This window comes from Dendropsophus ebraccatus, chromosome 4, assembly GCF_027789765.1.
Source record: "Dendropsophus ebraccatus isolate aDenEbr1 chromosome 4, aDenEbr1.pat, whole genome shotgun sequence".
Taxonomy (NCBI): Eukaryota; Metazoa; Chordata; class Amphibia; order Anura; family Hylidae; genus Dendropsophus; species Dendropsophus ebraccatus.
This window is the reverse complement of record NC_091457.1, coordinates 5,829,405-5,938,479: the sequence shown is the minus strand read 5'-3', so window position 1 is coordinate 5,938,479 and position 109,075 is coordinate 5,829,405. Positions and strand designations below refer to the sequence as shown.

At 43.3% G+C, this 109,075-nt stretch overlaps 3 protein-coding genes across 3 annotated transcripts; 1 reads left to right on the top strand and 2 right to left on the bottom strand.

Annotated features, from left to right (window-relative positions):
- Nucleotides 1-764: 764 nt before the first annotated feature.
- On the top strand, nt 765-32,061 carry LOC138789186 (vomeronasal type-2 receptor 26-like). Its single transcript, XM_069967793.1, has 8 exons — nt 765-1,885; nt 2,786-3,080; nt 23,012-23,273; nt 25,604-25,675; nt 25,968-26,152; nt 27,634-27,861; nt 30,548-30,671; nt 31,142-32,061. The coding sequence occupies exons 1-8, from the start codon at nt 765-767 to the stop codon at nt 32,059-32,061; spliced, it is 3,207 nt and encodes a 1,068-aa protein (XP_069823894.1).
- A 7,842-nt stretch (nt 32,062-39,903) lies between these two features.
- LOC138789185 (vomeronasal type-2 receptor 26-like) lies at nt 39,904-58,916 on the bottom strand. The gene is made up of 6 exons (XM_069967792.1): nt 58,881-58,916; nt 58,162-58,338; nt 44,444-45,241; nt 42,590-42,802; nt 41,736-41,859; nt 39,904-40,811 (listed from the first exon to the last, which is right to left on the bottom strand). Exons 1-6 carry the CDS (start codon nt 58,914-58,916, stop codon nt 39,904-39,906), a joined length of 2,256 nt encoding a protein of 751 aa, XP_069823893.1.
- Nucleotides 58,917-72,271: 13,355 nt separating this feature from the next.
- LOC138789184 (vomeronasal type-2 receptor 1-like) lies at nt 72,272-82,564 on the bottom strand. Its single transcript, XM_069967791.1, has 4 exons — nt 82,416-82,564; nt 76,687-77,011; nt 74,906-75,197; nt 72,272-73,129 (listed from the first exon to the last, which is right to left on the bottom strand). The coding sequence occupies exons 2-4, from the start codon at nt 76,929-76,931 to the stop codon at nt 72,272-72,274; spliced, it is 1,395 nt and encodes a 464-aa protein (XP_069823892.1). The 5' UTR covers nt 76,932-77,011; nt 82,416-82,564.
- Between the last annotated feature and the right edge of the window lie 26,511 nt (nt 82,565-109,075).

Sequence of the window (109,075 nt, the reverse complement as noted above, 5' to 3'; positions counted from 1 at the left end):
TCAGCTCTGCTACAGTGCCTGATGGGAAACATAGGTTCCCGCCCGGTGCCCTCTTCGATATAGACTGGCTTTTAGAAAAACTCATGAAGGGCACCAGCTAGAAAGTCAGGAGATGGCTCAAAATACTCAGAAGGGACTTGGTGAGTTAGACCAGATAGGTTTGGGAGCATTTTATTTTATTTTTTTAGCTTTTGATGGAATACCCTTTAAATTTTGAAATATTTGTCCACTTTAATTTCAAGTTCAATTTAAATGAGAAAAATATACCCTGGTTCGCAAGAGCTGGCAGACTTGCCCTCTTATAAATAGTTGTGAAAAGATTGAAAGTGTGTTCAGTCAAAATTCAGTGCCGTTAGGAAATCTGCGCTGTTTACCTTGAGGGTCACTGCCCGGATCACGTCCATTCTGGATCTTTCACAATTGTCCATCATGCTTGGCATGTATATTGACTTTGAGGTTTTTTTTTGTCTTCACTGTTATACTTACTCTGTCTTTAAAGTCAGGGTTAAAGGATTGAAAGAGTGTTCATTTAAATTTCAGGCCCTCTTAGGAAGACTGTATTCTTATTTATTTGCCCCTTCCTCCAAGAATTTGTGAAAGCATCACACCAGGCCCTCACCATGAATTCTAAGGAGATTTACCTCCAGGCCCTCACCATGAATTCTAAGGAGATTTACCTCCAGGCCCTCACCATGAATTCTAAGGAGATTTACCTCCAGGCCCTCACCATGAATTATAAGTAGGTTTACCTCCAGACCCTCACCATGAATTATAAGGAGGTTTACCTCCAGGCCCTCACCATGAATTATAAGGAGGTTTACCTCCAGACCCTCACCATGAATTATAAGAAGGTTTACCTCCAGACCCTCACCATGAATTATAAGAAGGTTTACCTCCAGACCCTCACCATGAATTATAAGAAGGGTTACTTTCAGGCCCTCACCATGAATTATAAGAGGGGTTACTTCCAGGCCCTCACCATGAATTATAAGAAGGTTTACCTCCAGGCCCTCACCATGAATTATAAGGAGGTTCACTTCCAGACCCTCACCATGAATTATAAGGAGGTTCACTTCCAGGCCCTCACCATGAATTATAAGAAGGTTTACCTCCAGACCCTCACCATGAATTATAAGAAGGGTTACTTCCAGGCCCTCACCATGAATTATAAGGAGGTTTACCTCCAGGCCCTCACCATGAATTATAAGGAGGTTCACTTCCAGGCCCTCACCTTGAATTATAAGGAAGGTTACTTTCAGGCCCTCACCATGAATTATAAGAAGGTTTACCTCCAGGCCCTCACCATGAATTATAAGAAGGTTTACCTCCAGACCCTCACCATGAATTATAAGAAGGTTTACCTCCAGACCCTCACCATGAATTATAAGAAGGTTTACCTCCAGACCCTCACCATGAATTATAAGAAGGTTTACCTCCAGACCCTCACCATGAATTATAAGGAGGTTTACTTCCAGGCCCTCACCATGAATTATAAGGAGGTTTACTTCCAGGCCCTCACCTTGAATTATAAGAAGGGTTACTTTCAGGCCCTCACCATGAATAATAAGGAGGTTCCCCATCAGGCCCTCACCATGAATTATAAGGAGGTTTACCTCCAGGCCCTCACTATGAATTATAAGGAGGTTTACCTCCAGGCCCTCACCATGAATTATAAGGAGGTTTACCTCCAGGCCCTCACCATGAATTATAAGGAGGTTTACCTCCAGGCCCTCACCATGAATTATGAGGAGGTTCACTTCCAGACCCTCACCATGAATTATAAGGAGGTTCACTTTCAGGCCCTCACCATAAATTATAAGGAGGTTCCCCATCAGGCCCTCACCATGAATTATAAGGAGGTTCCCCATAAGGCCCTCACCATGAGGTTCCCCATCAGGCCTTCACCATGAGTTATAAGGAGGTTCACCACCAGACCCTCACCATGAATTATAAGGAGGTTTACCTCCAGGCCCTCACCCATAATTTTTGAGGGTGTGCATTAGGCCCTTATTATCCAGGATCCCTGGTGTCCTCTCCCAGTGAGGTTGTTGTTATGGCAGCAGGTCAGAGGGAGGACAAAGGTATGTGAACATGCAGGTGCTCACTGTCCCACCAAACTCACCAAATTCAATTTTAGTATTAGGGTGGGTTCATACTACGGAATTCTTGTGGATAATGTCAGCGGAATTCTGCAGTATGTCCGCGCGCACCGCCACGCGCCTTTCTGCCGGCTCCATAGACACCATTCTATGGGCCAGCGTATTCCGCTATCCGCCAAAAGAAGTGACATGTCCATGCGCGCAAACATACTGCGGAATTCCGCGGACATTATCCGCAATAGATTTGTACAAAATTCCGTAGTATGAACCCACCCTTAATTTCAAATGTTATTTAAAATCAAATTCAAAATGACACTCAGCAACTGCTAAAAGATTAAATACAATTTTCAGTTTAAAATTAAAACTAAATTTGAATGAGCTAGTCCTGTTGATATCCTACATTTTAATTGCATTTTCAGCCTCCTACCCTTTTCCTCACCCATTTCACAGCCATTTTTGTAGCCATACGTTCAGGTCCCCATTGACATCAAGCCCCGATCCCGCTGATTAGCCGTCCACGGGGCAAACTAGAGACAAAGATTGTACAATGTAAAAGGACCTGAGATATTTCACACAGGCAACGTTCTCAATGTTCTGTAGATATCTATGTAGGAAAAAAAATCAATAAAAATCAAGTAAGTAAATACTGTACGTCTTGCTGATTATTCTGTCTCCTTATCTTACAGGCCAGTCTCTTATTACTATACAAATCTATTGGCTTTTTTTTACACTGTGGATGAAATCAATGAAGATCCTTCTATTCTCCCAAACCTGACTCTGGGATATCACATCTATGACTCCTGTTCAGATCCCAGGAAGGCCATAAAGAGCGTTTTGCAGATATTATCTGGTCCCGGACACATTGTCCCCAACTACTCCTGCACTCGGAAGAAGAAGAAGGTGGTTGGATTTATTGGAGACCATTACTCATGGACCACATTACCTATAGCCCAGATCCTGGGGATCTATCCCTACTCACAGGTTAGTCATGAGGACAAATTTCTTTCAGTTAATATCATATATATTTTTTTTGCTTCATCATTTTAAACATTAAAAAGAAATAATAAACATTTCCAACAATCACAAAAAACAAAAACATCACAAGTAAATTAGATTTGTACAAAATACTTGTAGATGACAAAGTAGGAGGTTTGCACCAATAGATTATAGTAGAAAAGGAAACGGCAAAAGCCACCGAACAATAATAACAAACCCAAATAATAGAATGTAATCCAATATACTAAAACTCATCCATTCTTTCCCCAGTACCAGTCACACAGGTGCCCTCTCCTCCACCAACTAGGTGCCCTCTCCTCCACCGTGATATCTCTTACGGCAATGCGGTGCACCCAAACCTTTTCCCACAGATGTGAGCAGTTCCTACTTTTGTAAAGAAAGACAATGAATAAGGATATTTTTCACCTGGAATGATCATTTCATGGTCAATCAGCTGGTGAAGGGGAATCTGGAAACCAAACATGGCACTTCGCTCCCCCGCTGTGCTTCTGTGATGGCGTCCCTGGTGGACTGTACTTTCGGGTTTGTGGACAGCAGATGACACAGCCCGTCACCTTTATATACACATATGAATCTCTGTTAAAACTGCACCCAAACAGATGACTATGTAGAAGAAGGGAAACCGCATCTAAAACTTGTGCTCATTTAGGTCTTGAAGGGTAACCTGTTTTTTCCTCGCTCCCCTGTTGTGTCTCTGTGAAGGAGCCCCTGGTGCACTGAACTTCCAGGTATGTGATCATGACAAGACACAGCCCATCAGCCAATCAAACGTTGAGGCGGGTCACTACTGCGGCCACTGATTGGCTGATGGACCATATCTGGTGCCGACCACTAACCCAGAAGTGAGACTCAATAAGTGATGGGGATCCATAAAGTGGCATGGTAGGTGGAAAACCCTCTTAACTGTTTGACTCCAACTACATAAAGTTGGCGTATCAGTTGGTTTGCACTGGGGAATAATCAAAGTCCATATAAACTGATTCATGAAACTTGACAGCCCCGGTGGATGAATACTGATTCTATTTCATCAATATCCTTTGGTAGCTGAGGTCTCCAGAACTGGACAAAGTATTCCAGATGATTAAACAGGTAGTGGTCAGCTCACCCAGCTAGCAGTCCCGTCACAGGTGCACGACAAACCCAGAACCAGGATCAAAAATAGGAATATGAAAAATGTCCAGCACCCATTCTTCGGGTAAAATGCAATTTTTTTATTAGAAAAATCTTCACAAAACAGGAATGCAAAAAACATTTTAAGGCGTTTCGGCGCTTTCCACGCCTTGGTCCCATCTGAGTATACAATACTAAGTTGTGACCAAGGCACGTAAAGTGCCGAAACGTGTAAATTGTTTTTTGCATCCCTGTTTTGTGAAGATTTTTTAATAAAGAAATAGCATTTTCCCGAAGAATGGTTGCTGGGCATTTTTTATATTCCTAAAGTATTCCAGATGTGATGTCACTAGAGCTCTATACAGAGGGATCACAATACCATTACCAATACCAGCTTACCATTACCGATACCAGCATACTATACATATATACATATATACACAGCCCAGTATACCATTATATATACAGCCAGCATACCATTATATATATATATATATATATATATATATATATATATATATATATATATATACACAGGTAAGCATACCATTATATATACAACCCAGCATACTATTATATATATATGCAGCCCAGTGTACCATTATATATACAGCCCAGCATACCATTATTTATATACAGCTCAGCATACTATTATATATACAGCCCAGTGTACCATTATATATACAGCCCTGCATACCATTATTTATATACAGCTCAGCATACCATTATTTATATACAGCTCAGCATACTATTATATATACAGCCCAGTGTACCATTATATATACAGCCCTGCATACCATTATTTATATACAGCTCAGCATACTATTATATATACAGCCCAGTGTACCATTATATATACAGCCCAGCATACCATTATTTATATACAGCTCAGCATACTATTATATATATAGCCCAGTGTACCATTATATATACAGCCCAGTGTACCATTATATATACAGCCCAGCATTTGATTGCTTCCAAAAATCACTAGCCCTAAATCCATCTTTTCTGAAGTGTTTGCCAACACAGTACTGCTGATATACTTGCAAAAAAGCAAGAATTATTACTCACCGATAATTCACTTTTCATAAGCTCCTCATGACAGCACCACAATGGAGGACGTCACCCTTGACCCTATCAGGAACAGGAAATCACAGAGGTTAAAAGGGCACTTCCCACAATCCCCCTCAGTGTAATTATAACGAAACCATACAGGATCATACACTAATAAGGGCGGGAAATCTAAGGGTGCTGTCATGAGGAGCTTATGAAAAGTGAATTATCGGTGAGTAATAATTCTTGCTTTTCACTGCGTCCTCATGACAGCACCACAATGGAGACATACCAACTTAGACTTTCAGGGAGGGACAACCGCCTGGAGCACTTTTCTCCCAAAAGCCAGGTCCTGAGAAGTGCCAATGTGCATACGATAATGCTTGAAGAACGTGTGAGGTGAAGACCACGTGGCTGCCTTGCAAATTTGTTCGAGGGAGGCTGATCTAGCTGCCCATGAAGCTGCTGTGGCTCTAGTAGAGTGCGCCTTTAGACCGGTAGGGGGATCCTTCCCCATTGTAGTGTAAGCTTCACAAATGGCTGTTTTGATCCATCTTGCAATGGAGCTTTTTGTTGCTTTTTTGCCCTTGTTGGGGCCTTGGAATTGCAGTAGGAGATTCTCATCCTTCCTATGATCTTTAGTCATCTCTAGATACTGGATAATAGATCTTCTTACATCCAAATTATGAAAAAGTTTTTCTCCTTCATTCTTTGGGTCACTACAGAAGGATGGGACCACGATATCTTGGGATCTATGGAAGTCTGTGACGACCTTTGGAAGGAATGAAGGGTTAAGTTTGAATATTATTCTGTCTTCCAGAATAGTACAAAAGGGATCCATAATAGATAATGCCTGAAGTTCCCCAACTCTTCTGGCCGTAGTTATGGCTATTAGAAAGGCAGTTTTAATGGTGAGGAATTTCAGTGAAATTCCATTAATTGGTTCGAACGGTTCTTTAGAGAGACCAGACAAGACTGTGTTTAAGTCCCAAGGAGGGGCTAGGTTTGTAATTTTGGGCTTCATCCTGGCTACTGCCTTAAAGAAGCGTCTTACCCACCTATGGTCGGCTATTTGGGTATCGTATATACATCCTAAAGCTGACACTTGGACTTTTAGGGTATTTATGGATAATCCTTTATCCAGACCATCTTGCAGAAAATCTAAAATTCTGGGAATATCAGGATGGACCATATCAGGTGGAGAGTCACCGCACCAAGAATAGAATTTCTTCCATTTTTTTAAGTAGATAGCAGAGGTGACTTCTTTCTTATTTTTAAGTAAAGTCTCTATCACTTTTTCCGATAGCCCTCTAGCTGCAAGGAGGGACTTTTCAAAAGCCATGCCGCTAGGTGCAAACTGGCCAGATTTGGATGGCGTAGAGGACCTTGGATCAACAAATCTTCTTGTAGAGGAAGAACAACTGGGCCCTGGATGGCTAGAGACTTGAGGAGACTGAACCAAGCTCTCTTGGGCCACATCGGAGCTACCAGGATTACCAAGGTTTGGCTTGAGTGGATCTTCTGAAGAGTCCTCGCAATCAGTGGAAAGGGGGGAAATGCGTATGCCAGCTTGGAATTCCAATTTTGTTGTAGGGCATCCAGTGCGTCCGGGTGATCCCGGGGGTTTAGAGAAAAGAACTTTTGTGCTTTCCTGTTTGACCTTGAGGCAAATAGGTCGATCTCTGGATAACCCCATTTCTCTACTAAGCTGGAGAATATCTGGGCATTTAATTCCCACTCTCCCGGAAGGACCTGATGGCGACTTAAGTAGTCTGCCAGTATGTTGTCCGTACCTTTTAGATGGATTGCAGAGACTGATGACACTCTCATTTCTGCCCAAGAGAATATTTTTGCTGTCAATCTCTGAAGAAGAGTAGACTTTGTTCCCCCTTGATGTCTGAGATACGCCACCACTGTTGCATTGTCCGATAGGATTTTTATGTCTTTGTGGACAAGAAGGGATTCTGCTGCCTTCAGTGCTTCCCAAACTGCTCTCAGTTCTCTGTAATTTGACGACTGCTTTTGATGAACTTCCTGCCATTGACCCTGGAAGTGCAGACCTTGAACATGCGCACCCCATCCCCAAAGACTGGCATCCGTGGTGACCTGAACTGGTGCTTCCGGATTCCATCGAACTCCTTTGGTAAGGTTTTTCTTGGTCTTCCACCAGATGAGGGAAGATTTGACCCTTAGAGGAATAGTCATCTTTTTGTCTATGGATAAAGGAGATCTGTCCCATACCTGAAGCATGCTGGTCTGGAGAGTCCGGGAGTGATGCTGGCACCATGGCACTGCCGGGATACATGATGTCATCAGACCTACCAGGGACATAGCTTTCCTTATTGATATTACGGATTTCCTCCTGAAATCTTCCACTTTGGATATCACTGTGGTGACCTTTTCTTCCGGTAGAGATGTCATCTGGGTTTTGGAGTCTAGAATCATGCCCAGGAATTTCTTCCTGTGGGAAGGAACAAGATCCGACTTGGAGAAGTTTATTATCCATCCTAAGTTTTGAAGATAATGTAGGACCAGTTGTATGTGTCCTAAGAGGATGGGTGGGGATGGAGCAATAAGGAGAAGGTCGTCCAAGTAGGGAACTACAGTAATGTCCTGTAATCTTAGGTTTGCTACAGCTTCTAACATTACCTTCGTGAATAGCCAGGGGGCTGAAGATATCCCGAATGGGAGTGCTGTAAATTGGAAGTGATGTACTGACTGGGATGATTGTATCGCAAACCGGAGATATTTCTGATGTGAGGGGTGTATGGGGATATGAAAGTAAGCGTCTTTCAGATCGATTGTAGCTAGAGCTGCATTCGGGTAAATCAGAGGAGTGATAGTTTTCAGCGTCTCCATCTTGAACTTTTTGTACTTTAAGTACCTGTTCAGGGATTTCAAATTTATTATGGTTCTGAATGCCCCGCTGGGCTTCGGAACTAGGAATAGACTGGAATAATGTCCTAGTCCTTTCTCCTCCAAAGGAACTGGAATTACAGCTCCTAGATTTAACAGCTCTTTTATCCCATCCATCAGTTGGTCTTTCATCTTGTCTGATTGGTAGTGGGTAACTTGGAATTTTGGGGGGGGAAGAGAGGAGAAGTCCAAGAGGTACCCTTCTCTCAAGATGTTTAATATAAACTTGTTTTGAGTGACTTTCTCCCAGTGTGTTACAAAGTGAGATAGTCTTCCCCCCACCTTGATGGAGTCACTTGTCTTTCCCTTCAGAGGAAGGGTTGAGGAGAAATCCTCTTCCCTTACCTCCTTTGGGATAGGACCAGCGGCCAGATTTGACTTTGCCTTTGTAATCCTGCTTTTTTTGTGTGTAGGGACGAAAAGGTTTTTTACCTTTCGGTTGACCTGAGTCAGGAAACTTCTTTTTTCTGTCTGCCGCTTTTTCCAAGATTTCCTCCAGGTCTTGGCCAAACAGGAGCTTACCCTGAAAAGGGAATTGACAAACTTTATTTTTGGATGCTACATCTCCCTGCCAGTGTTTAAGCCAAAGAGCCAAAGAGCTTGGATAATGCTGCAGACTTGGCTGCCATTCTAATGGTTTCTGCTGAAGCGTCAGCCAAGAACCCAGCTGCCATTTTAAGCATTGGCATGGTAGAAAGTAGTTCATCCCTGGATGTTTTGCCCTCAATATGAGCCTCTAATTGCTCGAGCCAGATGTGTAAAGATCTTGCTACACTCGTAGCTGCGATGTTAGGGTTTAATATTGCAGTGGAGGCTTCCCAAGATTTCCGCAGGAGACCCTCCATTTTTCTATCCATTGAGTCTTTCAATTGGGAGGCATCCTCAAATGGTGATGATGTCTTTTTGATTATTTTGGTTACTGGTATATCTACCATAGGGGTTGTAGACCAGGTTTCAGACTCTGTTTCATCAAATACAAATCTGGATTTAAACTCTTTAGGAATCTGAAGCCTTTTTTCTGGTTCTTTCCACTCTGCAAAGATTAGATCTTTAATATTCTCATGAATAGGGAATACTTTCCGTTTTTTTGGTTTTAGACCTGCAAACATAGCATCTTGTGCAGATAATGGTTGCTCGATGTCCTCTAATTCCATTACTGCTCTAACAGCTTTAATTAGAGTGTCTGCATTTTCAGATGAAAAACAAAACTTAGTCGGTTCTTTATTAGGGGTAACCGTAGGCGCTTCTGTTGTGCACTCCTCTATATTATCTTCTATTTCAATATTGTCATCTTGAAGATTTTCAGATTCAGAGTCAGATATCACATAGGTCTTGCGTTTTTTTGCAGGTGAGTGCACAGCAGAAGTTAATAGCCCTGGGGTAATTATAGATAATGGAGCAGATGGACCTTGTGTAGGGACAACTGGCATTATTCCCAACATAGAGGCTTGAATCTCTTGGCGGATAATTGCCCGTATATCATCAGACACCGACACCTGGGCTGGAGGATTAAGCTTCACCAAACAGTTTTTGCATAGCATTCTGTTGTAAATATCCGGCAGGCTGACATTACATCCAACACATCTTTTATCCATTGCTCTTTTTGGTATCTCTTTCTCCACCTAAGGATAGAGAGACACCAAAACAATATGATAGGGAATCACCAACGGGGAGTAGCTATCACAAAAAATAAGTAAGTGAACCCCTCAGGGTATAACTCACAGAGCCAGCAGGCATGATTCTCTCCACAGCCTCCTCTCTCTCAGCATCCTGAACATCCATGATAGCACAAGATATGCAGGAGTATAAGGCACATGTATCAGCTACTCACCAGCCTTTATAGAGGAGAGACCGCAGGAGATTTGAATTTGGCGCCATTTCCACGCCGCGCCGCGTAACTCCTATCAGCTGAGTCTTCCGGCGGGCGCGTGACGTCACCTACGCACGTGACGCAGGCGACGCACGCTACGTGCCTACGTCAGTGCGCACGCATCCCCATGAGAAGCGCGCGCATGCGCAGTAAATCTTACCCGCCGGAGAAGGCCGCAGGAGACCCGCCATGGATCCCGAGGGCCGCAGCGTCTTCAGACTCCCCTGCATTAACTCCGGGAGCGCCGCAAGGGGAGTGGGGGACCGGAGACACCTCAGAAGATGTTACCGCCAGGCAAGACATCCGGAAGGACTCGCAAGCCGTTCCAAGCCTTTGTCCCAGGAACCCATGACCACACAGGATCACAGGTAACCTCCGTGTTCCTTGATCCTGTCAGGAACAGGAAAAACACTGAGGGGGATTGTGGGAAGTGCCCTTTTAACCTCTGTGATTTCCTGTTCCTGATAGGGTCAAGGGTGACGTCCTCCATTGTGGTGCTGTCATGAGGACGCAGTGAAAATACAGCACATACAGAAATACACACAAGTGCATACTCAATATTTACATGGCTGCACGTATACACATGTTGACCACTTAGTCCTAATAAAACAGCAGGGGGTGTCCCTCATCTAGACCCATGTCTATTAGCTCAGAGTCATACATGCAGTATTGGAGCCAAGCACAGGAGAGGGGTGGATGACTACAATCAGTTATATACCAGTATAACTTTTCCATATAATACTGGTTTAATGCACAGAATATATTTTTTAGTCACATTAACAGACTACTAGTCCTGAAAAGGACTATTGGGTGTATTTTATAAAGCTAATCACCAGTACCTAGCTAAGCATACTAAGCCCTTTACTTGCTCTGTCACTACACAAGTGTATGGAATATATATATATATATATATATATATATATATATATATATATATATATACTCAGTCAAATGTTGAGTACTTTTGTGTACCGCAATACTCGAGCGAACAGTAAGCATATTCGCTCATCTCTAATGATGGACAATTGTGAAGGATCCAAAATGGCAGCCTGGTGGTGACCCGACTATCTATGAGAGGGCAGGTTTGGCAGCTCTTACGAAGCAGAGTTTATTTTTCTAATTTAAATAAAATTTGAAAGTGAATTTGAAATTCAATTTGACAAAGATTTTGAAATTAAATACAAAATTGAATTTAAATGTAAAATAATGTTCCTGCATTGAGGACAAAGAACTGAATGGACAATTGTGAAGGATTCCAAGTGGACGAGAGCCTAGAGTGACCTTCCGAATAAAATTTTGAATTTGAGGGCAGATAATTAAAATTCCATTTGAAATATTTTTTTTATTTCACATTGCTTGAAAATTTTTATTTCAATTTCTATTTCATTTTTTTTCAAGTTAATTTCAAATACAAATATGGGGGGGGGGGGCAGCTTTGTCAAACTGGTGTAAAGTTGAAGTGTCTCAGTTGCCCCTGGCAACCAATCAGATTCTACCTTTTATATTCCAAAGAACCTGTGAAGAATGAAAAGTGGAATCTGATTGGTAGCCAGAGGCAATTCTACTTTACACCAGTTTGATAAATCTACCCCTTGGAGTCTACAAGGAAATTGTAGAAGCAAAATCTGAATACAGTTCGTGGCAGACTTAGACACCTGGCCACAGGGACCACGCCATGGAGAAAACTCTACCCCAGAGAGTAAGGGTAACAGAGGAGAAACTGCTACAGGGGTGGGGTGAAGACATTGAAGCCCCTTTAAGATGTGACAAATACACTACAGTTGTTCAATTCACACAGAATATCATTTGCTGCCTTTAAAATGCTTGGACACATTTATCTCACATGGAATTGATGTGGCAATACTGCCAACTGATAGACACTTCAGTATACATAAAATAGGCTAGCCAAGTGTAAGGGCCCCTGGGACAAAGACACACAGGACCCTATAGCTAAGACCCCCCACACTCTCCCTACCTACTTGCAGTGCAGGTCCTAAACAACCAGTCCGCAACTGGGCAAATAAGTGTGAACACAGACAAGACACAGGACAGACAAACAAGGTACAATGACAGCAGACAAGGCAAAGTCAGAAAGACACACAGAAGGACAGGACCAAGAAAGCAGCAAGGAACGGAGGACGAAAGCCAGAGATGCAACCAGGTAACGGTGAAGCCAAAGCCAGAACAGTGGAGCCAAAGCCAGAGATGAAGCAAGAAAAACTGAGCACTAAGCAAGGTAAACTAAGGACTAAGGAAAACACTGAACCAAAAAACAAAGAAGCTAATGAACAAGCAAGGGATCAGGAAACCAGGAATACAGACAATATCACAAAGGCTGGACCTAGCAGACAGACAAGCTGCAAAACTATCAAGAGCCCAGAGTGGAGCGAGGGGCACAGGTATAAGGGATCAGAAGTCCCGGACTCCAAGCTGATAGGTGGAGCAGGAGAAACACACAGGAAATCACAGAAGGCCAGAGGTGGGGAGACCTGTCCATCACAACACAGCAGACAACAATCAGAGAACAGACCACAGCAAGGAAAGTGCAGGGAGAACTAAGAAAACATGGACCGGATCACAGATGACAAGCAGAGAACATAACAAAACCAGGCACGGACTTAATGCCAAAAGCGCAATCTTTGGTGCAGCGGTCGGATCTTCACCGCAGAGGGCGGCACTGATGCCTTTTCAGGCACGATCATGACACCAAGCCTGAGAAAGGTTTGTGGTCACTGGACAAATTAGACACACTCTGGTTCCGATCATTTGGGAAAGATTCTTATTTGCAATTAACTGGCTAACACTCTATTATTTCCCTGTGTCATATACTTTTTATTAGTACAATATATGTCAAGAGTATGTAAGTGCCCCCCCCCCCCCCCACACACACACTGTTCTCCATTAGCCCGGCTGTGTTACTCTCATGCAGAAAAGACTATGGGCCACATGTATCATCCGGCGAACGGATGATTTTCGGCGGAAAGTGCCGATTTGCGTATTTTTTTATACGCAAATGGCCGATTTGCGAATAAAATATTCGCAAATCGGCACTTTCCGCCGAGTACGCCAGGGGACGGAAAGGGGGCGGAAAAGGGGCGGAAAGTGGGCGGAGGGCGCAGACTCAGAGTCCGCGCGATTTACCATCCGTTCCGCCAAAATGTACGCCGAAAACCTAATCCAGTCCTCAGCTGGCGTAGGTTTTCGGCGGTGCGCAACGGCTCGCACGGGATTTATGTAGAGGCAGTCCGCCTCTACATAAATCTCCGTAGCGCCGGAGCTGCGGGGGCATTTTTACGTCCGGCGTAAAAAACGCCGGACTTAATAAATGCCTCCCTTTTTTTTTTTTTTTTGACAATACACTTTAAGGGTGCCTTCACACCTACCGACTCGCAGCGTTAATAACGCTGCAGGTCGGCTAGGTCCTGGCAGATCACTGTCAGTACATACACGCAGCGGCGTCTATGTAAATCTGCCGGCCACTTAACCCCTTCTGATGCCGGCCGGCCGCCTCCCGCTCAGCTCTGTATACATTACCTCCTCGCTCCACGGGGTCCCGGCGTCCTGCTCTCGCGCCCAGCCAATCAGTGTGTTGCCCTGCCGCACCCACTGATTGGCCGGACGGTAGAGCAGGACGCTGGGACCCCGTGGAGCGAGGAGGTAATGTATACAGAGCAGAGCGGGAGGCAGCCGGCCGGCATCAGAAGGGGTTAAGTGGCCGACAGATTTACATACACGCAGCAGTCGTTCAGACCGCTGCGTGTATGTACTGACAGTGATCTGCCAGGACCTAGCCGACTTGCAGCGTTATTAACGCTGCGAGTCGGTAGGTGTGAAGGCACCCTAAAGATTTTTGTTACTGGCCTCACACTAATATCAAAAGGCACAATTGTTGTTCAGTTTAAAGAATCCTTTCATTTTTTTTATATACAGGAAATTAAATTATGTTAAAGGCCTCTGAATATTAACAATAAGTACAATTGTTCAATTTAAAGAAGAACCCCCCTTTTTTAATATAGAGAACCCAACTATATTACTGGCCTCCGACTTTTAACAATAAGCTCAATTGTGGTTCAATTTAAAGAAAAACCCTTAGTTCTTTTTTATTACAAAGAGACCAACTATGTAACTGTCCTCCAACTGTTAACAATGAGCTATGGGGATTGGAAGGGGGGGATTGGGTGGTGTTGGGGGTTGGCGGCGGTATTAGGCTTTTTCCAGGCGCTCGGGGGTGGGGGGTGGGGGGTAGTGGTAGCGAGGGAGCGGAAAACCCAGAATTGGCCCTGTACAAGGCCCATCATGTCTCTGGTATATACATAGTATATATATATATAGTATATACATAGTCTAACTCTGGTTCTGCTCATGTGCTGCCCACACCGAGGATTGCGGGGCCTACCTCAGTCACGGTTTCTCGCCTCCATTTTGTAGCGCTAGCTGCATCAGCACTGCGGTGGGTAAGCGCCTTCAGGCGGTGTTGAAACTGCTGAGCTTAGGCAACAAGAGGCACACGGCCCAGGAGCTGTTGCAGGGCATCACGGCGCAGACAGATCTTTGGCTCGCGCCCCAGAGCCTCAAACCAGGCATGGTTGTGTGTGACAACGGGCGGAACCTGGTGGCGGCTCTGCAACTCTGCAGCCTCACACATGTACCATGCCTGGCCAACGTGTTCAACCTAGTGGTGCAGCGGTTCCTTAAGACCTACCCCAATTTGGCTGACTTGCTCACCAAGGTGCGGCGCATCTGTGCGCATTTCCGCAAGTCAACCACGGATGATGCCACCCTTAGGGCAGTGCAAAGGCGCTTGCAACTGCCGGCTCACAGACTGAGGAGTGGACGTGGATGTCTGCTATCTGTCAGGTACTGGGCCCCTTTGAGGAGTCAACACAGATGGTCAGCGGCGATGCTGCCATCATCAGCCGACCACACCAATGTCCTTCCCGATCACTCTGCTACCTACAACTACTGGGTTGCAAAACTGGATACGTGGCCCGAACTGGCGCTTTACGCCTTAGAGGTGCTGGGCTGCCCTGCTGCTAGCGTGTTGTCAGAGCGGGTCTTCAGTGCAACTGGTGCCATCATCAATGATAAGCGCACCTGCCTGTCAACTGACATCGCTGACAGGCTGACATTATAAAATGAACAAAGACTGGATTTCACCTGAATTCAACTGTCCACCCGGGAAAAGCAGCTCAACATGAAGATTCTTGGTATCTCCTCCTCTTCCTCCTCCTCCTCCTTCAATTTTCAGCCAACAGCCGAGTCTTTTTCCGCCATGCTGTGTCTGGCCTAATTTTTGGGAGGCTCACTTGCTTCCTCACTCACTTCTAATGGTTCTCTGTGTCCTCACTGCCATGCTCTGACGTCACTATGTCTGCGGAGGAGCCGGACTGGTTGCCGGGGGCCCGCCAATCTCGTCCCCGGCAACCAGCCAGCTGTGTTATCTTTTTTTTGTGTAGGCGCGGCCAGGGCCTCACCACCCCGGTCGATCGGCATCAGGTGTACCCTTGATGGTGACTGACAGCTGGCCTAGCCAGTTAGCTGTCAGCACTTAGGTTCATGTCCACTATAAATTCCAGCCCCTGGCCTCACTCCAATTTTTTGGGAGACTCCCTCACTCACTTTTAATGGTTCTGTGTGTGCTCACTGCCATTCTGTGTCTGGCGTAATTTTTGGGAGGCTCACTGGCTACCGATTCTACATTGGTCACTCTGTCCTCACCACCATGCTGTGTCAGGCTAAATTTTGGGGTGGTTCATATGCTACCTCTGTTTAAATTGTTCCCTGTGTTTTCACCGCCATGCTGCTTCAGGCTAAATTTCGGGGTGATTCATATGCTACCTCTGTTTTTAATGGTTCCCTGTGTCCTTACCGCCATGGTGTTTTAGGCTGTTTTGGGGTGGTTCATCATATGCTACCTCTCTTTTAATAGTTCCCTGTGTCATCACCGCCATACTGTGTCAGGCTAAGCTTTGGGGTGGTTCATATGCTTCCTGTGTTTGAATGGTTCCCTGTGTTCTCACCGCCATACTTTGTCAGGCTTAATTATGGGGTGGTTCATATGCTACCTCTGTTTTTAATAGTTCTCTGTGTCCTCACTGCCATGCTGTGTCAGGCTACGTTTTTGGGTGGTTCATCATATGCTACCTCTGTTTTAATGGTTCCCTGTGTTCTCACTGCTATGCTGTGTCAGGCTGAGTTTTTGGGTGGTTCATATGCCTACCTCTGTTTTAACCAGGCTGTTGCCCAGAATTTCGCATAATGGTGCGATTAGGCAGCCTCAGAGGCATCCATTCTTGCTGCCCCTGCTGTTTCCTGTCCATTTCCGTTGTGTTTCCATCATTTTCTGAGGTTGACAGGTTTTCACATGACCTTCCCTCTACCGAACTTGGTTCCCCTGCAAAAATGCTCGAGCTTCCCATTGACTTTAATGGGATTCATTACTCGATACGAGCACTCGAGTATCGGGAGATATTCGTCTCGAGTAATGGGCACCCAAGCATTTTAGTACTCGCTCATCACTAATTGTTAACAAAAGAAATACAGGGCAATCAACTTAGGTTCAAAGTAGGTTCTCTTTTTAGTATCTTTGCCGTAGGGTGGTTGTTGGTGTAGTAGTGCTGTCTTATTGTGATGTCTTCACATAGAGACTGTTGTCTCAGCAGTGGCGGTGTTTTACCACTGGTCCCGAAGGAGGAGCAGGAGATTTTGGACCTCCTGCTTCCAAGTGAGGCTGCTGACCCCTGACTTGCAGAGATGGGGCTGCACGATAATAGCTGCAGCTGTTGGTTGTGGGCAAGAAGTTGCTTTGGGGTCCCAGTTCTTCCAGGCAACATGGTGTTCGCATGAATGACTGTCTGACTAGTGTGTGCGGCTGCCTTGGGGTATCCATCAGGTGCCTTCCTGAACACTAGTCTACCAACTAGCTGATGGTGTACACCTTGGTGTACCATTTGCCTCTGGAACCACGAGTTGTGCTTGGGACCTAAGGCTGGCTTGGTGGGACAAACACATCTTCATTCTCTGATATAGATGACGACACCTGTGTTTCTTCTAGATTCCACGTGCAGTCTGCCATGTGATCATCGTAGTCGGGGATGAGGGTTTCCTCTCCAAGGCTTTCTTCCACTAGTGGCATGCTTTTCGATCCCGTTCCTTTGTAAGAAGATGCTCCGACCTGGCTCTTCTGACTGTTTGCAGGCCTAGCAACCCCCAGAAATTTAATGCTGCCTTCTAAATGCTGGCTGACCTCCCATTACTGAAAAGATCTAAGTACAGCATCTGACAGTCTGAGGGGAGTGCTAGGCTTGTAAGATGCTCTTTGGTCCAAAGGTGACTTGCGACCGAGATACAACAGGAGACTGGGCAAAGGAAATGTCTTGCCCTTGGCATGGATTGGTGTAGGCACTACTTCTTGAGGACCCTTCTGATGGTTGCTGGCTCCGGGATTTAATACTGAATGCCGTGGAGCTTGAAGGATCCATTCCACAAATGAAGCCTAACTGATATTCACCTGACGATGGGTGTAAGGGGGCATTCAAATGTCTGCAAATTTGCAGACCTTACAAATGGGGAAGGAATGTAATGGATTCGTTCCCTGCCTTGCATGATGTGTCAATACCATACCGGCAGCGGGGAAACCCTTTGAATCACCGCGGCACTGTAGCGGATGGTGGAAGTAGTGGGTGGTGAATGGTGTTACTGGACGGGCGACACTAGAAATGAACAGGCAGATATCTAATCAGTGAGGAATCAGGAATCTTCCCTTATGCCTGCCTAATTTATTTTTTTAAGCCTGAGGATTTCCCCACTGATACTTAACAATCTTGTTCCCCTAGGAGTAATAGAGTTTTTGCCACTGGTCAAGTCTGTTGACCCAGAAGTCCTTGTGGTCAGAGCATGTGGCAAGTAAAGGAACCTTGTCATCGTAAGGAGCAGGTCAGGGACAAACGGAATACAAAGACTAGGTGAAGCCCTGACACTGCTCCCAGCAACTGTCCCTGCCTTTTTGGGAACCCAACTCCTTAACAGGCCAGCCCCAACCTGAAGACTGCAACTGTTCTGAAATAAGTGCAAACACATGACACAGACAAGACAAACGAAATACACAATAATAATAATAATAATAATAATAATAATAACAAGCCAGGTCAATAATTACTGGGCAATGAAGTACAAAGTCAGTGGTCAGTTTCACAGTGGCTAGAGATGAGCAAATCGCTCATCTAAATGAAGTGAAGGGCTTTGTTTGATCAGCGATCCACTCATCAAGCCGACTATCTTTCAGCGCTGCTCCACTCCTTGCTGCTCCACCCCTCTGGTGCTGGAGAATAACTGGATCCAATCCTGGGAAACTGGGAGACTGGGAGGAGTGGCAGGGAGCGGAGCAGCACTAAAAGGCAGACGGCTTGCTGAGTGGAGCCTTGATCAAATAAAGCTCTTTGCTTCGCTTTGCTCCTCCAGAACCAAATCTGACTGGCAGAAAAAACCTGTCAGTCAGGAATCAAGTGCAAGGTGATTAGTGGCTCAGGATAAGCGCTACAGCTGAGTCACTAATACGCACCCTCACCAGAACCCCGGGCTTGGAAAGATAGGATTGATTAAATTTCCTCCCTAACCTGGGAGCCAGCACCCAAGCTCACTCCTCAAGACCATATCCTTTCCAAAGTATGAGGTACTGAAAGAGTTCCGTACCCTGCGAGAGTCAATTATGTTTACAACTTCAAACTCCAATTCTCCCTGACTGACCATGAGAAGAGACAGAGAACGAGCAACCGCAACAGGAACATACAACAACGATTTATAAAACACTGGGTGTATACAGAGAGAACCAGGTAGTTGCAACTTAAATAAAACAGGGTGTATTAAATGAATTCTGAAATAACCAAAGGACCAACAAAACGCAGAGCTAACTCGGCTGTTGGAACTTGAAGATGAAGATTTGAAAGCCACACTTTGTCACCTACAGCATAAACAGGACCAGGACAGCGTTTTTTATTAGAATACTTACTTTGTTAAAGTTGGGCATGTTTGAGAATCACAAGACTCCTTGCCCGGACTGTGCACAGTCGACTGATTGTGGTAAGTTACAAAAAAAGTTAAACTCTGTAAAAAAAAATAGGGCCCGACGGGCCTGATGAGGATTCAATCTCTTAGCATTATCCAGATATAGAAGATTTTTATGGTTGCTAAGCACTGTCATTTTATGCCAAGCACCCTTCAGAAAGTGTCTCCACTCCTCAAAGGCCCACTTGTTGGCCAACAACTCTCTGTTCCCTATGTCGTAATTACTTTCAGCAGTGGAGAACTTTCTGAAGAAAAAGGCAACAAGTCTGAGGTTGGTAAAGGGCTCAGAACCCTGAGACAGGACAGCTTCTACGCTCGTCTCAGAGGCAATAACCTCCATGACAAATGGTAGTTCTGGATTAGGATGCACAAGTACAGGAGCAGAGGAGAAACACTTTTTAAAGGCTCTGCCTTGGTCAACCAGGAGATTGGATCAGACCCTTTTTTGTCAATTTAGTAAGGGGTTTAGCAATCAAAGAAAATTTTCGAATGAACTTCCTGTAAAAAACTGGGAAACTCAAAAAACTTTGGATTTATTTTAAGGATCCATTTTAATTAAATCAGGAGTAAGAATGTATCCTAAAAATCCAACCTACTGGACACCAAACTGACACTTAGGCGATTTAGCACAAAACTGGTTCTGTTGCAATCTGGAAAGTCCCTCCCTAACATGCTCAAGATGAATTTCCCAATTAGGAGAGACTATTAGTATACCATCCAGATATTCAACCACAAATCGACCAAAGAGATCTCTAAAAATATCATTAACAAAACGTCTGAAGACAGCTGGGGCATTACTGAGGCCAAAGGGCATCACCATATACTCTAAATGCCCTTTCGGGGGTGTTAAAAGCTATCTTCCACTAGTCACCCTCCATAATCCGAATCAAATTGTAGGCACCTAAGAGATCGATCTTAGAAAACCACTGGGCACCTGTAACCAGTAGATCAGGGATAAGGGGGGGTGGATGTTGATCTTTAGCAGTGATTTTGTTTAGTCGTAGTAAAGTCGATAAAGGGACGTAACCTTCAATCTTTTTGTTTTTCAACAAAAAACAACCCTGCACCAACAGGAGAGACTGAGGGTTGGAAATGTCTCTTCTTTAGGCTATCCTGGATAAACTGGTGCATTGACTCTCGTTCTGGGGCTGACAGATTTAAATATATGACCTTTAGGAAACTTGGCGCCAGGAACGAGGTCTATGACTCACTCATAAAGTCTCATCAGCCTCATCAAACACATCTTTATAGTTGAGATTAAAATCTGGAAAATCAATATAATTATTCACCGTACAAATCAGAGAATAGACAAGGTTCAGATGAGAACTACATGAGTCCCCCCATTTGACTATGGGGTTATGTAAACGGAGCCACGGTAAACTAAGAAGGAAATCTGCAGTTATTTATTCGATGGAAAAAAAATTCCATTTTTTCAGTATGCAGACACCCCACCTTCAAAATGACTTTAGAGGTACAAACCTTTATTCTCCCTTCAGTCGGAGGAGTAAAATCTGCGCTGGAGACCGAAAAGGCAAAACACAGAGGAATTAACTCTAACACCAGCGACAGAGCAACAGTACCATGAATAAAACTCACAGCAGCCACTGAGTCAATCATAGCCTTGTATGCAAAAGTATTACAGTTAGAAACCAAAGTAACTGGTAAAAATTTATCAATAGAATTTATCAATAGAATTAATAGAATTACCAGGTACCGGTATGCTGGAGTGATGATCTCAGAAATCACTCAGGCGTTGGTGTCTCCCTGTGTGGTGGCTTGGGTTTGGATGGGCAATCCATTGCAAAGTGGTCAGGTGTTCCACAATAAAGACACAGAGCATGCGCTAAACAATGTTTTCTTCTGGCTGCAGCTGATGTACAACCCAAAAACATTGGTTCTTCACCTGCAAACTTAGAGGGTGATGGAGAAGCTGTGCTTTTGGAAAGAGTCGGTTTTTAAAGGTGAGTCAGGCCACCCTGTCACCGCGCACCACTGGCGAAACTCTGAGCCATAGTCTTCTGCCGAGCAGCGGCCTTGCTGCATAAACAGAAGATGTGCCTCTGCCAGTGCCGTCTGGTTAGGATTATTGTATACTTGGTCTAAGGCCAAGAAAAACCTGTCTATTCAGGGGCCTGAGGAGGAAGAGCCAACGCCCAACCCTGAGGTAGAAGAGACACTACGAAAGCTACTTTTTTGGCTTCAGAGGGGAACAAATTAAAACAAAAATACAGGTAACAAGATTCTCGGAAAGTCCGGAATCTGTTTGGATTACCATCAAAGCGATCTGGCAACAACATTTTTGGTTTAAGTCGGAAGCTCTGCATGGGATAAATCAGGGTAGATTGTGTCGCAGGAGGAGCAATAGATCCAGATGCTGGAACTGTTATGGCATCCAAACGAGTCATCAACTCATCCAGGTGGTCGGCGACCGATGATTTGGTACTCATACTGGACCTCCATGGTAGTCAATTAGGGTACTGGCCCACTCTAATGTGAGGAACAGGTCAGGAACAAACGTAATACACAGACTAGATGAAGCCCTGACACTGTTCCCTCCAACTGTCCCTCTTTAACAGGCTGGCCCCAACCTGAAGACCGCATTTGAAATCAGTGCAAATTCAAGACATAAACAAGATTATTGTGCGGAAAATCGTTATATCGTTCAAATTTAAACGATAATTGCAGGCATCGATCAAAAAGTCGATCATGTGTCGTTGATCTTTTAAACTGACCTACGGATCGAACGGCGCTTCTAATGGAGCCGCGTCATACAGGGGAGGGAATTCCCTTCCACTGGGGGCGGGCCGGCCTGCCTTCAGTGCTTCACACACCCATGCATAGAACGTCTCCGTACACGAGAACCGGGCCGCGGCTCGAAAAACAGGCCGCGGCACCAGCTTCCCTGTGACGGCGTCATTCGATCCATAGGTCAGTTTAAAAGAGGATGTACCTGGTGGTACATCCTCTTTAACCCCTTCAAGACAGTGCCCTTTGATGCACAAAAGTCCGGGTCAAATTATTGCAATGTTCCTCCCCGCCTTCTAAGAGCCATAGCACTTTTATTTTTCTACCTACAGCGCTGGTTGGGGAGTCATTTTTTGCACCATGATCTCTAGTTTTTATTAATATCATATTGTTGTAGCAGATATTAGCAGTGATATATAATTTAATAAAATCAGCAATCCTGATGCGTTTTTTTTTCTCCGTTTACGCCGTTCACCGTGCAGGAACAATAATGATACAGTATATTTTAATAGATCTGACAATTCTGCACGCTACGATATGTAATATGTTTATTTATTTATTTATATTTTTATAATGGACAAGGGGGTATTTTAAAGTTTTATTGGGAGGGGGTTTATAAGGTTTTTTTAATACTTTTAAAAAGTTTTTTATTACAATTTAAAAAATAAACAAAAAAACCCACTTTTATTTACTGTAATATATGCAATCATTAGATTGCATATACTGGTAAGGAGCTTACCCCACCTGTCGGCACATGTGATCGGGACCCGGGTCCCGATCACTCAGTGACAGATGCTTGATCTGTCCATGAGCACCTTAAACGCCGCGGTCGCTGTAGATCGCGGCGTTTAAGGCGTTAATGAGAGTCGGCTGCGGGATCGCACACAGATGCGGCTGCGGGATTACACAGATGAGAGCGGGATCGCTATCCCTGCAGCGCTCCCGCTCTCATCAATAACCCCGTCAGTACAGGGAACGTATATACAAGTTCCTACTGCACGGGGTATGTGCAGTAGAAACGTATATATATATACATGTTACTGACGCGAAGGGGTTAAGCAACAACCCCCCCAAATGTGTTCTGATTGTATTTCCTATATAGCAGTTATGATCAATGTTTTCCTTTTAAATAATACAGATTAGTTATGGAGCAACAGACACATTGCTAAATGACAGACGTCTGTTCCCATGGGTTTTCCGGACATTCCCCGATGACCACACAACTTATTCAGCCATATCTCATTTTCTGAGCCACTTTGATTGGACCTGGGTTGGAATCATATCCTCTGATGATGACGCTGGAGAGAAGGAAACACGTCTGCTGACAAACCTCCTCACCAGTCGTGGAATCTGTGTGGCCTATGTCCTGAAAGTGGGAATTAAGGTCGCTATGGATCAAGGTTTGTTTGGAAAACATATTGAGGTGATGAATAAATCGTCTTCTCAGATTATTATAATTTGTGGAACTGTTTCAATTTGTTTGCGAGTTTTTTTTACCCACTTTAAAAATATGATACGTAACAAGACCTTCATCCTTAGTCCCGTCTTTTTGCCTTTTATTTTATATTCTGTAAAGGAAGTGCACATATTTAATCTTAGTTTATATTTTGATCTGAACTCTGGAAAAATACCAGACATGAAAAATTACTTCAAAAATTTCCATCCCCTAAAGTATCCTAAAGACATGATCCTAGAAGATCTTTGGATGATAATGTTTAATTGTTCATCAGGAAAATACTATAAGGATTTACTGATTAAATACATGTATGAAAGACCTCTTCATAAATGTAATGGATCAGAACAAATAAAAAAGATTTTACCTCCATCTACAGTAAACACTTTCCCTATGTATCTGGCTGTCCAGTCCCTGGCTAATGCTTTACACTATATGAACATCTCTCATGGCCATCAGTCTACAGACCATCAGATACTTCAGTATACACACAAGGTGAGTCTATGGGGATAATATTCCTTCCACCATATGTACATCTCTCATGGCCACCAGTCTACAGACCATCAGATACATCAGTATACACACAAGGTGAGTCTATAGGGATAATATTCCATCCACCATATGTACATCTCTCATGGCCATCAGTCTACAGACCATCAGATACATCAGCATACACACAAGGGGAGGAGTCTATGGGGATAATATTCCTTCCACCATATGTACATCTCTCATGGCCATCAGTCCACAGACCATCAGATACATCAGCATCCACACAAGGGGAGGAGTCTATGGGGATAATATTCCTTCCACCATATGTACATCTCTCATGGCCACCAGTCTATAGACCATCAGATACATCAGTATACACACAAGGTGAGTCTATGGGGATAATATTCCTTCCACCATATGTACATCTCTCATGGCCATCAGTCTATAGACCATCAGATATATCAGTATACACACAAGGTGAGTCTATGGGGATAATATTCCTTCCACCATATGTACATCTCTCATGGCCACCAGTCTACAGACTGAGCTACCAAGACAACGTCTGGATGTTCGTGGCTCTGAACTTAAATCCACACAAGCCACTGCCATCAAAATTGAATGCTGACCATCACCGTTATCGACGATTCCTTAATCAGTGCCATATATTTTTAAATGCATACTGCTACATTTTCTAGTAACAAAAAAAAAGAAAGAAAAAAGTCTGTTATCCTTAATCTCTTGACAGATGAAGCTCTTGCATGGGCTTCTCCTTATGTGGAAAAGGACTGTAATATTCTCAATGACCTAAAAACTTTTGTAAGTTTTTGATTATCCAAGCTGTTGCGCCTCTGCTGAAACTAAATTACACAATTTACATCATGTGAATACACAGGCGAGTTTTGACGCTGGATAACTGAAATTACATGGAATCCAGCAGCACAAAGAAGCCAGGTTTGCTGAGGACCATCAGGGCAAGTTCCTGAGTTGTTGGAAAGACTGAGTATTGCTAAAATTTTTACCAAATTAGATCTAAGCGGGGCCTATAATCTTATATATGTTCACCCAGGGGATGAGTGGAAAACTCGTTTAGGACCAGATATGTACATTTTGAATTTCTGGTAATGCTGTTTGGTTTGGTTGATGCTGTTTCGTTTCCTCAATGATGTGTTTCGAGATTTCTTGGATCAATTTGTTATTGCTTATCTTAACAACATCCTCCTGAACATTGTAGGCATGTCAATTTAGTCTTGGAAAAATCATCTTTACATCACACTGGAAAAATGTGACTTTTAACAAACTCAGATTCAGTTTCTTGGATATTTAATTCCTCCAAAAGGTTTAACTATGGATCCCAGTAAAATTAAGGCTGTGGTTGATTGGCCTTCTCCAAGCTTTTTAAAAAAAAGTCCAGTGTTTTATAGGATTTGCACATTTTTATAGAAAATTTGTAAAAAACCATTTTGCCAATCACTTATCTGACAATGAAAGGAAGAACATTTAATTGGTCTCCAGAAGCACAGCCTGCATTCAAGAAACTAAAGACTATTTTCACTTCTGCAACCTTACTAGTTCATCCAAATCCGGCATTATCTTTTGTTGTTGAGGTGGATTCCTCAGATTCTGCAGTCACAGATAGGGGACAGCGCTCACCCAAGAATATACAAGGCAAAGAAAGAGGAAAGGAACTCACCCGGTGTATGTGGGTATGGGGGTGTCCCCTTTATCCCACTACACCAATATCCAAGAACACAATGTCTCACCGATCTCTGTTCTATGAAACATCCACAGGGAGGGCGCTCAGCAATACCCAGAAAGGAAAATCCACACCGGTAGTACCTGTACGCCTGTACGTATTGAAAGGTAAGTGTAGTCCACTCTTGTCATTCCAAATATTCCGTTTATTAGGTATAACCTATTAGGTATAACTGAAAGGCGTTGCCATTATACCTAATAAACGGAATATTTGGAATGACAAGAGTGGACTACACTTACCTTTCAATACGTACAGGCGTCCTGGAGGGGGTCTGGCTTACACTATTGGCCTTTCCCCCACTGTGAAGTGAGTGCTTTATACCGTGTCAACGGTCTCATTATTATGTTTTTTTAGCTCCCATCTCTGAGCGCTGCATTTTTTGTATTACATTCCTTTCAGATTCTGCAGTGGAAGCTGTGCTGTCCAAAAGAGTCGGTGACAAGATGCAGCTTCATCCATGTGCATTTCTTTCTCATAAAATGTCATCTGCACACGGAAACTATGACATTGGAAATAAAGAACTTTTAGTCATTAAGGTTGCCTTCTCAGAATGGAGACATCTCTTGGAAGGAGCCAATCATTCAGTAACAGTTCTTACAGGCCACAGAAATTTAGAATTTATAGGCACTGCGAAAAAAATAAAAATCTGCAAGATAAGCACAATGGACCTTATTCTTCTCTAGATTCACCTTCATCATCTCTTTTTGGCCAGGACAAAGAAATGGCAAAGCCGGCGCCTTATCTTGGACTTTTATTGGGTCTCAAGAGTGATACAAGTCAAAGGGTTTCATGTTGTCTCCTAAAAACTTTCTAGAAATAATTGACTGCAAAGAAGGGTTACGAATGCTTGAAGATGGCTATCAAGCTGATTCTTTTCTTAATCCAAGTTACAATTTTGAAAAACTGTGAGCTCTTCCTGCAAAACGCTCTTAATCCAAGTTACTCTTAATCCAAGTTACCACTGTATATTGGCAAAGATGTTGTTTGTTTAGTTCCCAGTCTTGCATTCTTAATTGACTCCACCCTCGGACTTCCCATATAAACACAGCCTTTTCACTTCCTTCCTTATTGTGCTTTTGCCATAATCAAGCTATTCCCTTCAGAACTCTGCTGATACTACTTCTACCTGTGTACCAAACTCTAGTTATGACTACAATTCTGATTTACCCTCCAACTATAGAATAGAATTCATCTTGCACTGTGCAGAGGCTGCTGGGTAGTGTGATTGTGTCGCTGACCCCTCCCCCACACTATATATAAGAATATACAGCACACGGGGAAACAAACCCCTACTAGCACAGAGTGGCGATCAGCAACTTCAAAGATTATAGCCCTGCAGTCCTCAACACAAACGGTGATGGCAGCAGAGGGGCCGTGTCACTCATTACTGCTGCCAGGTACTGGAAGTATAACCCCGTGTCATAGTTACAGGATGGTGTGTGAGCTGTTGTCAACACCCGCACTGAGCCACCACCCGCTCCTGGACCCTGCCATTTGTCTTCTGAGCTCCCAGCCGGCTACATCACCACCCGGCTGATGGATGCCCCGCTCATCCAGTCAGTGACTGAGGCGGGATACCACTGCAGTCACTGATTGGCTGAGTAGGCTAAATGCCACCAGCCTGTGACATGGATGCCAGGTTGTGCTGTACCCAGAACTGCGGAGAAAATGACAGCTGTGTCCAATGTGCGGCTCGGGGAATGGTAAGTAGATTTGTTTTTTCAATCTCCTCCCAACCCCTGCCCGTAATAACCTCCCCCCCCGGACTTCTTCTTCAATCAAGATTTTCTGAGCATGTTGGTTTGCCTGTCAACTGTTCTATATAATTTGCTCTAGTGTTAGCATTTGGTTATAGAAGCCAGTGATCCAAGGGTGCGATGGGGGGGGGGGGGGGGGGGGGGGGGGGATGGGGCCACAAGCTGAGGTAGTGGCATGGAAGCTCAACTCCCAATAGCATATTACACAGCCGCAGCTCTCTAACAATCCTCTCTTCTCATGCATTATGTTTTAGTTTTATTTTCCTACATTTACCATATTTGAAGTAACCTTGATCTCTTTCTGTAAGGTGCACAATTACTTACAAGCAATAATGTGTCCGGATAAATCGGGGCTACAACGTAAATGTTTTACCAACAATGGAGACATAAAGCCCGGCTACATCATCCTCAATGTCCTAGCAATGAATGGAACACTCATAGTGAATAAAATTGGACAGTACAAGCTGGACTCCACCGGCGCCCTGGATTTTTGGGTTAACGTAGAAAGGGTGAAATGGAAAAATAAAAAGAATGAAGTGAGTTTTTGGATTTATGTCATGCTTGGTTTCTCAATCTATATCAAAGGAGTTAAAAGGATGATAAGGGGAAGGCTGCAGGAAAGTGATCTGTACAGAATTACAGTGAAAGGTGGCACCAGTATAAAGATAAAACAGTAGTTGATCAGCTCCCTCCCTGTAGAACAATAGGTCACAGAGCATGCTTCCATACATACGCTATTTGTAAAAGCTGTTAACTACAGTTCAGGCAAGATGGCCACTCCATAACAATGTACTCCATTAACATTGTAAAAAAAAAAAAAAAAAAAAGATAGAATCAGAAAAAAAATTCACTTAGAGGGGAACTCCAATTAAGAAAGCTTTAACCCTGTTCAATCCCCACCTATAACTTAAGCTTATTTGCAATAGCTTTCTATTACATGAATTGGGGCATTTGTCTGCAGCGCATTCTGATGCTAAAAATTCTCACTTCCTGCCCCTCTCTGTTTTCTCCTGCCTTTTGAGAAAGAGGTTACATGATCCCTGTCTCTTTTGTTGCCAGGCAAGTAGTAACCCCTCATCTGTAACCAAACAGCCTCTCCTGAGCAGTATAGGGGAAAGGAGACATTATTGTTTCATCTCTCTCTTTCTCTAATCTATCTTTGTAGAGCAGGGGTGGGGAACCTTTTCCATGTCGAGGGCCGGTCGGGCCTTAATAAAATCATTCGAGGGCCACACTCAATGTTATACCGTGCGCGGCAGTTAGTAGCGGGGGTTTGCAGCACCCGAACAAGGCAAAGTATTTTTCCCCTAATGCCCCTGCTATTGTAGTTAACCCTCTGTGATGCCCCTTGTACCTGATTTGAATCCTTAGTGATGCCCCTGGTAGCCTAGTTAACCCCCAGCCATGTCCCTGGTGGCCTAGTTAACCCCCCCAGTCATGTCCCTGGTAGCCTAGTTAACTCCTCAGTCATGTCCCTGGTGGCCTAGTTAACTCCTCAGTCATGTCCCTGGTGGCCTAGTTAACCCCCCAGTCATGTCCCTTGTGGCCTAGTTAACCCCCCAGTCATGTCCCTGGTAGCCTAGTTACCCACCCCCCCCAGTCATGTCCCAGGTGGCCTAGTTAACCCCCAGTGTCTGCCCCAAATGAAAAAAATAAACATCCCACTCACCTTTCCTCCGCTCCCACGCTGTCCAGGTCCTCTTCTCCCTCCTCTCTTCTGTGCCGGTCTTCTCCTGCAGGCGGCGCGCGATGAAATGACGTCATCACGCGCGGCCCGCAGGAGTCAGAAGACGTGCGCCGCTCTGCGCCGCGCTGGTGAGGCAGGGGCCGGCATACAACACATCTTCCTGTGTCTGTGCCAGCTCCTGCCTCACCAGCGCGGCGCACGTCACAGGAGGGCAGGAGTCAGAAGATGTGCACCGCTCTGAGGGGAAGGAGCCGGCACTCACAGCATCCTCCTGGCAGCTGTCACAGACACAGGAGGATGCCGTGTGTGTCGGCTCCTTCTCCTCCAGAGCGGCGCATGTCACTGGGGAGCCGCGGGCCACATCCGGAGGTGTCAGGGGCCGGATGCGGCCCGCGGGCCGGAGGTTCCCCACCCCTGTTGTAGAGGAATAGATGGATAGACTGAAAGATAGATACAGTTCTTCTGAAGCAGAAGAAGGCTAAGACAGTGGTAGGCACATACGCCAAGACAAGGACGGGTACCTTGCAGTTGGTTCTGAGGTGCAATGCATGCTTGGAGATGTAGTTTCTCCGGCCGCACACACCATTGTGCGCAGCGAGTAATTCGTATGCGGGCGCATGGATGCGCCCGCATCTGAATTCGGTTGCCGTAAAGATCATCCGGCCAGTACTACAGTACAGCCGCGATGATCTTCTCGGACATCGGCTGTTCCGTGATCCGCCCGGGTTATGGAATGGCCGGTATCTTACTACGTGGGAAAATGGTCTAAAGCATTATAATGCAGGAGATCAGTGGCTGTAGAAGCCTAGTAACATTATGACCAGGGGCAACTTTACCTGCTGAGATGTGTAGTATGGAACGTGATACATTAAGGTGAGTAAAAGGCACAGTAGAGGACTAGTAGGAGCGCCTTTAGCATCTTGTACTTAACATCATAAATTAAATTTTAAAGAAAAAGAATTGCAACATAAACAAAAAATAATTCAGCAATTATTGTTGGCTATTTAAACCATGCTTTGTGTTGCTCTGTACATTGCTATTTTTTTCTTTTTCTTTTCTTTTTTGCTGCCAGTGTCACAAAGTCTGTTCTTGGTCGGCATTACACACATTTTTGCAATGATTTAATTTTGAAGATATTCTGGGGAAGTTGATGACTACATCCCCGCCTCTGCCTGTTTCAGTGATTAAACTCATTTTCCCCTGCATACAGCTTCTGCAGCAGCCGTGGCTGCTGCAGGAGCTTTATACAGCGCTTCAGGGAACCATATTTGCCCAATTGGGCTGATTGGTTCCCTTTAAGGGGCATATAGTTTTACTAACAAATTGTTAAGAGCTGTCAGGACAAACTGGAACACAGACAAGTGAGCTCTGACTGGCGCCTTATCTGTATCCCTGCCTACTTAGCTCAGACAAAATCTTGATGATTGTGATTGTATCACAGACAAATCATTATAATTTATGATCAGATTTACAGATAATTATTTACAGAAACCAATTATTTTAAATCAACCACAAATCCTGTTGATGTTCTGCAGATCCCCAGATCCCAATGCTCAGCAAGCTGTTCACCTGGACACAGGAAAGTGACAACCTCTAGTATACACTTGTGCTGCTATGACTGCATCCCATGTTCAGAAGGAGAAATATCCAATGTGTCAGGTAGATTATATGTAATATCTTTTATATGTATATAGAACCTGAAAGGGCAACTCCAGGTACAGGTAAAAAAAAAAATTTAAAATGTGCTGGGGTACTACAAATCAATCTATCTATTTATCTATACACCACACCCTCCTCATAGTAACACACTAGGCATGTACTCCTCCCGCTCAAAGCAGAACCACCTTTGCTTAAGTGTATAACATTATACAGACAAGACTGCAGGGGCTACAGGTCCCTCCTCCCAAAGCCATGCTTAGGGCTCTGGAGGAGTCTGATCTAAAAAGCACACGGGATGTGTTAAAAATCCCTATATAACTATTGGGTTGGGGAGAGTTCACCTTTGTACCAATCTTAGTGTATTGTCTCGTATCTAACACGTGCCAATAAAAGTATTGTTTAAAAAAAAAAAAAAACAGCACATGTGACCACAAGGAATAAGCGGCTCTCACATAGACTTTATATTACAGATAGTGAGAACTGCAGGAAATGTCCGGAAGACGCCTGGTCAAATGAGAACAGAACATTGTGTGTGATGAAGGAGATGGAATATTTATCTTATACTGAGGACATCCTTTCTATTGCTTTTTCCTCTTTAGCCACTTTCTTCTGGATTCTGACTCTTCTCATTCTTCTCAGTTTTGTTTCCCAACGTGACACGGCGATTGTGAGAGCGAATAACAAGAACCTGAGCTTTGTCCTCCTGGTCTCCATCATGCTGAGCTTCCTCTCTGTCTTCTTGTTCCTCGGTCGTCCTGTGGATACAACCTGCAGGTTACGTCAGATCTCTACTGGAATACTACTCTCAATATCCATCTCTTCATTGTTGGCCAAGACCATCATGGTTTACATGGCATTCAGAGCCACCAAGCCTGGAAGTGTGTGGAGCAGATGGAGTGGAGTAACGCTCCCTAACTGTGTGCTCCTGATCTGCTCCTCTGTCCAGGGGGTCATCTGTATGAGTTGGGTGACCCTCTCTCCCCCCTTCCAGGAGCTGGACACACACTCTTATAAGGAGAAGATGGTAGTTCAGTGTAATGAAGGGTCAGATCTTTGCTTCTACTCTGTCCTGGGTTATATGGGGATTCTGGCCGCTGTTAGTTTTATTACAGCTTTCTTAGCCAGGACATTACCGGACAGTTTCAATGAGGCCAAGTACATCACCTTCAGCATGCTGGTGTTCTGCAGTGTCTGGATAGCCATGATCCCGGCTTATCTCAGCACCAAAGGCAAATACATGGTGGCCGTGGAGATATTTGCCATCCTGACCTCTAACGCTGGACTGTTGGGCTGTATATTCTTCCCCAAATGTTATATCATCCTGTTCAAGCCGGAACTAAATACAAGAAAACATATCTTAGGATCAAAAGATACTATGTTACATCGTTGATCCCGGTGGCTTTGCTGCTGGTACAAATGTAGTGAGCTAAAATTTTATGGTCACTTATAGGATAAATGTCACTTTTTAAAACTTTTCTGGCATTTTGGGGCCTTAAATTGTTACTGTCTATAAAATAAACGTTTGACATCTTGTACAGACGTGCTATACAGTTAGATTGGGAGGGTCTTTGTGGTTTCTTACTTTAATACTTATTGTTGGGCGAAGCATGCAGAGGTTGTGACGAATCTCCTGTGACACCTGCTTCGGGGCTCCTGGTCCTCCTCATCTCATCTGACTTGGTATCCATTTGGTCGGTATTTTTCCTTTTTAATATTTCACATTACAGCTTATTCATGTGTATATGTTTGTTGTGTCACTTAACTCTGTTCATACATTTTTAGATATTTTAAAAAAAATTGATTAAAGAGAACCTGTCACCCTCCGTGCCGGGGTGACAGGCTCCCGACCCCCCGTTAGAGCCCCCTATATTCACCTAATCCCGCCGGGTCCCGCTTCTGGATCCGGTCGGGTGATGAAGTTCTCAGCCGCTGCAGCCCGGCGCGCGAGCTGAGAGATGAGTCCAATGCTCATAGAGAATGAAGGAGCGCTGGACTCTCCTGTCATTCTCTATGGGTGTTGGACTCATCTCTCAGCGCACGCCGGGCTGCAGCAGCTGAGATCTCCGTCACCCGACCGGATCCAGAAGCGGGACCCGGCGGGATTAGGTGAGTATAGGGGGCTCTAACGGGGGGTCGGGAGCCTGTCACCCCGGCACGGGGGGTGACAGGTTCCTTTTAAGATAGCAATATTAGCATTTTAATGTATGAAAAAGACAATATATATATAATGTGTGCTATTGTTTTAAATTTAAAATGAGGCAAATTAAAAACCCTAAAATTAAAATAAATAGTTTTCTCATCATTGCATGTTGGTTATTTTATTATTTCGTTATAAGGTATGCGTGAGGAAAGGTTTTTGTATATATATATATATATTTTTTTTTTTTTCTTTATTAATGTTTTTATTTTAGCCTTTTTGGCCTTTTTCCTCAACCTTTTAGCCACCAACAGAAACAACTGTCAATGTCAAAACCCCATTCAACCCCTTTCAAATAAAGAATTTAACCCCTTCCAATTTCACTTCAAGCTTCCCTTTCACCACCCCTTGTGTGTATCCCCTGTCAGTTCACATCTGTGGCCCTGGGCCCATCGTGTAGCCCCAGGCTTGGTGTCAGATAATTTTTTTCTTTTTACATCTAATGTGTTACCACTTTACACTGTATTAAAAAAAATCTTAGTACTCCCAGTTAAATTTTTAACAGCAAGTATATTGAAGCGTCCTAAGAAGTCTGGCCAGGCTGTGGTCAGTGTAGCACACAAGGTGGTAGAAATAGTGGAACGCCCCTGACTACGATGATGATTTTGCTCAGGACACTGGTGAGAAAAGCACTCAGTGAACCTCAAACATATGGCAATGTGCTTGTTGGAGTACTTGCTCTCTGCCATGTGCATAAAGGACATTCGTAGGAGGAACAGGTACTGGATGGCCACCTTAGTCAACCCTCATTTCTTTTGGAAAATGCCAGTTTTTCCCACCGTTAGAAAGGGATGGGAAAGTCAAATTGTACCATGTGCTATTGTGTAGTCAGTTGTTAGAGGCATCCCGGCAAGAACACCAGCCTACATCCCCAACAAGAAGTCAGGAGAACTTTGGGCACTCAACAATCATGACTGCTAGTGGAGGCGTAAGGTGCAGCACAATAACTATATACCAACAGTGAACATTGCTCTGCATTGCATACATCACTATATACCAACAGTAAATATATTGCATGTACAACTATACGGCTCTCATATATACTGCTCCCATACCCCCTGCTCTCATATATACTGCTCCCATAGCCCTGCTCTCATATATACTGCTCTCATATACACTCACCGGCCACTTTATTAGGTACACCTGTCCAACTGCATGTTACCACTTAATTTCTAATCAGCCAATCACATGGCGGCAACTCAGTGCATTTAGGCATGTAGACATGGTCAAGACAATCTCCTGCAGTTCAAACCGAGCATCAGTATGGGGAAGAAAGGTAATATGAGGTCCTTTGAACGTGGCATGGTTGTTGGTGCCAGAAGGGCTGGTCTGAGTATTTCAGAAACTGCTGATCTACTGGGATTTTCACGCACAACCATCTCTAGGGTTTACAGAGAATGGTCCGAAAAAAAAAAACCATCCAGTGAGCGGCAGTTCTGTGGGCGGAAATGCCTTGTTGATGCCAGAGGTCAGAGGAGAATGGGCAGACTGGTTCGAGCTGATAGAAAGGCAACAGTGACTCAAAAAGCCAACCGTTACAACCAAGGTAGGCCGAAGAGCATCTCTGAACGCACAGTACGTCCAACTCTGAGGCAGATGGGCTACAGCAGCAGAAGACCACCCGTTACTAGCATGGTGTACCTAATAAAGTGGCCGGTGAGTGTATACTGCTCCCATAGCCCTGCTCTCATATATACTGCTCCCATAGCCCTGCTCTCATATATACTGCTCCCATAGCCCTGCTCTCATATATACTGCTCCCATAGCCTTACTCTCATATATACTGCTCCGATACTCCCTGCTCCCATATATACTGCTCCCATAGCCCTGCTCTCATATATACTGCTCCCATACCCCCTGCTCCCATATATACTGCTCCCATACCCCCTGCTCCCATATATACTGCTCCCATACCCCCTGCTCTCATATATACTGCTCCCATACCACCTGCTCCCATATATACTGCTCCCATACCCCTGCTCTTAAACATACTTATCCCATAGCCCTGCTCTTATACATACTTATCCCATAGCCTTGCTCTCATATATACTGCTCCCATAGCCCCGCTCTTATATATGCTGCTCCCATAGCCCCGCTCTCATATATACTGCTCCCATACCCCCTGCTCCCATATATACTGGTCCCATAGCCCTGCTCTCATATATACTGCTCCCATAGCCTTGCTCTCATATATACTGCTCCCATACCCCCTGCTCTCATATATACTTATCCCATATATACTTTTCCCATAACCCCTGCTCTCATATATACTGCTCCCATAGCCTTGCTCTCATATATACTGCTCCCATACCCCTGCTCTCATATATACTTATCCCATATATACTGCTCCCATAACCCCTGCTCTCATATATACTGCTCCCATAGCCTTGCTCTCATATATACTGCTCCCATAGCCCTGCTCTCATATATACTGCTCCCATACCCCCTGCTCCCATATATACTGCTCCCATACCCCTGCTCTCATATATACTTATCCCATATATACTGCTCCCATAGCCCTGCTCTCATATATACTGCTCCCATACCCCCTGCTCCCATATATACTGCTCCCATAGCCCTGCTCCCATATATACTGCTCCCATAGCCCTGCTCCCATATATACTGCTCCCATACCCCCTGCCCCTATATATACTGCTCCCATACCCCTGCTCTGAAACATACTTATCCCATAGCCCTGCTCTTATACATACTTATCCCATAGCTTTGCTCTCATATATACTGCTCCCATAGCCCCGCTCTTATATATGCTGCTCCCATAGATACTGCTCCCATACCCCCTGCTCCCATATATACTGCTCCCATAACCCCTGCTCTCTTATATACTGCTCCCATAGCCCTGCTCTTATACATACTTATCCCATAGCCCTGCTCTCATAAATACTGCTCCCATAGCCCCGCTCTTATATCTACTGCTCCCATAGCCCCGCTCTTATATATGCTGCTCCCATAGCCCCTGCTTTCATATATACTGCTCCCATAGCCCTGTTCTTATATATACTGCTTCCGTAGCCCTGCTCTCATATATGTGGTGTCCTATCATGGGTGTTACAGGTCTATACCCCCTTCGTAAAAGTCTGTACTTTTTGTACTTGTGTGGTGATGAAAGTAGTACTAAAGTTTCGCCACTAGATGTCACTGTGTTATATAAGTGCATTTGGAAGCTGCACAGCTGAAGGACATAAAGGGTTATTGTTTCTTTATGTGTTACACGAATCTGTAGACCAGTAGGAATCTGTCTTTCTTCTCTCCTATCAACTCCCTCCTTATTTTTTCTGCTGCACTCTTCACCCACACTTCCTGCTGCAGTCAAGCTAGGCTCTGGCTCCTGCCAGGTCCCCTGTCAGGGACAGCTGAAGCAGTCCAGAGAGACTTTTGTAGCTAGACTCTGCAGAGACAGGATGCAACCTGCAGCTTCTCTTCAACTTATCCTACACAACACTATGCACTGTTAACCCCCTCTTAGGAGAGGACCAGCAGGAGACAACATCAATACCGTGGATTAGGAGAAGTGACAGAGCAGGACAGTATCCACAAAAGCCAAAGAGCTAGGAACTAATCTAGATAGAGCAAAGTTGCAGTAAGCCTATGAACTCTATCTTACAGCGCGGTTGTCAGTAGGAAATCCTCAGCATTCCGCTCATCCCAGTTAACAATGTCTGGGGCCTTTGTCACTCTCTAGGGAGGTTTAGAGTCTAGTGGGCATAAGGTGGTGTGAAGACTATTCAAGGTCAATACATGGGCATGGGTGTTTTTCTTCTTCTTCTTCTTCGAAGTATTCTACCTCATCCTCCAACATCCCGGCAGAACACATTACTACCTGGGTTGAGACTCTCACGGTGTCCTCCTCTCTATTACTCTGCTTCTTTGGAATCACTCAGAACAGTACTCAGTTGGCACGACTATATCTTCTACTATATTCCTACTACAGATCTGGTCACTTTATTGTCAAGTATTTTCTGGAACTATTGTTAACTATTGCATCATCTGCTAATCCATGACCTGTAAATTGCAGTTCTGCGTGAAGGTGCCAAAATGTGTCATTAGAAAGTTTCAGACGGCCGATCTCTGCTGGTACAGCTGATGCAACATGTTCCACATCGCAGATCAGCTGGTGTTGTTGTAGTCCACATTGGCATTGTATCTTGCGGAGGGCATTCTGTGTCACCTACGAGTGGCTGAAATGGGTACATACAGTAGTTTTCTCAACCATCTTCAGCAGATTCAGATTCAGGCCAGTACAATATTATGGCCATTGTCCGCCACTATGGTGGCAACCTGTAATTTCCAAGGAGCCACATTCAGATGTCGATCTCCATGGCATGAAAAAGTTAGCTGCCAATGTGGCCCCTTTCACCCAGGCTGCAAGACAGCCTGACAGTGCTGGGCTTGGCAGCGTTGGTTTGCCACAGTGACAAGTAATGCAGTGGCTGGAGGATGGAGGAGGCAGAGGATGAGGTCTCTGGATTATTCTTGGAGGAGATAGCAGTGTGACCTCTGTTTCTCCGTATTGCTGCTGCTGGAACTCCATACATTCGCACTTAGGTGCACCCGATGAGAGACAAAGATCCGCAGTCAGCAACCTTCTTCTGCAGGTACCCGTGCACTGATGGAATAGCCTTGTTGGCAAAGAAATCGCAATGGGAACTCTCCAACGTAGTTGTTCACAATCCATCAGGTCCCTAAATGGCTCGGAGTCCACCAACTGGAATGGGAGAGACTTCAGGGCAATAAGCTTATCCAGATGGGCGTTCAGCTTCTGTGCTGTCGGGGGGTTGTAGGTTTACTGCTGCCTCCTTGAGATAGATTCGGGCAGTGACTGCTGGCTCACCAGTGGCAGTGTTTGCACATTATGAGTTGAGTGTGCCCACTAAGTTTGTAAGACGGATGCTGATCCCAGTGAATTTATATAACACACTCAATGATGGAAGTAAATTAGTATAACACACTATGGGGAAGATTTATGAAAGGGTGTAAATATACACTTGGGGTAAACTGCCCTCCGCAACCAATCACAGCTCAGCTTTCAACTCTGGTAATATATATATATATCTCACCCTATGAGTTTACAGTGCCCAATGAGTCAATAACATGGACTTTGTGTTCGCTGGCCCCAGTGACTTTGTATAATGCACAACAGACCCCCAGTTAATTGGTAAACTGGATACTGGCTTAACAGCTCCCACAGAAAATCACCCACAATCCACCCCCAATCCTGTCCTGTCTGTCCCTATCTGTATGTTATTCTCTCCCTGCTCGGCTGCCATCCTGCTCTCCACTACACATGCAGCCGACTGGCCGCCTCCAAGAAGCGAAACACTGTATATAGAGGGGGAGGGGGATATGGTGACATCACAGTGGGGTTTGCAGGTCATTGGACAGACACAAGGGATTATGGATAATCCCTTTCTCCCGCCAAAAGACACTATTGTAAGCTAACACGTGTGGACGCCATTGCAGCCGCCATGTAAAGCAAATTTCTTTAACAAATTGCTGTGAATTCACTTCATAGAACAAAGAGAATTGACAGCATGATTCGCAACAAATCTGACTTTGTTCCGGCCATATAGTTTGTGTTGGTCGTTGCTTTTAGCTCTCTGTGAATCCTGATAACTTTCTCTCCCATCTGTCTCTATTCTCTGGTGACTACACAGTTTATTCTGTCTTCCTTCTTCCCGGCTTCTCTATTTCTTCTTCCTCAGTCTCTAGCTGTGTAATTATATGGGAGGAGGATGATGTCACCTTAATGACATCGTACAGGTGAGAACTTCACTCAACCCTTCATTACTTTCTACTATGAGGCTGAGAATCCCAGCGGAGACGGCAGCTGCCGAGAGAAGAGAAACTCATTCACCATAGAAAGCTCCCGCTCCGCTTCTTAACTCTATGGACGCTGGATATTATGGTGTCATCCATGGCCCAGAATGTCAATGGAATAAAGAACTGACTTTTCTTCTTACGTTAATGCAGTTCATATTTTTCCTGGCCGAATCCTCTAAGTTTGCAATAGTTAATAAAAAATGTATTACAAATTAAAAAGAAAAACTAAATTGCATATATATATATATATATATATATATATATATATATATATATATATATACACCCTGAGGCTATATTCACACTACGTATAAGTATGTCCGTACTTTATGCACCTGTGTGTGAACATTGCCTTTTGTTCTATGGGATCCCGGCCGGAGCGTATACACATCGTATGTGCTCAGGCCGGGAACCCATGAGGCACAGCAAATAACTGACTTGTCAGTTTTCTGCGGCCGCAATTCAATGAATTGCCCGGGATGATCCGGGCAGAGACCGGCCGTTCCGTGACCCAGCCGGGGTCACGGAACGGCCAGTCTCATACTTAGTGGGAACATGGCCTGAAAGATATACATGGCACACATGATCTTCATATGTTTATCCCATTACAAATATCCCATTAGATTAAGTAATTAAGATTAAGTGAACTCTTTCTTAACCAGAGCTCCCCTTTAGGATTCCGTCCAATATGAGGCCCTGGAAAACAAGATTGTACCCACTGTTTCTGAAAAATGAGATCCCTAATCATTGTATCATGGAATACTCTACTGAGAGCAAAACAGACTGTTTAGAGTAAATTCAACAAAACTTTAACACTTATTCTGGAACAGAGTATGAGTGCCGTATAGCTCTAAGTACAGGCTGGGAGGTTCGAGGACACCCCCACCATCAAGGACCCCATGGGGACCCTGGAAGAAGAGAGAGCAGGACCGGACCACCAACAGAGAGAACCCAGGACTGAGCTGACTGTTAGATACAGCATGTCAATTAAGCAACATTAAGGAACACCTCCAGTATAACACGCTATATTTTGTATTTTAGTAATGCTATCTTTGAATGCTTAATTTGGGATTTATTCATTTTATGATAAATATAACAATGTAAGTACTCAGTTACTCATACAGGAACATATAGTAAAAGTCTCCACAGCTATTATGTTTTTGCTTTCGATATTCAAGAAAGCCGAGATCAGTGATGCTACATAGTATTTTTAGCTCCTAGAAGATGTTTTCTTGTATTTAGTTCCGGCTTGAGCAGAATGATATAACATTTCGGGAAGAATATACAGCCCAACAGTCCAGCGTTAGAGGTCAGGATGGCAAATATCTCCACGGCCACCATGTATTTGCCTTTGGTGCTGAGATAAGCCGGGATCATGGCTATCCAGACACTGCAGAACACCAGCATGCTGAAGGTGATGTACTTGGCCTCATTGAAACTGTCCGGTAATGTCCTGGCTAAGAAAGCTGTAATAAAACTAACAGCGGCCAGAATCCCCATATAACCCAGGACAGAGTAGAAGCAAAGATCTGACCCTTCATTACACTGAACTACCATCTTCTCCTTATAAGAGTGTGTGTCCAGCTCCTGGAAGGGGGGAGAGAGGGTCACCCAACTCATACAGATGACCCCCTGGACAGAGGAGCAGACCAGGAGCACACAGTTAGGGAGCGTTACTCCACTCCATCTGCTCCACACACTTCCAGGCTTGGTGGCTCTGAATGCCATGTAAACCATGATGGTCTTGGCCAACAATGAAGAGATGGATATTGAGAGTAGTATTCCAGTAGAGATCTGACGTAACCTGCAGGTTGTATCCACAGGACGACCGAGGAACAAGAAGACAGAGAAGAAGCTCAGCATGATGGAGACCAGGAGAACAAAGCTCAGGTTCTTGTTATTCGCTCTCACAATTGGGGTGTCCCGATATTTAATAAAAATTCCCAATATTACAGCCGTCAGTGCAAGAAGAAGCATAGATCCTGATAGAACAATCATTGATATCCCATCAGAGTAAGAGAGAAATTCTGTCAGTTTGGGGACACACTGGGTCTTCTTCTCATTGGGCCACTCATGGTCGGGACATCTCCTGCAGTTTTCACTGTCTGAAGAAACAAAATGAGTTTACGTTAAAGGGGTTCATCTCTCCCAAAATTTCAGAGGGCTTTGCATAGATTACAAGAAATAAAATTTTCCATTTACATGCTGTGATGAATGATGACATCTACTAACGTTATATGGTGCCACCTAATGTGTCCATAGTGTATATCATTGGGCCTTCCCATCTACTGAGCTGAGTGCAAGAGGACACCCCTGCTCAGTCACTCTCCCTTCAGACTGTTCTCTGTATAGTCATTCTAGAGACTTTTTTTTGGTATGGAGTCAAATGGTGAAAGTGAACAAAAGCAAATCACAAAGAGAGGGGATTAACCCCTTCACGGGATTCACCATACATGACTAACCTAAACAAGCACCATCGTCATGAGAAAGTCAACGTTACTTACCTCATCGAGCTGAACTGCAATATCACAAGTAACATGTGGACAGCACTTATGTTTTTCTCTCTCTAAGTCTAGTTCCAAAATGCGTTAAAGGGGTTTTCCAAGCAAAATGTATTGTTGGCCTTTTCCTAAGAATGGTCACCAATATCAGATGGGTGACAGTTTCATAGCCAGTACCACCAATCAGCTATCTTCAAGAGCCATACTGCTGACATACACAGAGAAACAGAGCTGGAAAGAGACCGCTCTGGCCATTGTGTAGTGCACAGTGTTTGTTATTTGGTATGTCTTTCATGGTGGACCCTTTTTTAGTCGGATTATTAAAAGTTATGTTTAATTTATGTTCTACGGTGGCCATGGCCATATTATTTGGTGAGTTCTTAGTAGTTGGTTGACTACTGGGTCCAAACAACAAGTGGGTGACGGATCCCCGGAATAATCCGTATGTAGCTTAATATCCATTATGTAGTAGACAAGTGGTCAAGACCAAGACCATAAACTTTTGTAAAGACCATTAAAAAAACCTACCTGGTTTATTTGATATTTCTCCTTCCGAACATGGCACACATGTATAACAGCAATAATGTATTGTAGTCCCCGGGACTTTTCTGCTTCCTGGTAAACAACTTTCTGTGCATCGAGCTCTTGGAATCTGTCAGAAAGATATTGAGGAAAAAAAGGACAAGATCAATAGTTTAGCAGATCCCCCTGATTATCGCTGATCAGCAAATGTTTTGTGTACAGCTCCTATGCAGACCTATGTGTCTCCATGGTAACAGACTACAGTCACTACGTAGTCTGGTCCTGCAGGAATTCTCTCCAGCATCTGTTCCCCTACTATAAAAGGACATAGCTGTAAGAAAGTAAATGCACAGACAAAAAAAGATGGGACCTTGTATAGGAAAAATGTTATTATTATGCTAATGAGGGTATTTGGTGCACTGGGGATGGGTCTAAAGCCCTCGGTGCACCGATCCACATTCATGCTTGCTGCCCTTTCCTGAATATTCACCAGGTGCTCTGCACTGACGAGTGACCTTCAGATTACACTGTAACAGTGCAGAAGAGCATAATATTCTTTATTGGCAGTCAGCGTCCCCTGCCCTATAAGTATATAACCTTCATGGAAGACTAATAAGGATACAGTTTTGAGTGGACATGCTGATCCTAGGGAGGACATTCATGCCACATGATTTGACTTGAAATACTCCATTAAGCCTCAAAAAAAATCTCTTCTAAGAGAGGCCAGAAAAGAAGGGGGATCCTGGAATCCTTTCCTTGGTTTGGACTATGTGATCTCATGGTGACCCCCTAGAAATGACATGTGTTTGGTTGAATCGCAAAGAACAAAAATAGTTCGTTTTGACCTAAGGACTATTCACCTCATTGTTGATAGTTTTCCATTTAATAAAATTTTTGTTGATTAACGTTCTATATTTATCTGAGCTGTAAGGCAGGAAGACGCCGACCTTAACTTTGTTCCATGTTTGGTTGATTATTATATTGTTATGGATCACATAGTTGGCTGGTAGCTCTCCATACCGATTCAGGGTAGAATGTCCCCGGTAGATCAGATGCTTTAAATTGTGGATTACCTGTGTATAAAGATTTTACATGTTATTGTATATATTTCGTAGTACACATAGTGTGTAGTCATATGTATATGTATGCTCATATAGAGAAAACACTAAACTAGCTTAAAGGGGTAATAAAGGCAAAGCTTAATAAAAAATAAAAAGGAGGGCTGGGGGTGGTGGGAGCATAATAAATGATACTTACCTGTCCTGGTCACCTCAACAGCGCAGTGCCTCTGCTCACAGTCACCCACCGATCTCCTGTATCTTTCGGTCCTGTGACTGTTCAGCCTATCAATGTCAGTCAATGACTGGCTCAGCAGGTAGTTCCTGTAGTGTTGTGATGACACAGGACCCTGGAAGATTCAGGATAGTGGAGGCTGGAAGTGAGCGATGTGAAGGGTATCACTTCTCTATATTGTTCCCACCACTGCCTGCCCTCCCCCCTTATTTTTTTTAAACTTTTGCTATGAGCAGCTAAACAACATGGCATCAGATATTATGAAGTGGTGGAGTATATGGGGCTTATCATAGCACCAAGGTTGACTACTAAAATATCCAAGGAATCTGTCAGGACAGGGGAGGTAGGGATTAGACACCACAGTGAGCCATAATGCTGAGCCCACCCACTGCCCCTACCTACTTGCCATAAACGGCCCTAGGTAGCCACGGACAACCACGAAGGCGGTCCCTGCTCTAGAATAGGTATTACACTAAATAAGACAGACGAACATACACAAAGGGAAGTCGAAAAGCCAAAGTCCAAAACCAAACGGGCAACGAAGTACAAAGGTCAGGCGGGAGATTAGATAACAGGAAAATCGAGAAGGTACGGGGATGACAGGAATAGACAGGAGGAGCTGGGATCAGGGTATGAACCTTAATAGACAGCGCTGAGAGACTGGTTTAGCTTTCTTTTATGAGGATCAAGAGCCCGGTCCGGATCCCTTATTGGACCGGCGCTCTGATCCTCCAGGTTCTGGACAGGCAGAGGAACAAGTCAGTCAAAAGACTTGCTCAGCTGCAGTAATCAAGTCTTGCAGAGCTTTGAGTAACTCCTGCATTGCCGGATGCTGATAAGCAATCAGGTGTGTCACGCAAAAGCAATAACCAGGCCCAGTTCACACCAGGTTACTGCACATTTCTGACAGAATCATGAAGACTAGAGGAGGGGGAGGACTCAAATACTATACAATATAATGATAGCTCATACAAAGTCACCCGGGCATGGTTAAAGGCAAACCTGTAGAAGATACATCCATGGCTTATTCATCTTCTACAATGGTACACCCAAAGAAACACCTGATATCATCAACTCTATCATAATAATGACAGTGATGGAAACCCTTTAATTGGTTTAGATAGACTAAAATACATAGTGACAGACATGACAAAAAGACTTCAGGGGATTTTTGACATAAATGGAAGGCCAAAAAAGGGAAATTTTGCCGTGTGTACGCTGGGAGGAGTATATACCGTAAGCCCTTACACCTGTGGGTTGCTGTTGCACCTTTTGTTTTTTGTCTATATATGGAAGGCCGATAACTTTCTACAAATCAGCCGTCACATCCATGTTTCCTTCCAGCGATGGAAATGGTGAAGAACAGTCTAGTTACTTAGTCACACTAGTTCTCCATGTATAGAAGCTGCTCTAGGGTTCACCTGGTATCGATAGGATGTTTGATGGCCATCCCAATCCTTTAGGGACAAGATTGTAGAGTTTAGGGCCTTCACCATTAATGTTACTGCACTGTACACTGGATCATATATTTCACGGGACAGTTTGCTCCAGGGACCCTTAATCCGTTCCAGCCCGGTGCAGTTGTGTAGAGCTATATTATAAATCCTCCCATACAGGTCATCTTTTCCTCTGTTTCCCGACAAGCAGTGAAATGTCGTCATCCACAAATTCTGCAGTAATACATCTTTTGGGTATTTTAAAGGGTAAAAATTATTAGTAAAATGTTCAAGATCAGTCGTAATTGTTGACTCGGGCTCTAGAGACAAGCTGCAGTTGAAGATCTCTGGATACTTCTCAATGAGAATGATGTGCGGGGCCCAGGATGGGGTCAAGATCATGGTCACACCTCTGAGCCACTTAGTAACGGAAGACTGAAATATGACATTGTGGTAAGTGCCGCAGAGGATAACCACTTGGACCGACTGTTTTCGAACACTTTCATGGTATCTGTGATCTGTGGTTGCTGGACGAATGCTAACACCTTCCCATAATATAAAGGACACACAGATGTGATGGACGTTCAGGAAGTGGTATAATAAATTTGCTTCTCGTACTCCGCTCTCGTCACTTGATGTTATGATTCCGATCCAAGTCCATCCAAAGTATTTGATGAGTTCACATAAGGAGGAAAAGGTTTCGCGATCATTCTGAATGGTCCTGAAAAAGGTTGGGAAATGTTGCCGGCTGCCTAAAGACACATCTGTGGCTCCATAACTGATCTATGAGAGAAGATAAACATTAGAATGTCTACAATGGGATGAGATTGCCGAGAACAAGCTACAAGATTCTGGTTTTCTATAGAAATAGAAGCCTCTGTCTCTCCTTCCCCATAATATCCAGGAAAGGATGGCTTTGGCGGCTTATGGCTAGTATAGCAATGTCTATTTATATGCACTGAACCCTGCTATTCATTTCTTTTTGGGTTCTTTCATATATTTATTATATGTGTGTTATAGAGATGAGCGAGCACCAAAATACTTGAAGGCTCGTTACTCGAATCGAGGATTTTTCAAAACAAGTGCTCGATTTAAGAAACAAGCCCCAATGAAATCAATGCGTGACTTGAGTATTTAACCAGGTGCCAGCTTCTCAGTAGAGTGGAGGGTACCTGGTTAACTTGAAAGTGACAGTCTGGCCCCCAGAGAGTTAAGTTAACCCTATGGGATGTACCTGGACATTGCAGCATGACAACTATCCAAAACACAAGGGCAAGTCGACCTGTCATTGGTTACAGCAAAACAAAGTGAAGGTTCTGGAATGGCCATCTTAGTCTCCTGACCTGAATATCATTGAGCCACTCTGGGGAAGTCTCAAGCACACAGTCCATGCAAGACAGCCCAGGAATATACAGGAACTGGAGGCTTTTTGCCAAGAAGAATGGGCGGCTTTACCATCTGAGAAAATAAGGAGCCTCATCCACAACTACCACGAAAGACTTCAAGCCGTTATTGATGTTAGAGGGGGCAAAACACTGTATTAAGAACCGGGGTTGATCAGGGTCATTTGGATGTTTTTGGTTGTCACTATGATTTAACCCCTTAACGACATCGGGCGTAAATTTATGCCCTGATGCCGGTAAGGGAGTTCAGAGCGGGGCCGGGCGGCTGCCCCGCTCTGAACCGCGCCGGTCCCGGGTGCCGCGTGTAGCCCGGGACCGTAGGTATTAGCGGGCACGGTCCGATCGGTCCGTAATACAGGTCCGTAATACAGTAATCAGATGCAGCTGTCAAACATGACAGCTGCATCCGATTACCGGACGCAGCGTCATCCCTGGTGTCTAGTGGGGAGATCGCTCCTCCGGGATGTTATCCCGGAGGAGCGATCTCCGTAAATGAAGCCAGCCGGGGACCGCTCCAAGATGGCGCCGTCCCCGGCTCGGCACTCGTTTACTTCCGGCTGCAGCAGCCGGAAGTAAACGAGTGCCTATCTCATGGATCTCTGCAGCATATCTATGAGAGATCAGTGCACTTATACTAGAAGTCCCCCAGGGGGAATAACCCTAACCCCAGGGGGAATAACCCTAATCCCAGGGGGGGCTTCTAGTATAAGTGTAAAAGTTAAAAAAAAAATGTCATTATTAGTAAAAAGCCCCCTCCCCTAATAAAAGTCTGAATCACCCCCCTTTTTCCCAGGTTACAAATAAAAGTAAATAAATAAATAAATAAACATGTTTGCTATCGCCGCGTGCGTAATCGCCCGAACTATTAATTAATCCCATTCCTGATCTCGCACGGTAAACGGCGTCAGCGCAAAAAAATCCCAAAGTGCATAATTGCGCATTTTTGGTCGCATCAAATCCAGAAAAATTGTAATAAAAAGCGATCAAAAAGTCGTATATGCGCAATCAAGGTACCGATAGAAAGAACACATCATGGCGCAAAAAATGACACCTGACACAGCCCCATAGACCAAAGGATAAAAGCGCTATAAGCCTGGGAATGGAGCGATTTTAAGTGTTGTATATTTGTTGACAATGGTTTAAATTTTTTACAGGCCATCAGATACAATATAAGTTATACATGTTACATATTGTTTTAATGGTAACGACTTGAGGAATATATATAACAAGTCAGTTTTGCCCCAGGGCTAATGGCGTAAAAACACATTTCCCCCAAATAAACAAAATGCGTTTTTTTTTCAAATTTCACCACACTTTGAATTTTTTTCTGGTTTTGCATTGTACTTTATGCAAAAATTCAGCCTGTAATTGCAAAGTACAATTAGTGACGCAAAAAATAAGGGCTCATGTGGGTTTCTAGGTGGAAAAATGCAAGTGCTATGGCCTTTTATGCACAAGGAGGAAAAACCGAAAACGCAAAAATCGAAATTTGCTCTGTCCTTAAAGGGTTAAAAAGAGAAAACACAGTAGTTTGACAATAACTGGCTTCACTCGACCACTAACTAGGAAGGGGAAAAAAGTTTTTGTGCTATCATTTATATTCTCTGAAAAAAAGGACAAGAGAGCTAAAATTCTGCTAGGGTATGTTTGTATATGGGGCACAGCGTGTATTATATGTATATCAGGGAGCACAGTGTGTATTATATGTATATCAGGGAGCACAGTGTGTATTATATGTATATCAGGGAGCACAGTGTGTATTATATGTATATCAGGGAGCACAGTGTGTATTATATGTATATCAGGGGGCACAGTGTATATTATATGTATATCAGGGAGCACAGTGTATATTATATGTATATCAGGGGGCACAGTGTGTATTATATGTATATCAGGGAGCACAGTGTGTATTATATGTATATCAGGGAGCACAGTGTGTATTATATGTATATCAGGGAGCACAGTGTGTGTTATATGTATATCAGGGGGCACAGTGTGTATTATATGTATATCAGGGGGCACAGTGTATATTATATGTATATCAGGGGGCACAGTGTATATTATATGTATATCAGGGGGCACAGCGTGTATTATATGTATATCAGGGAGCACAGTGTGTATTATATGTAAATCAGGGAGCACAGCGTGTATTATATGTATATCAGGGAGCACAGCGTGTATTATATGTATATCAGGGGGCACAGTGTATATTATATGTATATCAGGGGGCACAGTGTATATTATATGTATATCAGGGAGCACAGTGTGTATTATATGTATATCAGGGAGCACAGTGTGTATTATATGTATATCAGGGAGCACAGTGTGTATTATATGTATATCAGGGAGCACAGTGTGTATTATATGTATATCAGGGGGCACAGTGTGTATTATATGTATATCAGGGGGCACAGTGTGTATTATATGTATATCAGGGGGCACAGTGTATATTATATGTATATCAGGGGGCACAGCGTGTATTATATGTATATCAGGGAGCACAGTGTGTATTATATGTAAATCAGGGAGCACAGCGTGTATTATATGTATATCAGGGAGCACAGCGTGTATTATATGTATATCAGGGGGCACAGTGTATATTATATGTATATCAGGGGGCACAGTGTATATTATATGTATATCAGGGAGCACAGTGTGTATTATATGTATATCAGGGAGCACAGTGTGTATTATATGTATATCAGGGGGCACAGTGTGTATTATATGTATATCAGGGAGCACAGTGTGTGTTATATGTATATCAGGGAGCACAGTGTGTATTATATGTATATCAGGGAGCACAGTGTGTGTTATATGTATATCAGGGAGCACAGTGTGTGTTATATGTATATCAGGGAGCACAGTGTGTATTATATCTATATCAGGAGCACAGTGTGTATTATATGTATATCAGGGGGCACAGTGTGTATTATATGTATATCAGGGGGCACAGTGTATATTATATGTATATCAGGAGCACAGTGTGTATTATATCTATATCAGAGGGCACAGTGTGTATTATATCTATATCAGGGAGCACAGTGTGTAATATATATATACCAGGAGCACAGTGTATGTTATATCTATATCAGAGGGCACAGTGTGTATTATATGTATATCAGGGAGCACAGTGTGTATTATATGTATATCAGGGAGCACAGTGTGTATTATATGTATATCAGGGGGCACAGTGTATATTATATGTATATCAGGGAGCACAGTGTGTATTATATGTATATCAGGGGGCACAGTGTGTATTATATGTATATCAGGGGGCATAGTGTGTATTATATCTATACCAGGAGCAAAGTGTATGTTATATCTATATCAGAGGGCACAGTGTGTATTATATCTATACCAAGAGCACAGTGTGTATTATATGTATATCAGGGGGCACAGTGTATATTATATGTATATCAGGGAGCACAGTGTGTATTATATCTATATCAGGGGCACAGTGTGTATTATATCTATATCAGGGGCACAGTGTGTATTATATCTATACCAGGAGCACAGTGTGTATTATATCTATTTTAGGGAGCACAGTGTGTATTATATCTATACCAGGAGCACAGTGTATATTATATCTATATCAGGGGGCACAGTGTGTATTATATCTATACCAGGAGCACAGTGTATGTTATATCTATATCCGAGGGCACAGTGTGTATTATATCTATATCAGGGGGCACAGTGTATATTATATGTATATCAGGGAGCACAGTGTGTATTATATGTATATCAGGGAGCACAGTGTGTATTATATCTATACCAGGAGCACAGTGTGTTTTATATCTATATCAGGGAGCACAGTGTGTATTATATCTATACCAGGAGCACAGTGTATATTATATCTATACCAGGAGCACAGTGTGTATTATATCTATATCAGGGGGCACAGTGTGTATTATATCTATATCAGGGGGCACAGTGTGTATTATATGTATATCAGTGGGCACAGTGTGTATTATATGTATATCAGTGGGCACAGTATGTATTTTATCTAATTCAGGGGCACAGTGTGTATTATATCTATACCAGGAGTAGGGAAGAGCGAACTTTTGAAAAGTTCGGTTCGGTTCGAACCGGCAAACTTTCGTGAATTTCGTATCGGTCCGAACCGAACCGAAAAACTAAACTTGCTCTAACGGCTGAATAATTGCAGCTACAATAGTGGGAGTGTGATAGGGTATAGTTTCGTTTAGTTGCAGTTGATATTACAATGAAAAAAAGTGGGGAAAAAAATTTCCAAAAATAATGAAAAAAAATAAAATAAAAAATAAAATAAAAATAATAATAATAGGAATAAAATTAATAAAATATAGTGAATCAAAGTGCCAAAATAGTGAAAAAAATATTGAAAAAAAAAAGTTTACAAGGAGGATGCGGCAGCACTTGATTGCACCCAGGCCAGTATTGTTGAGAAGAGACAAGTCGAGAACCAGGAGGAGGCAGCAGTAGATTGCTTGCCTCTCAGTCCAGTATTGTTGAGAAGAGACAAGTTGAGCAGCAGGAGGAGGCAGCAGTTGATAAATTCCAGTCCAGTATTATTGAGGAGAGGCTACTTGAGGAGGAGGCAGCAGTTGATCGATTCCAGGCCAGTATTATGGAGGAGAGGCTACTTGAGGAAGATGAGGCAGCAGTTGATTGATTCCAGGCCAGTATTATGGAGGAGAGGCTAGTTGAGGAGGAGGAGGCAGCAGTTGATCGATTCCAGGCCAGTCTTATCGAGGAGAGGCTACTTGAGGAGGATGAGGCAGCAGTTGATCGATTCCAGGCCAGTATTATTGAGGAGAGGCTACTTGAGGAGGATGAGGCAGCAGTTGATCGATTCCAGGCCAGTATTATGGAGGAGAGGCTACTTGAGGAAGATGAGGCAGCAGTTGATTGATTCAAGGCCAGTATTATGGAGGAGAGGCTAATTGAGGAGGAGGAGGCAGCAGTTGATCGATTCCAGGCCAGTCTTATCGAGGAGAGGCTACTTGAGGAGGATGAGGCAGCAGTTGATCGATTCCAGGCCAGTATTATTGAGGAGAGGCTACTTGAGGAGGATGAGGCAGCAGTTGATCGATTCCAGGCCAGTATTATGGAGGAGAGGCTACTTGAGGAAGATGAGGCAGCAGTTGATTGATTCCAGGGCAGTATTATCGAGGAGATGCTATATGAGGAGCAGGCAGCAGTTGATCGATTCCAGGCCAGTATAATTAAAACCAGACTACTTCAGGAGCAGGAGGCAGCAGTTGATCGATTCCAGGCCAGGATTATCATGGAGAGGCTACTTGATGAGGAGCAGGCAGCAGTTGATCGATTCCAGGCCAGTATTATCGAGGAGAGGCTATATGAGGAGGAGGCAGCAGTTTATTGATTCCAGGCCAGTATTATCGATGATAGGCTACTTGAGGAGGATGAGGCAGCAGATGATCGATTACAGGCCAGTATAATTAAAAAGAGACTACTAGAAGAGCAGGAGGAGGTAGCAGTTGATTGATTCCAGGCCAGTATAATCGAGGAGAAGCTACTTGAGGAGGATGAGGCAGCAGTTGATCGATTACAGGCCAGTATTATTGAGGAGAGGCTACTTGAGGAGGATGAGGCAGCAGTTGATTGATTCCAGGCCAGTATAATCGAGGAGAAGCTACTTGAGGAGGATGAGGCAGCAGTTGATTGATTACAGGCCAGTATAATCGAGGAGAGGCTACTTGAGAAGGATCAGGCAGCAGTTGATCGATTACAGGCCAGTATAATTAAAAACAGACTACTTGAGCAGCAGGAGGAGGCAGTGGTTGATTGATTCCAGGCCAGTATTATTGAGGAGAGGCTACTTGAGGAGGAGGCAGCAGCAGTTTATCTATTCCAGGACAGGATTATGGAGGAGAGGCTAATTGAGGACGAGGAGGCAGCAGTTGATCTATTCCAGCCCAGTATAATTAAAAAAAGACTACTTGAACAGCTGGAGGAGGCAGCAGTTGATCAATTCCCCTCTCAGGAGGTAAGTGACTCTGCCTGGTAGGTTGTCTTCTACCCCTCCCTCTTGTGCCTCGCTTCCTTGCAGCAATGGGATGTTGCTGCTTCGGTAGCACCTCACTTTCCTCCCCTGATGACACTGAGGATAATGGTGCTTTGGGCGCCACGTCCGATCGGCGACATCATCATCACCACCACTGCTACTGTCTTCCAGTGGCTGGGACAGGATCTCAGGTGTGGCACTGGATGCCCCTCCCTGGCTTACAGCCACCACCTCCTCTGCAGTCTCTGCACGTTCCACCTGCTGCCTTTGGTGGACTACCTCATCCTCCTCCTCATCATCACTAAAAAGTGGTAGAGAATCCAAAGGCAGATCAAGATTTGCCAACAGTTCCCTGGCAGAAGGTGCCCCAGAGGTGGGTGGCATAGTAATAACAGGGGACGGGGCAGAGGACTGTCGCTGACCTTCCCATGTAAGGGTGGTGTCGAATGATCCAGCCGACCTCGTTTGGGAGCTTTGGGCGGTGGAAGTGGAGGATTGGGTAAGCCAATCTAGAACTGCTGGCTGTGTGGTTCTTACAGAACCACTGGGTGTCTGGGGTAGCTGCACCCTGCTGCCACGCCTGTTGCCCCGGCTGCCACCGGGCCTGGTGCTGCCACTTCTCCTACCCTCACCACTTGCCGTTGCAGTCCTTGCCTGGGAAGTGCTGGAAGTAGGACGCTTGGACATAGTTCTCTGGTTGGTGTAAATTTCGAAAAAGAAATAATCTATTGGGCAGAAGGCACAAATTTTCAGTTACTATTGCTTTGTGGGTTGGAGGCATCCAGCAAAGCAGAAATTTACAGGTTATCCCAAAAAAACTTTTTTTATTTTTTTAACTTTTTTGGTTGCGGGTGGCTAGAGGGGTTTGACGGCAACCAGCAGAGCACAAACGGACAGCTTTTGTGGGGCGCTGACTTAGCCTCAAATAGAACAGCTGATCACAAACAAACAAACAAACAAACAAACTTTTTTTTATTTTTTTTTTAAGGTTTTTTTTTTTAAACTTTTTTGGTTGCGGGTGGCTAGAGGGGTTTGACGGCAACCAGCAGAGCACAAACAGACAGCTTTTGTGAGGCGCTGACTTAGCGTCACCTAGAACAGCTGATAACAAACAAACCAATTTATTTTATATTTTTAAGTTTTTTTTAAAACTTTTTTGGTTGCGGGCAGCTAGCCGGGGTTAACGGCAACCAGCAGAGCACAAATGGACAGCTTTTGTGGGGCGCTGACTTCGCCTCAAATAGAACAGCTGACCACAAACAAACAAACGTCTAGCGTCTCCTCTCTGTCACGGAACAGTAGCTGGTTCAATGCTACATGTCCTGACTCCTGAGTGACTCTTCTCACTTTTCTCTCCCTATTTCTTTTTTTAATCTCCCTATCTCTCCCTAGACATCACGATTTTTGAGTTAGATGGCTATCTCTCCCTCTCTCTACCTAACTCTTGATTTCTCAGCCTCTTTCACTATGTATGGGCTTATCAAGCTTTCCCTGTATCTTGCGATTTTTTTATTTTTTATCTTCCTCTCTCCGGCTTCTCTCACAAACAATATATACTCCTTCTCTATCTCTCCCTGTACTTATCCAGTTGTTTTGATATGTAATCTATGTGATTTTCCTCTCTGCCTAACGTACACCTCCTCTCTCTCTCTCTGCAGTCTGGACACACAATGAGAAAGAGCATAGACGCTCAGGCACTTCCTGTTCCTGGAGTGACGTCACACACCTTGATATTCACATAATAACCGGATACAAAGGATTATAGGAGTAATAATCCATTGTAGCCTGTTCTATTCTCTGATTAAAGTGCAGTTTTGTGACGCCGTTGCGATTTTAACAAACTTCGTCACAAACTTTTTGCAAAGTTCGTAACGAATCTGGTTCGTAACGGTTCGGTTCGTTCATCCCTAACCAGGAGCACAGTGTGTATTATATCTATATCAAGAGGAGAGTGTGTAATATATATATATCAGGAGCACAGTGTGTATTATATTTATATCAGGGGGCACAGTGTGTGTTATATTTATATCAGGGAGCACAGTGTGTATTATATCTATACCAGGAGCACAGTGTGTATTATATCTATATCAAAAGGAGAGTGTGTAATATATATATATATATATATATATAGAGAGAGAGAGTGTGTAATATATATATATCTATATCTATATCAGGGAGCACAGTGTGTGTTATATTTATATCAGGGAGCACAGTGTGTATTATATCTATATCAGGAGGCACAGAGTGTACTATATCTATACAGTATATTACAAATATTATTAGGAGTGCAGTGTGTATTATATCTATATATTATTCTAATTATTATCAGGGGCACAGAGTGTATTATAATTATTTTTATTATTAGGCAGCACCGTGGTTATTAGAATTTACATTGGTGGAATAGTTCCTGTTATGATTTCTTTTAGGAGCACGCTGGGGATAATTCACTATTTCAGTTTACTATAACTCCATGTTTATTAAGTATTTTACACACTTTTTCTGCAAAGTCTCACAAGAAGAAAGTGGAGACTGTCCATAATTGTATATTTTTTTTTTTTTTTTGCTAATTGCTTGAATAATGTGATCTTAGTTTGTAATATGAATTTATTTTACAAAAATTATTAAAAATTTTCATATAGACTTCAGCTGCTTGTACATGATGGATGGTGAACCTCAAAGACATTTTTCCTTGGGCTTAAGGAAGCATCCTCGTACATTAAGCATCATTGGGGATTTAACTCCTTACAATCACCATTGTGTCTATCATTAGAATTACACTTACTTACCACCGGATATTTATATATAGTCAAGAGCTGGGTTATCGGCAAAGTTGTGGTCGAACTCTGGTCTCCAATAAACCCGATTAATCTCCAGTTCTTTCTACAGGAATAATTAGGGACGGTCGCCCCAGGTCCTGATAATATCTGTAGGACACTTCTGATGGCTTTTCCTGGATGGCCACAGGAGTCATATATGTAATATCCCAGGGTCATATTGGGTAACAATGTTGGGTCTTTATTTATTTGGTCGATAGTAAAAAGAAAAAGTTGAAGATTTCTGTAGAACTGACGCAGCGGCCTGTCAGAGGAAAACACTGCATTACTGGGTATATAATAATAAGTTATCACAAACATCATGCCTAAAAGTTATACAAATAGTATAAAATGCAAAGAAGAAGTTCTATCATATAGATAGAAAAAAACATGGCCTCCAGAGAATAAACTTGATGGTCCCGTTTCCAGCGCCGAGTGTATGAGAGGTCCGTCACCTTCCATGTTGCAATAATATTGGTGTCTTTTTACATTATAAGGGAGCGTTTGGGACTCCTCAGGCACCAGGGTCCTGGTTTGGGTACAGCTTTGCCGTGGTAATGTAGCATTTACCTGCTGATGTTTTAGCTGTAAGATCTTTATGATGTAAGGAGATAGGGGTCAATCTATTCTCAGTAAGATCCCCATCTTTGGCCATCTCCACGCTGGCCATAGGATCTTAAAGCAGCAGATTCTGATCAACACTAGAGATGATTGAACCTCGGAAAATCCTAGGTCCGATCGAACTCGAACATACCCGAACCTTCAGCATTAGATTGCTGATGCCTTCCCGGTCCGTGGGAAAGGAACAGAGTGCCCGGGGACCGCCTGGAATTCCGTGATTCAGCCTATTACCTAGTTCAATAGGATTTTGAGAAGTTCGATCATCTCTAATTAACACCCCATGTGCTCTGGGGCATTGGCCGGTGGTTGGGTAAAACTGTGTATAATTATTGGCCCAACCACCCTGCTGCTTTTCAGCCCATTTCCCTCTGTATTTTGCCTGAGAAATCGGTGGAGAATGGTTCATGAATCCTGTCCACCTACTCACTACCATAATCCAGTACCTACCAGTCTGCCTCCTCGCTGCTCCATTAAACCCCAACAAGTTCGGTATTCAGCTTTTTTTACCTGCAGGGATAGAAAGATCAAAATGTGCCCTCACAGATGAATGTGGGTTAGGGTCTACAAAAAATACATAATCCTTTAAGATCCATGCCCTTGATGGGAAAAATGTATAATAAATCAACCCTTATTACAAGCAAAATCTTTGTCTTAAAGGATCATTGTTATTGATAATAATAATAAAAATAATAATACAGAGTGCTCACAATGCAATAGAAAACAACCTCTAAGTCTACTCAACATGTTTTGCAGAACAACACCTACACCTGCGTTAGTAGTTAACCTCAGTGCAAACAGTTCTGCTTGTCAATAGCATCTGGAGCAGGAGCCACACAAACTACTGGGCAAGATGTAAGGAGGATGTGCACAGCAAGCGGTAATTAACTCTATGGGGAGCGGAGACTAGAGATTTGGAGGAGAAAATATGTGGATATAAATAGGCCTGGACTGTCAATCTAGTGGACTGGGAAAATACCCGGTGGGCCACACAGATTGCCAGCTGGCACCAGCCTCTGCAGTGGTTAAGAGAACAGCGTACCCAGCCACTACACTATTCACTAGGCCTCTGCTAGGGTCCGGCTGGGCCATTACGGTCATTGGCAGTTCCTGGCAGTGGCTTTCTTTGGGCGATTTGGGTGGGAGAAATGCTTACTTTACTATATACAGGGGGTCCTATACTATATGGGGGCTTCTGCACAGGAGGGCTATAATGTATTGGAGCTGCTGCACAGGAGTGCCTATACTATATAGTAGCTACTGCAAAGGGACAGGGGACCCAATACTATTCAGAGGCAAAGAAGAGGCCTATACTATATGGATGCTCAGAGAGGTCCTATACTATATTGTGGTACAGTGGGGGCCTATACTTTATGCGGACAAAAAGGGGGAGGCTAACACTTTACGAGGAAACAGAGGAGGCGCATAATATATGGGAACACAGAGAAAAGGCATATGGGCCACAGAGGAGGCCAAACTACTATAAAACAGATATCTAGCCGCTCATCATGTGGTGGTGCTGTTTTTGCAAGAATGTAGCTGTAGTTTATCTAGTCCTGGAGAACCCTTTTAAGGAGGAAGTGACCAAGGGACATGGCCCATTGAAGCAGAATTCGTTGCAGCATGTATTGTACACCATGATATGTGAGGGATGATATATTATGTGGGCAGCTGGGGTGTGAATGCCAGGGCTAAGTCTACGTCCCAGTCCGGCAGTGGGTATAAATGTTTTATTGCATCTGTAGGACAGCACGTTATTAGGTCAACAGGAACCTGATCATCAAGTCAAGAAAAGACGTGAACATCATGTTTCTCCTTGACTTAATAAAGAGGTTCCTTGTGACCTCAAAACGCATTGCCCAAGATATGCAATAAAAGTGGTATATTTACACCCTCTCTATGCGCCTAGTCCCCACTCCTTATATGTTTTTCTTTTTTATTTCCTTTTATTTTTATTTAATATCACAAATGTAAAAAATATAATACATATAACAATAATGCTTACATGTGTAGAAAGCATACTCCATCCTTTCAGGACACAAAACCAGACTGTTCTATACATCAGTTTAACTATACTAACTATACTAACTAACTAACTACTAACTATCTACTAACTACTAACTATTCCATCCAATAGGATGACTTTCATCCATATCACCCCCCGGGGATCATTCCCAAAGACCTATGTACCTATACAGTCCTACTAGTGAAATATAGACCATCATACTGTATTACTGTATTACAGAAACAAACCCCACTATCCCCCTACCTCCCCTACCATCTCATCCCCGTTCGAGAGCAGAAAAAGAGAGAAAGAAATATATATATTTTTTTACCCCTTACATGGTTAATTACTATTTGCCATGCATATCCTCCTTACCTAGCAGGTGTTGTAGGTGATACTACGGTACTTGTCACTAGTTTCCCAACATCCCAGCACACACCCCATGAAAGTGTTCCGATTACCCCTTTCCTAAGTTTTTGCACAAGACACAATCACAAGGAGTGGTGGGAACAACCTCAGAACGTGAACTTTACTACAAAAAGTCTTTAAGAGGCAGTACAGAGGAAAACAGCCAATAGTTCAACAGAAGACAATCCTTGCTTACAAGGTGACTTTAGCGTGGGAGTGGGTCTGTCAGGTAATTCCTCTTGAGAGTTATGACTTCTGCCCTGTGCAGTAAACTGACTTTAGGAGACTTTAAGCTTTGGGATGGACAGTCTCTGACCTTTGGTAACATGGTGGAGAAGGGCTCTGTCCAAGAAGTACTGGATTCTGCAACAGAGAATCTTGACAACTTTGGCTTGGCTCCAGTTACTAAGACAACTTAAAGAAACCAGTACTCATGGTAAAGATCTGACCTTGCTGTGATGTAACACCGCTTGGGCACATCCGCGAGTACTTGGCATCAATGTGTTAGCTTTGGCATAAACAGCGTGGATAGGCTGGATCCCTCTGGTGTAGTCACCTAGGCAGACAGGAACACTGGAAACTGGAGTAGACCGCAGTTTAGGCAGAGACGGGTTCTGGAACAAACTCTGAAGAACCCAAGAACCATAACAAGCTCCAGGCCTGCACTAACCATCCTTAAAGGTATTGTTTCTCATTGGCCGAGGCATCTTAAGGTAATGTGACGAATGAGGGGACTGAGAGACTGAGCTAAGGTCCTGATAGGCCTGAAAGGACTGATCTTATGTTGTAATTTTATATTTTTTTGCACCTTACTGCCAAAGCCCATTTCTTGTATTGCATTGAAGATTTCATCAGTACTGGACTCTGTGGTTACTCTGCCCCTGCACCAGAACCTACATTGCTTGTACCTTTACAAAGCCTCATGTAAGTATACCCGGGCAGATCAGGCAGTTTTACGCAATTTCTATATACACCAACCATTCATGACATCCTCCTTGCTTTAAGATTATCAATTGCACATGGACGGACGTCTCACAAGACTCCCACCCAGAATTAGTGAGAAGATTTCTATTCCACTGTAGAAACAAGAATATTTTATTTCCTCCTCTCTATAACGCTCCTGAAATAAAAAAAAGATGGGAGCCACAGTATCTGCCCTACTACTCACCCTTGGTTCTCGATGCTGTATCATGTTTTTCCCCATCGCATATTGTCATTTTTCTTGTTCCTCGATATATTGCCCTGTGAGTGTCGCTTATTTAGCAAATATTATATGCTTCAAATTGAAATAAATATGTATTGTTAAAAAAAAAAAAACATCTATAGAAGAGTAATAAATTCTGGATCGCATGTGCTAAAACAAAAAAAACACAAAAAAACTTCATATGAAACCTATGGGTGGTGTAATAGCCAGAGCCCAGACTGGACTTTATCAATAGAAAAATAAGAGGGGGGCATGACAGTTCTGATTGTCTCACTATACTAATCCAACTTACTTCAGGCAAAGAATTGATAGCAGGTACGACATCTCTGGGATCCTCTTTCCAGCTAAAATACAATTGACGGAGAATATCCCTCCAATAATCATGTCACCATCTTTCACGTATTCAAAGTCCTCATAGGCCGGGATAAGTCTCAGCTTACAAGCTAATAGCCGGTCAGAGAAGACTAAGGGGAATGTGATCACAAGAAGGAGAAGTAACAGGATTTCCAGTGGAAGGACGGACATTGTGTCTGTGGAGAATTCCCCAGACATAGAGAAGCATCACGGGCGGTGTAGGACCGGAGGTGTGTGCCGGTGTAAGGAGCCGGAATCCTGTCTTATATAGAGATCAGGAACAAAGAGACCTGAGTTTAGTTTCTTCCCAGCTGTGACCGATCCTATTATACGTAGACTCTGGAGTCACCGACCGCAAAAGATAACATTTTATTTCTCTCTTTAAATTTTCTATCTTTATTTAAATCACAAAGAAAATTCACCAAGAAACTGAAAAATAGAACAATTTCTTCTAAGTGTCTATCTCATCCATTTCATAACTTATCTTAATGTTTCCTGATATTGAGCTGCAGATTTTATGCACACAACCATATTGTAACTTTTAGCCTGCCTGTAGGCACCACTAGGGGGAGCTCCCATTGAGCTCTATGATAAATCTGTATACAATGAGCTCCCACTAGTGTTGCCTACAGGCAGCCAGGATTTAATGTATCTGTGAAAGTTTATTTCTATTATTCAGTTTGTTTGGTCATTTGGTGATTAATAATTGACTGTCATATATAGTTTTATAATATTTCATCAAGAAATTCAGAATATTTAATAAAATATTCTTTTGGAATTTAAATAATGTCACAAAGCTCAGGTCTTCAGTATGCAGGATCTTGTATTTAGTTCCGGCTTGAACAGGATGATATAACATTTGGGGAAGAATATACAGCCCAACAGTCCAGCGTTAGAGGTCAGGATGGCAAATATCTCCACGGCCACCATGTATTTGCCTTTGGTGCTGAGATAAGCCGGGATCATGGCTATCCAGACACTGCAGAACACCAGCATGCTGAAGGTGATGTACTTGGCCTCATTGAAACTGTCCGGTAATGTCCTGGCTAAGAAAGCTGTAATAAAACTAACAGCGGCCAGAATCCCCATATAACCCAGGACAGAGTAGAAGCAAAGATCTGACCCTTCATTACACTGAACTACCATCTTCTCCTTATAAGAGTGTGTGTCCAACTCCTGGAAGGGGGGAGAGAGGGTCACCCAACTCATACAGATGACCCCCTGGACAGAGGAGCAGATCAGGAGCACACAGTTAGGGAGCGTTACTCCACTCCATCTGCTCCACACACTTCCAGGCTTGGTGGCTCTGAATGCCATGTAAACCATGATGGTCTTGGCCAACAATGAAGAGATGGATATTGAGAGTAGTATTCCAGTAGAGATCTGACGTAACCTGCAGGTTGTATCCACAGGATGACCGAGGAACAAGAATACAGAGAGGAAGCTCAGCATGATGGAGACCAGGAGGACAAAGCTCAGGTTCTTGTTATTCGCTCTCGCAATTGGGGTGTCCTCATATCTAATAAATGTCCCCAATATTACAGCCGTCAGTGTAAGAAGTAACATGGATCCTAATAGAACAATTATTGATATCCCATCAGAGTAAGTGAGAAATTCTAGCACTTTAGAGATACATTGAGTCTGATTGACATTGGGCCACTCATGGTCGGGACATCTCCTGCAGGTTTTACTGTCTGAAGAAAATATAAAAATAATATAGTCATTGATCACTGATATTACACGCTTTAACAATATATGGAATCTGTGATTATTAACTTTATCAGAAGAATAGCGAGGTGTGCTGATAAAAGGAACCGGGAACCTGACAGATCTCATTAAAGACAATAGAATGTTGCTGATGGTGTTCAGACCAATCTGTAGATATTGCTGGGAGAATCATGTGGTAGAGTACATCACCCAATGTTCAGTTCGGATCCCGAGCCCTTGCAGATATACGCAATTACTTGCATACATGTATCATGCAATATGCGCGAGGAATGCTATGCCGCAGCATAGTCATCTATGCAAGTCAAGATGTCCCAGAGAGCCTCCCCTTTTGGCCTCGGAGAACTTAAATACATTGGGAAGATAATGGACAGGATGGACCATGGTGGACGCCTGGTCACTACAGGGTAAGAAAGGAACCTATAAAGTGCTAAAACCCTTCCTAAACTGACTAACTACTCTTGTGAATATTGCTGCCTAACTATATTCAGATGCTTTCCCTGCTCGTTTCACTCTCCCTACTGAACAAATCAGGAAAGAGTTTGAGAAAATTTGCCTCAGTGTTGTGTTTTTATAGAATGTGCGTAGCATACGTAATCGTACAGCCAATCACAGTAATGCCAGTAGTGAACATGGCTACTATATTACCTGATGTGCCCTTCCTTCCCCACCACTTCATTGCCTCTTTCAAATTGGGTGGAGAAAAGTTACACAGTTGTGTACATCGCAAGATAAACATTCACATGTTCGAAAATGATCGCTCTAACCATTCCGATCATCGAACAAATTGTTAGTGATCGGTGAAAACGAACAATTGGCATCATGTTCATACAAACATACGAACAATTACAAAAATGTTTGCTCATCACTACTCTGGACAGGCAGCAATATAAGTCTACGGATCCAGTCCATTGCAGCTGGATGGTGATCGTGGTCATTCGGGAAAAGAATCATGAATCATTTGAAAGCATGATTCCTTCAGCGATATGGTCGAGGAATGAGCTGTCAGACCTCGAGCGATCAAAACTTTTCACATTTGTCGCTCTAAATTATAGTACACTTAAAAAATCATTTACAATTTTTTTGTTTGGTGCTACAAATTGTAAAACATAATATTCCTCACTTATGCTCCTTAGTGACCATCCCCTATAGGCCATTGGGTGAGCACAACCTGTTTTATAACATCCATGAGGTCATTGAGGAACGTTAATCAAATCAGTCTCTCTCTAAAGTGTAAAATGATACCAGAAAATTCTTCGGAAACTTCACACTTCATATTACCCACATATCCAGATGTGTGAGAAGAGCAAACTGAAAATTCGGGAACCTACAGGGTTAGGGAAAGTAAACATCCCCAACTTGGGCTGCTCCAAATAAGATGAAAATCAGACAATGGGCCCTTCAGAAGATGCGCTTGCTTTATCCCCTTCATGACTAAAGACCATTGATGCCCGGATGTCCAAGGCATACTAAAGCACTGCTCTACTCCTCGCCTTCTAAAAGCCAGAACTCTTTGGGGGAGATCCATCAAAGGGTGTAAATTTTAGACTGGTGCAAACTGCCCAATGCAGCCAATCACAGCTCATCTTCCAGCTCTGGTGAAAAAAAAGAGGAGCTGTGATTGGTTGCTGTGGCAAGTTTGCACAAGTCAAAATTTTACACCCTTTGATAAATCTCCACCTTTGACTTTTCCACCAATGGGGCTGTTTGGGGGCTAATTTTTTGTGCCATGATTTATTTTTTTTATTTATTTGTTATTTTTTTTTTGCAATCCGGGATTTTTCTTTTTTCTCGTCATTACAATGTTCCCATGTAGAAACAATGTCATTATATTTGAAAAGTTATATGTTTGTTATTATTATTATTATTATTATTACTATTTTACCTATTTTTATGTTTGGGTGCAAGTTTAACTTTCATTAGGGGAGGAGATTTGTAATATTTATTAATTAATATATTTTTATTTTTTTAACACTTTTTAGGTTCCCCCAGGAGACTTTTTATAAGTAATTATTAGATTGCTTATACTGGTTAATGCTATTTATTGATCAATGAGATAGGTGTTCTGTTACTAGAGTTTGCCTGAGGAAGACTCTAGGAGCAGATCACCAATCCAACAGCTCAGAGGTAACAGAAATCTTTTTTCAGGGAAACTGACCGGAAATCCTGCAGTGCGACAGGTACACCCTTAAATGCCAGTATTTTTTATAGATCACAACATTTAAGGGGTTAATGGAGGACAACAGTGTGATCGCTGCTGTCTATCATTGTGCCAGTGTGAAGGGTTGTTCACACTGAAACAGCGAAGCACACATCAAAGTTTCCTCCACACTGGGAAGGAATAAATTCATTTTAACTGCACGGGGCATTGGCACTTGGAACGAATATAGCAGTAGGGGTGGCGTGAAGTGATTAAACGTGTTTTCTGAGGAAAAAAATTACTAATATCAGTCACTGATAGTCACGGTCACAGCTGTTCAGCCTCCACATTACAAAGTGAATCAAGCTTGCCTCACTATGTATGTGGTGCAACTGCGGTTCAGTAACCGCTACACAATGGAAAACATGGATTTGTAAGTGAAAAAAAAACATTGCTGAAAACCAAGGGGGGCACATTTTTTGTGATTTGCCTAGCTATGAGGCCACATGTGACTTTTTGAACAATATATTTTAGGCTATGTTCACACTACGTACGCATCCGTACGCATTTCATACGGCGCCGTACATGTGTGGCTGAAACAACGGCCGTGCGAATATTCGATGTGCGGGCGGATGCGTACGCAGTGTGTACGCAATGCGTACGCAGTGTGTACGCAATGCGTACGCATTGCGAACGTACGCCCGTAGTATACTTACGCTTCCTGAGCCCCCTACGAAGCGATCTGACAGCGGTCTTTTACTTGGAAATCTTCACCTAGCCCCGGACACCCCACAGAACCTTTTGGATCGGCATAGAAGAGCGGAAAAATGAAGAAATCACCACTTCATACGGAGCCGCGGGATACGGATACGGGCGTAAGTTATAAGCCTTCCGTCCAGAAACAATGGTCTTGTTCATTTCTTACGGCGCCGTATACGATCCCGGCGTACATTCGTACGAAGTGTGAACTGTGCGGCCGGGATCGTATACTTTGCATTGTACGCTAACTACGTAAGTTTCCGGCCGCGTATTCACGGAGCGCGCTACGGACGGAAACTTACGTAGTGTGAACATAGCCTTAAAGTGAAACTATCAGTAGGGTAGACAAATCATAACTGCTGATAGCTTCTTATTGTGCACGGGGTGCTGAAGATTAGAGATTAGAGATGATTGAACCTCGGAGAATACACCTAATGCAATCCGCCCAATGCACTGGAATCCGCCCAATTTCACTGCATTGGGCGCTTTAACTAGCAGCCGGCAGTGTTATTGTTTGGCTTGTCTCCCTGAGATCAGCAATCTGTTTCTCTGAAGGTGAAAGTTAGACTCTTACCTTTATCCTTAGTAGAGATGATCGAACCTCGGAAAATCCTAGGTTCGATCGAACTCGAACATACCTTCCGCATTAGATTACTGATGCCTTCCCGGTCCATAGGAAAGGAGGAGAATGTCTGGGGACTGCCTGGAATTCTGGGATTCAGACTATCACCGAGGCTGAATCACAGAATTCCAGGCGGTCCCCAGGATATGCCTCCGAGAAGGACCAAGCCTAGGGGTGGCTCCTGTAAGGAAACCACCAAAACCACCACATTAAGTGGCCCTATAAGTTAATATGACAAGGGAAAAACCGAGGCCAGGTATCCATCCACATTCAGCTGTTCTGGGGATTCTGGCTAGGTGGGAGCAATGCCTAGTAGAGCCATAAGAGAAACAGATCGCTGATCTCAGGGAGACCAGCCAAATGATAACACTGCTGGCCGCTAGTGAAAGGGCCCAATGCAGTGAAATACTAGGTGCATTGCCCCCTGGGAAACATGAATACGCAAAAGAAGAGCCCGTGGAGCCTATCAAAGAGTCTCGAAACACAGGACTAGCCAGATATCCCTCCTGTAAGGAAACCATCAAAACCACCATAATAAGTGGCCCTATAAGTCAATGTAATGACAAGGGAATACAGCCATAAGAGAAACAGATCGGTGATCTCAGGGAGACCAACCAAACGATAACACTGCCTCAGGGAAACATGAATACACAAAAGAAGAGCCCATGGAGCCTCATCAAAAAGTCTCGAAAAACAGGACTAGCCAGATATCCCTCCATGAAGGACCAAGCCAAGGGGTGGCTCCTGTAAGGAAACCACCAAAACCACCATGTTAAGTGGCCCTATAAGTCAATGTAATGACAAGGGAAAAACAGAGGCCAGGTATCCATCCACATCCAGCTGTTTCGGGGTGTTGCCCCTCATCAGTGTAGAGCAGGATTCTGGCTAGGTGGGAGCAATGCCTTGTAAAGCCAAAAGAGAAACAGTTTGCTGATCTCAGGGAGACCTGATAACACTGATAACACGGCCAGCCGGGGCCATTTCCTTGCGCTTTGCAGTTTAATGCAGCGAGTAGTGAGGCCATTTGGAGCACTAGGGGTGGGATTACGGCACCAAGAGCACCAATCCAGAGCGCCCTTGGCTGCCTTGCTCCATTAATAATAATTAGAAGGTAATGGATGGTCAGGGGAGGGCCGGATTGGTGTTCTGAAGACAGTAGCCTCAGAGCCTCAGCCTCAGTGCTCAAAACGGCCTCACTACACACTGGATTAAACTACTAACTGCACAGAAACGGCGCCGAGGATGACAGTAAGAGACTTACGGTCATCCTCAGCGTCCTGTGCACAATAGGGAGCTATCAACAGGTTGGGTTCTTCTAACCTGCCGATTGTTTACCTTTAATAAATGATGAACGGATGGTCTGAAATGCCGTTTGTCTAAATAAATCACATTTGGAGCAGCTGAAAATTATTATATTTATGTAGACATCACATTTGGAAATCCTACCGGATGTATTTGATATTTCCCCTTCAAAACATGGCACACAGCTGTAACAGCAGGGATGTATTGAAGTCCCTGGGATTTTTTTGTTTCCTGGTTGACAACTTTTTGTACATACAGACTCTGGAATCTGAGAGGAAACAATTCAGTGAAAATGTTAAATTTGACAAGAACCAGTTATTTTATTTCACAATTATAACATCTCTATCAATAGCGTGTCTGCACAGATATGTCCTCACTCAGTGGGAAGAGTCAGGGACCCTTTTTGGAGAACGCAAGGTTGAGAGGGATAGCAGCGGTGAGACCTATTCCAATTGGACACCACTCTGCTAGCTTTTGTAAAAGGGATGGAGTTTAGGGTCTAGATTCCACCTGATATTCCTTGACTGCACCTTAAAGAGGTACTCCAGCAGGGGGGGGGGCACTTTTTCGCTGGGACCGGGGAGGAGGTGGCTGAGGGAAAAGACATCCACTCATCTCCCCGGTTCCAGCGGCGGTCCCGCATCGCGGCGCTCCGGTGCCCGGTTCTCGGCCGCTTTCTTGTCTCTGATGCGGGCCGACACGTGACATCTCAGGTCCGCTCAGCCAGTCAGTAAAGGAGGAGGGATCCGTTTCAAGTCCGCTCAGATCTTGCCTCTGTCACTGACTGGCTTAGCGGACCTGAGACGTATCATCTCGGGCCCGTGTCAGACACTAGGAAGCGGCCGGGAACCGCGGACCAGAGCACTGCGATGCGGGACCCGCTGCTGGGATCGGGGAGGTGAGTGGACGTCTTTTCCCTCAGCCACCTCCGCCCCGGTCCCAGCGAAAAAGTGCCCCCCCCCCGCTGGAGTACCCCTTTAAGCCTTACGTGGCTCCTATTTCTGTGCAATTCTGTGCTCAATGTGCACCAAAACACCCCAGCATGAAAATTGTTTGAGGATTACCTATTAGATTAGACTAGATTAGTCTAGTCACATTGAGCAAATTGTGCAATATCAATGCAAGTGTGGAATACCAAAGTGCATTCAACATGTGCTATAAAATGCATCTGCCACAAGAGGCATATAATGCCAAACTTAGAGGAAAACAATAATGGCAGGAAGAAAAATTTATAACAATTCATTAAAAAAAAAAAAAAAAAAAAATTGCAAAAAATGAAAAAGGCAAGAAACAAGAAATGATGAAAGGTAAAGTAAGAAATCACATGGTGCAAGGAAATAAAGGACAACAAGATAACAGCTCTCATGGGGGTGGATGGAGTCCCCACGCGTTCCGTCCTCAAGACTTCCACACCCGCATTGATATTGCACTATTTACTTAATGTGACTAGACTGATATATAGGTAGCTCTTAATTTATTTTCATGCTGGGGTGTTTTGGTGCACATTGAGCCCTACAAAGAGCATAGGACTGAGGATTCCCCACACACACGGTACAATGACTGTCAAAGAAAGGGCCCCCAGATAGATGACAGCGTCTCTGTTTGAAACTGTAAGCACTTGCACTAACTATGTTCGTATATAATTCCTCCAAAGCCAGCACGTGACCCAGCAAGGAACATTCTTGATCACTCTTGTAACCTGAGGCAGCATTATGTCTCTGACCACAAGAGGCCGCTCTCTGTACCGGTGCACAGCACGGACGAATGATGTGCCAATGTCACTCATGCACTCGCTGGGACTGTGGATCAGTGCTGGACTTTCCTTCATTCCAATATTGTATACCTACCTTTTTATTTATGCACCCCAGCTGTCTTCCATGAAGATTCGTCCTGCCTTCCATATTTGCTCCATTTTAGGGGACTGATTGTATGCAGTGCGGGATAGCTATCTCTCACCATTTTTCTTTTTTTGAGTTGCCTCCTGGTTTCTGCGCTTAGTGCCAGTCTTTTCGGGAGAGCCGGCCCGCTAGGAGCCATGTCACAGAGGGGAGGGGATATTAACCAACGCAGGCCCCCAGGCCCCCACTGTGGCCATATCCCCTCCCCTCTGTGACGCGGCTCTGTTGATTAATATCCCCTCTGTTATGCGGCTCCGTTGATTAATATCCCCTCCCCTCTGTGACGCGGCTCCGTTGATTAATATCCCCTCCTCTCTGTGACGCGGCTGCATTGATTAATATCCCCTCTGTTATGCGGCTCTGTTAAATAATATCCCCTCCCCTCTGTGACGCGGCTCTGTTGATTAATATCCCCTCCCCTCTGTGATGCGGCTCCGTTGATTAATATCCCCTCCCCTCTGTGATGCGGCTCCGTTGATTAATATCCCCTCCCCTCTGTGTCGCGGCTCCATTGATTAATATCCCCTCCCCTCTGTGACGCGGTTCCATTGATTAATATCCCCTCCCCTCTGTGACGCGGCTCCGTTGATTATGATCCCCTCCCCTCTATGACGCGGCTCCGTTGATTATGATCCCCTCCCCTCTATGACGCGGCTCCGTTGATTATTATTCCCTCAGATGCGGCTGGATTGTGGAGCAGGTAAGGTATCCTACTAGCGGCAGGGGGTTAATTGGGCTGGCACTTACATACTCGCAGCAGGATGACAATCCCGCTGCGAGTATATTACCACTTTGACACTGACAGGGGAGGTATCTGCAGCGGATTTTGCTGCGAACTCTCAGCATGAAATCCGCTGCGGATACGTCCAGTGTGAATCTATCCTTAGAGCGACTCTGTACCCACAATCTGTCCCCCCCCAAACCACTTGTACCTTTGGATAGCTGCTTTTAATTTAAGATCTGTCCTGAGGTCCGTCAGGCAGGTGATGCAGTTATTGTCCTAAAAAACAACTTTTAAACTTGCAGCCATGTGCCCAATGGCCGGGGCCTAGAGTGTGTGTGCATTAGGCTGACATAACCTCTCCATCCATTAGGAATGCCCCAGGCAGATTGCCTCCTATTCATCAGCTGTGAGGACACAGCACATGGGCTGGATTGTTAAGGCACCTGTGCAGTGTTCACTGCAGAGGAATAGGAAAAATACTGCCAGTGGCATTCCTCATGATGAGGAGGGAGGGGAAGAGGGACGGAGGGTTGCTGCAAAGTTAGGGCACAGAAACTCTAGGCCCCGGCCATTGGGCATAGGGCTGCAAGTTTAAAATTTGTTTTTTAGGACAATAATCGTATCACCTGCCGAGCGTACCCCAGGGCAGATCTTGGATTAAAAGCAGCTATCCGAAGGTACAAGTGTTTTTTTTTTGGGGGGGGGGGACATATTGTGGGTACAGAGTAACTTTAAGACATATTATAGGTTGTTTGAAATTTTTTTCCGATAAACCAGCCAAGTATTTTTCTATTATATCCACTATCTATAAGTAAAAATCATTGTAATTCATGTAATTTGTCCAGATTCTTCTCTACTCATCCACAAATACAAAATGTTGATTTTGGCAGCCATGTTTCCTAGCTTTCCCATAACTACCACCTACTGTATATCCTGCTGTTATAAATCAGTGGTCTTTTTCAGGTGTCTCTTCTTCTGTTGAACTATAAGTCCCAGCATTTGCTGGAAGCCTTTTTTAGTTTACCAGCAGTTGAAGCTCCTCAGGTTGAAGACCACATCGGCTGCATCGTGAAGAACAAGAATTTGGGTCTCGCTGGATAATGGCTGCTTACCTCATTGTTGATGGTTTTCCATTTAATGGAGCTTTTATTGATTCTTTTTGTAATATGTTCTGCAGTGTAAGGCAGGAAGTGGCCAACAGAAATTCTTTCCCATGATCCATTAACTACTATATTATTATGGATCACATAGTTAGTTACCAGTTCTCCGTACTCATGCATGGCCGAATGTCCCTTGTTTATCAAATTCTTGTTTAACTGTGAAAAAAAAGATTTTATTTTTTGAATTTAAAGTTTTTATTGTTATTAAGCAAGTTAATAATTTAAATATAAATTTTAAAAGGGGAGAAAAAAAAACTACTTTAACTGTTACACAATCTGAAACTGTTGCTGCCATTTTCTCCTTTTAATTTAAAAGACCATGGAGGACATTTACAAAGGAGTCTAATTTGAGTGACTATTCTAATAAAGATTGGTGTATATTTTTTTCCAATATCTTGTGACTGATTTATTAAATAGTAGCCATGGCATAGTGAATGCATCTAAGCAGCAAGCATATTCACCTGGTACTGACCAGACGTAGGCCTTTTAAAAAGTCGAAAAAGATAAATTGGGTGCAAATCCCGGATTATCAGAACTTTTGGGTGAATATTCAAAACAGGCATCTAAAAAATATTCACCTGTTAAATACTGGTTCATAAATAGAACTTAGACCAAAAATCTGTGAAAAATCAAATTATTCACCAAAAAGTAGGCTCAAAGCCCTTGATAAATTTGCCCCCTAGTGATCTGTAACTTGTAAATCACTTCTTTTATCCAAAATGACTCCTTAGCTCAGAAGGACACCTGTAAAGTTTTAGCCACTAGGTGTCTCCCTCCCCCGCACTCTTCTCTCCACTGCCTGTTGTTAGAAGAATTCTGTCTATAACAGCAGCAAGACAAGGAAAGAGCACAGAAAAATTAGGAAAAAACTTAGTTATTGCTAAGTACAGTAGAGAACCAGCACTGTGTACATGTATGCTGTCTTCCTTCTTCTGGGGGTCCACACTGTGCTTGATAGGGAAAATTAAAGCATTCTGTCTCTAGAAGCAGCAGTAAGACCACAACAGAGAACACGAAAATAGAAAAAAACCACCAGCACTGTGACATGCATCCTGAGTCTGTCTTCCTCCTCCAGAGGGTCCACACTTGGCCTGACAGGGTAAATCAAAGCATTAAAGCCTTCTCTCTCTAGCAGCAGCAAGACCAAGACAGATCACAGAAAATGAGGAACACACTTAGTTATTGCTAAGTGCAGGATACAACCAGAACAGTGTACATCTTTCTCCTCTAGAGGGTCCACACTGTGCCCGACAGGGAAGACCAAAGCATCTGGGAAAACTACCTATAAAGTTTCGAGATGTCCATTGTGTAGTTTACAGTTTCTTCGTGTGACCTCACATTTTTTTTATATATATGTAGCTTTATATTTTGACTTTCAAATAATAGTCAGATAGTCGTGAACTTAATTATCACCAGTATCTGGTGATAGTCGTGATTACAATGTACAGTTAGGGGATGTGTATTAGGCATACAAGCTCTGCAACAAAAAAACATCCACATCCTCGACTGTATAATCATACCCATCACCTGATATGCTGGAACTGGCTCAGTGAAGGACACTGGATGGCAAATGCTTTACACTGTCCCAGTCTTGTGCTACCTGTGGTTCTGGCAGCAGAAAAATGATGACACATAAAGTTTTCTATTTTTTTTCTTTCAGCTTCTAAAGATGTTTTTTCATCTTGTGAAGATGAAGTAGATTACTATGATATCAATGTAGGATTACTGGGGGCTGAATTTGGTCCTAAGAATGAGAGGGTTACATGTTGGTGATGCCCTCACTTTCTAAGATGGGGAATCCTCTTTAGGCCAGTTTCACATGTAACGGATCTGCAGCTGTTTTAACGCTGCAAATTCATAGTAAAATCCGCTGCAGATCCCTTGCCTGTCATTTTCAATTAGATAACATACTCGCAGCGGGATTGACATCCCGCTGCTAGTATGTAAGTGACAGCCCCCTTAACCCTCCGCCGGCCAAAGCATACATTACCTTTTCAAAGCTTCGGCTTGCTTCGGGGGCTCTCGGCATCTGGATGTCCCGCTTAGCCAATCAGTGACTGTGGCGGGTCGTCCAGGTTTGATTGAACTCGAACCTTGTCGAACCTTCCGCATTTGATTCCCGATGCCTTCCCGGTCTGTGGGGAAGCAGGAGACAGCCTAGGTACGGCCTGGAATTCCTGTCTCCTCCTTCCCCACGGACTGGGAAGGAACCTAAGATTTTCCGATGTTTGATCATCTCTCTTTGCAAGTACCCGCCCCTCCATTCATTTCCCCTCCTACACTAAACACGCCCCTCTCTCTCTCTTAGACCAGCCCCCCCCCCCTTTATGACGACACAGACAAGATGCAGACAGAAGATCTTGAGGTTGACGGTGTTTAGGTATGTTTATTACTCTTCCGGTGGCGGTGGTGGTGGTGGGGGTCGAGGTGGGGAAGAAGATAACGAAGGGGGGCAGATAGGGGATTGAAGCACATTACAAAGTTATTTAACTTTGTAATGTGTTTCAAATAATGGAAAAAACTGAGTTGTCCTTCAACACTCGTGAGCATTGAATTGATTGGACATTAAACTGACTCATACCTAAAAGCAATGAATTGCAAGCCTCTGTCTATATATGAACTAGCCATCAAATGTATAAATGTTCCCTTCCATCCATGGGCTTGGTAAAGTCTAGTCTAATTTCTTAGTTCCAATAGTTGACCATGGAGAATCTGCTCTATGGGTCACCTGATATCGATAAGATGCTTGGTTACTGTTCCAATCATGTAGAGACAAGTGTATGGGATTCAGCGCCTTAGTCAGTAATGTTACTGCATTGTACACCGGGTCATACATTTCATGGGACAGGTGGTTCCCGGTGCTCCTCATACGCTCCAGCCCGGTGCAGTTGTGTAGCGCTATATTATAAAGCCTCTCATACATATCATCTTTTTTTCCATTCCCCGATAAGCAATGAAATTTTGTCATCCATAAATTCTGCAGTAGTAAATCTTTAGGGTATTTTAAAGGGTGAAAATCATCGATATAATGTTTAAATTCAGCCGTAACTATTGACTCAGGCTCCAGAGACAAACTGCAATTGAAGATCTCTGGATACTTCTCTATGAGAACAATGTGCGGAGCCCAGGAAGGAGTCAAGATCACGGTCACACCCTTCAGATACTCAGCAACAGAAGACTCAAATAGGATATCGTGATAAGTGCCGCAGAGAATGACCACTTGTGCCGACAGTTTTTTAATCATCTCAAACTCTTTGTCATGACCTACAGCCCCTGGCTGAATGCTAAGACCTTCCGATATTATAAAGGCCACACAGATGTAACGGTGGTTCAGAAAGTGGTATAGTAAATTAGCTTCTCGTACTCCGCTCTCGTCACTTGATGTTATGATTCCGACCCAAGTCCATCCAAAGTGTTTGATGAGTTCACATAAGGACAAAAAGGTTTCATGATCGTTCTGAATTGTCCTGAAAAAGTTTTGGAAAAGCTGTCGGCTGCCTAAAGACACATCTGAGGCTCCATAGCTGATCTATGAGAGAGAGGGAGGGGGTCATAATGTCAGCGGTTTATATTACATTACCTGGAAGATAACATTCATTGAATATTCTTTTAAACCAACTGGTTTAAGACAGTTCTACAGATTTGTAATGTGCTTTTATTTAAAAAAAATCTCCAGTACTTATCAGCTGCTGTATGTCCTGCAGGAAGTGGTGTATTCTCTCCAGTGTGACACAGTGCTCTCTGCTGCCACCTCTGTCCATGTCAGGAACTGTCCAGAGCAGGAGAGGTTTTCTATGGGAATTTGCTGCCGCTCTGGACAGTTCCTGACATGGACATAGGTGGCAGCAGAGAGCACTGTGTCAGACCGAAAAAAAGAATACATTACTTCCTGCAGGACACACAGCAGCTGATATGTACTGGAAATTTTTAATAAGTACTGTATATTACAGATCTATATACTTTTGGACACTCGTTTATTTAACAGAAAAATAAAATATTGCCGAGTTCCCCTTGAGATGTTTTCATGATATCTTGTTTTGAGTAAATATATCTAGATTTATTTTAAGGGGTTTTCTTGATCTGTACCATGTGTGTTATGACAGCCTGCACAATGGACAATGCACAATGATTTCCTATGGACATAGAACTCATCTCTGCTCATTACCATAATGAGCACAAAGAGGAGCAATGCCAATTTGCTGGCAACGGGACTGTTGTCTGGAGCTGGACTGGCAGGAGGGGGTAAGTGTAGGGTGTTTATTATGGAAAGGGTGGGTTTGTCCCTGCTCTCCCAGGTATCAGTTTCCCTTTAAGCTGGTGTGGAGAAATATGTATGTTTTTAAAAAGGGTTTTATTCAGCCTTACCATGGGCATTACATTTGATGATGGGGTTCAGTTTATTCAAATGCCTCTTAATTGACATGCAGTATTTTTTTTTTACCTGATTATTATATTAATTGGTATCAAACATTACCTGATACTTTGTACCGTGGGTATATACTTTTCTTTGGACTTTGCTTGGATTGACACTTTAACGTGCATGATTGGTGACTAATACTTACTTTTTACCATCAGGCACAGGGGCAATAAAATTCAACCAGCAGTGATGGATTACTCACGTACAATCATGGTTTTTATGCTGCCAGACACAGTTTTACTAAAAATGTAACCTGACAGGTAATTCAAAGGGTTAAAATCACCCAGGAGAGCTGTTGACAGTGGTGGCCACCTTGTACTGACATGCAAAGTAACAGGAGTAATTTCCCAGCTACACTAATTATACTACTACTTTGCTTTATCTCTCCCTGTCTCTGAATATTCCTGCCTCAAACTATCAAAAATCTCCTCAATGTGCGTGGGTGTGTTCACTTCACTGATCAGTAGCTGAATGGTGGGCTGACGGCACACTCCTGTATAGGGAAGAAGAAAGTGTGACGTTGCAGAGGGGTGGCTTGTAGATTATTGGCCAGCTGCAAGAGATTACGGTTAATCCCTTGTACCCACCCTTTTACTGTACTGTACTCCAAGATGTATGGCCACCATCTTTGAGAAACTTTTGTACATATTTCTCCAAAAACTCTCAAAATTTGCCAAGTTTCTAACGGTTCAATAAGTTTAGTTTGCAATAAAAAAAGAATTAACATTAACATAATCATATTCTCTGGTGGGACCAACAAACCCAAGTCCAACCCTGCCCATTTGTAGATATTGGGGGACATCCATGTTCACTTCTTATCCTACTTGTGATTTCACACTCTACAAGCATCTTTTTGTCTATCATTAGAATTAAATGTATTGTACTCACCACAGGATATTTAAATATAGTCAAAAATTTAATTATCGGCAAAGTTGTGCTCGTACTCTGGTCCCCAATAAAACCGGCCAGTCTCCAGTTCTTTCTACAGGAATAATTTGGGACGGTCGCCCCGGGTCCTGATAATATCTGTAGGACATTTCTTATCGCTTTCCCTGGATGGGCACAGGAGTCAAATATGTGATATCCCAGGGTCAGGTTGGGTAACAGTGTTGGGTCTTTGTTTATTTGGTCGACAGTAAAAAGAAAAGTTTGTAGATTCCTGTAGAATTGATGCAGCGGCCTGTCAGAGGAAAATCACTGCATAACTGGTCTGTATGAATAATCACCAACCTTGTATGGAAAAGCTTTAAGATGGATATATAATTCAGTGCCGAAGAGGATGGTATGTCTCTTGCCTTCTTCTTTGTCGCTGTTCCCGTGCTGTTAGCAATGTAATCCGAAGCAGCGTTAAGAGCACTGCCTCACTCCCAGAGCACCAATCCGGCCCATCTACTCCATTAGAAGGAGTGGGCCGGCTCAGCGCTATGGGTGAGGGGCAGTGATACTAACGGTGCTCTGGACCGAGGATTGTAAGAGACATACCTTCATCCTCTGCGCCCCATGTGTAATAAGGGGCTATCACCAGGTTAGATTCATCTAACGTGATGATAGTTCCCCTTTAAACAATGCATTATACCTATTCCCATTGACTTTCATAGGTAATGTTCTCGAGTGGAAAAGATCTCTGCAGGATATCAATGAGTAGTGTGGAGAAAAATGGAAAATGGCTGGAGACTTTAAGGCCCCTGTGGAGAACAGACTTTGTTCTGGGGAACCTACAGGATTATACAGATTATACAGGGGAAATAGCATTATACAGATGCTAACAGAACCTTTGGCCATACACTGGTCCCTCAACATACGATATAAATTGGTTGTGGGGTGACCATTATATGTTGAAACCATTGTTTACTGAGGGAAGTGACAGTCATTGTGTATATCCACCTTCTCCCTGGCCATAGCTTAAAAACATATCTCGTTCGGAGTACCCCACCTCTGTGATAAGCTACTGAACATATAGATTAGTACTTAGTAAAAAATTGTATTGTTCTGAATCAAACATTTAAATTTCTGAAACATTTACCGGGCCGGAATAGTTCAGCCTGTGTCCAAATCCAATTGTTCTGCATTAAACATTTATACAGAACATTAAAAGGTATCATGTGACCAAATGAAATCTAAAAGACTGTTAGATGTGATGAAGAGGAGACTGATGACGCTATTCATGATGTTATTAGCCACACATCTTACCAGAAGGATTGTAGCAAGGGTTTACTCTAGAAGGAGGTGAGATTTACCCAGGTAAGTGCTTTACTTTCTTATGAATCACCTACATATAAGGTATGTGCATAGTAACGTACCCCACGGAGGGCTCACACTTTATCTTATACAGGCTATTAAAATGTGCAGCAGAGAGCAGCGAATACCAGTATGGGGCAACAGATTACAATAGAAGTTGAGATCAAGTTGATTACTCTTTATCGAAATGTGTCTTTGACTTTGTTGCTGATATTAAGTGTGGATTCAGCACCATATAGTTTAATGCAATACCAAGTCATGTAGTGTATATGACTATGTCCAGAATGCTTACTGTGGATATTTACTGCAGATTTTACCTATTGCACTACATACAAGAAATCCTCACCAAATATTAATAATAATCTCCATATAATTCATGCAGAGATAGATAAATAGTCCCCCCAGCCTTCTTATGAGTTTACTTCACTTACTTGATGCAGATCCATGAATGTACACAGGACATGCCCATATATCTCATTCCAGCAATTAAACAATTGACAGAGAATATCCCTCCGATGATGATGTCTCCGTCCTGCACATATTCGTACTCCTCATAGGCCGGGATAGGATTCAGCTTACAAGCCGATGAGCGGTCAGTGTTGACGAAGCTGAATGTGATCAGAAGCAGCAGGAGAAGCAATAGGATTTCCAGTGTAAGGACAGACGTTGTCTCCATGGAGAATTCACGTTGACATGGTGGATGACGGGCTTTGTAGAATCGGAGGTGTGTGTCAATGTAAGGAGCCGGAATCCTGTCTTATATAGAGATCAGGAACAAAGAGACCTGAGTTTAGATGCTTCACAGCTGTGACTGTTCTTATTATATGTAAACTCTAGAGTTGCCGGCTACAAAATATTTTTTTTTCCTCTTTTCCTATTTTTACATGTAACTAAGTTACTTACAGAAAAGACTCCAAATTCTTCTAAGCAAAAATATGACAAATTTAATTCTCACAAAAACATGTACAAAAATTATATGAGCAACATAAGGCAATAAAACAAGTATGCAGGAGAAAATTATCAATTATTAGAGCTTCGGCATAGATGTTTATTAGACTATTAGAGCTTCGGCATAGATGTTTATTAGACTATTAGAGCTTCGGCATAGATGTTTCTTGTCATTCTTCAATTAACCAGCCCCCCTCATACCCAAATAACTGGCTTTAGATACCATTTTGAAGAGTGAAGCTTTACATTCTGTTGACCAAATATGGTTAAACCTACCTCAACTTATATCCCCCAAAAGGTATTTGGCATAGATGTAGGAACATCTGGTAATGATCCATACATTGCCCACGCACCCCATAAGACATGCTCATATAAGGGTTTCCAGTCGTCCACCATTTTGGAGGTCAGTTGATGTTTCTGTGTATGTTACTTTGTATGTATAGGAGACCAGCCACGTCCTATTCCCTCTGCCTATCAGAGTCTCTTGGTAAAATGTTCTACACAAAGGGACATTGAGTGACCTCAGATATTCTCCACCAATGGGACCTAGTCCAAGGTCCCTGTGTAATAACTCCTAGTATGTTCCTGGTTGGGCAGAATGGTTTAGTAAAGTCTAATCTAGTGCTCACTGCTGCTGTACCAGAGAAAGAGTTCCTTCCAGGGCCTGGCCATTGTGGCCAGGTGCCAGAGTGCATAAAGACTACATAGTTACATAGTTAGTGATAAAGGGATTCTGGTCTGTGGATATTTAGTCCCTTTGGTCCGCTCCTAGTCTCATATGTTTGTTTCCTGTACAGGCCTCTTTCTCTGTGTTATATATGGTACACCCACCCACTGATCCTTCATTCACCACAAGGGTAACATACAACGCTCGCAGATATGTAAAACTATTCTACTACTAATAACATAAAGATGACAAGACACTATACATTATATACAAATACAACACATTAAATAGAGATGGCAACCACACACAGTTTAGCCTGCTCACTATTTTGCAGGTACTCCTGTGCACGATCCACCACCACCCAGGTGGACACAAGGAATCCAATATAAAGCAGGCTCAGTGCCTCTGACTAAGAGTATGTAACCAGAAAGGCGTTGGCCTAGACAAGGTCCTCTTCTGTATCCATCACATTGGAGTTTTTCATGAAGATTGCCTTGCGCCACTCCCTCGGCACAAAGTCAGTCACCAAATAATCCCAGAATATTTTATACAAGGATACAAAAATTACAGAACTAAACTCTGTAAGAACTCTTAGGTATAATCTATCAGGTCCTAGAGCTTTGCTTACATTTAGTTTATCTAATTTTTCTTGGACCATATCTACAGTGAGCCAGTTCAGTACATTACTTGATGTGTTACCAGCACTGGCCCCTCCTACCTCAGCCCCTCAGCCCCTCAGCCCTGACCCTGCCCACCTTGTATCCCTCCTCTTTTTTTGTATGTACAGAGCTGAAGAAACCATTCAGTAACTCAGCTTACTCTTGATTCCCAGTAATTAACCCTCCATTATTTAGGGCCTTTCCTTTCCCCTTTCTCTTCCTTCTTTCTCTCCCCTTACCGTTGCCAGTCTTTTCCCGCTCTCAAGTGCCACCATCTTCAGGATAATCCAAGCTATAAAAATATTCAAATTCGCTCATTAAGAGCACTAGAGCAACATTTGATCTACCCGCCGCGACCAATGCTCACACTTACTGACGCTTATTACAGCCTACCTGCTTATGCATATGCGGCAGGTAAGCTGAATGGTGCTCTGGCCCTAGTGGTCCTAACAAGTAAATTTGCATTTTTTTATAGCATGGATTATCCTGAAAAAGGCAGCACCTGACAGTGGGAGAAGAGTAAGGGTAGTTCAGCAGCTACCGGGAATTATCAGCAGTTCGTTCACACAAACCTTTTTATAGTTCCTCTTTAAAGGCTATAGCTAACCTCAACGATTTTTTCTTTGTCATTGATCACCCTCAAAACTTAAATTGTAAGCCATGCATGATTTGATTTTAATTGTTTATATTTGTTACCTGTAGAAATAAATTTAGGAGTCCAGCATTCTGTGTGCATTTGAAGATTTCCCATTTATTATCTATATCAGTTTGATAACAGCTGCTCCCAGTCTATGTCCTGAAGTTCTGCCCATAACCCAGGGAAATTGACCTTTGAACATTAAATGTTTTTTTTCATTGATTACTGTTAATCCCTTCGTTATCAGTGACTAGCCAGCACTGGATGTCCGTGCACTCCGCAAACATTGACTGAGGTGAGCTGGATCAACTACTTTATCTAGAGATAAGTGAAGCAAAACCATCGAAGCAGGATTCGCTGTGAAAGATTTGTTGCAAATATTAATTTTGTGTGGACGAAGCTAATTTTGCAGACTTTGTGACCAAATTATAAGGAAAAAAAATAACAACACAGACATATTTTCATATGGTAAATAGTAGATTAGTGAATAGGCGGCACTCACCAAATCGTTTAGATGGTCACCTATTGTAGATGCATACACCAGCATATGCCTGTTTCTACTGGCCCGCCCGTTGCTTGTGCAACGCCCATGCAATCCTTTTGTTTTTGTCTCCCACGAATGTTTCATCGGTGTATGCATCTACAATAAATGACCCTCTAAACGATTTGGTGAGTGCCACCTGTTAACTAATCTATCTATAATCTGATATTAGTTTGAGGCTGAGCACCGTACTGGTAACCCGATCTGTGTCCCGCTGCGTTACCTTTACCCTGCCATTGTTTCACGCTATACTGATTAGTATGATGATGATTGAGGCTGTGCTGGGAATTTCTTCTTAATGAGCTTCCATATTTTCGTATCAGTTTTGCATTTGTTAACAAAAAGAAAAAATTTTATGAAAATATGCTGTATTAGGTAAATCTATAGTAATATACCTGGCAGCTTTAATGCAAGGGGTTTATCTCTAATAAAATATAGCCAGCAGCTATTTTACTATATATTTACTTAAAACAGCATCTTTTCGTTTACAAAAGCAAAAGTGAAACAAAAACATACTATTAATTTTTTTTCTAAACATAATTAAAAAGAATCAGCAATCCTGGTGTTTTCTTTTTTCGCTTTTCATTTACACTGTTCACAGTCTGTGAAATGACCCTGCACACATTAAAACCCATTCACTGTTAGGAACTTTATATATGTTCCTGCTGCATGGAGGAACATATATACCCCTATGGCTAACGTGAAGGGATTACAATAAAATAGTTTGTCCCAGATGTAAAATAGGATGAAAAATACCAGGCTATTTTGGGGGATCCCTTAGGTATCAGAAAAACAGATAACACTTACAATCAGTAATATGATGTATAATAGTATAGATATAATTATAAATTGTGTATAATTGCAGTACGCTATACAAAATATTACAATAAAACAAAACAAAATAAAATGACCTATAGGTCCATTAAATACAAGGTTTAGTAGATCATAGTTGACCAGTAGTCAGAATTGCAGGGCTCTTCCACACTCTGACTGATGGGATAAAAATGATATATGAAACTCTATTTATAAATATGTAACATCTACAATGAGTTCCAGGTTGCAGGGTTAAATATTTTTTCAATAAATTGGTAGGTGGCATGAGTGATTGATTTGTTAAGTCTTAGGGAGTCAAAGTAGCGTAGCCTGCTGCCAGGTTAAATTAAAAATCAAGAGTGGTAGTACTTTTAAGTATTTGTGGTGTATTCCATCAGAATATATACCGGCAAATAGTATAAGTTGCAATCATTAGAGATGAGCGTGTAGTGAAATATTCGACTTTCAAGAATTCAAATTGAGTAGGCAGAGATTCAACTATTCGAACGAGTACTCGATTCCATTATACTGTATGGGAAAAAAAATTCTCGGCACTTGGAAATCCAAATTCGACCACTTGGAGGTCACCAAGTCCCCCATGAAACCTCCCTAAAGGATGCAAACACCTCCAGAATGACACTGGGACATTAGGGGGAGCATGCCTGGGTGCACCCAACACCCCAAAATCGCAGTATAATGCCACTCTCCGCAGTTGCGAATGAAAAATATTTGTGAACGCTTTACGAACGTTTACGGCAATGTTCACACATTTCCTTCGTATTTTTTGTGCAGCGATACATACATAACAATGTGCGTCTGTAGAGCATCATGTTATTTGCGCGTATCACGCGTAATGCTGTACGAACATTACTGGAACAGTATGTATGACGTGCCTTTTACTGGGTCACTGGCACAATAGGTATCACTTGCCTTTAACGGGGCAACTGGCACAATAGGTATCACGTGCCTTTTACTGGGCAACTGGCACAATAGGTATCACGTGCCTTTTACTAGGCAACTGGCACAATAGGTATCACATGCCTTTTACTAGGCAACTGGCACAATAGGTATCACGTGCCTTTAACAGGGCAACTGGCACAATAGGTATCATGTGCCTTTTACTGGGCACCTGGCACAATAGGTATCATGTGCCTTTTACTGGGCAACTGGCACAATAGGTATCATGTGCCTTTTACTGTGCAACTGGCACAATAGGTGTAATGTTAACGTGCCCTTCCTTAGTGGGCTAAACCAGGGACACTATAAGTCACTTGTACACACAGGGTACTGGAATGAAAACAGCTGATGCTGTTATATAATCTATTTCTCAGCACTGAGAAGTGCTTTGGATGCAGAGATGACTTTTTCGCTGAATATTAGCCCTGAAAAGGACTTTTGGGTTCAGTAGTAAGCCTGCCTAACAAAAAACGCTATTAAATCTCTCCCTGCTCGAAGAACTCTCCCTGACTAGGTTGAAAGCACATCTGCAGTCGAGCAGTGGGAGCCAAGTATTTAAGATTCGAGGTCATGTGGTTCAGCTATCCAATGAGCATAGACCCGTTTTCAGCCTGCGTGCGTACTACCAGGGTCCCTCACGGCCTTCCTGCATGTTGATTGGATTAAAAAAAGCGCCAAGTGTGATGGGAGGGCTTTCGAATGTTTTCCGCGTATTCGACACACTACTCGATTGTATTAGAATCTTTTGAATACCGCCATAGTTGAATCGAATATCGAATACCTACTCAATCGAATTGTATTCACTCATCTGTAGTAATCATGAATTTCAGTTGTAGCTGATACAAATGTAACAGCAGCCGGTGTGTAACAGTCTAGTCTGGGTTTGAGCCCATTAGCAATAACAACACTGGATGTAGACAAAAGTACAAGAGACTAACCTTGATCAGTAGTTAGTTGGAGGTTGGTAGACAGGTTGCAGTGGCGTGGTGGAGACAAGCGTGGTCAGCAGTCAGCCAGAAGTCCATACACAGGTAGCAGTAATGTGTTTGGAGGTTTATACAAAAGCGTAGTCAGGTACCGAGCCAGAGTCCGGTGCACAGAGAGCAGCAATATAGTTGGAGGATAAGGCAGAATCGTAGTCAGATAACTAGCCAGAGTTCGGTACACAGATAAGTAATAAAACCAGCAGAGAAAGGAGTAGCTTGATTAAGTGCAGAGCACAATAATCGCACAAGGAGGAAGTGGAAAGGCTGGGTTTATATAGGAACTCCAGGGGTGGAGCCAATTAAGGATTCAAGGCTGGAAACTACAGAAACATGATCTTGACCAACATATTCAGAACTGGAGCTGTCCAGCAAGGTTCAGTGGCTCAGTGAGTAGAGCTGCAACCTGGTTTGCAGGTGTCCCTAGGTTCAAATCCTGACAGCGTGTGTCCACATTTCACCACTCTTGGTGACATGCGCAGAATCGTTTCCTTCCTATGTTGCCGGGATCGTAACACCCTGAGTTGTCTGAACATGCCACAAAGAACATCTCGCCAACAGTATTAGATGTGATCACCTTTTATTTTAAGTAAATATATGGTAAAATAGCTGGCAGCTTTAATGCAAGTATATTGTTTCTAATGCAATATAGCCACCAGCTTTTTTTATTATATATAAACTTAAAACAGCATATTTTAATTTCAATTTTGCATTTGAAAAAAATTAAAAATAAAAAATTTAGAAAGTCAATATGCTGTAATAAGTATATCTAGGGGATGGCGTTTAAAACAATATAGCCGACAGCTATTATACTTAACTTAAATGAAAATATAATACAAATATAAAAATATATACAATTTAATTTCAAAATTTTCCAGCATTTGGGGAGTTTTAGCAAAAGGCAATTGAGGGTACATTTATGGAAAAAAAATAGAAATGTGAAGAAATAGTAGGCTCTCAAAATCACTCTTAAAAATGATTTCTGTAAAAGGTAAAATGTATTGCATAGCTTTATAGCAAACAAAGTATAATTCAATGTAAACAACATTGGGACACACTTACAGTATTATGTATCTGCTGAGTCTTATATTAAAATAAAAGAGTTTTACCCCTATGTAAATAAGTATAAAAAGTAACAGGCTCTCTATGGGATCCCTTAAGTATCATAATACTGAAAGACAGATGACACTTATATTCCGTAATACAATGTCTAATAGCATAGTTATAATTGATAAAATAAATTGTTTATAATTGCGGTACACAATACAAAATATTACAATAAAATAAAACATAATAAACGGAAGAATCCAACAAGAAAGAAAAAAGTGATTGCACTGCCTGGCTCTCCACTAGATGGCACTATCTCAGGCTGGGTCCGGTATGTGGTGGTGCTCAATCCGAAATAAACATGCTGTATGAACAATGAATGAAGGATAAAAGGAGGCACTCACCAGCAGTGTATTCAGACCATCCGGCTTTTATTGCTGTGCGCAGGGGGAGCGGGGGAGACAAGGTGGGTGACCGCAGTTTCGCGGCTTAGTGCCGCTTTGACGAACCCTCATGTGACTGGTACGTCACTTCCTTTTATGTGTGCAACTTTATCAAACAATGTAAATGACAAACAAACAAACATCCATTAAAATAAAGTACAAAATACACTGGCTAGCATATTCGGATATAGGGATTCATGCAATATTCACATCACTACGAGTATTAAGACCCAGGGCGCCAAGCGCATCATATTTAATAATAAGTTCAGTTTCTTTTTGAAGGAGCAACCGCTTTCTATCACCCCCACCTTTTGGGGGAGGGACAATACATAACCCAGCAAAATGTAACTGTGAGGAATCCCCATCATGTTCCTGCTGAATATGTCTGATCAGGCAGGGGCTACCTTTCCCTGTCTGCACTGATCTGACATGCTCTGAGAATCTCCTCCACATGGGACGGATGGTCTTCCCTATATAATATTTGCCACAGTTACAAATCAAAGCATATACCACATACTGGCTTTTGCATGTCATAAAGTCATTAACCACATGTTCATGGCCACCTAATTTAATGTATCTACCATTATTTAATGATCTACAGTAGTGGCAATGGCCACACTTAAAATTACCCTTGGCTGACCTGGATGTAAGCCATGACCCTTCTTTTTGTGGATTTTGTTTGTCAAGTCTCCCATGGACTAGTAGATCTTTAATGTTCTGAGTGCGTCTAAATGTCACTGTGGGGCGCTCAGCAATGTGTCCTCTTAGGTGTTCGTCCTGTTCTACAATGTGCCAGTTTTTGTAAATAGCGTTCTTAATGGTTCTCTCCAGGGGTGAATAATCAAATGTGAATACCACTCTTTTTTTACGTGTGGCCATTGCCACTACTGTAGATCATTAAATAATGGTAGATACATTAAATTAGGTGGCCATGAACATGTGGTTAATGACTTCATGACATGCAAAAGCCAGTATGTGGTATATGCTTTGATTTGTAACTGTGGCAAATATTATATAGGGAAGACCATCCGTCCCATGTGGAGGAGATTCTCAGAGCATGTCAGATCAGTGCAGACAGGGAAAGGTAGCCCCCGCCTGATCAGACATATTCAGCAGGAACATGATGGGGATTCCTCACAGTTACATTTAGCTGGGTTATGTATTGTCCCTCCCCCAAAAGGTGGGGGTGATAGAAAGCGGTTGCTCCTTCAAAAAGAAACTGAACTTATTATTAAATATGATGCGCTTGGCGCCCTGGGTCTTAATACTCGTAGTGATGTGAATATTGCATGAATCCCTATATCCGAATATGCTAGCCAGTGTATTTTGTACTTTATTTTAATGGATGTTTGTTTGTTTGTCACTCACATTGTTTGATAAAGTTGCACACATAAAAGGAAGTGACGTACCAGTCACATGAGGGTTCGTCAAAGCGGCACTAAGCCGCGAAACTGCGGTCACCCACCTTGTCTCCCCCGCTCCCCCTGCGCACAGCAATAAAAGCCGGATGGTCTGAATACACTGCTGGTGAGTGCCTCCTTTTATCCTTCATTCATTGTTCATAATAAACGGAAGGTTGCAGGGTTAAAAAAAAGAAAATCTGAGCATGTAAACCCAACTGCATTCAAGGAATTAGTAGGTGGCATGGGTGATTGATTTGTTAAGTCTTCATGAGTCAGAGTAGCGTAACCTGCTGCCAAGTTGGATGAAGAATCAATAGTGGAAGTACTTGAAACTATTTGTAGTATATATTCCATGAGAATGTATACCAGTAAATAGTATTAGTTGCAAGTTGTAATAATGTATCCCATAAGCTGTATATGATACAAATGTAACAGTGGTGGGTGCTTTCACCTCTCACCACTCTTGGTGTCGTGCTTAAAATGGTTTCCCTCCTGTGTTGCCGAGATCATGTCACCCCCGAGCTGTCTGAACATGTCGCCAATAGTATAATACGGGATCCCCTTTTGTTTTACATAAATATATAGTAAAATAGCTGGCTGCTTTAATGCAAGAGGATCACATCTAATGTAATATAGCCTTCAGTTTTTATACTATATATATAAACTTAAAACAGCAAATTTTCGTTTCAGTTTGGCTATTTTAAATGAAAAAAATTGCTAAATTTTAATGAAAATATGCTATATTAAGTAAATCTATAGTATTGTACCTGGCAGCTTTAAAGCAAGTATATTGCGTCTAATAAAATGTAGCCACAAGCTATTGTACTATATGTTTACTAATTTAGCAATTTTTTTGTTTACAAAAGCAAAACTTAAATGAAATCATAATATAAAATCAAAATATATACCATTTCATTTCTAAATTTACTCGCAATTGGGAACTAACGGAAAAAGGGAACTGACAATATGTTTATGAATAAAACATAGAAATGTGAAGAAATAGTAGGCTCCCAAAATTTCTCCTAAAATGTATTGCATAGCTTTATAACAAACAAAGTATAATACAATGTAAACAACAGAGGCACACACTTTCATTATTATGTATCTGATGAGTTTTATATAAAAATAAAAGAGTTTGACCCAGATATAATGGATATATAAATTGTGTATAATTGTGGCACACAGTACAAAATATTACAATAGAACAAAACAAAAATGACCTACAGGTCTATAAAATACAAGGTTTAGTAGAAAATGATAGACCAATGGTGAGAGTCTCAGGTCACTTGAACACTTTGACTGATGGAATAGAAAAAAATGACACATGAAACTCTATTTTATAAATAAATGTTATAATTAAATCTACAATGAGTCCCTGGTTTCACAGTTAAAAAAAGATTAGGAAGGAAGGAATTAGTAAATAGCAAGAGTGATTGATGTGTTAAGACTTAGGGAGTCAAAGTAGCGTAGCTTGCTGCCAGGTTAAATTAAGAATTAACAGTAGTAGTACAAGTAATAATTTGTGTATATTCCATCAGAATATATACCGGCAAATAGTATAACCTGCAAGTTGTAATATTGTATTCCATAAGCTGTAGCTGATACAAATGTAACAGCAGTGGCTGTGTCCACCTCTTCACACTCCTGGCAACGTGTTCAGAATTGTTTCCCTCCTGTGTTGCCAGTATCATATCACCTCGAGTTGTCTAAACATGTCACCAAGAAGATGTTACCAAGAGTATTAGACGTCAACCCCCTTTTTTAAAGTAAATATATGGTAAAATAGCTGGAAGATTTAATGCAAGAGGATTGCATCCAATGCAATATAGCCGCCAGCTCTTTTTTAATTATATAACAACTTTAATCAGCATATTTTCATTTCAGTTTTGCTATTTTTGTTGAAAAAAAAGAGGAAAAAAAAAATAACATAAATTATAATAAGTAAATCTAAGGTAAAATACCTGGCGGCTTTCAATCAAGGGGATCGCGTCTAATACAATATAGCCCACAGCTATTTTACTATATGTTTAATTAAAAAGGCATATTTAAAAAGTTTACAAAAGCAAATCTTAAATGAAAGAATAATACAAATTGTCTAAACATGTCACCAAGATTATTAGACGTGATCACCTTTTATTTTTAAGTAAATATATGGTAAAATAGCTGTCAGCTTTAATGCATAAGGATCGCACCTAATAAAATATAGCCCCCAACTTTTTTATTATGTGTAAAATTTAAACAGTATAGGGGACATTTATCAAACTAATTGCGCCTGTTTTTAGTCTAATATATCTAGTTTGCGCTCAAAATAAATCTAATATGAATTTATTAAGCTTTTTTAGACAAGACTATCCAAATTAGATGCGACTTTTTGAATTAGATTTTTTGTTGTTAATTAGATTGAAAGTGCAGCAGAATTCTTTTTTAGCTAAATTTATTAACTGCTCAATTTTTTAAAAAGGCACATATATTGGCACATCGCTAGGTCTGCTCTGAACCAGGTGAATTTATTTGACTAATTAAAAGACCATTATTTTTAAGACACATTTACTATGCTATTAGACAATTTACATAAATTTGACTAAACACATTTAGATTTGAAATTATGCCAAAACATATTTGACAAAATCGTGTTTTTAGATTTGTTAGTAAATATTCTCCTATATTTTTATTTCAGTTTTGCTATTTAAAAGGAAACAAAGAAAAAAAATGTGAATGTAAATACGTCAATATGCTGTATTAAGTAAATCTATAGTAAAATACCTGGCGGCTTAAAATCAAGGGGATCACGTCTAATACAATATAGCCGACAGCTATTTTACTATATACAGTAATACCTCGGTTTTTGAACGCTTTGGAACTCGAACTGCTTGGTATTCAAACGAAAACTTACCCAGAAGTAGTGTTTGGAATTCTAACTTTGGTCGGTTTTCAAACGTTTTTCAAACGTTTTTGCGAGCATGGATGGTGGGTTGTACCTGGCGAGTTAAGCAGTGGGGAGGCATCACATACAGTACAGTGCTGTATAAGACTGCTGGAGTGCATATACAGTGCTTTAGTAGTACAGGCAGTGCACCACCATCTCCCATACATTACAGTGCTTGAATGGGGGGGACGCTATACAGTAAAGGATGGGTGAGAAGTTGGTGACTACTGTACTATAATTGCTGGTTCTGATGAACATTTCTTATGTTTAATGTCCTGTACAGTATAGTGCTGTTCTCTTCTGTACTGTAGTGATTATACTGAGCACTTATCAGTGTAATAAATGAGTATTGTAGGGAATTATTGGTGGCTGCTGGAACCAATTAATCACATTTACATTATTTCCTATGGGAAGACTTTGCTCGGTTCTCAAACTGCCTTCCGGAACCAATTAAGTTCGAAAACCGAGGTACCACTGTACTTACTTACAACTGCATGTTTACAGAAGCAAAACTGACATGAAAACATAATATAAATATAAAAATATATAAAATTTCATTCCTAAATTTTCCCACAATTGATGGTACATTTATGAATAAAGCATAGAAACGTGAGGAAATGGTAGGCTCTCAAAATCACTTCTAAAAATGATTTCTGTAAATGGTTAAAATGTATTGCATAGCTTAGAAAGTATAATACAATTTAAACAACATAAGGACAAACTTCCAGTATTATATATCTGATGAGTCTTATATTAAATTATAAAAGTTTGACCCAAATGTAAATTAGAATAAAAAGTAACAGGCTCTCTAGGGGATCCCTAATTTATCCTAAGTCCGAAAGATAGAGAACACTTACAATACATAATATAATGTATAATAGTAGATATAAATGATAAAGTAAATTATGTATAATTGTGGTACAAAATATTACAATAAAACAAAATAAAATTACCTAGGTCCACAAACTACAAAGTTTAGTAGAAAATAATTGACCAATGGTGAGAGTTTCAGGGCCCTTGCACACTCTGACTGATGGGATGAAAAAAATTGCACATGAAACTCAATGTTATAATTAAATTACATCAACAATCCCAGGTTGCAGGGTTAGAAAAAGAAGATTTTGGCATATAATGAATTTGCAAGGAATTAGTAGGTGGAATTAGTAGGTAATTGATTTGTTAAGTCTTAGTGAGTCAGAGTAGCATAACCTGCTTTCAAGTTGGATTAGGAATCAATAGCGGAAATACTTGTAACTATGTGAAGTATATTCCACGAGAATGTATACCAGCAAACAGTATAAGTTGCAAGTTGTAATAATGTATGTAATGTAATAATGTAAGTTGTATATGACACAAATGTAACAGCAGTGGGTGTGTCCACCTCGTCGTGCTCAGAATGGTTTCCCTCCTGTGTTGCCAGGATCATGTCACCCTCGAGCTGTCTGAAAATGTCGCCAATAGTATTAGATAGTATACGCTCCGGCCGGGATCCCGTGCGGCCCCGCAAAGAACTGACATGGGAATCGCGGCCGTAGGAAACCCTGTCAGTTCACACAATGAAGCGAGTGGCTTCGGCCTCTTGCTTCATTGTGAGCTATGGGAAGTTCTGATGTGGGTGCGCGCTGATGCGCCCGCATCCGAACTCTATGGCCATAAAGATCATCCGGCTGGTACTGCAGTATCGGCCAGGATGATCTTTGCAGAGATCGACCGTTCCGTGACCCGGCCGGGTCACGGAACGGCCCGTCTTTCAGGTAGTGTGAACATGGCCTTATTCTGTTTCCACCATGTATTTTCCCGTTGTAATGGGAGCTGTAGATTTGAAATTGCTAAAGCGCCACAGTCTGAGGTACATTGCACAGCACTATTCTCTGGCCTGAGGTATCCTAGCAGTTAAAATGGTGCAACTTTCATCATGCCCTTGGCAGTCCAGGCACGATTAGAGTTGTTTTTTGCGGGGCGTGGCCTGGACAGCGAGGCGAGCAGACGCATGTAAGAGCTGCTCCGTGAGAACCCCGCTAATACATCATCCTGCATTGATCCTGAGCACACAGGTTACCTGTATTCCGAGGAGAGGACTGGCGGCACCGATTACCCACAAGATGAGCCCCACTAGAGCGCAATCGGCGGCGGCAGAGCGGTTGGCGGAGTATGTCCGTCAGGGGATCCGAGATGGCGCCGGCTCTTCACAGGCTCCGAGTCCGGAACACAGCGAGGCCTCGGAGGGAGAGGAGCAGCCAGAACCAGCCCTCACAAAGGTATCGGCACAGCTTACCTCAGTACTGGAGGCTATCGCAGCAAGCACTACCTCACTCACGGGAAAGATAGAGGAGGTGAAAATAGATGTCGGGCTTCTGAGGCATGACATGCAGGCGCTTAGGGAGAGGGTCCGCCATGTAGAAGAACGGGTATCTGGCCTGGAGGACAGGATGGAGCCGGTCCCTGCAGCAGTCGCAGCGCTAGAACACCAGGCAGAGGGTTGGCGCCAAAAGGCAGACGACCTGGAAAATCGCCTCAGGCGAAACAATTTGCGGATCCTCGGGCTGCCGGAGCGTGCAGAGGGACAGGACCCAATTGCCTTCACTACCCAGTGGCTGACTTCCCTGCTGCCCGAGGTAACCTTCTCCTCCGCGTTCGCCATTGAACGCGCTCACAGAGTGCCAGCTAGGCCTCCGCAGCCAGGGGCTCCCCCTAGACCGTTTTTGGCCCGTCTTCTGAATAGCACAGACCGTGATCTGGTCCTACGCCATGCTAGACGCCTACCGGAGATAACATATAATGGGGCCCCGGTTTCAATCTTTCCCGATTTCTCAGCGGAGCTACAGAAGAAAAGGGCGACTTACATGGCGGTGAAACGCAAACTGAAAGAGAAGAATATCCCTTACTCGATGGCATACCCTGCACGTCTCCGAGTGGTAGACGGGGATAGAGCGGTGTTCTTTGGGACTCCACAAGAGGCGGAGGAATGGCTCTATCGCCAGCACGGCCGTTCTCCTAACCGTCCGTAACTGGCTAATCACCCTGCCTGACACGTGCTGGAGGAGATCGCCACCATGACAGCTGTGTGGCATGTTCAGCAACACCTGTCCTGAAACAGCACCTGGTTTATTGCAAATTGCGGGCTCGTTGTGCCTGTTTTACGTGTGAGACCTGACTGAGCTGTTGGTGCTGCTCCGGACATATCCTATATTGGTTTTGGGCTCCTGGAAGCGGAGACTAATATATGTTCCGGAGAGAGGCTCCGACTGTAGCCCTAATTACTCCTATTCGGCATTGGAGTCGTTGCCTTTATGCTTTAGTTGCTATGTGTGTATGTCGCCCCTGTTTGTATGTCACTATGTACGTCTTTCCCCATACTTGGATGTATATATGTGCCAATGTTATCCGGCAGCTACCGCTAGGGGGCGACGGAGCTTCACAAGCTGTCTGTATACTCAACTCTGATGCTGGTTGCAAAAGTTTTATGATCTTTTCCAAAACTGGTTTGTTTTGCCTACTGTCTACACATTCAGTTATACTGCTCTAGGGTCTGTGGTAACACCTGTGCTTCGGATTTGGAGCACGGGTGTCACTACGCTATGTGAGATGCACCAGTCTTTCCTGTCTTCTTTTTCTTCCCACTGATAATTTCATTATACTGTGTTGCTATATACATCATATGGTATTGCGGGATTCTTCCCCCGTACTGTGATTTTTCACACCTATTAGTGCAACGGAGATGACGCAATCTCTGATGTTTCTTTTACTGGTTGGAGTTCAATGTGTTTTGTCACCACGGTTTGGTGATTTAGTTACAAAGCACTGGGACAGTGAACTTTTCCTCTTTCTTTTCTCACTCCACACACCGCATAATAATGTCTATGTTATTCTATGGATTGGACACCTCTTAGTAGGGATGGTCCTTATTGTTTATTATAGGTCCTGGGATCAGATATGGCGTCCATTACGGTAATGTCTTGGAATGTTAGAGGCCTGGGGACACCAAGGAAGTGAGTTATGGTATTTTCACATATCAGACGGTTTAACCCTCACATTTTATGTCTGCAGGAGACACACCTTACTCCTAACACTTCACATAGGATGAGGAGGCAATGGGTCCAGTGGTCTGAACATGCATGTCATACTTCTTATTCTAGGGGGGTGTCATTGTTCATTAACAAGTCTCTGAAGTGGGATCCTATAGCTGTCCGGAGGGATAATGAGGGGAGGTTTGTGTTTGTTTTCGCATACATAGATAATCACCCATATGTGCTCCTAGGCATTTATAATCCCCCTCATGCTTCCCTACATGTGCTACATCAGGCTGCGGTGTTCGCGGCCACATACCCGCAAGCTTTGTGTGGGAGACCTTAATATGTTGGTTAATCCCCTAGTGGATAAACACGGTGCGGGCCCGCCAGTAACCTCTCAGTCTGCTTCGCCCCTGAGAGCACTATTGGATGAATTAGGCTGGGTAGACATTTATAGGCACCATCATCCCAACGGGAGGGACTATTAATGTCATGCAGCGGGAAGGCATACCTTGTCCAGAATGGATCATGCACTGGGGACGCCGTCTATGGCCTCTGCCGTGTCTCGGGTTTACTACACTCAGAGGGGAATATCCGATCATTCAGCCCTGCTTCTGCATGTTCACACTACTGGGTCTCCTAGGATGCGGAACCATAGGAATAATCCATTTTGGCTATCCCTGATAGGCTCCCATGATAGGATCCCTGACCAGATCTCCCAGTTTCTTCTAGCTAATGACCCTCACGAGAATAAAAACACCTTGTGGGAAACATTTAAAGCGTATTTACGGGGATGTGTGCAGTCTACTGTTTCGTATCTGAAGCGTGAGTCCACCCGGGAGGAGATGGAGTTAGCTGCCCGATGTCTGTATTTAGAAACGCAATTTACACAAAATCCCACTGAGGCACATAAGCAAGCATGGTTAGTGGCGGGCCGTCAATACCTTTTCCATATAAAAGAGAAAGCTAATAGGAAATTGTTCTTTACTAAGCAAACGTTTTTTGAATTGGGGAACCAATCTAGTAAAATGCTCGCACATCTGATCCACCAAAATTCTGCCTCTCCAGCTGTTATCAAAATACGGGACTCTCAGGGTGTGATTCACGCTTCGGACGATGGAATAGCTGCCTGTTTTACAGATTTTTATGTTGATCTATACACGTCCAGGGTAGATTACACCCAGTCGGAACTGAGAGGGTACTTAGACGATTTAACCTTCCCCACCTTATCGGCTGACAGTAGATTAGAATTAGAAGCCGCATTTACCACAGAGGAACTGCTGGACGCTATATCGGATATTAAAACAGGCAAGGCACCCGGCCCGGATGGAATCCCGGTTGACGTATTTAAACGTTATGTAGATCAGATCCCTTCTCTTATGCTAAGCATGTTTCAGTACGCTTTTGACGAGAACAAGCTTCCAGAGTCTATGAATGAAGCTACTATTATTGTGATATTGAAGCCTGATAAGGATCCACTGGACTGCAGCTCGTATAGGCCCATTTCATTGCTCAATCTAGACTACAAAATCCTTACCAAAATGCTGGCCAAAAGGCTTAATAAATATATTACAGAAATAATTCATTGTGACCAGTCGGGATTCATTCCGGGCCGATCCACTTCAGATAATATCCGCAGAGTACAATCCCTTGTCCAGGTGGGAGGTGCAAAAGGGGCAGACTGGGCCTTGGCCTCGCTCGACGCGGCCAAGGCGTTCGATTTCGTAGAATGGGGATATCTCTTTGAGGTGTTGGCTAGATTTGGGTTTGGCCCTAATTTCTTCAAATGGGTGTCCTTACTATACCAGGCTCCGAAAGCACGTCTTATGGTGAATGGTGTATATTCTCGTTACTTCTCGTTGTCCCGTGGCACCCGTCAAGGGTGTCCACTGTCACCTTTGTTATTCGCTCTGGCGATTGAACCCATGGCGTTGAGGTTACGGAGAAACCCGTTGTATAAAGGTATTATCAATGGTGATCGGGAAGACAGGGTAGGATTGTATGCTGACGACACTATTCTTTTTATGTCCTCCCCTCTTACTACTCTCCCTCTGGCGATTTCCCTCATCAACTCCTTTGGCCGCTACTCCGGTTTATATATTAACTAGTCTAAATCTGTATTTCTGCCTCTATGTCCAGATGGTTGGGCGGCTAACGCCCATGGGTTGCCAGTTGTGGCCCAGTTTAAGTATCTGGGTATCACGATCTGTAGACAATACTCCCAGGATCTCGCTAAGAATATTTATCCCTTATTAGATTTCATAAAAGCCAAGTTTAAGATCTTGGCGACTCTCCCTCTTGCAGTTCCGGGGCGTATTAACCTCATCAAGATGGTTATACTACCAAAATGCCTGTACATGTTGGAGCACGCCTCGGCTCCGATCCCAATATCCTTCTTTAAGAGCATCCACTCCCTCTTCCCCTCCTTTGAGAGAATCTTTGTTTATGGCACGAAAGACGATAGCAATGAGATGGATGGACATCAGACCCCCATCAGTGATTAAATGGAAAAAACTAGTCAATTCGTTTTGTCTTATGAGTTTATTATATATAAACATAGAGGGTGTTCTGCGAAATTCCGCAAGGTGTGGGGATGGTGGTGTGATTCGCCTCTAACTGCATTCTAACCTGGTAGGTTTGTGCGGATGGATGAGCGTAACATCCCTTCACCTCGCGGTGATGAATAAGGCATTATTGTGCCGCCCTGGTGTGGAGTTGTCCTTCGCTATGGCTTTTCTCATTAACCCTTTTTCTTGTTTTGTCACTGATTTGTGTGGTGTGATTACTTTCTAAACCTATGTAAGTTGGTTCTCACTGTCCTGTTTCAGTGTTTGTACCCATTTTACGGACACAGGAGTGTTTATATCTGCTCGGCTGAGCTGTCATGTACATGATGGAAATGATTTGACTTGTTACTTGTGTCTGCTATTTCTCCTTCAATAAAATGAGTTTAAAAAAAAAAAAAAAGAGTTGTTTTTTGCTTGCAACTGCTGGGGAGGCACAGAACTCTCTTAAACCAAGATTAAATTGAATCAAACTCTTTTAGCTCTTTCCTAAATGACACACTCTTCAAGGAAGAGAGACAACTTGTGCTTAGTGCTTCCGTGTTTGTAGTGTGCAGAGGAGTGCACTGGTGACAAGGGCACACTACTTCTGCTGACTGCCTGCAGAAAGATCAGGTTGGCTTCGAATGTAAGGACACCTGGAGTAGAAAGATGGTTACACAATGCCTGTTCTAGTTATGGCAAGTAACTGGAATCAGATAAATAAACTTTCCAAGGGTTTTATTTGGCAGTTTCTCCGGACTTTAATGTAAAGTGCCAGTTCATCCAAACCCGAACCCTAAATGGGCCACAGTAAAAAAAGCTAAATGATTGCAGGCGTTTTAGTGTAGTTCACATAGTTCACTCATCTATACTTACCTGTCCTCAGCTAGCCTTCTGTGTTCCCATATAATAAAGGCACCCTCTATGCAGCATCCCCATGTAGTAAAGGACCCCCCCATGCACAATCCACATGTAGCAACCCTCAATGCAAGATTCACACATAGCACAGACATCCCTGTGCAGCAACTCATTATAGTAATGACTAGTGATGAGCGAGCGTGCTCGTCCGACCTTGGTACTCGTTCAAGTATTAGGGAAATCAATGGTACTCATTACTCGGACGATCATCTCGCGATACTCGAGAAAATCTCATCATCTGTTTCCTTAAGTTTGGGTGCAATTTCTCAGCGAATCAACATGCAGGAGACTCTTTAGTACATCCTGCGATGACGTTGGACACATACATATCGATAGCAGCGATTGGTTGGCAAGATCAGATGACCCTGGCATATAAAAATCTCGTCCGGGAGTGCTCGCTTCAGACGTATGCTGGAAGAGATTAGGGACAGAGCTGCTGCTGGTCAGGGAGAGCGTTAGGGAGGGAATTAGCGTACCAGTAGGCAGGGAATACTAGCGAAACAACCAAACAGCCCTTATAAGGGCTTAACATGTTTTTTTTTGTTTTTTTTTTATTACTACAGACTGCTGGCTGGGACTTGCAGTGCAGTTACCACGATTTCAGCAGCACACTGTGGTGATCGGCTGGTGGGAGAAAGGGGACATTAGGTGTTGCATACAGACCCTTAAGGGTGCCTTCACACCTACCGACTCGCAGCGTTAATAACGCTGCAAGTCGGCTAGGTCCTGGCAGATCACTGTCATTACATACACGCAGCGGTCTGAACGACCGTTGCGTGTATTTTAATCTGTTGGCCCCTTAACCCCTTCTGATGCCGGCCGCCTCCCGCTCTGCTCTGTATACATACCTCCGCGCTCCACGGGGTCCCGGCGTCCTGCTCTCCCAGCCGGCCAATCAGTGGCTGCGGCAGGGCAACACACTGATTGGCCGGGCGCGAGAGCAGGACGCCGGGACCCCATGGAGCGAGGAGAGGTAATGTATACAGAGCGGAGCGGAAGGCGGACGGCATCAGAAGGGGTTAAGCGGCCGGCAGATTTACATACACGCAGGTCGTTCAGACAGCTGCGTGTATGTAATGACAGTGATCTGCCAGGACCTAGCCGACTTGCAGCGTTATTAACGCTGCGAGTCGGTAGGTGTGAAGGCACCCTAAGAAGTGTTCAGTACTCTTCTATTATTTTGTGGCTGGTGGTGCTGCTGTCGTAGATTGTATTGCTGTGATTTGTAGTACACCTGCATAGATCTTCACTGCTCATTGTCCTGTGTAACAGGTGCCATAGACCACAGACCACCACTTACACACAGACTATACGACAGCCTCCAAATACTAGTGTGACCCTGACCACCAGTATATTTTCTGATTTCTGTATTTCTACTGAAGCCATACCCAAGCTCACTGCTAATTGCCCTGTGTAAGGGGGTGTCACACAGTGTATAGCTGCAGTCACGAAAAGATTGTATACCACAGCCCCCCAAAAAACTAGTGGGACCACCAGTATATTTTCTGATTTCTGTATTTCTTACTCAAGGCATATCTAAGCTCACTACTGATTGCCCTGTGTAAGGGGTGTTACACAGTGTATTGGTGCAGCCACAAACAGATTGTATACCACTGGTTCCAAAAAACTAGTGGGACCACCAGTATATTTTCTTAGGGGGCATACCCAAGCTCACTGCAAATTGCCCTGTGTAAGGGGGTGTCATACAGAGTATAGCTGCAGTCAGCAACAGATTGTAAACCACAGCCTCCAAAAAACTGTTGTGTCCACCAGTATACTCCATATAGCAGTACTTACACACAGACTCTATACGACTACTTTCAAAAGTAGTCTGAGTAATATATTTTCTTGGCTTGCTGTAATTTGTAGTGCAGCTATCTCAGACTTGACTATGCAGTGTTCATAAAATAGTGTACCCCAGGGGTAAGGGTCGAGGACAAGGACGAGGGCATGGGGTTCTAAATGATGCAGTGGGCAGAGGCCGTGATTCTGGGCAGGTTGACACAGCAGCACCCGTTAAGGAAGGAGCAGTGGCACACCGCAGACATTCACTCCCTAGCTTCTTCTGGCAATTTATGGGGTCTCAGGGTACACCACTATTGAAACTGCAAAAGTGTGAACAGATGCCGACGTGGATAGCGGATAATGTGTCCAGTAACTTATCCACCACCCAGTCTTCCACGCAGTCCACCCAAGCTAGCCAAGGGAGTGGAACCCTTGCTCCCGAAGCTCAGCCTCTTTCCCCACAGCCTATGACCACCAGTATATTTTCTGATTTCTGTATTTTTTACTCAAAACATATCTAAGCTCAGGAATGATTGCCCTGTGTAAGGGGGTGTCACACAGTGTATAGGTGCAGCCACCAACAGATTGTATACCACTGGTTCCAAAAAAACTAGTGTGACCTCCAGTATATTTTCTGATTTCTTTATTTCTTACTCAAGGGCATCTCCAAGCTCACTACTGATTGCCCTGTGTACGGGGGTGTCACAATGTGTATAGGTGCAGCCACTAACCATCTAGCGCAGTATTCAACTGTCACTACAACAGACCTATGAACGGAAGCGCAAATACACTGCAACTCAACCACATGCACAAGCCCTAAATGTGCACATTGGCAAATTGTTGAGCCTGGAGATGCTGCCCTATCGGCCGGTAGAGACAGAGGCTTTAAGTCAGCATGTCAGGCACTGGCACAGTTCAAAGGAACAGAGAGTGAATATGGTGGATCCTAATTTAGCATCCTTTTCTTCTCCATTTTTTGACAACAACGATTACTGGCTGTTCACCCTCCTTACTTACAGTATGATCTGACAACACTAGCGCCAGAGGATGTAGTTCTGTGGGCCAAAAAGCGGGGGAGAGGACGGGTGGAGCAGGCAGCTTGTCAATGGGCAGGGGAACACTCTCCAAGGCTCTCCAGGGCTTTTGACTGTTTCATGGCACCCCAGCAAGACTATGTCACCTGTCCCCAGTTTAGACAGAGTAGGGGGTAGGCCTTCAGAAAGATAGTGATGGAGTACCTTGCTGACCATATCAACGTATACAATCTGGGGGTAATTGCAGCTATATAGTATGCCACCATCTTACACAGGGCAATTAGCAGTGAGCTTGGATGTGACTGCAGTCATAAATGAAGAAATAAGAAAATATACTGGTCACACTAGTTTCTGGAGGTTGTTGTATAGAATCTGTGGGTAACTGCAGCTATATAATATATGCTAACATCTTTCACAGGGCAATTAGCAGTGAGCTTGGATGTGACTCACCACTTTTCCCCACCACTGATTCGATTTTGAGTTTGACTTGGAGGTGCTGGGCTACTCTGCCTCTAGCGTGTTGTCAGAGCAGGTCTTCAGTGCAGCAGGTGGCATCATCATTCATCACTAATAAGCACACCCACCTGTCAACTGACAGCGCTGACAGGCTGACGTTTATTATTTTTCTTATTTCTTTATTTCTTATTGCAGCCATATCAAAGCTCACTGCTAAATACCCTGTGTAATTAGCAGTGAGCTTGGTTGCATGTGTGTTAGAATTTGGGCCACTCACGTATCCTCTTACACAGCAGTTGTAAAGAAGATGACAAGCTTAGTCCATGTGCTCTCGCTCAAAAGATAGGAGCAATGATTTAATGAACAAAAATACTGAGCATACAAAAGTTATAGGTATAGATAAGAATAACAAGTTATCTTACAAAGGTTGTTGTTTCAAGCAGAGTCCATTATCTGGAGTTGAAGAATGTCTTTCAGTTCATGTGTCCAGTGCTAGATGTTCCTGGGAGGGGTCTCACAAGCCTGGTGTGCAGATGGATAGCATTTCCAGGGTCTCCTCCATCTTATCCTATATTTCCTGCTTATATAGCTGAAACCCCCACCTCCCGTCTCTGAGCCTCAACTTATATGGTGACTTCTAAGGAGCTACGTGACATCCCAGAATATACTTCTGCTTCTCCCTACAAATGTATATATATCTATATGACTGATGCTAGCATATGTTACCAGCAATGCAGTAAACAAGTTATTCTCAGAACTAACTCCCTGAGACAAGATGGCTGTACAGTGGTTCAAACCTTATTATATATATCTACCCTCTTACTACCAACTATAACTTTAAACTATGTCTTATGCTTTAGATTGACATGGTTATACTATGTTAGTTAGAGACTAGTGATGTTAGTATATTTTACAATGTGACAACAGGCTGAACCTATTGGTGGCTCTGCAACTCGGCAGCCTTACACATGTACCATTCCTGGCCCATGTCTTCAACCTAGTGTTGGTGCGGTTCCTTAAAACCTACCCCAATTTGGCTGACTTGCTCACCAAGGTGCAGCACATCTGTGCGCATTTCCGCAAACCAGGGAAAGTTACCCCAACTGCTACAGTCAAATTCAAAGTCAAATTTAAACTCAAAACAGTGGTGGGGAGAAGTGGTGAGTTACTTGATACAGGGAATGTGATTCCAATTGCTACAGTCAAATTTAAAGTCAAATGTCATCTTACGGGTGTCCTCTGCCGTCCTTTCACCAGTGCCTTCTACCTTCCTTGGATGTTGTAGCCGTTTTGAAGGCAGGATTGACCAGGTCTTTTTAATAAAATTCCGGGGCCTCTTAAGAAGACTGTATAGTATTACCCTGTGTAATTAGCAGTGAGCTTGGTTGCGTGTGACAATGGACGGAACCTGGTGGCAGCTCTGCAACTCGGCAGCCTCACACATGTACCATGCCTTGCCCACGTCTTCAACCTAGTGTTGCTGCGGTTCCTTAAAACCTACCCCAATTTGGCTGACTTGCTAACCAAGGTGCACCGCATCTGTGCGCATTTCCACAAGTCAACCAGGGAAAGTTACACCAACTGATGCAGTCAAATTCAAATCAGCGGTGGGGAGTAGTGAGGAGTGACATGATGCAGTGAATGTTACTCCAACTGCTACAGTCAAATTCAAATTCAAACTCAAAACAGCGGTGGGAATATAAGTGGTGGGTGACATGATGCAGAGAATTTTAACACAACTTCTACAGTCAAATTCAAACTCAAAACAGCGGTGGGGGGAAAGTGGTGAGTCACATGATGCAGGGAATGTTACCCAAACTGCTACTGTCAAATTCAAACTCAAAACAGCGGTGGGGGGAGAAGTGGTGAGTCACAAGATGCAGGGAATGTTATCCCAACTGTGGATGTCATCTTACGGGTGTCCTCTGCCGTCCTTTTACCAGTACCTTCTACCTTCCTTGGATGTTGTAGCCATTTTGAAGGCAGGATTGACCAGGTCTTTTTAATAAAATTCCGGGGCCTCTTAAGAAGACTGTATTGTTATTATTCGTCCCTACCTCCAAAGATATGTTTCTCACGCACAACTGCATGAGGGTGTGAGGCTAAATCTAGCCATAATCTATTTTAGCTTTAGGCGCAGCAGCACGCCAACAGGCGGTGCTCAAACTGCTGAACAGAACCTTCTACCTTCCTTGGATGTTTTAGCCGTTTTGAAGGCAGGATTGACCAGGCCTTTCACCAGAACCTTCTACCTTCCTTGGATGTTGTAGCCTTTTTTGAAGGCAGGATTGACCAGGTCTTTTTAATAGACAGGCTACGGCACTTGCCCTCTCTTAAAGACTCTTTAAAGGATTGAAAGTGTATTTGTTCAAATTCCAGGGCCTCTTGAGAAGACTGTATCGTTATTCTTCGTCCTTACCTCCAATAATATGCTTCTCACGCACAAATGCATGAGGGTGTGAGGGTAAATCTAGCCATAATCCGGCTATTTTTATTGGATGATTGTATTGTCCATCTTGGTCTGGGTCAGTGGTGTCAGGCTAAGTTTTTGGGTGGTCCATATGCTACCGGTGTTTGAATGGTTCTCTGTGTCCTCACTGCCATGCTGTATCAGGCCAAATTTTGGGGTGGTTCATATGCTACCTCTGTTTAATGGTTCTCTGTGTCCTCACTGCCATGCTGTGTCAGGCCAAATTTTGGGGTGGTTCATATGCTACCTCTGTTTTAATGGTTCTCTGTGTCCTCACCACCATGCTGTGTCAGGCTAAATTTTGGGGTGGTTCATATTCTACCTCTGCTTTAATGGAATTCTGTGTCCTCATCGCCATGCTGTGTCCGGCCTAATTTTGCTACCTCACTTTAAATGGTTCTCTGTGTCCTCACCGCCATGCTGTGTCAGGCAAAGTGTTGGCTGATTTAGATGCTACCTGTATTTGAATGGTTCTCTGTGTCCTCACTGCCATGCTGTGTCAGGCTAAATTTTGTGGTGGTTTATCTGCTACCACTGTTTTTAATGGTTCTCTGTGTTCTCACCGCCATGCTGTGTCAGGCTAAATTTAGGGGTGGTTCAAATGCTATCTCTGTGAACCACCACACGTGGTACATGGGGAAATATGGTTTCATCAAATTATATACCAACATCCTGGCGTTGGTTTTTAAATATAGATGAGCGGCATTAGAGTCAGCCATAGGTGTGATGTGCAACAGATCCTCTCTCTCTATGTCGTATTTGACTTCTCTCCCTTTTCTTTTTTTTTAAATTCTTTAACATCTTTATTATACAAAAAAAGAAAAGTGTATTCACAACAATTGGAAGATAAAAAACAAAGTTAACATATCTTAAAAAAGAAATACAAAAATAATCAATATTTTCACCCTTCCCCCCACCCCACCCAACCCCCATATCCAGCACAAGCGAAGGAAAGGAAGAAAAGAGAAGAAAAGAGAGAGAAAAAAAAAAAAAAAAGAAAGAATACACACAGAAAAAGGCCAGATGCGCGTAACCAACTATCCCTCAGAGAGCCTGGAACTTACTTTACCCCACTTCTCCCAAATTTTACAGAAACGAGCAAGAGACTTACTAGATTGTTTTTTAGCCAAGAATTTTTCATACTTATATACCCTATTCACTAAAAGTTCCCATTCCCGAAAGACCGGGGAAGAGGGACCCATCCAGTATCTAGAGATTAAGACCCTGGCCAATAAAGTAAGTTTATTGATTAACCTGCTATCGGCTTCCTTAACAGGAAACGCCCCTAGAATAACTGGGAATAGCTCACCCGTAATCTGCAACTATCCCTCAGAGAGCCTGGAACTTACTTTACCCCACTTCTCCCAAATTTTACAGAAACGAGCAAGAGACTTACTAGATTGTTTTTTAGCCAAGAATTTTTCATACTTATATACCCTATTCACTAAAAGTTCCCATTCCCGAAAGACCGGGGAAGAGGGACCTATCCAGTATCTAGAGATTAAGACCCTGGCCAATAAAGTAAGTTTATTGATTAACCTGCTATCGGCTTCCTTAACAGGAAACGCCCCTAGAATAACTGGGAATAGCTCACCCGTAATCTGCATACCCATACGGTTTGCCATAAAATCAATCACTTCCTTCCAGAAACCCTGAACAGATGAGCAGTCCCATAATAAATGAAAAAAATCTGCATGTTCCTGCTGACATTTTGGACATCTTGAATCCTCTCTACACCCCATCAGAAACAGCTTTTCCGGGGAAAAATATACTCTGTACATCATTTTATAACAGATCAAGCGATGTGAATTACTAACAGATATTGATCTTAAATTGCGCTTCATCTCTTCCCACTGAGAGACACTTATGTCGCCTATCCTGAGGGCCCACTTATCTCTCATTCTGGACAAAAACGGGTTGCTCCTCTCCCGAACCAGATATCTATATATACCTGACATTACTTTCTTACCACTGGGGAGGTTCCTAAGATACTCAAAGAAAGGGTGAGATTCTATTTGGCCAACTACATCCATCCCCTGAGAACTGAAAAGCATTAAACACTTGTACATACCAGAAGTACTGTGAATCATCTACATTATAGTGCAATTTACAATCTTCAAAAGAAATCAAAGAGCCATCCATCACCAATTGTCTAATATATTTCAAAACCTCTATTTATCCAGAAACGAGGTTCTGGAATCTTCAAAATTCTTTCAATGCAATGTTTCCCAAAGTGAAGAAAAGCTAAAGTTATAATGACAATTACATATCTTTTTTAAGTGCTTCCAAATATTATAGTATTTCTCCACCTGAACCATTATTTTACAACCACCAAAGCCAGCATCTGCCCCGACAAAAGCATCTTCAAAACCCCAGTGAGTGTGATCTAGGATATACCTTAAGATGGGGGACTTCCGTCCCTTGTGGTAAGTCCTGTGCGCCAATAGCTAAATAATAAATAAAGAAATCCGGCATCCCAAAACCTCCCTCTTCCAACCTTCCAGTGAAATTTTTATACTTCAATCTGGCCCTTCCATTCCAAATAAAAGAATTGAGCATAGTGGCCAATTTCTCAAACCATGACCTGGCAATCCAAATAGGAGAAGAGAATAAAAAATACAATACTTGCGGGAGAATAACCATTTTTATTAAGGCCATCCTATCCACCATAGAAATATTCAATTGTGACCAGAGACTTAGCTTACCCTGAATCCTCTTCCGAAGGGGAAGAAGGTTCAGCTCAGGAAAGTCTTCAGCCTTACCCGATATTTGGACGCCTAAGTATTCAAAACTTCCCCCAAATGGCACAGCCGCGATATTTAATTCCCTTAATGAGACCTCTGGTTCGAGAGGGAGCAACACAGACTTACTCCAGTTTACCTCCAGGCCTGACACAGTGCCAAATCTATCCACCAACCCAACTGCTTTACGGATTGCGCTCTCTCCCCCTCTGACAAACAGCAGAATGTCATCCGCATATAACAGTACTTTTTCCGCTTCTCCTCTAAGACCAAACCCCACAAAATCTGAAGATGATCTAATAAGAGTAGCCAGAGGCTCTATATAAAAAAACAAAAGAAGGGGGGACAGAGGGCAACCCTGTCTAGTGCCTCTGCAAGGGGAGAACCAGTCAGTTACATCATTATTAACCACTACCTTAACCAAAGGCTGAGAGTATAGCAGTTTTACCCAAAAGAGAAAATTTTTACCTACCCCAAATCTTTCCAAGACTCTCCATAGGAAACCCCACTCCACCCTGTCGAAGGCCTTAGTGGCATCAATCGACAGGATGGAGCGGGGAACCCCAGAATCCAGCTGCACATTTGCGAAAACTCTAGAGATATTGTCCCTGTATAAATCTACCCGGGACAAACCCTGCTTGCTCCTCACCTATCATATCTGGAGCAACCTGCGCCAACCTTTGCGCCAATACTTTAGCTATTATTTTACAATCCGAGTTAATAGCGAAATGGGCCGGTAAGAGTCGACTTTTGTGGGATCTTTGTTCTTTTTTAGATATCAGGACTATACTTGCCTCGCGCATAGATCGCGGTAACAGCCCCATGGCACAGGAATCCCTAAAGGTTTCTAGGAGCTTCGGAAGGAGGATATCTTGAAATTCTTTATACACCTCGAAGGGCAGCCCATCAGTTCCGGGGGTGGAGTGGCCCCTGAAACTATTCAGGGAACGTTTTAGATCTTCTATTGTTATAGGTCTATTCAGAATAATTTTTTGTTCAGGATTCATTATGGGAATATCTAGACCTTCTAACAATGCATCAGTCAAGTCTACATCTGTCTGCCCTATAGAGCTATAAACTTCCTGAAAATGTTGAAAAATTATGCTTTTAATCATCTCAGGATCATTAGTAGAATTACCTTGTTTATCAGATAATAATGTAATACATTTTTTGGGGTCCTGATTTTGGACCACTGTGGCAAGAAACTTTCCAGGTCTACCCCCTTCAATAAACTGAGACTGCCCCTGAAAGAAGGACTTATGCTGAGCTTTTGCTAGTAATAATTCTGAATATTCTTCTTGCAACAGTTTTAACTTAGCCCCATTCTCCCCGGAGGATACACTGCCAAATTCAGCTTCAGCATTATTCAGATCCGCTTCAATTCTCTTTCATTGGTGCTAAATTCTCTCTTCTTCCGCTTGACCTCCCTATACAACAATCCCCTCAGGAACGCCTTAAGGGCATCCCAAACAAACTGTAAATCAGTTGACCCTTTATTTTGGCACCAAAAAAATTCTAACTCGTCTCTTATGACCTGTTTTCCATCTATAACAGAGAGCCAATACGGATTAAAGCGGAAGTCCTTCCTAGCTCCAGCTCCCAACCCGGGAAGTTTAATATATAACACCATGGGAGAATGATCAGAGATCGACCTGGGCTCATATTTCAATGATCTAACCCATTTTATAGAGGAGGAATTGCAGAATACCATATCTATACGGGAGGCCGCGAAATGAGAGGAGCTGAAACAGGAGAATACCGAGGCATCACCGTATAGACATCTCCACACATCATACCAATTCATCTCCTCTACCATCTTTGCCAGAGGGGAAGGGCGAGGGCCCGCAGTCCTCATCCTACCTCTCCTATCTGCGTAATTATCCATAGGGCAGTTGAAATCACCACATATAAAAAGGGGGACTTCCCCCTTATCATGAACAAACCCAATAAGCTTGAGTAACACGGTCAATGAAAAGGGGGGGGGAACATAAATTACAGCCAGGATCATCCTAACGTCATAAATAATACAATCTAAGAATATATATCTTCCCAAAAGATCAGTCCTGCAGTCCAGTTTCTGAAAGGGAATCCCCCTGTGAATATAGATTGAGACTCCCGAGGAGAAACTGGAATGCATCGTATGATATTGAAATGGGGCCCATCTTCTTTTTATCTTATTTACATTATCATGTGAGCAGTGGGTCTCAACCAAACAGACGACAGCAGGAAGGAATTTGTTGATCCGATCGAAAACCGCACATCTCCTAGTTCGATCCCCCAACCCCCTTACATTCCAGAAGAAAATTCTAAGATCAGAGAGAGCCATATTTAACCTGAGGCCTGGACAAACAAAAAAAGAAACAGAGCAAAGCAGTACAGGAAAAAAAAAGAAAAAAACCCAAACTCAACCCCCCTTATCCACCTCTGCTGGACTACCCACCCCCACCCCATACCACCCCATCCCACCCCCTCCCCCCAACCCTCCACATGGTTCCCTGGGCCATACATACCCGGCAGAACCTCTTCTTTAAACGTACTACACAACCAACTGACTCCAACCCTCCCCCCTCCTCCATAAAGACCGGATTTAACAATAATTATTTTATCCCCTCCCCGTCCAGCCAACTCAGGGCCTCAGCAGGAGAAGGGAAAAAATTCACCCTCTCCTTATATACCACCCGGAGTTTGGCAGGGAACAACAGTGAAAAAGGGATATTTGCTTGATGGAGCCGCATTTTTATATCTTTAAATGATAGTCTCTTGACTTGAGTCGCTCTAGAGAAATCTGGAAAAAACGAGATTTTAACTCCATTATATAAATGTCCCCCTTTTTTCTTGCCAACTTCAATATAATATCCCGATCTCCGGAACACAGTTTTAATTAATAATACTCTTGGAGGGGCACCCGGAGGCAGAGGTTTCAGCGGGACTCTATGTGCTCTCTCCAATCCAAATAGGTCTGAGAAAGCCTCCCTTCCAAACAGATCAATTAACCACTTAGAGCAGAACTTTACGGCATCCTCCTTCTCTGAACCCTCTGGGAGACCAAGTATCCTTACATTGGACCGCCTTGAGCGATCCTCCAGATCAGTGATTTTATCATTAATAAATTTAAATTGCTTATCATGATCCTGAATTGACTTTTTTAAATCTGCAGTAACCGCTTCCAACTTAGGAACAGAAATCTCCAATGACGAGACTTTTTCTCTGATCTTGTTCAAATCATCCTTAATCAAGCCAACATCTGTAGACAAAGTCCCAACATTGGTTGTCAAGTCCGATAGAGATTTACTACAGACCATTAGCTCAGCCAAGATGGTGTCAAGTTTTTTATCCATCTCCCTTCCTCCTCCATCAGTCTCAGCACCCCTCCTTTCCCTCCTGTAGCACTGAGAATCGTGACCCCACAGGGCCCAGCATCGGTGAAGGAGACCGGGAGCTAACCGCTTTAGAATAATTCCCCGGAGATTTCATAAATTCATCAATTTTGATGGCTTTATCTTTGTTGGAGGGGGCCTTCTTATTACTAGCTCTGGAGGACATTGCATTTATTTCTCCAAGACGGCCAGTGTACTGCAATTCAAAAAGTCACTGTGAGATTATATACTAGCAAGGTAAGGCGGCATTGGAGCATTATCAGAGCACATACTCACAAACAGCCAAGACTTTACTCTGAGGCTTATATCAGAAGGGAGCGGCTGTTGACTAGTCAGCAGCAGTATATCTATATCCACGTCTCCCTAGAGAGAAACAGATACAGTAAGGGCATCATATCAGTCTATTACTAATGTCCCACTGTAAAAACCTGTTTGCCTGTAACCAGTGATGCACCTCAAGACGACTTGTGCTTTACACTATACATTGTAATTCATATGGCCTATAGCCCACTTAGAAGGAGCCGTTGCAATGTTCACCAGAGCACGCTGTACACCATCTTCTCCTATATTGGAGGAAGAGGATGGTTGCATCGGAGTCTGATTTTATCCTTATCTGCAGCCATAGCTCTCAAGCAGTCTATCATTTCAAGAGAAGGGGAGGAATGCAACATGGGAAGCTAGGCCACGCCGCCACATGAACCCGGCGACACCCGCCCCCCCCCCAACCGGGGGGGCCAGCACCGCCGCAGCCCCACAAGCGGACCGGCCCAATCAACCCCAGCAAACCCCCCCTCCCCGCGTCCCCGCCGGAGCACCACAGGACAGGCATGTCATCAATGTTTACTCACTACCGCTCTTGTAGCAGTTCTCGGGCTCAGCGCTGAGATCTCGTGCAGGATAGTTCAAGCCCCTCTTAGTCCGCGCTTTATATGGAGCCAGAAGTCACGTGACTTCCCGAGGCCGTCCAACACAGTGCCTGCTAAGCACGGAGCGCGGCAGCCGCATAGCCAGTCCGACTGCCATCCCCGTCCGAATAGGGAGAGACACTCCAAGTCCGCCCAGCCGGGCGAGAGGCCATCCAGAATCCGGTAGGGAGCCCTCGGTCCGGCAAGCGATTATCTCGGGCAGCCCAGGACCTTCTTCCGGGTCCTGCCCTCCGGCCTCCCGCGGTATGAGACATCCGTCCGAGAGACTGGATCCATCCGCTGACCGCCAGTTCGGGGAGGGAGGAGAGAGGGAGGAAGGGAGAGCCGAGCAAGCCGTGTGCGTCCTACGTCATGACGCGCCGCCCCCCCCTCTCTCCCTTTTCTTAGAAGTTGGCACTCCTCTTTGTGAGACCCACATGACCCAAATTAGCAGGAGTCACCTGGGCATGTCTAAGTAGCTCCTATCTTTTCCATTCTACCTGCAGGAGCAATGGTGAGTGCAATACCATATTCATACTTGTGTTATTTGGGGG

Excerpts from the sequence above, each read along its gene's own strand:
- LOC138789186 (XM_069967793.1), top strand. The coding sequence starts at position 765 with ATGAATTATAAGGAGGTTTACCTCCAGGCCCTCACCATGAATTATAAG. Across the intron at positions 25,676-25,967 it reads ACGCCTGTACGTATTGAAAG|ATTCTGCAGTGGAAGCTGTG; the intron begins GTAAGTGTAGTC and ends CATTCCTTTCAG. Across the intron at positions 27,862-30,547 it reads GGAAAAATAAAAAGAATGAA|ATCCCCAGATCCCAATGCTC; the intron begins GTGAGTTTTTGG and ends GATGTTCTGCAG.
- LOC138789185 (XM_069967792.1), bottom strand. The coding sequence starts at position 58,916 with ATGGGGAAAAACATGATACAGCATCGAGAACCAAGG. Across the intron at positions 45,242-58,161 it reads CGGTGTTACATCACAGCAAG|ATCAGTTATGGAGCCACAGA; the intron begins GTCAGATCTTTA and ends CTTCTCTCATAG. Across the intron at positions 40,812-41,735 it reads AGAAATATCAAATAAACCAG|ACAGTGAAAACTGCAGGAGA; the intron begins GTAGGTTTTTTT and ends TTGTTTCTTCAG.
- LOC138789184 (XM_069967791.1), bottom strand. The coding sequence starts at position 76,931 with ATGGAGACAACGTCTGTCCTTACACTGGAAATCCTATTGCTTCTCCTG. Across the intron at positions 75,198-76,686 it reads CATTCATGGATCTGCATCAA|GCCGCTGCATCAATTCTACA; the intron begins GTAAGTGAAGTA and ends TTCCTCTGACAG. Across the intron at positions 73,130-74,905 it reads CTATATTTAAATATCCTGTG|ATCAGCTATGGAGCCTCAGA; the intron begins GTGAGTACAATA and ends TCTCTCTCATAG.